Below are 144,179 nucleotides of genomic sequence, written 5' to 3' on the forward strand. Positions count from 1 at the left end.
GACTGTCTAGGTTTGTCATAGCTTTCCTATCAAGAAGCAAATGTCTTCTGATTTCATGGCTGCAGTCACCATCCACAGTGATTTTAGAGCTCAAGAAGAGGAAATCTGTCACTACTTCCACCTTTTCCCTCTCTATGCCATAAGGTAATGGGGCCGGATGCCATGATCTTAGTTTTCTCCTGAAAACCCAGGTTTTAAGCCAGCATTAATATTTATATTAACATGTATTAAAATATTTTGAATAGTTGTAGTGGTGAAATAAAATTTTCTTTGAGAATAACTTGGAAAATAAAAAATATGCAGAAAAGGAAATGAGAAGGGAATCAAAACAATACACAAAGGGGGGGAAAAACACAATATAAGGCACTGATGGAGAAACTAAGTGGAAGAGGCCAGATACACAGGACCACATGTTGTGATTTTGCTTGTATGAAATATCCAGAAGACTCAAATCCATAGCTGGGGGGGGGGCGGGGGTGTAGTGGGAAGGATGAAGTGACTACATAAGAGGAACAGGCTTTCCTTTCAAGTTGAAGAAAAATGTTTTTGAGGTGTAATGGTTGTACAACATTGTAAATGTTGTACATTCTAAAAGCCATTGCATTGTACATGTTAGTGACTTATGTGAATTTTACTGCAATAAAATGTTTTTAAGGAGGAAAGTACTTTACTTTAAAACCTGAGATAAAAACTATTCAGTATGGTGAAATAGCAAAAATCATGAAGGTGATCCAAGAGTGCCTGAAGTTGAGGAATGCTGCTTTGGTCAGAGCACTTGAAAACAAATAGTTGATTCTCTAGAACAGAGAAAAGTTATCTGCCCTGACAGAGCAGCAACAGATGTTTAGGGAAGGGCATCCAAGTGGATAAAGGACCCAGATCAAATCGGGAGGATGATATTTTGAGATATCTGCCTTTGTTCTTTCTGCTCTGGAGTTTCACCCCTTGACTAAGTCAGCAAGCTCATTGCCTCAGGCAATGTGACAGCACTGAAAGTAGGAACAAAGGACTTTTTTGTGGCATTCTGCTATAGCTCAGAACTCTCTGGGGAAGAGCTTTGCGAAAATATTTTATGGGCTTGAGGAAGAGAGGTGAAAAAAGCTGTACATTTGTCTACAGCAAGAGGAAAGATGAAGGGAAATGGAAGTAGGAATCCTGGGAGGTCTTCCATCTTGGAAAAAAGTCCTTTCTTCATCCTATATTACCTTCCAGCCACTGCCCCATTTCTCTGCTTTCCTTTATACCTAAACTCCCCCAAATTGTTTATATTCACTGTCTTCAATTCCTCCCCTCCCTCTTTGCTCTTAGTTAGTTCCCCTCAGCTTTGAATCCCACCTCCAGCTCTCCGGAGCCTGCTCTTGTCAAGGATAACGCTGACTCCAGTCCTGGTAAGGCCTTTGTCCGGCTCTCCCTCCTCATCTAGGCCCATCAGCAGCATGCTTACAGTGGACTCCTTGTCTTCACCAGTCTTCTAGGGCACTACCCTCTTCTGATTTCTCTCCTACCTCACAGTTGCTCCTTCTCAGTGTTGTGCTGATTTTACTCACTTCCATCAGGTCTCTACTTAAATGTCAGCTTTTCAGTGATGTTTTCCCTAGTGACTTTATTTTAAAAGAACGTACATTCTCCCCACACCCAACAAAACCAGCACAACTTACCCTCCTTTCTTGCTTTGTTTTCTAGCCTTTGTCACCATTTAACATGCTATATATTATATTTTGTCAATCTCCCTCCACCCACTCTGCCCCAACTGGAGTGTAAGTTTCATGTGTGCATGCTTGTGTGTGTGCATGCACGCTCAGTCACTCAGTCATGTCCTTTGTTTCCCTGTGGACTGTAGCCCACCAGGCTCCTCTGTCCATGGGATTTCCCAGGCAAGAATACCGGAGTAGATTGCAATTTCCTTCTCCAGGGGATCTTCCCAATGCAGGGATCGAATCCACGTCCCCCACGGCTACTGCGTTGGTAGGCAGTTTCTTCACCATTGAGCCAAGGGTTTTTTCCTGTATTTTTCCTTTGTATCTTAGTGTAGTAAGTGCCTTTCTGCTTCTGGGCTTTCTCCTAAGCCTCAACAGCTCTCTCAACCCACAAATGTAGCCTGAGAATGTAGGAGAGTTAATGCCTTCTGGGGCAACCTCCAGAAGAAAACAGATACCAAAACACACTTTGTTGAATTTTCCTTCTGCTACTTTCCTCACTCTTTCTCTCTCAGTTCCTGGGATCATCTACCAAATAAACTGCACCCAAGTTCTAGGCTTAGGCTCTGCTTTTATGGGGATTGAACCTAAGACAGTAGGAAGTAGCAGTAGAAGGCTGGCCATACGGAAGGGAATCTACAACCAGATCACCCACCATTCAAAAGACAACAGAGACCTCTCACCACTGTTGTCGAGTAGGATGCTAGTTATCCCTAGTGTAAGACTCTTATCTTTGGTAGACTGGAAGGAGATAGCAGTTGAAGGGAAAGTTTGGCTTATATAGTTAGTAGCTTGGGCACTTGAAAGATATAAAGGCAGCTGTAATTACAAGGATTATGAAGGTGGTTAACTTTTCCAAATTGCCTTAGAAGATTTGAAGAAAAAATGAAAGGCTCTTAGCCCACTCCACTCAGCACATGATGTGAAAGCCAGAAAGTCTCCCAAGGCAACGTGTAAAGAAATGCTCACTTCTGTGGCCAGGAAGTAAGAGTGATGAAACAAGGCTCAAGACTTAATCAAGGGCAACAGAGCGGCAGAGGAGACCTGTGCATCCTTAACAGCTTTCCTGTACTAAATTCAAGCCTTTTAAAGAGAAGGAATGGGACCCTAAGGCCTGGCTTGGGGATATTTGGGTGGATGTATCTAAGAACCTCGAACCCTCAGAGCTCCTGAACCCTTCTGGCCAGCATGAGCTACTCCTTTGCTTGATAGAAAAGAACAGCCTCATTTTTCCTGGAGACAGTGCAACGATCTCACCAAGGTAGATGAGGTAGACGTCTTATAAAACAATGCTAATCCTTCTGAAGCTCCCCCTCTCATTGCCTCTAGACCAGTAACTAGCACTGAGCCTCAGCATATCCAAGCCATGAAGCACAGTCACTATTTGATCACCCAAAACTTTGCAGGACATATCTAACCACAGGACCTCCAGGATAACGGACGAGGGAGGGGATCTTGAGGGTAACTGATGGTGGTGAGAGGCTATATAAGACTGGGTAGGAAGTTGATTGCAATGGGAGCATTTCCCATGACTCAAGATGTAATGTTGTGCCAAGAACACCCAGAACTCATGCTAATGTGCTACTGGGTGACTCTGGTAACTTGGACATGATGGTCTAAGGTCAGCGAGGTGGAGATGCCAGAATTGCCTTGGCTGAGTTCTTTAAAGGGGTCTGAAGGCTACAGGGAAGTAGAAATATTAGGATGAGTTTATTACATGAGGCCAGAAGATTCACCATTTGACGCTGTTCTCTGGGAGCTTCCCAGAGGATGCTCCTTTGGCTAAGGCAGAAGAAATATGACAGTGGTTGGGGGGCGGGGGTGGGCATTGCTTCATTTAGAAGGTGGTGATGGCTGTCCCCCGTAGGCCTGGTTTGAAAGCAGGAAATGCTGCTGTGGAGCTGGGCTCCTTGGTGTCACTGGGGATGATGGGATTCAGGAATGGCATTTAACCCCTCCAGTTGGTGATTTTTACCAATCAGAAGCCAGGGGGGCATTCTTATCATACTTTGCATAAGATTGGAGTGGTAACTTGGGGGGCCTTGCTTCTACAAGATCTGTGGTGATGACAGTAATAGGTCACAGTGTTCTTGGGTGCAAAATAAATGGGCAGCCAGTGGAGGTAGAGAATAAGTGATAGAAAGTGTGGGGAACAAGGATGAGACATGCCAGCAGAGATCTGATAGTCTTGCTATTAAAAAGCCTTACTTAATATTAAATCAGTATTTAGATACATCCTAGGAAAGGTGGGTAAGAAATGCTCCAAATAGGCGAGTTTTTCCATGATGGCAGTAGAGTGGCAGGTTTGACATATAAATTGAGTTATTGATAAACACTTAAAAACCAGATATCTTCCATACCAAGGAACATGGAGCAAGATCTGTACCAACCACAGATATCAACAAGGAGACTGGACAATGTGAGATGCTGATGTATGGCATGCAGAGAAATGAATGTGACCAAATTCAGACCTTTTGTGGATGTCTTAGTTCAGGCTACTATAACAAAGTTTCATAGACTGGGGGGAGGGGCTTATAAACAACCAAAATTAGTTTCTCATAGTTCTAAAGGGTAGAAATCTTAGATCAGAGTGCCAGCATGATTAAGTGACACCCTCTTGCAGATGGCCAACTTCTTGTATCCTCACATGGCAGAGAGCAGAGGTGGGAAGCTGGCTCTCTAGTGACACTCATAAAGGCCCTAATCCCATCATGTGAGCTCCCTGTCATGATCTCATCTAATCTGAATCATCTCCTAAGGCCCCACTTCTAATTCCATCATATTGCAGGGTAGGGTTTTGACATATGCTATGGACACATTCAGTCCTTAGCAGGAGGCAAATGTGAGAACTGGAATCAAGCCCAGCAGGCGCAGTGTTCTGCGCTTAACCCAGCCCATCAGTCCAGGTGATAAATGGCAGATGGGACAGTAACACGAGCCAGTGAAAATGTTAGGGGTTTTGCTTTTACAAGATGAAGAATCAAGAGGATGGGTGGTGGTGATGACTATACAACAATGTGAATATGTTTAATACCACCAAACAGAACTCTGGAGAATGATTAAGACAGTAAATTTTTTGTCATGTGTATTTTATCACAATAAAAAAAGAAAAAAATGGTTGGTGGTGACTGTGTAGAGATTGGGGGCTGGAATAGAATATTAGCTAAGGGAGCATAAGAACCAAGCAAAACAGCTCTTAAGAAAAGCAGACTATCTGAAAAAAAGTGTGTGACCACAAAACAACCTGCAAATCCCAGGACAGAAGTGCTTTCTAGAATACATGTAGGATAAAAGGAGGGAGCAGCAGGATGTGACTTCCAAGCAGGTGTAGACAATGGTCATGTGTTCGGGAGAGCCAAGGCATTGGCCTTGCCCTGGTTAGGTTGGGGCTATGCCCTCTTGCCTTTTGGGACCCAGCTGATCTGTTGGGCCTCCCTGACAGCTCAGTTGTAAAGAATCCGCCTGCAATGCAGGAGACCCTGGTTCGATTGCTAGGTTGGGAAGATCCTCTGGAGAAAGGGATAGGCTACCCCCCTCAGTATTCTTGGGCTCCCCTTGTGGCTCAACTGGTAAAGAATACACCTGCAATGTGGGAGATCTGGGTTCGATCCCTGGGTCGGGAAGATCCCCTGGAGAAGGGAAAGGCTACCCACTCTAGCATTCTGGCTTGGAGAATTCCATGGACTGCATAGTCCTTGGGGTCGCAAAGAGTCGGACACGACTGAGCAACTTTCACTTCACAGTTGATCTAGGGTGTTTCCCAGCACACCACCTGTTTCCCCTGTGTCTGGCTGGAGGAAAGTGTTCCCAGCTTCACCCCATTTCTCTGCTTCTCCTGTCCCCATCTAGCTTAGCTCTGAACAGCCTCCTGTTGTCACTTAGCATTGCTCCTGCCTCACCCGCCAGCTTCATATGTGTCTCCTGCCTCGTATTCCTGGGGCCACTCCTACCAAGACTGACCTCCTCCAGTCTGCACGGCCTTGCCCGCCTTTGATTTTCAGACATGTCTAGAAAGTGGAGCAGACCACTCAGAAGCTGGTGCCCATGGGTGTTCTGTGCACATCTGTACACGTGTGGGTGGGATTACCACAGAAGTCCATGGCACCCAGAGGGGATGGACTGGGACCAAAGGCCCACAGAACCTGCTTGGTCACTAGGAATGGTGCTGACAGAGAGGGAGGGGGCCTTGCATGGGACCCCGGAGCAGGAGTGGGCTAGGGCAGGAATCAGTACCAGCTGTCTCTGGAGCACAGTTTAGGAACCTTGGTTCCTGCCTGCTTGGGAGCCACCACTGGTGGTGTGTCTGCTGCTTTCTGTCCTCTCCTAGTATACTGCACCTACAAAAGGTTAACAATACTGTAGTATCATCAGTCTGCTTTCAACTGATCTATGTCCAACCTAGCTCTAATCATCCAGGGCTGGCTTGAAGTAAGGGAAACAGGGTCGTGGAGTCTCTATATATTCAACAGGGACTGGGGGTGGGCTTGGAACTTTGAGATCCATGTCCTAGGGTCATAGCAGTGGTCGCACAAGTCTCCAGAGAGAAACTAAAGGCAAGTCAATGGCTTGGGGTGCAGCCTCTGTGTAGCAGAAAAAGTGAAGGGCAGATAGGGGAGTGGGGCCTAACCCTTGAGCCACAAGCAGACCTATAAAGAAACATATCAACTAGTTACAGTGAATGGACATTATTTGACGCCTGACTTCAAGCAAACAAAACAACAACAAAAAACCCACTACCAAAAAAAGTAATGCGAAACAATAAGGGAAGGATTAAAAACAGACTTGGATATTTGATAATATTACAGAATTGCTGGGAAATTGCCTGGTGGTCCAGTGGTTGGGACTCATCACTTCCACTGTTGGGCACCTGCATTTGATCCCTGGTCAGGGAATTAAGATCTCACAGACCACATGGTGTGACCAAAAAAAAAAAAAAAAAAAAAGAATCGCTAAATTTTTATAGGTGTGATATATAAGCATTAGATTATTTTTTTAAATCTTCCTTAAGAGCAATTTACTGGCATATTTACAGATAAAAAGATGTCTGGAATTTGTTTCCAATGTCTTGGAATGAGTAGGTATAGTGTGTAAATGCACAGATGCAAAAGATTCGGTCTTCAGGGTTACAGAAGCTGGGTGATGGGTACACGAGGGTTCATCAGACTACTCTCTAATTTTGTGTATGACTGACATTTTCTGTAATAAATTTCTTTTCAAAGGAATGAAAAAAGAAGCCTTAATTCTCCTTGTGACCATTACAGAGGTTTAATTAGTAATTAGAAATCTCACAAAAAAAATACCAAGCCCCGATGTCTGCAGAGGCAGGCTCCTCCAAACTGTCAAGGAACAGATGGTTCCAACCATAAAAGAACAAACTTATCGAGAACAGAAAGAGAACATTCCTCAGCTCTGAGGTCAAAACCAGCCAAGGACTGTATGAAAAAGAAACCCACAGGCCATTCTCACCAGAAGACAGAAGCAGTTAAACTAGAAATTAGAAATAAAAGATAAATGCAAAATTTCCCAAGAATTAACAAATCATCAGTGCATTCAAATTACAGTGTCATTATTAAACTTAATTTATCCAAGGTATACAAAGATGAATTAATGTGAGAAAATCTATAAATGTAATATACCGTATAGACAGCTTAAAGGAGAAAAAGTGTAGGATAATCTCAGTAGATGCCAAAAATGTATTTGATAAATACTTTGCGCTCATGTGTGCTCAGTCGCTCAGTTGTATCCAGTTCTTTGCAGCCACATAGACTGTAGCCTGCCAGGGTCTTTTGTCCATGGAATTTTCCAGACAAGAATAGTGGAGTGGGTTGCCATTTCTTACTCCAGGAGATCAGACTGGAGTCTACTGTGTCTCCTGCATTGGCAGGCAGATTCTTTACCACTATCTCATCATAAACTAAAAATAGAAATACACTTCTAATTTGATAGACTATATCCTCCAAATACTTACAACATTCATTGTTTTTAACAAAATTAAGTATTATTTATCATCTCATTTACTTTTTGTAAACAATTGCACATATTTAAAGTATATAATCAGATGAGTTTTGGCTTATGTATATACCTGTGAAACCAACAACACAATCGAGCCATGAATATGTTCATTACCCCCCAAACTTCTTTGTGTTCCCCAGTAATTCGTCCCTCCTACCCCTCCCCCAGGGTGCTATTACTCTACTTTTCATCACATATAAATTATTAATAGTTTTCATTTTTTAGAAATTTCTGCAAATGAATTTATTCCATATGTACTAAAAAAAAAAACCCGTCTCTACTTTGTTTTACCCTGCATTACTATTTTGAGATTAATCTATATTGTTCTGTACATCAGCATTCCTTTTTACAGTGAGTGATATTACACTGTATGGAAATACCACAATTTGCTTATCTATTCACCTATCGGTAGAAATTTGGGTTTTTCCTAGTTTGGGGCTATTAAAAAAAAAAAAAGCCGCTAAGAACATTTGTGTACAAGCCTTTCTGTGGAGATGTGTTTTTTCTTTTTAAAAAATGTTTTATTTTGTATTGGTGTATAGCTGATGAACAGGGCTGTGATAGTTTCAGGTGAATAACAAAGGGACTCAGCCATACATGTATCTATTCTCCCCTAAACTCCCCCACCATCTGAGGACATGTATTTTCATTTCTCTTGAGTACGCTAATTCTGTGTCTAAATTTTTGAGGAAGTGAGGCTATTTTCCAAAGCAGTTATTTTACATTCCTACCAGTAATGTATGAAAATTCCAGTTTCTCCACATTCTCATCAATACTTGTTATTTTCTGTTTTTTTGATATCCACATCAGTGGACGAAATCCCAAAAATCACTATCCATACTCCTCTGAGGCTATGGCTGTGCTTACTAAGACTGTAGAGAAATCAATCCAACTAATTCTATATTGATTAAATTAAAAATTGTGTGCACAATTATACATTTCCAGAGACAGAACTATGAAGCAAGGTGTGTACATATATGTCTAGCTATACCCTTGTACCTTCTACCATGATCCTTCCTCCCCATCTAGGTAAATGTTTACATTAAAATTTTAAATATACTTCTGTTGTTCCTATTTGAAAATGCAAGCACATATACTTGCATTTCTTTTCTTTCTTGGATACTGCAGCATATGGTAAAATCTGTAAAGCCCCTTTGTAGAGTCAGGCCACTGAAAATGGCTGTTCTTTCGCCCTCTGTACGTTCCCCGCGTGACCAGTCCTTGCTTCACATACCCCCTACTCACCTGACTACGCAGTCCTCTTAACCACAGGGCTGAGTCAGTAACTGCCTTCGTGTTTGTGCCTGCGCCATTCACTGGTTTCCCTGGTCACTGATGAAGCAGCCTAATGTCGAGTCCCCCTTGTCTATAGTATTCTCCTTCTCCCCTCACAAGTGAAGACGGCTATTCCTGTCTTTCTGCTCTCTGCTGCACACAGTGGGATGTTGCTCCAGGACTTTGCTTGAGACTTTTAAGAATCCCTACCCAATAAATTGTTGATGTTTCTGTCACTGTTGCTGGGCTCTTTCTTTAGGCTCACGGCTGGGCAATTACAAGGCTTGCAGGCCTGTGGGTTACAGCCCAACACCCTTACTTTTTTCACCGAACGACCTATCCTGCAGGTAATGCCTCAGCAATATATAGCTGCAGGTTTCATAGCTGCAGTGTGTTCTATTGGGTAAAAGTGGAAGATGCTCAGTCGTCTCCAACTCTTTGCAACCCCATGGACTGGATAGTCCATGGAATTCTCCAGGCAAGAATACTGGAGTGGGTGGCCTTTCCCTTATCCAGGGGATCTTCCCAACCTAGGGATCAAACCCAGGTCTCCCGCATTGCGGGCCGATTCTTTACCAGCTGAGCCACAAGGGAAGCCCAAGAATACTGGGGTGGGTAGTGTATCCCTTTTCGAGCAGATCTTCCCGATCCCAGAATCGAACCGGGGTCTTCTGCATTGCAGGTGGATTCTTTACCAGTTCAGCTATCAGGGAAGCCCATTCTATTGGGTAAGGTTTGCATAATCTATTTCACTACGTGTCAGGAAGCATTTAACAAGAGGCTTCCTGTGTGCTGTTTGGATCTGTCAGGAACCCTCTTCAGTTCAGTTCAGTCGCTCAGTTGTGTCTGACTCTTTGCGACCCCATGAATCGCAGCACCCCAGGCCTCCCTGTCCATCACAAACTCCTAGAGTTTACTCAAACTCATGCCCATCAATTCGGTGATGCCATCCAGCCATCTCATCTTCTGTCGTCCCCTTCTCCTCCTGCCCCCAATCCCTCCCAGCATCAGGGTCTTTTTCAATGAGTCAACGCTTCACATGAGGTGGCCAAAGTATTGGAGTTTCAGCTTCAGCATCAGTCCTTCCAATGAACACCCAGGACTTATCTCCTTCAGGATGGACTGGTTGGATCTCCTTGCAGTCCAACGGACTCTCAAGAGTCTTCTCCAACACCACAGTTCAAAAGCATCAATTTTTCGGCACTCAGCTTTCTTCACAGTCCAAGTCTCACATCCACACATGACCACTGGAAAAACCATAGCCTTGACCAGATGGACCTTTGTTGGCAAAGCAATGTCTCTGCTTTTTAATATGCTATCTAGGTTGGTCATAACTTTCCTTCCAAGCAGTAAGCGTCTTTTAATTTCATGGCTGCAATCACCATCTGCAGTGATTTTGGAACCCAAAACAATAAAGTCTGACACTGCTTCCACTGTCTCCCCATCTATTTGCCATGAAGTGATGGGACCAGATGTCATGATCTTAGTTTTCTGAATGTTGAGCTTTAAGCCAACTTTTTCACTCTCCTCTTTCACTTTCATCAAGAGGCTCTTTAGTTCCTCTTCACTCTCTGCCATAAGGGTGGTGTCATCTGCATATCTGAGGTTATTGATATTTCTCCCAGCAATCTTGATTCCAGCTTGTGCTTCTTCCAGCCCAGCGTTTCTCATGATGTACTCTGCATATAAGTTAAATAAGTAGGGTGACAAATATACAGCCTTGATGTACTCCTTTTCCTATTTGGAACCAGTGTGTTGGTCCATGTCCAGTTCTAACTGTTGCTTCCTGACCTGCATACAGGTTTCTCAAGAGGCAGGTCAGGAACCCTCTGGCCCTTATTAATTCCTGAATATTCAGGAATTAAGAGGAGAGGCACGCCTTTCCCTGGGGCTGAGGAATCCAGGTATTTCCTTTGTTAGTTTCTCATTATAGTGATAAGTACCCTCTTCTCTCTTTAATAGGGATTGCCTTGTGTTTTGTAAGTCTGGAATTTTAATCTTTACCTTTGCTGAGAATAACTACCTTGTAAGACAGTATATATGCCCACACCATGTTGATTAAAACACCTTTGCTCCATCAGAGCTTTGGTCCCGTGTCTTTCTTTCTTTCTTTCTCTTCCCCTCTTTCTCTTTATCTATTTCTGGCTGATTCCCTGGAACGTGAAAGCCAGCTGCGTAACCCAGGGAATACTAGCCTCTTACCTTCTTTCAGTTTCTCATTGTCGACTCCGGACCACCAGGTTCCGGTCCATTAAAGGACCAACAGCTATGTATTTAATGTTTACATTTTTGTTGTCTCTTTTAAAATTGTGATGAAATACAAGTAAAATCTATCATCTTAACTATTTTTTAAATGTATAGCTCAGTGGCATGAAGTGCACTCACTTTCTTGTGCAACTGTGACCACCATCTATTTCCAGAACTCTTTTCAAATTGCAAAACTGAAATTCTTGGACTTCCTTGATGATCCAGTGGTCAAGAATCCACCTACCAATGCAGGGGACACCAGTTCAATCCCTGTTCTGGGAAGACTCTGCATGCCGCGGGACAATTAAGCCCAGGTGCCACAGCTACCGAGCTGGTGCCCCACAACTACTCAAGTCCACTCACCCTAGAGCCTGTGCTCTGCAACAAAAGAAGCTGGTGCACTTCAGCTAGAGAGCAGCCCTTGCTTGCTGCAACTAGAGAAAGCCCACGCGCAGCGACAAAGACCCAAGCACAGCCAAAAATAAATAAATTAAATAAATAACATCACTTTAAAAAAACACCCTGAAATTCTGCAGCCATTAAACAACAACTTTCCATTTCCCCCTCCTCCACCCAGCCCTTGGTAACTATCATTCTACTGATACTTTCTGTTTCTATGAATTTGTCTAAGTAGCTCATGTAAGTGGAATCATACAGTATTCATCCTTCTGTGACCGGCTTATTTCACTTAACACAATGTCCTCAAGAGTCATCGATGTTGCAACATGTGTAAGAATTTCCTTACTTTTTAAGGTTGAATAATATCCTGTTGTATGGCCGCACCACATCTTGCTTATCCATTCCAATGGTTATGTGGGTTGCTCCCACCTTTTGGCTATTGTGACTAACGCTGCATGACTATGGGTGTGCAAATATCTCTTTGAAACTCTGCTTCCAACTCTTTAGGACACACACCCAGTAGAATTGTTGGGTCATAAAGTAATCATATGCTATTTTTTTAAAGGAAGCGCTATTTTCTATAGTGGTGGATCATTTTACACTCCCACCAACACTGCACAAGGGCTCCAATTTCTCCACGTCTTCACCAATGCTTGTTATCTGTTTTTTTGTTTAATAGTCGTTATCCTAATGGATGTGAAGTGGTCTCTCAGTGTAGTTTTGTGTTTCTTGTAATTAGCTAACATAATTAACATTGCAATGAAGTGCCTGCGTGTGTGTGTGTGTGTGTGTGTGCGTGTGTGTGTGCTAAGTCGCTTCAGTCATGTCCGACTCTTTGTGACACTTTGGACTGTATCCCACCAGGCTCCTGTGTCCATGGGGATTCTCCAGGCAAGAATACTGGAGTCGGTTGCCATGACCTCCTTCAGGGGATCTTCCCAACCCAGGAAATGAACCTGCATCTCTTAGGTCTCCTGCATTGGCAGGCAGGTTCTTTACCACTAGCGCCACCTGGGAGACCCAATGAAAAGCCTGCTGCTGCTGCTGCTAAGTCACTTCAGTCGTGTCCGACTCTGTGCAACCCCATAGATGGCAGCCCACCAGGCTCCCCCATCCCTGGGATTCTCCAGGCAAGAACACTGGAGTGGGTTGCCATTTCCTTCTCCAGTGCGCGAAAGGGAAAAGTGAAAGTGAAGTCGTTCAGTCGTGTCCGACTCTTAGTGACCCCATGGACCACAGCCTACCAGGCTCCACCGTCCATGGGATTTTCCAGGCAAGAGTACTGGAGTGGGGTGCCATAGTAGTGCCATGAAAATTCTTGTGCACAAGTTGGGTGCTCAATTTTGCTCATAATAACAGAAATACAAAATGAAAGTGTCCTAAGATGTCATTTCTCACCTGCAAGACCAGCAAAAACCCGGGTTTTTGCAACATACTTCATTGGCAAGGCTGTGAGGAAACTGGAACATAATTTGTTGGGGAAAATGCAAAATGGTACAACCTTCTGAGCATGAAGATTTGACACATAGTATTGATAAAATTGCACGTGCCTTTACCCTTTAACCAGGCAATCCCACGTTCCAGAATCTATCCTAAACACATACCAACTTTCCCCTAGTATAAATGGCCCTGATGTGAAGAGCCTGGTAGTAATTGTGTTTCCTCAGGGTCCTCTTGCTTCCTTCAGGTCCCTTTCTCAGGAGGGGTTCTGAGTTCATGTGTACCTCTTCAGACTCTCTTAACCTCACTCATCTTTATTCTAGCCCTTACTGGGAGACCATCCTAAGCAGGTTTTGCACAGGTACAACTGGACAGAAGCTCCCTTTAGACTTGTGCTGGAAGAAGGGGACAGGAGGCAATGGATAAATTCCTTCTCTCTGGATTTTCCTGGTGGTCCAGTGGTTAAGAATCCACCTGCCAATGCAAGGGACTTGAATTCGATCCCTGGTCTGAGAAGACGTCACATACCGTAGAGCAATTAAGCATCTACTGTGCATCGCAACTACTGACCCTGTGAGCTGCAACTACTGAAGCCCAAGAGCCCTAGAGTCTGTTCTTTGCAACAACAGAAGGCACCACGATGAGAAGCCCACGCACCACAGCTTGAGAGTAATCTCCACTCACCCACTTCAACTAGAGAAAGCCCAAGTGCAGCAACAAAGACCAGCACAGCCAAAAATAAAGAAATTATATATATATATATAAATTCCTTCTCTCCTCCCCAGCAGGATGGTTTGGAGACATTTCATGTCCCCAGAATGACCTAGGGGACTGAATGCAAAGACCAGTTTGGTAACCAGGGGTTATATTGGTTGTCTCTCTACTGCTCATGCTCCTCATGGTCACCTGCTCAATCACCATCCCATAGGCTCTGCTTTCAGGGGAATCCAGGCCAAGAAAGATACAGAACAAATACTCTATCAAAATGATGTGTTAGTCACTTAGTTGTATCCAACTCTTTGCGACCCCATGGACTATATAGCCAGCTTGGCTCCTCTGTCCATGGGATTCTTCAGGTAAGAATACTAGAATGGGTTGCCATTTCCTTCTCCTTGTATCAAAACGATACAAGTTTATAAATGTGTTAAACACTATGGTTAGTGTTTAAAGAGCAGGGGTCCTCATCCTGCCTCAGTGCAATCCCACAATGGTAACCAAGAACAATGGTTTCCAACCATTTTCAGTGCACTAGCAAGAAGAGGACGTCCCGGGCTGAATCAAGTCCCTAGGCCCAGCCTACCTTCAGGGTTCAGGTGGGAGCGTGGGGATGGGGCACCCCCTGCTGGTTACATGGAGTCTGGAGTGGCCTGTGCCTCCTGGAGGGGCAGCACATACCTGGGTCTGGGTAGGACTCCGGATTGGTTTTCCTGTTCTTGCTCCTGAGACTTCTTTGAGCTTCTGGGGGACTCCTCTTCCTGGGGTCAGCTAGAAGCCCAAGACTTTTCCCTCACAACAGTCCTGGAGTGTAGTTGTACCTTCTTTGCTGGAGGTTGCAACTAATTTAGTGTTCATTTTGGCCAGATGCCCTTGGTTCTCCCATTGGCTGGAGTGGAGGAAGGGACATGGGTTTTGGACACATCCTGGAGTCTAGTTCCACTATGCCCAGTCATTGGATCTCTGACAACACACATCTTTGAGCCCATTTCTTGGAGACTTGGGCTTGTTGAAAGGTCCCATTGAGACAGGGATGTTGAAGCACCCAGAAATGAGGTTTGGCCCTGAAACAGTCATTGAACCTAACTGCTTGAACTTTTATTGCCCCTTCTACTCTTTTCCAACCCCGGTCCCCTGGCTTGTGACTATCCCCCAAACAATGGCTCATCTATTCAATGTTGGGAAACCCCCAACCCACTGCTAGTATCACTCCAAGTGACTTTGCCTAACCACGCACCTCACTTTTCTTTTATTCTAGTCCAGGGACATAGGGCAGACTCATGTGACTTAGTGATATGAGACTCTAAAATAACTATTGGTCAAATTCTAGGACAAAAACACTGGGGTGCCATCAGTTGGCAGATTTAGCCCCGAAAGGGAACACCCCGGGGTGGGGGGAGGATACGAAAAGTGAGAAGCACCAGTGCTTCGGTGCGGTGTGGGTTGTGATGCTCTGGCTGTGTTGCGTCCTCGCGGCTGTGCAGAGCAGGGCGGCTCCCCAGCTGCGGCGCCACTCTCAGCTCTCCTCTCGCGGCCGAGCCCAGGCCCTACGGCGAGGGCTTCAGCAGCCGCGGCTCACAGGCTGTGCAGCGCAGGCTGAATAGTTGAGGCACACAGGCCTGGTTGCTGCACGGCATGTGGGGTCCTCCCGGATGAGGGACGGAGCCCTGTGTCTCCTGCACTGGCAGGCGGATTGCTCACCACTGCGCTGGCAGGCAAGCCCCCACGGTGGGTGTTGTTGACTGGGCTGTGCTCTCTGGGGATGCGGCTTTGTCTCCTGCCTGACCGGGACAGAATCTTGGCTGTGAGGTGAAGGCTCAATGGCTAAATGACACTTAGCAGAGCCACCACGAGAGGGTCTGACGTGTCCTCTTCCCTGTGTGCTTATAAACACAGACACCCGACCTTGTGGGCATACTCATTGTTCACTTGATGTTTCTGGTTCTTCTCTTTCCAGGCTCATAAGATTTCATTCCTATTGTCAGCTGGGAAAACAACAACAGAAACACAATGTACAAACAGTGACTTTCAGTTTTATTCAGGGACCCTTACTGAGGACTATACCCTGGGAGACAGCCTCTCAGATAGCTCTGAGGAACTCAGAAGAGGTAGGGGAGGAACTACTGCATATACGAATTTTCTGACTGAGAAATATAGTCATGCATACATCTTGGTCAAACACTACTGCTGATCATAGAGAACAGACATCTCAAATTAAAAATTTTAGTGATTTTCTACATATGAGAAGAGGCAAGAATCTGGGGTCATTGAAAATCTTTTTTCTTTTTGAAATCCTTCTTTAGACATGCATCTTAACTATCTAGGAGCCTCATATCTAAAACAGAGACTTCTTCATCCTATTTTTATCCATCCTGAATTCTCCTCAGGGCACCCTGCTGGTGGGCAACTGCAGTTGTAGGTTGTTGACTTAACTTTTTTTACAAGTGGATGATGAGTAAAACTCTTTGTTCTTTTATGTTTACATTGGCCTCCTGAGGAAAGGCTTGACCATATGACTTACTTAGTTAATGAACTGTTAGTAGAAGTATACATGTCATTGCTAGACAGAAACCTCTAAGGGCCAGAGTGGTGGTTCTAGATGGTGGAGCCTCCATCAGCCTAAGTCCTGGAAAGAAGCAAGATGGAGCAGAACCCTGTAAAACTAACATGAATGTGTAGTATGAACAATGAGAAATCAACTTTTCTGTGTTGAGATTTTGGGTTGTTATTGCAGGATAACGTAGCACATCTTGACTAATGGACGCTAAATCCTTTCTAAAGTTCCAATACTTTGGCCACATGATGTGAAGAAGTAACTCGTTGGAAAAGACCCTAACATTGGGAAAAATTGAAGGCAGGAGGAGAAGGGGACGACAGAGGATGAGATGGTTGGATGGCATCACTGACTCGATGGACATTTTGAACAAACACTGGGAGTTGATGATGGATCCCTGTCATGCTGGCATGCTGCAGTCCATGGGGTCGTAGAGTCAGACACGACTAAGCGACTAAACTGAACAGAAATGAAATCCTTTCTGAGACAAAATAGTACAAATAAGCAAGCACACAGATTATTACCCTTGAGACTGTGAGCCCTGAGAATCTAGAATTCCTTCTTGAACAATGGATGACAGGTCAAAGTATCCTCAAATTCAAGCGTATCCTGTTCTGAGCCCCATTTCTACTGAACCAAGCTAACCTGCTCTTTAATGGTGACAGTCTCTCTGGATTTAGTCTTTGAGGGGACAATTCCTCAGTCTTCCCATTTTTCTTTCTTTCCTCCTTCTCATTCTGTAGCAGACACTGGGCTGCCTGTATTATCTCCATTCTCTGCTTCTTTGCCTGCAGAATTGTGACTGTTTGGGTTCCATCTTTGGAGAAGGTGCCCCTTATCCTGGTTCAGGGATAAATCATGACTTGTTTAAGGGAATCATGGCAGAGCCATCTCCCTGCCCTTGGTTGGCTGCGGCTGAGAACGCAACCAAGTTCTGACTGTGGAGACAGTGTGGGGTGGGGAGGTATTTGCCTTCAGGCTTCCCCTCCACCAAAAAAAAAACACAACGAAAACACAGGTTAAGAAATTGCTTTTGTAATCCAAACACTCTCCCAAAGAAAAATCCAGGCTCAGATGATTTCACTGGTCAATTTTATTGACGTAGAAGCAAACAACAATCTCATACAAACACTTGCAGAGAACAGAGGAATGAGGAACGCTAAAGAATCCTGTTCTGAGGCCAGCATTACGTATGAAGTCATTATAAAAGAAAACTGCAGACCAAAGCCCTCATGAATAGAGGCTTAAATATCCTTATAAAACATTAGCAAATCAATATATATAATATGGATTATTATATTATATGTAATCATAAAATATAATACATTTATGACCAAGCAGGATTATCCCAGGGATGCAACGTTGTCTTAATACTTGAAAATCAGTCAATTTATACTTCTCTCACTGACTGCATCCTTGTCAGCTCTGGAAATTACAGATCTATAAACTCTTATTCAAAACCCTATGTTTCAGAATACAGAATTTTCTGGGTTTTAGGAAGCTCTATGACACTCCCAGCAGGCTCTGAGGCAGCATCTGCTAGTCAAACACAGTAACTAATGGCTCTGTAGCAGGATGTAAGGAACACCCTTACCGAACAAGTTGCGCCAAGACTGCAAAGAGCCTCCCAGTAGCTCAGCTTAAGTCTTGCTGCTTAGCGAATTGGCCTCAGATTTGACAAAGCCAAAACATTTCTCAGGTTTCCAGGACGTTATGAACTTTGGGTTGGGAATAAATAAGGGACTGTGGACACAAATTGCTCTTTAATTTTAGCCAATCCTGCTGCTGCTATACTTTGCATTTCTCTACTTGTACGGTTGAACCCCTATTCACAAACTTTATGAGTGAAGTTCATAAACCCCTATTCATAAAATATTTACATATCCTGTTTTTTTTTTATTTGATCTGTTAAAAATGTAGTATAACAACATATTGGGCTTTTGACTTTTTGTCTTTCACAAATTTTATAACTATTTTCTCAGTTGCTTATATATTTTATTTTCTACTAGAAAAACTCAAAATTTATGTGCAGTCCAAAAAAAACTTATATATAAGAAGAGACAGGCTTCTTGGTTTCCAGACTTTGGGAGGACTTTCCACCCCAAAGTTATATATTCTTCCCCCCCCCCCCCCCCCGCTATCTTGTTTTATATTTAAATATTTATTATGAAACCTTTAACACATCAGAAAAGTATTTTGGTGTTTTGTGTTATTTCAGAGCAAGTTTTCTAAACCACAGCACTGCTGACAGTTGGAGTTGGGTAACTGTTTGTTGTGGGCTGTCCTGTGCATTGCAGGCTATTTAGCAGCATCCCTGGCATTTACTCACTACATGCCAATAGCAGGCCCCAGGTGTGACAACCAAAATGTCACGAGACATTGCCGAATGTCCTTTGGGAGTAAAGATCCCCCCTAGCTGAGAACTGCTGGGTTACAGCCCAGCCTGGCTTTTATTTCTTTCCCTGTAATCATGGCCGATAATGTCAACATCATTTATCAGATTAATCATCTTTCCACTCAACAGTAATGCCGTCTTAGCCACGTATTAATTTCCAAAATCTATCTGCGGCTATTTCTGAATTCTTCTTGTCCTTTTCGTGGCCAGTTCTACTCCACTCCCATTCTCCTATTCACAGTGTTCTGGGATCTACGCAGGCACTGCTTCTTCCTGTTGGACTTTATTGTTTTATTTACTTATTTTTGGCTGTTCTCGGTCTCTGTTCCTGTGCGAGGGCTTCCTCTCGTTTCTGGGGCAGGATCTGCCTTGCTTGCGGTGTGGTGGCCTCGCTGAGCAGCACGGACTCCAGGCGCGTGGCCTCAGTAGCTGCCCCAGGACGCGGACTCCACAGTCGTGCCGCACAGGCTCAGTCGCTCTGCGACACGTGCGATCCTCCTGGACCAAGGACGGAACCTCTTGTCCTGGCAGGTAGGTTCTTTACCACTGAACCACCAGGGAAGCCCTCCAACTGGACTCCGAGATCATTTAAACCAGCTCTAATTGCATGGTCTAGCTAGACCCTCCAACACAATTTTAAGAAGTAGTGGGTGTACTTGACTTGATCTGAATTTTAGTGGAAACAACTTTGCTACTTATATTTACTTTGCTTTATACTTTTGAGTTTTGGTAAAAATCTTTTTGGTATTTAAGTATTTTATTTCTATTCCTATTTATGATTTTATTAGGGATAGAGATCTATCCATCAACCCTATTTATTGTTTATGGATATATGTAATCATATGATTTTTGTTCCTAATTGGATTCCTGGAATAAACCTTGTATTAATTTTCTGATACTGCTGTAACAAATTACCACAAATTCAGTAGCCTACATCAACATATGTTTATTACATTTGATTCTAAAAAGGCTGATATTGCATATGCCCTCCCTTAATCTTCTCTGCGTTTCTAGTCTGGCTTCCAGTCTTTCTGCTCAACCTAAACTCCTGTTGCAAAGGCCCCAGAGACATATATTTTGGGGCTTTGTTTCCTGTATCTTCTGAGTCCTCTCACCATAATTTTATGCTGTTGACCAAACTGTTTCACCCGAAACCCTGTTGTTTCTGTTACCCTAATGCTTCCCAGGCTTTGCCCATCTTTCTGGCAACTCCCTTCAGCCTCTTTTGCTGTTTTCTCCTACTGGTTCACTCATTCTTTCATTGACACAGACTCCCAATCTGTAATGTGTGTGATACCTGATGGAATCCTTAAGAGCCACTTCTCAAAGGTAAGCCCTTTAATTTATTCCTAAGAAAATATCACCTGTATCCTGTTATGTCCACATTTTATATCCCATCTAGATTGCTCTTTTTAGCTTTAAACTCGTAAAATGTCACCTAAGCCTGGACATCTCCACTTGGATATCTTGGAGGCATTTCAAATTTAACATGTTCAAAATGGACCTACTGACTTGCTCCTTCCGTCTACCTCCAGTTTTCCCCACCTTCATCTACCTCAGTGTACAGACCTTCACATGTCCTTCTCCCTCCTTTCCTTAATTCATCTCTCAGCCAACAATTATGTGTTCATGCCTAGTACACTCCAGGCACTCCATCTGGTGTTAGCAATGGAACCAACATTCTACTGTAGGGAACAGGCAATAAAAAGTAGTTACATAAATAAATAAGATAATCACAGAGTGCAGAAACACTATGAAGGAAATGAATAGAGGAATTTGATAGAGAAAAGCCTGAAGAACGAGTTAGTGATGATGAGCATTTGGGGAGAGTGCTCCAGGCAAAGGAAATACCATTTGCAAAGGCCTGTGGGTAGAAAAGAGCAGAAAGGGGGTCAGCGTAGCTGGGGTGTAGAAAAAGTGGTAGAAAAGTAATGGGGTGACGGAGAGGTACATAGCATCACATCATGCAGGACACTGAGGACCACTGCAAAGAAACGGTCCTCTTAAGTGCAGTGGGAGCCACTGAGGATATAAAGTAGGGGAGTTATGGGATATGATTTGCAGTTTTGAAAGATGACTCTGGATAATGGGCATGGTGTTTCTTTATGGGGTGATGAAAATGTTCTACACTTAGAATGTCACGGTTGGACAACTCTGTGAATATATTTTTAAAAAAATTATGGACTTCCCAGGTGATCCAGTAGTTGGGAGTCTGCCTGCCAATGCAGGGAACATGGGTTTGATCCCTGGTTTGGGAGGATTCCACATGCCGCAGGACAACTAAGCCCACGCACCAGAACTACTGAAGCCCACGAACCCTTGCTTTGCAACAAGAGAAGCCACCACCTTGCAACTGGACAGTAACCCTTGCATGCTACAACTAGACAAAGCCTGTGGGAAGCAATGAAGACTCAGTGCAGCCAAAAATTAAAAAAAAAAATGGTATGGCATGTGAATTGTATCTCAGAAAAACTATTGGCAGGGAGAAAAAAAAATATCACTCTTACTGTGGTGAGAGTGACCAGACAAAGGCCAAGAGTATAGCCAGGGAGATCAGTTGTATTCATCAGATGACTAGGGGACATCAGATGAACAAAGTGATGCCTCTGGACATAAGGCAGGATGTGGTGAATGTCGGGTGAGGTGGGGGAGGAAGGAGGACTCCTTATAAAATTATTCCTAGCATAGGAGTAAGACTATCTTGGAAGTGTATAAATTGGACTGTGCCACTGTACACCTGGAGCCTTCCGCGGTTTCCCTCTGAAGTAGAAGGAACCCCTCCCTGCTCATCTGGCCTTGGGGCTGCCACTCCTACTTTGGAGTCTCCCACCCTCAAAGTCTTCCCTCTGCCAAATCACCCTCTTCTAACCAGGCCTGGTCCACCTGTCAAATCCCAGTTTGAGAGCCACTTTCTCAGCAACTTCCTTACCCCTCAAATTACATGAGGGGCTCTTGCCATGATACACAGCACTTGGCACAGTCTGTAGTCATGGACTGAATTGCATGTTTATTAATTTTTGCTCGTCTCCCCCTCTAGACAGGGCGCTCCCAGGGCAGGGATGTTGCCTCCTGGGATCACGGCTCTAGGGCTCACCATTCACTGGGTGAACAAACGCATGAACAGAATCCATGTGTGAAAGCTAGGAAGCAGTGGGTGAAGGAACCTTTCAAAGGGAGGATGAAATTAAAAAGACTCAAAAATATAAGGGGCAAACCAGAGAATGAGAGAAAATATTTGCAAATCATTATCTGACAGGGGATTAATATCCAGAATATATAAAGAACCCTTAAAACTCAACAACAGAAAAACCAAACAACCCAATTCAAACATGGACAAAGGACATGAATAGACATTTCTCCAAAGGAGATATACAAATGGCCAATAAGCACATGAAAAAAATGCTCAATGTCTCTAAACATTAGGGAAATGCAAATCGAAACCACAGTGAAATACTACTTCACACTCTTTAGGACAGTTACTGTCAAAAAACAAAAATAAACCCAGAAAATAGCAAGTGTTGGTGAGAATAAAGAGAGACTTCGAAGCCCCATGTATTGCTGAGAGGGATGTCAAATAGTTCAATCTAGGAATGGAATTGCTGAATCATATGGTAATTTTTTTTTCATATGGTAATTTTATGCTTAACTTTTTGAAGAACTGCCAAACTGTTTTCCATACAGACTGAAAGAATAGAAAGCAGAAAATCAAAAAGATAGTTGCACATCAAAGTTCAAAGTAGCACTATTTACAATAGCTAAAAGGTGGAACCAATACTTGAATGAATTAATGGATAAGCAAAATGTAGTGTATATATATATATGTATATAATATATATATACAACAGAATGTTATTCAGCTTTAAAAGGAAGAAAACTCTTGAGGACATGGATAGGCCTTGAAAACAGTGTTAAGTGAAATAAACCATACTCAAAAGGACAATTACCAAATGATTCCACTTATGTCAGGTACTGTAAAAGGCAAATTCCTGGAGATAGATAGTAGAACAGAGGTTACCAAGGGCTGAGGAGTTAAGCATGTAAATGGTACAGAATTTCAGTGGAGAAGATGAAAAAGTTCTACAGATAAGAGAGTGGAAATACTTGCACAACATTGTAAATGTACTGAATACCTCTGAATTGTATATTTAAAATGGTAACTTTCATGTTATGTATATTTTATTATAATAAAACATTTTAAAAGGTAAGTAATGTTATAAGTTGGGCTCAGCTCAGTAAAGAATCTGCCTGCAATGCAGGGGACTTGCAGGAGACAAGTTTGATCCCTGGACTAGGGAAGATCCCCTGGAATAGAAAATGGCAACCCACTCAGTATCCTTGCCTGGAGAATTCCAAGGACAGAGGAGCCTGGTGGGCTATAGTCTATGGGGTCACAAAGAGTCGGACACGACTGAGACACTAAACAATAACAACAAAGACACTAGTCATCAGTACATTTTGAATTCATGGCTGAAGGATTCAACCACAGTGAGTGTCCTGGCTGAAGCTGTGGGAAGCTTCAATATTCAGTAATCAGAATATTTTCAATATTCAGGGCCAATACCTTGAAGGTTCAAAACCAATGGCAGTCACATTCTGCCCAAAGGAGACATGCTGAGTGAACTGAAGACAGGGTGTTAGGATCCCCTTTTCAGGTGGCCTCAGAAGCTGACTTTACTCCATCAGGAGTGCCAGCCCCTCCCCTTGGCCAGGCCGCTGGGCCTCCCTGTGGGGTCTGGCTGTTGGGGACCCCTTTGTTTTTCTGTCCCATGTAGAAAAAGCAAATGTATCAGAATATACAGAGTGGTTGAGATGGTTTCAAAGCCCGCACCAGATGTTGGAAGAGCTCTTATTTAAGACAACTATGATTATGCTGACGAAAGGGTCGAGCCATGCTGCACCGGGTTGGGGTGGGCTTGAGACTCTGTACCTAGGTACTCACAACTGAACCACAGTCCCTATCTTTCCAGTTTCCAGCTTCAAAGTGGGGTTGCCTGATCCCCATCATGTTCTGAAGCAGTTAATGCTATAGTATTAAGAGAATGGGCGGGAACACATCCTAATGTTCTCAGTCCTTACCACTCAGAAAATGGTCAAGTTTTAAAGCTACAAGTAATGTGTTTAGTATTGACAACTGAAAAGCAGAGAAGAGACTGGCACAAAGACAGAAATATAGATCAATGGAACAGAATAGAAAGCCCAGAGATAAATCCACGAACCTATGGTCACCTTATCTTCGACAAAGGAGGCAAGGATATACAATGGAAAAAAAGACAACCTCTTTAACAAGTGGTGCTGGGAAAACTGGTCAACCACCTGTAAAAGAATGAAACTAGAACACTTTCTAACACCATACACAAAAATAAACTCAAAATGGATTAAAGATCTAAATGTAAGACCAGAAACTATCAAACTCCTAGAGGAGAACATAGGCAAAACACTCTCCGACATAAATCACAGCAGGATCCTCTATGACCCACTTCCCAGAATTTCAGAAATAAAAGCAAAAATAAACAAATGGGGCCTAATGAAACTTAAAAGCTTTTGCACAACAAAGGAAACTATAAGCAAGGTGAAAAGACAGCCCTCAGATTGGGAGAAAATAATAGCAAACGAAGCAACAGACAAAGGATTAATCTCAAAAATATACAAGCAACTCCTCCAGCTCAACTGCAGAAAAATAAATGACCCAATCCAAAAATGGGCCAAAGAACTCAACAGACATTTCTCCAAGGAAGACATACAGATGGCTAAGAAACACATGAAAAGATGCTCCACATCACTCATTATCAGAGAAATGCAAATCAAAACCACAATGAGGTACCATTATACGCCAGTCAGGATGGCTGCTATCCAAAAGTCTACAAGCAATAAATGCTGGAGAGGGTGTGGAGAAAAGGGAACCCTCTTACACTGTTGGTGGGAATGCAAATTAGTACGGCCACTATGGAGAACAGTGTGGAGATTTCTTAAAAAGCTGGAAATAGAACTGCCATATGACCCAGCAATCCCACTTCTGGGCATACACACTGAGGAAACCAGATCTGAAAGAGACACAAGCACCCCAATGTTCATCGCAGCACTGTTTATAATAGCCAGGACATGGAAGCAACCCAGATGCCCATCAGCAGACGAATGGATGAGGAAGCTGTGGTACATATACACCATGGAATATTACTCAGCCATTAAAAAGAATTCATTTGAATCAGTTCTAATGAGATGGATGAAACTGGAGCCCATTATGCAGAGCGAAGTAAGCCAGAAAGATAAAGACCATTACAGTATACTAACACATATACATGGACTTTAGAAAGATGGTAACGATAACCCTATATGCAAAACAGAAAAAGAGACTCAGATGCATAGAACAGACTTGTGGACTCTGGGAGAAGGCGAGGGTGGGATGTTTCAAGAGAACAGCATTGAAACATGTATATTATCTAGGGTGAAACAGATAACCAGCCCAGGTTGGGTACATGAGACAAGTGCTCGGGCCTGGTGCACTGGGAAGACCCAGAGGGATCGGGTGGAGAGGGAGGTGGGAGGGGGTACTGGGATGGGGAATACATGTAAATCCATGGCTAATTCATTTCAATGTATAACAAAAACTACTGTAATGATGTAAAGTAATTAGCCTCCAACTAATTAAAAAAAAAAGAATGGAAAAAAAAATAAAGTAAATGACAGTTTATGTTTTTTTTTAAAAAAAAAAAAGCAGAGAAGAGGAACTTCCCTGGAGGTCCAGGGGTTAAGAATCCCCACTCCCACTGCAGGGTGCACGGGCCTGATCCCTGGCTGGGGAGCTAAGAGTCTGTGGGCAGCTCTGTGCATGGCCAAAAAAAAAAAAAAAAAAGAAAGAGAGAGAGAGAGAAAATACACAGGAGAAGAAGAAAAAACTTACCCATGCTCCTTTCACCTAAAGTCCCTGTAAACATCTTGGATTATATCTTTTCCATATATGTATAGTTTCTTTCCTATGCATGTGCATAATTATATTTTCAGGATGTTGAACCATACTGTATTATTGCTTCATAAGTGAAGTTGCTCAGTCATGTCCAACTCTTTGCGACCCCACGGACTGTAGCCTACCATGCTCCTTCATCCATGGGATTTTCCAGGCAAGAGTACTGGAGTGGGTTGCCATTTCCTTCTCCAGAGCTTCTTCCCGACCCAGGGATCAAACCCAGTTCTCCCACATTGTAGGCAGACGCTTTACCCTCTGAGCCACCAGACAAGTCTTAATAATGCATAATAATGTTTCACTGGTTTTTTCCATTCAACAAATATTGTAAATGTCTTTCCAAAAACATACTTTTAGTCACCATTTTTAATAACTGCAAAGTATTCTATTTCACAGATCAGTTTTTCTCAACATTTTTTTCTCCCCGACGTGAAATATTAATAGCATAGGTACACTGTACCCCTTGTTTAGATACTGTGGCCAAAAACCATTGTAATAGCTTAGTCATATTCTCTCCTCCTCACACTCAAGAACCAATTTTGCCCCTGGTGACGATGCATGATAAAGTTGTACCAATATACCACTTGACATTTAGGTTGCTTCTAAAATTTACCTATTTCATGCTGTGAAGAACATTCTTGTAAATATAAAACTGTGCAAAAGTGGAAATGGAATGTATGAGTCAAATGGGGTGTATTTTTTTTTCAAACTTTAAACTTTTTATTTTGTATTAGGGTATAGCTGATTAACAATGTGTGGTAGTTTCAGGTGAATAGTGGAGGGACTCAGCCATATGTGTATCCATTCTCCCCCAAACCCCCTCCCAAAGATGTGTATTTTTTAAAGACTTTGAATATATATTGCCAATAGCCCTCCAGTGTATCAGTCCAATGTGCATGGAATCCCACATCTTGGTGACTTCAGCCAAAACACCCTCTATTCTCCTCTAGGTCTGTTTGCAATTGAGGGCAAGCAGCATCATTCACCATGCTTATCCCATCTGAGTCCTCTTCACACCCAGCAATAATTTTCCTTTTCAAACAAGTCCTATTGTGCCCTGCTGAAGACCTGCCAAAGCCTTCCGTGTTTGGAGTTATGACCATTGCCAAGGCCTAAATGGTCTTTCAGGATTGGGCCTTGCCTACCACTGTGACCTTATCTTGGATTATCTTCTTCCTGTATTCCATTTCCTCTCCAGTTTTCTCAAACCCTTTAAAACTGGATAATGGAGTGTGTTACTTACCTTGACTCTTAGCTTGTTGGGGACTGTGACCAGGACCGGTGTCTACTTCTGTTGCTTGCTGGTCCGTATCCCCCATGTGAGTGCATCTCCATCCGCGCTGGCCAGGCTGCGGTCCAGATCCACTGTGCCTGCTTGGAGCTCTACTGCCTGGAACATGGCATCCAGCCTGATGGCCAGATGCCAAGTGACAAGACTGTTGGGGGACAGGACTCCTTCAACATCTTCTTCAGCGAGACAGGTGCTGGCAAGCATGTGCTCAGAGCTGTTTGTAGACTTGGAACCCAGAGTCATTGATGAGGTTCACACTGGCACCTACCGCCAGCTCTTCCACCCTGAGCAACTCATCACTGGCAAAGAAGATGCTGCCAATAGCTATACCCGAGGTTATGACACCATTGGCAAGGAAATCACTGACCTTGTCTTGGGCCAAATTTGGAAACTGGCTGACCAGTGCACAAGTCTTCAGGGCTTCTCAGTTTTCCACAGCTTTGGTGGGGGGACGGGTTCTGGGCTCACCTCCCTGCTGATGGAACGTCTCTCTGTGGATCATGGCAAGAAGTCCAAGCTGGAGTTCTCCATTTACCCAGCCCCCCAGGTTTCCACAGCAGCAATTGAGCCCTACAACTCCATCCTCACCACCCACACCATCCTGGGGCACTCTGATTGTGCCTTCATGGTAGACAATCAGGCCATCCATGACATCTGTCGTAGAAATCTTGATATTGAGTGCCCAACCTACATGAATCTTAACCTCCTTCTTAACCAGATAGTGTCCTCCATCACTGCTTCCCTGAGGTTTGATGGAATCCTAAATGTGGATCAGACAGAGTTCCAGACCAACTTGGTGCCGTATCCCCATATCCACCTCCCTCGGGCCACATCTGTCATCTGTGTCATCCCGTCATCTCTGCTGAGAAAGCCTACCATGAACAGCTTTCTGTAGCAGAAATCACCACTGTTTGCTTTGAGCCAGCCAACCAGATGGTGAAATACAACCCTCGCCATGGTAAATACACGGCTTGCTCCTCCCGTTGTACTGTGGCGATGTTGTTCCCAAAGACATCAATGCTGCCACTGTCACCATCAAGGCCAAGAACAGCATCCAGTTTGTGGATTGGTGTTCCACTGGCTTCCAGTTCAGTTCAGTTCAGTCGCTCAGTCGTGTCCAACTCTTTGCGACCCCATGAATCGCAGCACGCCAGGCCTCCCTGTCCATCACCAACTCCTGGAGCTTAGTCAAACTCATGTCCATCGAGTCAGTGATGCCATCCAGCCATCTCATCCTCTGTTGTCCCCTTCTCCTCCTGCCCCCAATCCCTCCCAGCATCAGGGTCTTTTTCAATGAGTCAACGCTTCACATGAGGTGGCCAAAGTATTGGAGTTTCAGCTTCAGCATCAGTCCTTCCAATGAACACCCAGGACTGATCTCCTTCAGGATGGACTGGTTGGATCTCCTTGCAGTCCAACGGACTCTCAAGAGTCTTCTCCAACACCACAGTCCAAAAGCATCAATTTTTCGGCACTCAGCTTTCTTCACAGTCCAACTCTCACATCCACACATGACCACTGGAAAAACCATAGCCTTGACCAGACGGACCTTTGTTGGCAAAGTAATGTCTCTGCTTTTTAATATGCTATCTAGGTTGGTCATAACTTTCCTTCCAAGGAGTAAGCGTCTTTTAATTTCATGGCTGCAATCACTATCTGCAGTGATTTTGGAACCCAAAACAATAAAGTCTGACACTGCTTCCACTGTCTCCCCATCTATTTGCCATGAAGTGATGGGACCAGATGCCATGATCTTAGTTTTCTGAATGTTGAGCTTTAAGCCAACTTTTTCACTCTCCTCTTTCACTTTCATCAAGAGGCTTTTTAGTTCCTCTTCACTTTCTGCCATAAGGGTGGTGTCATCTGCATATCTGAGGTTATTGACATTTCTTCCGGCAATCTTGATCCCAGCTTGTGCTTCTTCCAGCCCAGCGTTTCTCATGATGTACTCTGCATATAAGTTAAATAAGTAGGGTGACAATATACAGCCTTGATGTACTCCTTTTCCTATTTGGAACCAATATGTTGGTCCATGTCCAGTTCTAACTTTTGCTTCCTGATCTGCATTTGGTTTCTCAAGAGGTTAGCATTAATTACCAGCCTCCCACTGAGGTACCTGGTGGAGACTTGGCCAAAAAAAAGTGAGCTATGTGCATGCTGAGCAACACCACAGCCATCGCTGAGGCCTAGGCTTGCCTGGACCACAAGTTTGACCTGATGCATGCCAAGCATGCCATGGTTCACTGGTACGTGGGTGAGGGCATGGAGGAAGGAGAGTTTTCTGAAGCCTGTGAGGACATGGCTGCCCTCCAGAAGGATTATGAGGTTGTGTGGATTCTGTTGGAGAGGCAGAGGAAGAAGCAGAGGAATACTAATTACCATTCCTTTGAGCCCTATAGCATGTCATATTCAGAGCTTCAGCATTAGCTAGCTGAGAGGCATAAAAACTTTGACTACAGTGTCCTCGCTTTCAACGGTGATCATGGGTTGCTTTTCCATGTGTATCTGTAAGAGTCCTGTCCTGTCTCAAAAGTAGATTTTAAGAAAAAACAAAAAACAAAACCCCAAAAACTGGATGTGGCTTCTACACCATTGCAGGGGCTAAAACATGTTTTACTTGTATCTACCCATGGTGGTACTCAGACAGACCTGTGCTGTGAGGACAACTGGGATCAGACAAGGTGAGGACTGGAGGCAACAGGAATGGTCCGTTTCTGCAGCGCTGCAGGCAATCAGGAATTATCACTAGTCTCGAACATCACTAGTGTCATAGGAGCATACGGGGTGACCCACCTCGGGGGAAGCCATAAAGGTTATCTGCTTAGCTTTGGGAGAATTAAGCGGGAACCTGCTCGAGAGAGGAAGTCGGGCACGCATCGGCGGCTCAAGCGGCGCTCACGAGCGAGCGCCCCGCCAGCTGACCCGAGGCGAAGAAGCGGGGGTCGCAGGGCGGGGGGGTTCGTTAGGGCAAAAGCGGGGTACGGGACTGAGGCACGGGCACGGAGACCCCGCGTGGGTCCAAGCCCCAGGCCCAACGGCGGCAGGTAAGGGGCAGTGGCGGCGCGAAGGCCTCGGATGCGCTCCGGGAACCGCGGAGGTGGCTTCGGGCGCAGAAATATGCCCTTCCGCAGCGCCCGGTTGGTCACGGACTGAATCTAGGGAGAAGAGGAATACTGGCGGCGCGAGGGCCGGGAGCCTCTGTACCTCCAGGTCGGTCAGGACTGCGGATAACACGCTAGGGACACCTCATTACAACCCAGAGCCCGAAACTGTTACACAGTCCCTATAAAGAACTGGCCGCCGCCATTCCCCTCCCCCTTCTGACGGGTAAGTAGAGAGCAGTTTGAAAGAAGACGCACGCGCGAGAAACTAAATTAAACCGCTAAGGCTCGCTAATCGCGGTAAGGCGCAGGCGCAAAACAGCCCAGCGTATTTAAGGAGGTGGGCGGGGCTGAACCAAATACGCATGCGAATAATAATTAGCTGGCTGGAGTGGGTCGGCTCGTAAAACTACGCATGCGTCCGAGCTCTGTGTGACGCAAGAGGGCGGTGCGGGCACCTGGGTGCGCTTGCGCAGAGCTTGTTCAAAGGGCCTTATTTAGGTTGCGCAGGCGCCCACTAGCCATTTCGTCTCTGCCGCGCCGAAGTTGTGTGAGCAGGTGAGTGTTTGTTGTTCGCTGTTTACCACCCAGCGTCGCCCGAGGCTGTCAGTTTTGTGAGGATTGCTTGCCCCTAGGTCTGTGTAGAGCGTGAGGGTCTTTGGCAAGGTGCAGGCTGCCGTTAGGAGCCAGGAATGGTTCGCCGAGTTGCGGCAGGCCGCTGAGGCCTACAGGCCGCGCCGACTCTATTGTGTGAGATGTCGGAGGAGGCGGAGCGGAAGCGACCGCCGCCATTTCCTAGCCTCCACGCTGGCGCTAGGCCGGGTTCCCCCTCGGCTTGAGGCCACGATAACTGGTGCGCAGAGCGGCTTCGGGCGTCCGGCTGCTGGCAGGTGGGGCACTCGTTGTTACATTCGCCGGGGTCGGAACGTCCTCACGGGCTCGACCCATCCTGAGGCTCCGCGGGCCTTCGGGCCGTCTCGAGAGCGGAGGGCAGTTTCTTTTTAACGTTTCTCCAGGTCTGACTGCCATCCACCGTCTTGCAGTCTGATTCGACGCCAGCACCCACTAAGAGACGATGATGTTGGGCACCGAAGGCGGTGAGGGGTTCGTGGTGAAGGTCCGGGGCTTGCCTTGGTCTTGCTCTGCAGACGAAGTGCAGCGGTTTTTTTCTGGTGAGTCTGAAACAGAGGCTGGAGTTAAGCACCCGAGGCCGCAGGACGGGCGAGCGAGGAGGCGACAGCGACAACGGCGGGGCCGAGCCCGTGGCGCCCCCTAGTGGGGCGCGGGCGGCAGCTGTTCCCGTTGTCCAGCGCGCCCAGCCGGCTGCGGTTACGCAATGGAAATTGCGAAAGCCCCACCCGGCCGGCGCTCCTAAGGGGAATGCGGCCTCTGGCGGAATTTTTGTTTATCTTTTTAAAGTATTTTTCTGTGGATGTCTTTTCTTAGAAAGGATAAATGGGGATAGACCGGATTTTCCTCGGAATCTTGGAAAAATTTGCCGAGCAGCTGAGCAAATACTTTACAAATTTAAATTGCTAACACTTTTCAAATTTGGGTATTGATTTGAAAAGGGGCATTCTGTTTCGGAAAAAGAAAATATCGCTTCTTAATTTAAGACAGTTTTCCTAATCAGGATTTGGTATTTGAAGAGTTCGTGGTCTGGCTCACTTTACAGTTGAGGGCACTGAAACCCAGGAAAGTTTTCTTGCCTGTGTAGCTTTTTTCCAGTATGTAGGTTTCCTTGAATGTCTGCCAAATGCCCTTGTTCTCATTATTAGTGTAAGATTAGACTGAAAGATAATATTTGGAAGAAATTTACAGGTTGAAAGGATATTTGTAGTATTGACTTACTATCTGAATTTAGTGTATGTAACGGAAAACGACTTGTAAAACAAGAAGCAAGTACATTGGAAGCCACCTTGCAGTGAGCAAGACTGGGTTTGGCTTCAGCTGTGCGTTTGGAGCATTTTAGCTTGGTAACATTGATCCCCTTTCAGGTGAGTATGGGCCCTGCAGTTCGGATTTGAACACGAAACTGTGATGTTGCTTCTAGTAAGGTAAAACTATCAGATACCCCGAATCAAAAGTCCAAACCAAGTGTATTCAGAAAAGACCATAAAATCACAAAGTCCAGATTGAAAAATGTGCTGAGGAGTTATTAAAAGTATGTTTAATGGACACACTTGAGTAATGAGTTGGAGATAAGTTCGGTAAGAAACGGCTTTGAATATTGGATTTTCTTGATGGATTGGGAATGCATTTAGGGTAATAAGAAAGTTTGGTAATGAGGGGAAAACTGCTTAATTAATAAGACACCTTAGGAGTTAGTAATGTTGCTCATTCTAGGTTTTACAAATGATTTGCTTTGTAGTGGGGGTATGTATAGGCATTTCATCTGTATCACCCAGAGGTGGTTTTTAGTTTTAAATTCTGTATTAACGGTTGTTTTCTTTCCAGACTGCAAAATTCAAAATGGGGCTCAAGGTATTCGTTTCATCTACACCAGAGAAGGCAGACCGAGTGGCGAGGCTTTTGTTGAACTTGAATCAGAAGATGAAGTCAAATTGGCCCTGAAAAAAGACAGAGAAACTATGGGACACAGATATGTTGAAGGTTTGATTTACATTGCCCTAGTAACAGTAAATAAAACATTAAACAAATAGAAATCTATCTTACCCCTTCTGAATTTTAGGTATTTGACCGCATGGAAATGGTCATCTAAGAGTTTATGGCAGCTCTTCCTAGATTATCTAAAGACCCAGGAAGTCTGAACGTTGTTCTGTAAGTTTCCGAAGTTGACTAATTCTAAGCACCTCTTTCAGTATTCAAGTCAAACAACGTTGAAATGGATTGGGTGTTGAAGCATACTGGTCCAAATAGTCCTGACACGGCCAATGATGGCTTTGTACGGCTTAGAGGACTCCCCTTTGGATGTAGCAAGGAAGAAATTGTTCAGTTCTTCTCAGGTATGTGTTTGTTGTTGAGCAGTGAGTTCTGGCTAGCAGCTGGCAACATGTGAATGAATAGACTTTAGAGTTGAGAAGCTTAGATATTTAAATAGGTTGTGAGTATATGCAGATGTTTTCTTCTTCCTGGAGACCTTCAAATAATTTAAGCCCATCTTAAAGGTGGATTAATTATTTCCAAAATGCTAACTTTGCTTATATTTATTTAGTATTGTAGTTCAGAGTAGATCTTTGAGGATTGTCCTCAACAACTTAACTACTTTTCCTCACATTGCTGTTCAGCAAAATACTTCAAGTTAAAGGTAAGATCCCTTAACATTAGAATAGTATGTTAGGCTGTTGTAGTTTATGGCAGGTGTCTATATTGTAAGACACAGTAGGTACTGGGGCCAGAAATGTCTCTAATGATCTCATTCTGTTTATGCAAGAAAAAAACATAGGGAAACAATTGGTTTTAGCCAGGGAATTAAACTTGCTGAGAGGAAGTGTAGGAATGTAGTTTTAGTATCTGAAGTACAGAAAGTGTTTTGAAATTGTTTTGGGCCTAAAGTATTTGAATGTTTAGCAGAATGTTAGAGTGTATATTTTAAATATTGTTGCTTAATATTCATGATGTTATAAATTGGAATTAACAAATCCTTTCATGGTTTAGTGTAGTATGTATTAAAATTTTGACTATTAGATATGTATCAAGTCCTAATGTTTTGCCAGAATTTTTGAAATCAAGTCTATTTTTACTGTTTTTGTCTAAATTGGTGAGAATTGAATGCTATCTGTCAACATCGTTAAATATGAACATAATTTCATATCTTCTAGGAAAGTGCTTTAAGTCCTTTTTGTAAGCTTGGGAATGTATCCACGGAAAGGATTTTTCATAGACGGAATTTCCAGAAGTGAATCATACTACTGTTAGAGAATAAGAGTGCATGATTGTGCTGTGTTAGATCAGTTGTTTGTTGAAAGCTTAGATTGTTATGTTTGTCAATTGTATGACTAAGCAATGTTTCAATCTGTATATAAAATGTTTAAATATGTAATTTTTTAAAATTGAAGTTCCACTAACTTTAAAACGTTGAAAAATATGAAATGAGGTAAAAGGTGTATCTTTGAATTTAGCAAAACTATTGTATTTAATGCTTGAAAATGTGTATAATTCTTGTATAATTCAACATTAAGTTGCATAGATAAATAAGTGTTCTTAATTGTTGAATTCTTAATGCATCCTGTGTTCAAAGTTTTTTCTTGTATACCATGTCATGGGATGTGTTAAGAATTGAGTTATAGTTGTAATAATGGAACTTCATATTACTGCAATGCTTTTTTAAAGAGTACTTGTTGAAAGCATACCATTCACCTAAAGTTAAAATTCTGGTTTATTTAAAGCTATAAGAAGAATCATTTCTGGGCTTGTGATGTTAATATTGCCCCCCTACTGGGGTTATTTGTCCTTGGGTTGAAGGGTTGGAAATCGTGCCAAATGGGATAACATTGCCGGTGGACTTCCAGGGGAGGAGTACGGGGGAGGCCTTCGTGCAGTTTGCTTCACAGGAAATAGCTGAAAAGGCTCTAAAGAAACACAAGGAAAGAATAGGGCACAGGTGGGGATGGATGGTTGGTTGGATTTGTCACTTTTCTTATGGTAAACAATTAAATCCATATTCTCTCTGCTTAGAATCAAGGGAAAACATCTGATTTCATAGTCTATTTGATATTTTGCCACAATTTCCAAACTTTTCCAGTGTCAAAGTCCAGTAGTACTTTGAGATTAAATTTTAGATTTAAAAATTGTCCCCAGTTAATTTGATCTACTTGACAATTTTGTGAGATTCCTAATTAACCCCAGTCAGTGGAGTTGAGAGACTATGGTTTTAAAAATGTTAATGCAAACCTGGCTTTAGCTGTAATAACAACCACCTAGTAAATTAATATTACCATAAGAAAATGTGATACTTTCTGATCTTGTTTTTAAAGTTGAAATGCAACAAACTTTCTTGCTGTATAAATATTCTGCATATGTATTAATAAGCATAGCTTTCAAGAAATTGTCACAAAAGGTTTTATTCTCTTTGCTTGTGACTATTTTTCATTGAAGCATGCGCTTACCTATGCTGATTCCTACTAAAAGCATAGGCTGGGGAATTTATTGGCGGAAGGAGATGTGTAGTGTGGGCTAGACTGTTGGTGGAGGCTGGCTTTTTAGCCCACTTGCTATACATGATGCCAATGGATTTAAGACATGAAATGTTGAAAGTTGAGTGGAATTCTTTCCCTCCTAAGACATTTACAGTGCTCCTCTCTACCCCTAAGGTTGGGCGCTCTGCCTCAGAGGAGGACATTTTTCTCCTATAAAGTTTACATTAAATCTTAAAATTGAGTGAATTTCTGGTCATTGCCTATGCAAATATAAGAAATCTGGCTTTAAATATTAGTCAGTTTCATGGCTATGACTTCATTGTTTTCTTGTGTAACTAAATACCTGTGTGAAATGAACTAATCTTTTCTCTCCCTTCCCCACCCCCCTTCCTCATGAACAATGCTGTAGGTATATCGAAATCTTTAAGAGCAGTCGAGCTGAAGTTAGAACTCACTATGATCCACCACGAAAACTTATGGCCATGCAGCGACCAGGTCCTTATGACAGACCTGGGGCTGGCAGAGGGTATAACAGCATTGGAAGAGGAGCTGGCTTTGAAAGGATGAGGCGTGGTGCTTATGGTGGAGGTATGTGGACTGTGCAAGTGTCATGAGGTCTGTTGTTTATGAGTGTTTTCATGTAGTGATAGTACTTTTTGTCTTTCAGGTTATGGAGGCTATGATGATTATAATGGCTATAATGATGGCTATGGATTTGGGTCAGATAGATTTGGAAGAGGTAAGGTAAGAATTGAATTTCTCTTCTGAGGGATACTTACACTCTTGTTCATCTAGACCTCAATTACTGTTTTTCAGGAATGTCAGATCACAGATACGGGGATGGTGGCTCTACTTTCCAGAGCACAACAGGACACTGTGTACACATGCGGGGATTACCTTACAGAGCTACTGAGAATGACATTTATAATGTAAGTGGAGGATAGATTGATAAATTGTCTATTTCAGTATAGCAGTAAAAACATGGTTGTTATTCTACTTAAGTGAAGCAGCATGTTAAAATTTTGTTTCTTGTAACAAGGTTTGATTTTGATTCTTTGAAATACCTTGTATTTAGTTTTTTTCACCACTCAACCCTGTGAGAGTACACATTGAAATTGGTCCTGATGGCAGAGTAACTGGTGAAGCAGATGTCGAGTTTGCAACTCATGAAGATGCTGTGGCAGCTATGTCAAAAGACAAAGCAAATATGCGTAAGTGCAATTTAAGGATTTTGGGGTCTCTTTACAGATAGTATGTGACTAATGATTATAACAGAGGAATACTGAGGATGTGGAAATTTTTTAATCCAGTGATAGGGTTCTGTGGATCTTTAGAAAGTTCTTGGGTGGTATGACTAAAACAAATTTGATAAGAACACTGACTTAAGGTATATGCTTGATTGACAGACTAAAGTGATGTAGATGAATGCTTGACTGCTTTTTAAAACCTGCATGAAGTAAATCACCTGAGAACAAGCAGCTAGAATTTTTTTACTAAAAGTAATAAGTTCACAGATCAACTTAAAAGAACTTAAAAGCGCTTATCTTTCTTTCACCAACAAACATTTTCAAACTTTTTTTTTCTCATTTCAGAACACAGATATGTAGAACTCTTCTTGAATTCTACAGCAGGAGCAAGCGGTGGTGCTTACGGTAGCCAAATGCTAGGAGGCATGGGTTTGTGTAAATATCACTTTAGTGTCTTTTTTTTAAGCTAACCTTGTATGCCTTTTCTCTCATTTCAGAACACAGATATGTAGAACTCTTCTTGAATTCTACAGCAGGAGCAAGCGGTGGTGCTTATGGTAGCCAAATGATGGGAGGCATGGGCTTGTGTAAATATCGTTAGTTTTTTTAAAAACCAAAACATTTATATTTATATAAGTCAATTTATATAAGTTAAGTTAATTTATATGTAAGGGGTTTAGCAAAATTTAGGCAAAGAAAAGTTTTGATTTGAATAGTATGCATTAAATGTGAGTTACATAAAATGCTTAGAATAGATAAGTTGGTTTGAAGTACTTTTGGGGGAGGGGACTGTAGAAAGAAACTAGTTGAATTGTTTAAGTGTGAAGTATAAGCCTAAAGTATTCAGCAAAAAAGCACAGGATCAAAATAAATTGTTGGGCATAATTAGGTGTTCAGTGATACCTGTGTATTGAAACACCCTTAATATATGGAGTCATGGGGGAAAATCCCATTAAGTACAATTAAGCAGTTTCATAAGGTGTTGTCAAAATGCCTCTACTACTTAAGGAAATGTGGATTCAGTCCTGCTGATGTGTATACTTTTGGCCTTGTGGTTTTTAAGTGTTTGACTAGCTCATGTGATGGATAGAAAGGTAGTCTGATCATAGGTAATAGGCAGAAGGTGGTACAGTGGGTTCTAGTGATGTTAAGATCAAGACTGGAAAATAATAGATTTAGAATTACAAGCCGGGTACCACCAGGTACCACATTACATAAGAAACAAGGTTCTAATGTTCTCTTAACTTAACAGCAAACCAGTCCAGTTATGGTGGCCCGGCCAGCCAGCAGCTGAGTGGTGGTTATGGAGGCGGCTATGGTGGCCAGAGCAGCATGAGCGGATATGGTAAGTGTTTTTTTAATATACTTAGAATAAGCTTCAGGCAGGTTTCTTTAGTTGGGAATGTTCAGGCTCCTTTTTTGGTAAAATTGGGTTATTAAATATATGTTCTTGATCCTAATATAAATATTCAAATAGCTTAATTTTCAGAATCAATCATTGGGAGGGGGAAGTATTCTATGAATTCAAAATAGTCAATATTGCAACTTTGAATAATGTTGAGCCAGAAAACATCTGCCTCCGTTTGTTAAAACATTAAAGTCGTTCTCTTTTTCTGTCTTTTTGTTAGCAGTAAATCCATGTTAGATGGAGGGAGAATTTAGAATGGTGGTTGGGTTCAAGACCGTATTTACTAGTCAGTTAACCTAGGATTGGTTTTATTAATTAATTTTTTCAGTTGGTCTAAAGAATGGTGATTTTGGTATTATAGTCTTACCCTACAAAATCCTTTTGCAGACCAAGTTTTACAGGAAAACTCCAGTGATTTTCAATCAAACATTGCATAGGTAAATATTTTCTCAAAAAATATAATTTAAATTCCCAATAGCAAATATTGATATGTTGTAATAACACTTTCTATAGCAGTCAATGGCTCTTATTTAACTCCATGGAGGCTGCCATCTTGGGCACAGTGAGTTGCCTTTAGTCCAACTTTGTTGTCTCACTTCCTGCCCACCATGAATAGGAAAAGCAAGAGACTGCCCCTGTGCTCCCTATTCATACATGCCATTCGATGGACACATTGTGAATGTTTACGGTAAATTTTTTTTAAAATGCTTTGTTTAGCTTTAAAAACAACATGAAGTAATTTTGCAATTTTTGAAAAACACTAGTTTTCCTTTAAACTTTTTTCAACGTTGATCCTGAAGCATCCAAATAAATGGTAGCACAAGAGTCTGGCAAGTTGGTACTGCAGAGAAAAGGGGTTTATTGAGACTTGTTTGGAGTCGGGAGTCCCTTTTCCCAAACATGCTTCTCGCCACTTGGACAGCAGCCATTTGTACTCGTATACTTTTTACACTTTTTTTGGAATGCTCTATTTTCGTTGACTGCTAATCTGACACTTACCCTGACTTGTCCCATTGATCTCTTTGCAGGCAGCCAAGGAGCAGTCAGCAGCAGCTACTACAGTAGCGGGAGCCGAACGTCTGTGGGCGTGAACGGAATGGGAGGGGTGTCTGGCATGTCCAGTATGAGTGGTGGATGGGGGATGTGATCGATCCTGATTGCTGACCTTGGTCAATGTTTTTTAAAAGAAAAACTTAAGTTTTAACAGTTTTGCAATACAAGCTTGTGATTTATGCTTACTCTAAGTGGAAATCAGGATTGTTTTAAAGACTTAAGGTTCAGTATTTTTGAACACACATTCATCTAGGATGTAACAACTAGGTTGGGTAAACTATTACTGTTAAATAATTTTCAGCTTTTCTCAAGTTAGTTCTATTGTAGGATGTACTTAAGCAGTAAGTGTATTTAGGTTAAAGCAGTTGAATTATGTTAAATGTTGCTCTTACATCACATTACATTGAACACTGTCTGGATGCATGTTGAAAGACATGCTTTTTTGTAAAACTCAATATAGGAGCTGTGTCTACAATTAAAAGTGAAACATTTGGCATGTTTGTTAATTCTAGTTTCATTTAATAACCTCTATGGCACGTAAGTTTAAGCTTTCTTTTTTTTTAAGTTAATGGGGGAAATTTGACACGCAATACCAATACTTTAGGATTTTGGTCTTGGTGTTTGTATGAAATTCTGAGGCCTTGAGTTAAATTTTTCATTGTATTGTGGTTTTCCTTTTAGGTGTATTGCGCTAAGTGAAACTTGTCGAATAAATCTTCCTTTTAGAAACTGCACTTTGTCTGGTCTGTGCTTCAGTGTCATGTGGACTGTTTCTTGGTGCTTTAATGCTGCCTGGGGCGTAGGTGAACAGTGACCCGCGTCTGGCTGTGGCAGACAGGCTTGGCAGTTGTGGATGTTGTGTAGATGTCTTCAGACTCCTTCCAGTACAACTGAAGGTAAATTGAGCTTTGGGGGCCCGTGGAAGGTCTGTATGTTTGGCCTGGCTGCACAGGATGTGATCTGAGTTGCCTTTGACCTGGTAAGCACTTGCACAAGGCCAAGGGGGAGGCAGGAAGAAGTGTCCTCGGTCACGCTCTGCATGCCTGTGGGAGCGTTGGAGCTTGGCTGAGGAAGTGCCAGAGGCACGCGTGTGGCATCTTTTGAGTTTTGCTTCTATGAGGTACCTTCTAGAAGGAGCTAGCTCATAGAGGACTTTGAAATGACATTCAGTCTTTTATTTTTGCTTCACTCCTCAAGATCAAGTCTGCTTAGGAGCAAAATTGCTTTAGAAAGTATAAAACTATCAGGTACTTCTGAGAACAAACAAATGATTAGTTTAACTCTGTAACTGAAATCTTTATTGTAGGTAAAAATGGCATTTGCTAGGAAAGTAGTAAGCAATACAGGTATAGTTCTAGAATTACCTTTAGACACTTAGCACTGGTAATTTGGGAATTTCCACTCACTCATCATCCCTCTAATAGAAATTAAGTTTGCTGCATTGAGGTTAGAATTTAGAATTGGGGCTGTGAACATAGGCTTGTGCTGTTCAAAGCCATTTTTTTTTTCTTGCTGACAGTGCTGAAGGTATGATTAGTATGGTGAATGTAGAAAAACTGCTTAGAATGGTAGCACTTCTTGAAGACTGCAGTTGGCAGCACTACACGAAGATACATTGAAGGACTCTGCAGATCCTCTTGCCCTTCCACATGCTCTGAAAACGGTGCATACCTTCAGTTGGGTTGGGGATACAGAAGTATTCTAATGTTACATAAATTGTCTTCTGCAGGCTCAGAGTTTTCTGGGGTTGCACTGTTAGAGCATTGGTGTTCTAAACCTAGTAATGCCCTTGAGATCTTTACTTGGTCTGTGTCTGGGGACATCAGGCACAAGGAGTGTTCCTTCATCCTCCCTGGTCCTTAGTTTTTTTTCTAAACAAAGAACATCTTTGTTGAAACTTGAAAAAATACCTAGAAACATTGTGTTTCTTTGGAACACTGTACTCCATGGACCAGCATTATCACCTGAGAGTTTGTTAGGAAAGGTCAGAGTCTTCAAACTTGGTGTCATTTATCACGATCCTTACCCCTCTACAGTCTGCATTTAAGCTGGAGAAACACTGCCTTCTGTCTGTCCCTCGTTGTTTGCCCAAGTAAGGGGAAGTCTGCCAAACCAGAAACAGGGCTCCAAAGTTCAGGTGCATAATGGATATCTTAAATTCTTTCCATGCAGCTACTTTGCATGCAGTCTCCAGCACTGGCATCCTCTGAATAACGCTTGGGGCATAGGGGCAGGGGCAGCTTTTAGAAATGAGGATGATAAAGAGCACTTGGTGTAGTGGTGTGAACTGTCAGAACGGTCTTGAAGGAGGGAGGTACCCCGTTCCCCTTCTGTGTGCAGATGAGACACAGGCTGAGACGTGACTTGCCTAAGGCTCCCCAGCAGGTTGGAGTAAAAATTGGGTACACTGAAAACGGTACAAATCTAATGCTAGACCAGTTGGGGAAGTGTGGTATGTGAACTTTGGGAAAAGCTGGGTCCTGAATGAGGTTAAGAAAGCTGCTCAGATTAAGTTAGGGAAGAGGAGAAAGTCCCTTTTTTGCTGCCATGTGCTTCCTTAGTTCAGTTCACCCAGTCATGTCTGACTCTTTGCAACCCCATGGACTGTAGCCTACCAGGCTCCTCCATCCGTGGGATTTTCCAGGCTATAGTACTGGAGTGGGTTGCCATTCAAAAATGTGCACTTTACGGAATGAAGGTAGCTTTGAAGCAGGGCACACAGTTTTGGACCTCACGTCACTGAACCTTCCATATTTCTCATCCGTAACAGGTGTGTTTAGGGGAGCAGATGTGGAATCATCCAGGCTGTGGGTGTGCCTTGTGCTAGGACAGTACAGAAGGAAGAGAGCCAGGCTCTCAAGCAGAGGCTGGACAGCCACGGTCAGAACACTAGCGGGAAGTGGACACGGGCACTGGAAAGAGGCCTTGTATGCAGATGGACTGACCTGCAGATGGATTATAGTGCTTGTTACACTTCTGTAACCTGAATACTCAAGGCCATTAACTGGTGGAGGGAAGTTAGGGGTGTGTGTGTGCACGTGTGTATGCAAGCATGTGTTCAGGTGGGAATCCAGAGGAAGGCTCTGAGCCAGTTTTCCACAGCCCACAAATACCTTGAAATCCAAAATGACTGCCTGGCAGTGTTTCCCTACAGGTGCCTCCATCTGTAATTAACTACACTAACTCCCTATTAGATAAAGGAATACATTCTGAGCTTTGGCGAGATACTTACGCTATGCCTGTTGAAATTTAACAGCTCAGCTTATCCTTTATTCAGCTGGGCAGCAGCCTGCACCCCAGAACCCAGCAGGCTCAGGCCTCTACCTCAGGTGCAGCCACCCTCACTGAGGGCCTCTAGTCGTGAAATGGGGGTTGTCCTGGGCATCCTGTGAAGCTGACATAAGCTCCTTCATTATTTATACCAGAATGAAAAATAGAGTTTTATTGCAGGGCTAATGATGGATATTCACAAGGGTGTGAATTTCTTGACTCTGAAGCAGGGAAGGCATGCTGGGGTGGTGGGGAGGAAAAGGAACTGATTACTACAACTAGTTGGGTTGTTGCAAAAGAGGTTAATTCTTTGGAAATTGAAAAATGATAATAGCAAAATCATGAAGTTACATCTGAACCAAAGCCGGCGGTGTCAAGTGAGAATGTCAATCCAGAGGAGTTGATTCCATACAACTTGGAGAGGAGAGGCACAAGCAGCTTCCAGGCCCGTGTGCTGCGTCCAGAGGGCCAGCAGCCCGGCTTGGGAACCAACCTTCCAAGTCCCTGACTGACTCAAGACGCAGAGAGTTGGGCACTGTTCTGAGGCTGCCCACAGACATGAAGACAGGCTGGCAGCTGGTCGAGAAAGCAGGCCCTGCCGAGGCCCCTGCCTCAGGAGCTGGTGGAGGAGGAGCACCGCTGCAGGAGCAGGGTGTGGCAGCCGTCGCACACCCGGACTGGCCTGGGGTAGGAGGGCAGGGCCAGCTCACTGCTGGAGCACGAGCTGCAGAAGATGTGGCCACAGTTCCGGCAGTGGTGCTGCAGGGCGGAGAAGAGGCAGTCAGGGAGTCTGCTGTGCTGCCGGGGTCTGCACACCCGCTCGAGCTCACCACCTTCTGAAGCTCAGTACTCTAGAAACCCCGCCTCCAGAGGCATGTATCCTTTTGAAAGGGGTTCTTTTAGACCTAGTGTTTCTACATTTCTGTTCCTGTAAAATCCATGGAGTGTTGGAGGGGGTGTCCAATGGCATGAATAAGGTTCTTTTTCTTCGTGTTTTATTGGACTTGACAACTCTGTCAGTTGGCAGTCAATGATACGAGTGCCTGGGTATGTTCCCTGTAATTGCTGCATTCCATGGTGGTGACCCAAGGTTTCTTTAGCCTGCCACTCATGAGAAGTCCTTTAATAAAGGCTCTCTATTTTGTATGACATCTATATCTTGCCCTGCCCAACTGGTCAATCAAGGCCTGGTCAACCTTGGACTGAAGGCTGGGCCCAAGAACTGTTCCTGGAACCTGAAGGCGGGCTACACAGGCAGAGGTAGATTCACTGGGTGCAAGTGCCCTGCCCAGATTGCCACCTGGATGCCTGTCTTAAGACTTACTGCCCATAGGTTCCCTGTAGATTCTGGTTTTGCCTAACTAGGCCAGATTTTGGTCCTGTTGCTCTCAAAGAATTTTCAGCTTATACACACACACCTAGACCACTTCTGCAAATAAGCAGCCCCAACTCCCAAATCACTGACAGGACTGTGGTGGAAACAAGGCCTGTGATAATGGGCTGAGGTCCCTGAAGGGGGGTAGGCTGGAAAGTCATCTGCCGGCAGACCAGTGAGCATGAACCCAATGCAGCGGGACTAGTCCTACGGGCCTTCTCCAGAACCAGGGCCCAGGCAGGGTACCAACTTAGTCCCTGGGCGAGCAAGTGGAGGGCTACCCCACATACCTTTCTCCGGGAAATGGAGAACTCCTTTTCACACTGCTTACAGTGTGTTGCTTCATCATCTTTCAGCCAAGTGTGGCCCTGAGGAAGGAAGAACACACAATCCTATTTTATGGCTTGGCTCCCGATGAGCCTTTAGCTATGTTCATCCTTTAGCCCAGCATCCACCGTCCCTAATAGCACCTGGTTTGCTTTTGAGGGACTGCCTCTTCTGCACTAGAAGTGGTCCCGGATTGTCCCCTGACCCTGACCACAGCTGGAGCTCATGTGCTGCAGCCTACCTGCCCTGTGGCCTCCTTGTCGCTGCAGGTTGCCAGATTCTCCATCCTCACATTAACCTGAGACTCTTCCAGTCCCTTTCACCAAGTGCCCTAGGACTGAGGTGATCAGAATCAGGGTCTGGTGCTTGTAACTCCAACCCTGGCTGAGACATCATGCAAACTGCCCCCTAAACTGGCAGAAGGAAGACGGGCCAACCCTGGCAGCTAGACTAGAAAATCTGTGGCAGCAGTCCCCACTGAGAAAGAAGGCCAACGTGCTGCGGAGACGGGAGGTGCTTCTCCATACACACTGACGTCCTGATTGTCAGAGCTTCGTGGGGAAGCAGAGGAGGCCACTGAAGCTTAGAGAGATGCCTTTCTGGAGGTCTTTCTAAGGGAAAACAGATATGCGTTTGCTCGTTTGGACTGAGCTGTTCAAAGGTCAAGCGCCCCAGGCACTTTAATGGCGCCTTGGCTTCTGTTGACTATTACTTTGCTGACGACACAGATAGCACTGGGAGGTGCATGAGAGGCCCGCCAGGCTTCCAGCCTGGGGTCCCACAGCTCCAGGAAGCTCTAAGGTCCCATTTTACAACTCATCCTCCCTCTAGCACCGTCAGCTGACACTTTGCGCAAACGCTTGTTTATATCTGCAGGGGATAAAACCAGCTCACAGCAGTGACATCTAAGGAGCTCTTCAGTCTACAAGGGAGGATAAAATAAAACTGAACTGCAAGTCCAGGCTGCTCTTAGTTGCGGAGGCAATTTGCTGCTTCTGACCTGAGGCGGCCTGGTGGTCAAGGGCCTAGAGACATAAGGGTCTCTGCCTCAGCACGTGCCGCAGGGTGCCTTGGGAAGAGGCTGTCTGTACACTGCTGCCAGAGCAGGGCTGAGGCTGAGGGTCAGAAACTCCTGCCCTCTCCTACTCCACTCTCGGCCTCAGCAGGCCAGCTCAGCACCACACTGGGTCACCGGGACCACATGTTCCTGCTCTCTTAAGTGGCCTGTGCCATTCTGCCCTCCCCAGAATGGTTCAGAAACTTGGCTCAGCTGAGGGTGTAAGTGGTCCCCGGAAATGGCACTTTTATGGGCCAATGTGGCCTCTAGCACCTCACCTGGAGGGAAAGGTCTTACTCTGATCATTAAAAAAAAAAAAGGCAACCTGGATCTACTTCTGCCACTTTTCATTTCCTTCATTAGGGCACTGATGATCTAGGTCTAATGTCAAACTGCAGCTGACAGCGGGAAAACCAGAACCGGAGGACCTCAGTTCCCCCAGGACCAGCTTAGGCCCTGCCGCTTGTCCGCATCACCACCTCACCATCTCACCATCACCAGGGCCTAGATACACAGCTCTGCGCAGCATTTTTTTTAACCTGTAAATAAGTGATGGGAGCCAGGAACCAACCACATATTCTCACCCGACTGTTGTGAGAAAACCCAATAGCATGCTAATATATTAGCATGAGCTGACTGATAGCTACTAGTAGTGATTCTTAATAACACTAACAGTCCAGTACCTTCAGTGCCTTATTTACTTCTTTGATGTCTTCCATCTTCAGCTTTGACCTTAAAAAGAGAAGAGAGAAATTCACAGCCTCACTAAGAGGGACTTTCAAGCTCTCATGAAGTAAATCCACAATAACTTTTTGGCTTTGTTAGGGCAACAAGACTGTAAGAGAGGAACGTGATAACATGAGTTCTTATAGAACAACTTGTTTCCACCTTTTTTATAATCCCGGAGTCATCTCACTGTATTGGCTCATTTCTGGGGCAGTCTTGAGGCTGAGCCTCTGGACTGAATCTGACCCAAGATATAAACTATTGAGTTGCGGCAAGGATTTAAAAAGGCTTTGAAATAGCTGCAATCATTTAAAACACTGAGAATTACCTCATAAAAGCCCATGTTTCTGGCTTCTCCGAGCAACTACCCCCGCCTGTGGCGTGTGCGAGGAGCAGGTGCGCGCCCCTCAGCGTAGGCCTCGCACTAGACCCTTTCTTGCTGCCTGCTCTCTCTAGACTGATTGTTCTTGTTCCATTCTCATTAGCTGGTGGAAGAAGAATTCCTTAGTTCTCCACATAGAAGACAGGACCGAACACGGTCTAAAATGGCAGAGTTAAACCAGATAAAGCAAAACACTGTACATGTCAAAGCCCTTTTTTAAAAGCTGGGGTTAGCTTAAACTGTCACTGGATTAGTCTAACCTAAGTGTCAGACAGGCAAGGCTCTGAGTCACAGGTTAGACTTCTACGGAAGGATAAGGAAACCAAACATCAAAGCCTTTGAAAGAAAACCCCCTGTGGCCTCCAGGAATGCTTGCAGGGGCTCCTCCCCTCCCCTGCCCGCTACAGGGCTACAGAAGCAGGCGAGTAGACAGACAGGGCCAGAGGCTGCCTGAGACGGGCAAGGTCAAGACGGTAGCCTCAACATACAAGAACTTCCCTGGGAAATACAATTTGAGAATCCAGATGTTCCCCAGATAAAACTGGGCACCTGTGTCTGCAGCTGGTAGAGGCATCTGAGAGTAGCTTTCCCGTCTCTGCCGCCCGGTGTGGGCTTGCAGGAAGAGGGGAATGGGGAGGAAATGCGAGTCTGGCCGGCTCCACTGACACACCCCGCTGGGAAGGGCACTGACCGTGGGCTGGGCAGCAGCGCCGCGAGGCTGCTAAGGGCAGGGGTGCCTTTCCAAGGCCAGAGTCTGTCTGCTTTTCCGAGGCCTCTGCCTCACTGGGAGTGTGTCTCTGACTCTGCCGTTTGTCCAATGTGAAGAGGACAGGCAGAAGAAAGATGGGACTAGCCCTGTGAGAAGGGGGAGGGCGCCCTGAGGATGCCTCCCTCTCCCTCTCTCTAAATGCCACTCAAATCCAAGAAGCTAGCACCACGCCAGCTTCCACAGCTGGTTCTCGGCAGCCTCAGGGAGCCCTCAGAGCTGGCCGGGGCTCTGAACGTGGGGCAGACAGCCGGCCTTGTCTGCTCTCCGAGGGCTCCCCTCAGATGGGGCCAGCAGCACGGCACACTCCGCCTGAGAGGGACCAGCGGCCCTGAGCTGGTCTAGAAAGATCCGGCGAATGGGAGAGGATGGCAAATGGGCAGCATCTTCACGTTAAACTCCTGAAAAGACCACCTTCTCATCAGCCATAACATCCCTCCCTACACTGTTGTGGGCCAGCCCACCACACTGCTGGAGACCTTCCAGCTTTGCAGACAGAAAACTCCCAAGCCTGTGCACACACGTGCACTCCCTCAGTGGCCCTGGTTTCCTCTCCTGTGAGCCCCCGTCTCTGGTCACAGCGTGCCCTGCGCCGGGCCTCAGCCGGCTCCGCTGCCCACTGAGCCTGCACCAGACTCAGGGGGGAGCCGTGAGTCCACCTGGGATCTCTGTGGACTGACGGGAAAGAGGAAGGCTCGTTTCTCTGACAGACAGCCCTGCTGGGCACCCGGGTGGGGCCAGACCCACCTCGAGGCGCGTGGCAGAGGAGGGAGGCAGACACGGACAGCTGGTGACTCTTTGCTTAAGCCAGTCTGAACTGGATTTCTGTCACTAGCCGCCAAAAGAGCTGTGACTTGAGGAGAAAAAGCTACCCACTTCGTTTAAAAATGCAACAGTCACACAAACGGGCAAGTCACACCGTCCACAGTGTGACCGAGCAAACTGTCCAGAGCAGCCTGGCAGGACTGGGACGCCAGGGAGACCTGTTCAGTCAGAGGGCAGACAGCGCCGCAGAGGGCACACTCCCATAGCATCCCCGCTGGCGGCAGACAGACGGCCTCTGGCGGAGGCGAGCATACCGGCTCCAGGGAGGGAAGTGGCGCCAGGCTTGTACTGTGGCAGGCCCACAGTCTCAGGCCACAGCACTCCCTCGAGCTAAACACACAACCCTCTATCACCTACCTGGTTCCCCTGGGACACAAGACACTCAGTTTGTGACCGTGAGACTTCCGGTCACCACAAAAGGCTGTTCCCGATGAATTAATCAACCCAAACCAGTGCTGTGTCCTGAAGCCTGACTTCCTGGGCAGGGGCTTCCCCTTGAAGAGCTGGCAAGCCTCCCTGATTGCCCTTCCCTCCTTGGACAAAAGGACACAGGCTTGGGACTCGAGGGATGCAGTGGGGAGGCTGGTGTGACCCTCTAGGGGGAGGTGGGCCCAGTGGCCCTGATGCGGGTGGCAGACAAGGGGAGTGGGTTTCTTACTGGCTGAGGTGCAGACCCATTTCCTGGAGGGCTTGTTCCTGCTCATCACAGATCTTCTGTAACTCTGCCTTCTCGTCCTGGAGCTCCCGCAGCTCCTAAAACAAACAAACCAGATGCCTGACACAGAACTCAAAGTCCTTTTTTTTAAAAAAAGGTTTAGTCATCACAGGGACAAGCAGGTCAGAATGTTTTTCTTTTTTTCCTTTTTTTTATTTTGGTCATGTTGCATGGCATGCAGGGTCTTAGTTCCCTGACCAGGGACTGAACCTTCACCCCTCTGCTGTGGAAGCATGGAGTCTTAGCCACTGGACCACCAGTGAAGTCACTAGAATGTTTTGTAAGAGCAAGCAACAGTTTTGTTGTATCAATCTCATTCACAACAGGGTTATTTCCAGTTTCTCTAGAATGGACAACTGGAAGGGAAGTGCTTCATGAGTGGCTCTGCAGTGTGGAATGTAGGGCAGGAAACATTCAAAACAGATTGGCACAGAGCAAAAAAAGTTTTTTCTGTTTCTGTTAAAAGACAGATTTGTATCAGGGAAAGCTAGTTTAGGAATAAATTTTTTTGGGAAGAGCTGGTCAAAATTTTCTGAAAATAAATGAGCAAGGCTGATGAACGCCAAGATCTGGGATCTCCTACATGGCCCTGAGGGTGGCAAGCCCTTCCAGGGGCCCTGAGCCAAGGAGCGAAGCTCAGCAGGGACGATGCTGACGATTGTAAACTGGGGCTGGTGAGGGCAGAGACGAAGACCTGGAAAAGTAACTTGGGTTTTCAGGGCTGATCCCATGGCAAGCAGTAGGGCTTACGGCCTGAGTGGTGGGCAGGTCCCACTTCAGCCACCCCTGGGCCTTCTGCCCCGGAGACCGTTTAACACGGGCTCACAAGGGCATGCTAAGACTTCCCGGTGAGATCAGATACGCTGTTATGTTTCTTCTGCAGGGTGTGTGTAATTTGAAGTGAAGGGGAGTGTTCCATCATGAAGAACTTTCTAGAAGTCCTTTCCTCCCATCTCTGAGCTTGAGTGGCTCCTGGAAGCGCTCTCCTCACTAGCAAGCCCCACGCTGGGCCTAGCAGGCTCTCCCATGAGAGACTCTAGCTACTTCCCAATAGAAATCAAAGGGCTTTTATCTCAGACTGCAGTGGTGCCCATCACTGTGCTCAATGAGACAAAACCCGTGTCTGGGAACCGCCCCAGCGGCACGGGAAGGCCGTGTGGGGCCGCCAAGCCCTCCCTTCCCTGCCGCCACATGCTGGGCACGCAGCCCTCCTCTCTGGCCTTGCACTGGGACGGCCCCTCACACTTCCGGGCGGCTCTGCATGGCTGGCCCTTGCTCACCACTCAGTTCTCTGCTTAACCATCTCTCTTCCCAGGCCACCCTCCAGCCCGGTGTGGGGACACGCTCCTCTGTGCTCATCTTCATCGCCCTCGTCACTGAGTCTCTCTGGTCTGCTCGATGGCTTATGATCTGTCTTTGCTTTTCCCCCGGAAGCAGAGGCTCTGAGGATGTGGGAACAGTGTCCCGACCCGGAGCCGGCGAGTGCACAGCAGGGACGGACTCTGCAGCCGCAGACTGAAGAGTCACGCGTGCGTCTCACTTGCTGGCTGGGAGACTCTTGGGCAGGAGTTTCTGGAGATCTAGATGCTCTTTTTCTACCCAAGACAGTCCATCTTACCTTTTTTATTTTTTTATTTTTTTTATTTTAACTATTATTTATTCTAGAACGAGACTAGTGGAGGAAATGGTTTCAATGCCTGACCACAGTGATGTATTTATCACTTTTAGAAACTCTTTCCAGCACTGGTTACTACAAAAATAAAGTTAACACTTTTTAATATCCTTTTTTAAAAATGTACCTGTCTGTACTAGGTCTTAGTTGCAGCACATGGGATCTAGTTCCCTGTTCAGGGATCAAAGGCCCTCTTCACTGGCAGTGTGGAGTCTTAACCACTGGACCACCAGGGAAGTCCCAAAGTTAACCCTTTTTAACATGATGGTTCAGTTCAGTTCAGTTGCTCAGTCATGTCTGACTTTGCAACCCCATAGACTGCAGCACACCACGCTTCCTTGTCCTAACCTAACATGATGGTTAGGTGGTAGAAAAGGTGATGTATCTTACCTTTTTTAATCCTTCTACTTGTTGTAGCTCTGCTCGGAGTAAAGAGGAAGTGTCTTTCTCACGCTGTAACTCTCGCTGAAGAGCTTGTCTTTGTTCTTTTTCTGATTTCAGCTCTTTCTCTAGACTTGCGCTGTTTTTGCACAGTGAACTTGAGTTAGTCTCAATGAGCGATCTTCATGGAAACGCACAATCCACAACCCAAGTCACCACATAAGAAACAGGGGATTCACAGCAACCTGAATTGTGATGTGAGCATACAGACCCTTCCCCAAAGCACTGAAATAAGGCTCCCTCTCCTCCCAGGGCCATCTGCAGCTCCATAAGAAAGACCAGGAACACGTCAAGGAAAGCAGGCACAGGCACATATTTGACAGTTACACAAACGGAAAGGGGGGAAAAGAGCTCTAGCACTTGTGGCTGCACACACAGAACCTACTGCTGAGATGGAGACATTCATTCTGCAACATTTATCCTGCTTTTTAAAGGAGCCAGCTACCAGTGGAGGATACTGGGGGGCTGGGGACAAGGAAAAAGCTACTAAGGGGTGGCAGTGAGTTTCAGCTGAATCCTGATGCCTTTCTCACCAGCTGAGTAGCCTTGGGGACTATACTGAGCCCCCATGAAGTCATTTTTCCCATTTGTGAAGCGGGGAATAGACACCGCATCTCTCTTAATCCTAATCCTAGCCTTGCAGGGGTCACCTGTGAAGTGCGACACTGTCTGCCCCACCTGGGAGATGGCCTCCCCAGTCCCTGCCACACCACGAAGCCCCCTGCGGCCTCTGGGGCTCCTACCACTGCTCGTGAAGCTGGGCAAGCTGCTGCTGCAGGGCGCTGCTCCTGCCGCCGAGCTCCTGCCGCAGCTTGCGGCTCCGCTCCTCGGCCCCCTGCCTCGCCCTCTCCGAGAGCTGTAACCTAGACCAAAGGGACCAAATACTTGTAAGGAAAGGATCGCTCCTCACACTGACCATATGATTTCTGCATAGCCTTGCTAGCTTTTTTTTATTTTTAAAAATTAATATATGATAAAATTGACTCCTTTGTGTGTATAATTCTATGAGTTTTTAGCATAGGCATAAATTCATGTAAGCATTACCACAATCCATTCTAACAGGTGACATAAACTATTTACATCACCCCACAAAACGCCTTAGCACTGCCCCTTTGAGTCACACCTCTCCATCCCGAATGTTATATATTAATACACAGAATTATATTTCACAAAATCTTTTGAGACTGCCTTCTTTCTTTCAGCATATCTTTGAGATCAATCCAAGTTTTTGTGTGTATTAGTGGTCATTCCTTTTTATGGCTGGGTAGAATTTCATTGCGTAGATGTCCCGTTTATCCATTTGCTTGATGAAGGACATCTGAGTTGCTTCTAGATTTTGGCAATTATGAATAGAGATGCTATAAGCATTTGTGTACAGGTTTTTTTTGTGAACATGGGTTTTCACTCCTTTTGGGCAGTCAGGAATGGGATTATTGGATCATATGATAGGAGTATGTTTGGCTTTTTTCAGAGACTATTTTCCAAAGCGCATTCCCACTAGTAATGTATGAGTGTTCTGCTTGTTTTGTAGCCTCACCAGCATCTGGTACTGTCATTAAAAAAAGATTTAATTGTTCTAATAGGTGTGCAGTGGCATCTCATTGTGATTTTAACATGTACTTCCCTAATGGCTAATGCTGAACAATTTTTTTAAATGAAAATATAGTTGATTTTGGAAGAAAAGTTATGACCAACCTAGATAGCACATTAAAAAGCAGAGCCATTACTTTGCCGACAAAGGTCCATCTAGTCAAAGCTATGGTTTTTCCAGTAGTCATGTATGGATGTGAGAGTTGGACTATAAAGAAAGCTGAGTGTCCAAGAATTGATGCTTTTGAACTCTGGTGTTGGAGAAGACCCTTGAGAATGCCTTGTACTGCAAGGAGATCCAACCAGTCCATCCTAAAGGAGATCAGTCCTGAATATTCATTGGAAGGACTGATGCTGAAGCTGAAAGGCCAATCCTTTGGCCACCTGATGTAAAGAACTGACTCACTGGAAAAGACCCTGATGCTGGGAAAGACTGAAAGCAGAGTCTTATACACTGGACTGCCAGGAAAGTCCCTGACCTGATCTAAATGTGAGCTCACTGGATAGTTCTGACTCCCTGAGAAGTCAAAGTGATATAGTAGCCCAAAAGTTGAACAACTGAATACATGCTTAGGGAAAACGCGGGAATCCAGTCCCCTTTCCGAGCAAGACTAAAGACCTGAAGGAAAGTCATTCCAAAATGTCTATACTTTTGAGAGAGACTCTGAGTAAGTCTCCAGGCTCAGACAATGCCTAGTACCTTCTAGGGAATATCTGCCAGGAGGAAGCGTTTACCTTTCTTCCATTTGTTTCATGCTGGACATGACTTGATTGGTTTTTTCTTCAAAAGATGTAATGGCTTCATTCTTCTGTTGTAAACTGCTCTCTGCATTCTATAAAAGCAAGGAAAGAGGGTCATTTTCTGCTTCTGTTCACCCCCCTGCCTGTTCTGGATTACAAGAGGGTTCAACTGTTCTCTTTGTACTTTTTTAATAATACTTTCAAGAGTATTTCATTAATTGCTGCTCTTCACTAGAGCCCTGGAAGACAAACTAGGTCAACGCATCCAGTGTCATCAACATAAAGAAGGGCAGAGGGGGAATTTCCCAGTGGCCCGATGATTAGGACTTGGCATTTTCACCGCTGTGGCCTGGGTTCAGTCCCTAGTTAGTGAATTAAGATCCTGCAAGCCATGCAGAGTGGTGAAAAAAAAAGGCAGAGAGGGAGGTGATGAAGCCCTGTGTTTGAACAGGCCGAGTCCCTTTTTGAAAAGGAACTTCAGAGTCAGATCTGACTCAACACTGCTGAGCCTTCTCGTGTGCCAGGCACCTCCATGAGTTCACGAGTCCTGCAGGGTTCTCACGATGGGCATTGTGAGCCCCCACTGCTCTGAGCAAGAGAGGGAGGCTCAGAAGTGGCAAGCACCTGGGTAAAGGTCACAGCACAAGTGCGGTGCAGCTGGGTCCGTACCTACACCCATGTGACCTTCTCAGCCCAAGCTTTAACTGCGGCAGATGCTGAGTGACCAGGAGGCAGCACAACAAACAAGCAAACATGTTTCTGTGTGTCTACAGGAGACACTCTTAAATACAAGGAGACAGAAAGAAGCACTGATACATTCCTAGCAATACATAGACTGTATTTTCTGGCTTTAACGTAATAAAACTAGATGTAAGCAACGAAAGAATAGCTGAACACCTCACTTCTGGAAATGGAATAGCATATTACTAAAATACATTGAGCTAAAAAAATCAGAAGAGAAATTATGAAATACTTAGAGCTGAAAGACAATGAAAACACTGCAGAATTTCATTACACTGAAGATGCATCCTAATTTTATATACCACTAAGAAAGGAAAAAACTGCTACTTGAAATGAGTCATGACATTGACTATAAGACGTGTCTCAATTTCCGAGATGACAGATATGAAAAATAGGCTTTTTATTGGGTTGGCCATTAAGGTACTTTGGTTTTTAGGTAAGAAATAAAAGACACATTTTTCAACAAGAACTTTTGTTCCACTACCTTCTGCCATTTTTCAGGCAACTTCATACTCCATCTTCCCCAAACTTTTTATCTTTTTGAGCAAAGAAGTGTTGCAGATGCCTTTTACATTCTTCCAAGTAACTGAATATTTTTCCGTGAAGAGAATTTTGTAAAGATTTAAATAAATGGAAATCCGAAGGTGCAGTGTCTGGTGAATACAATGCACAAATCAGAACTTCCCAGCAAGGGACTTCCCTGATGATCCAGTGGCTGAGAGCCCAAGGAAGGGGGCCCAGGTTCGATCCCTGATCAGGGAACTAGATCCCACATGCTGCAACTAAAGATCCAGCATGCCACAATTAAGACTTGGCACAGCCAAATAAATAAATAAAACCAAACAAAACCCTATCTTTTTTTTTCTATTTAAAAAAGAAGAACTTCCCAGCCAAGCTGTAACAGTTTTTGCCTGGTCATCAAAGAAACATGTGGTCTTGTGTTATCCTGATGGAAGACTATGTGTTTCCGTTGACTAATTCCAGACACTTTTCATCAATAGCTGTTTTCAGTTGGTCTAATTGGGAGCAGTATTTATTGGAATTAATCATTTGGTTTTCTGGAAGGAGCTCATAATAGGGGACTCTGTTCTAATCCCACCATATATACAACATCACCTTCTTTGGATGAAGACTTGCCTTTGGCGAGGTTGGTGGTGGTTCATTTTGCCCAGCCCACAATCTGTTCTATTCTATATTAATGTACAGTATTCACTTTTCGTTGCCCTTCACAATTTGTTTTTAAAAAGGAGTGTTTTCATTATGTTTCAGTAGAGAATGACACATGGAAATACGGTCAAGAAGGTTTATTTTGCTTAACTTATGTGGAACCCAAGCCATTAAAATGATTAACATAACTAAGGGGGTGCAAATAATTTTCAACACTTAATTTGGATATTTTAAGTATGTCAGCTCTCTCTCATGTAGTTTAACACTGTTGTCAATTGATGTCTTGATTTAATCTCTATTGACTTCAACAGTTCTATCTGACTGGGGAGCATCATCCAGCAAGAAATCTCCAACATGAAACTTCACAAACCTCTTCTGACACAACTGACCAGCACTTTCTCCACACACTGCACACATACATTTTTTTTTTGCATTTCAGTTGCATTTTTACCTTCTTCGAAATAATAAATAATAACAATATGCCAAAAATGCTTTCTTCCTTCCATCTTCAATATTAAAATAGCTTTACAAAAATTCACCAATTTTGCTAAGTTTTTTGAAAATGCAAGCCGATATGACAACTGTCATGATACAATCTAACAAAACTGTTTTGAATGAAGTTAAAGACTAAATGTTGTGAGAGCTGTCTTATGGAAAAAACCAAACAAACCTTTTGGCCAACCCAATCAATGAAATACTTTCATCAAAATTTGAGTGTCATTAAAGCAGTGAAGTGAGGTCGCTGAGTCATGTCCAACTCTTTGTGACCCCATGGGCTGTAGCCCACCAGGCTGCTCTGTCCATGGGATTTCCCAGGCAAGAATACTTGAGTGGGTTGCCATTTCCTCCTCCAGGGGATCTTCCCGACCCAGGGATTGAACCCGGGTCTCCCACACTGCAGGCAGACTCTTTACTGCCTGAGCCACTGCGGCAGCCTAGCTAAAGTGGGGCGTGTGGGCAGTTGTGAACTTTTAGACTGCCCTGGTGGTATAGACGGTAAAGAGTCTGCCTACAATGTGGGAGACCCAGGTTCGATCCCTGGGTCGGGAAGATGCTCTGGAGAAGGAAATGGCAGCCCACTCCAGTATTCTTGCCTGGAAAATCCCATGGATGGAGGAGTGTGGTAGGCTACAGTCCATGGGGTCGAAAAGAGTCGGACACGACTGAGCGAGCTTCACTTCAAATAAAATATTTAATGAAACAAAAAATAAAATAAAACAGATGAGCTGAGTATGCATTTCAGAAGTTGAAAATGAGCCACAGAGTAAACCCTAAGAAATAAGAAAGAATATAATAAAAGTGAAGGCAGAGATCAATGAAATAAGAAACAATAACAGTACACAATAAGGAATATTAGAAAACAAGCCAGTTCTTTGAGAAGATTATTAAAACAGACACAATTCTGGCAAGATTAGATAAAGAAGAAAGACAGAAAATGCAATAAGAAAACACTGAAAGAGATTTAAAAATTCTGCAAAAGAATATTATAAACAATTATGAGCTAAAACACTTGAAAACCTAAATAAAATAAGACACATTTTGCGAAAAAGTATAAAATATACCAAAATTGGTCTGAGAAGAAATGGAAAATATGAATAAACCAGTAAGCATTCAATAAATTGAAATGGCAGTTATAGTCTCCTTGACCCAAAAAGCCCAGCCCGGATGAATCCTATAACATGGATGGGATTCTCAAAACTTTTGGAGAACAGATACTTGCTATCTGATAAGAGTTACTTCTAAGAAAGAGAGCAGGAAACCTTATTTTACAGTACCAGTCCAACCATGATTTTGAAGCCAAATAAGGTTAGTAATAGGAAAGAAAGTTAGATGTCTGTCTCATGTATAAACATACATATTAGCTACATATTTAAATATGCCACAATCAAGTAGGAATCCAAGAATGCAAATCTATAAATTGCCACATAAATAAGGGAGAAAAAAAAATAAGGGAGAAAAAGAACTGTTCTATCACAATAAATAAAATGCAAAAAAGCCTAAAACATTTAATAAAGTTCAATATTTATTTATTGAGAAAAATCTCTGAGCAAACAAGAAATAAAGAAGAACTTCATGGACTTCTCTGGGGGTCCAGTGGTTAAGAATCTGCCTGAAAATGCAGGAGACACGGGTTCCATCCCTGATCACAGAACCTCGCTCGTGCCATGAGCAACTGAACCTGAGCGCCACCTTGCTGAGCCTGTGCTCGAGAGCCCACGCACCGCAGCCGCGGAAGCGCACAAGCCCCGTGCGCCAGGACGGGAGGCCACTGCGGCGAGGAGCCTGCGCTCCACCATCAGAGCAGCCTCCGGTCCACGCGGCGAGAGGGAGCCCATGCACAGTGACGAAAATAAATTAAAAAAAAAAAGAACTTCTTTAATTCAGTGAAGATTATACACCAACCATCTAGTAAGCACTGCTCTCGATGGGGAAAGCTTCTAAAAGAACGCTCTTGTTTATTTGGTTTGGCTGTGCTGGGTCTCTGTCGCTGTGTGGCCCTCCTCCAGTTGCGGAGAACGGGGCAACTCTCGAGCTGCGGGCGCAGGCTCTAGGCGTGCGGGCGTCAGCAGTGGTGGCTCCCAGGCTTCAGGGCACAGGCTTAATAGTTGTGGCACACGGGCTGAGCTGCTCCGAGGCACGCGGGATTTTTTCCCAATCAGGGATGGAGTCCGTGTTTCCTGCACTGGCAGGCGGATTCTTTACCACTGAGCCACCCAGGAAGGCCTGATGGAGAAAGTTTTACATGCATTACTTTTTTTTTTTTCATTTATTTTTATTAGTTGGAGGCTAATTACTTTACAATACTGTAGTGGGTTTTGTCATACATTGACGTAAATCAGTCATGGAGTTACATGTATTCCCCATCCCGATCCCCCATTACTTTTAAGATCAGAATCATAAGTCTGCTCACTATTTCTGTTACTGTTTAATGTAGTCATGGAGGCCAGTGCTAAAAGAAACAAAAAATAATGGGTACAAGACTTGAGAGTGAAGAGACTAAACTGTCTTTATTTGCCTACAGTATGATTAATTACCACCAACAAGATCAATAGACAAACCATCAAGAACGAGGTGGTGGGTGGGCAAGGCTGTCAAACACAAGATCAACCTATAAAGCACAAAAGCACTTCTCCATGTTAGTAAGACCTCACTAGAAAATGCAACCAAAATAAGCAAACAGCCATGCTGCCATCAAGGATGAGACAGAATCAAGGGCTCACCTGGAGAAAACGCAACTCTTATGGAACAAAAAGGAGAGTAAGCTTTGAATTCAACATAATTCACACTTAAGAAATTCAGCTGGAGTTTTAAAAAGGAAGTTTATACCTTATTCTAAAATATTTATCAAGAATCAGACTACACTACAAAGTCACAGTAACCAAAGCAGCATGATGCTGGCACAAAGCCAGACAGAGATCAATGGAACAGGAGAGAAAGCCCAGAAATAAACCCATGCATTATGGTCAATTAATTTACAGCAAAGGAGGGGAGAAAATGGAGAAAAGATCTGTCTCTTCAATAAGCCGTGCTGGGAAAGTGGGAAAGTGCACAGCTACATGTAAAAGAATGAAAATAGAACATTTCCTAACACTATATACAAAGATAAACTCAAAATGGATTAAAGATCAAGGTATAACACTGGAAAACACGGGCAGAACACTGACATAAATTTTTAACATAAACGCTAACAGCAATATTTTTTTGGATCCATCTCCTAGAGTAATGGAAACAAAAGTGAAAATAAACAAATGTGACCTAATTAAACTTATAAGCTTTTGCACAGCAATGGAAACCATAAACAAAATGAAAAGACAACCTATGGAATGGGAGAAAATATTTGCTAATGATGTGACCAACAGAGGGATTTTGAAAATACACCAACAGCCAGCTTTATCGTTGTTGTTCAGTCCCTAAGTTGTGTCTGACTCTTTGTGACCCCATGGACGGCAGCACGCCAGGCTTCCCTGTCCTTCACTGTCTCCTGAAGTTTGCTCAAACTCATGTCCATTGAGTCAGTGATGCTATCTAACTCTCTCTTCCTCTGCTGCCCCCTTCTCTTTTTGCCTTCAATCTTTCCCAGCATCAGGATCTTTTCCAATGAGTTGGCTCTTCACATCAGGTGGCCAAAGTACTGGGGCTTCAGCTTCAAGATTTATGTTTCCTCTTGGTGGCTTGCCTGTTCATATTTTTTGTCCCTTTTTCTTTTGGATTTCCTATCTTTCTCTTGTTGATGAGTAGTAATTCCATGTATAGTCTAAATATTAGTCCTTTACTGGTCTACAGATTGTAAGTATCTTCTCCTAGTCATCTACTGTCCTTAAGTCCCTTGTTTTGATATAGTCTAATGTGTTGATTTTTCACACATGGTTTGCACTTTGGAGGTTTTAGAAACATTCTCATGCTTAGGTGACAAAGATATTCCACACTAGTTTACTCAACCTTTCACATTTAGGTTTGTATCAAGAGTTAACTTTTGTATATGGCATTTCCTAGGGATCCAGTGTTCTTCCAATGAATATTCAGGGTTGATTTCCTTTAGGATTCACTGGTCTGATCTCCTTGCAGTCCAAGGGACTCTCAAGAGTCTTCTCTAGCATCACAGTTTGAAAGCATCAATTCTTTGGCACTCAGTCTTCTTTACGGTCCAACTCTCACATCTGTCCATGACTACTGGAAAAACCAGAGCTCTGACTATATGGACTTTTGTCGGCAAAGCGATGTCTTTGCTTTTTAATATGCTGTCTAGGTTTGTCACAGTTTTCCTTCCAAGAAGCAAGCATCTTTTTAATTTCATGGCTGCAGTCACTATCTGTGATGATTTTGGAGCCCAAGAAAATAAAATCTGTCACTGTTTCCCCATCTATTTGCCATGAAGTGATGGGACTGGATGCCATGATCTTTGTTTTTTGAATGCTGAGTTCTTTTAAAAAAATGAACTTATTTATTTTAATTGGAGGCTAATTACTTTACAATATTGTGGTGGCTTTTGCCATACATCGACAGGAATCAGCCACAGGAAAGGGGGTTCAGGATGGGGGGACACATGTGCACCTGTGGCTGAATGCTGAGTTTTAAGCCAGTTTTTTCACTCTCCTCTTTCACTTTCATCAAGAGGCTCTTTAGTTCCTCTTCGCTTTCTGCATTAGAGTGGTATCATCTCATATCTGAGATGCTGATATTTCTCCTGGCAATCTTGTATTCAGCTTGTGATTCATCCAGCCCAGCATTTTCCAAGATGTACTCTGCACAGAAGTTAAATAAACAGTGACAATACACAGCCTTGTTGTACTCCTTTCCCAATTTGGAACCAGTTATTCCATGTCAGGTTCTAACTGTGGCTTCTTGACCTGCATACAGATTTCTCAGGAGGCATGTAAGGTATTCTGCTATTCCCATCTCTTTAAGAATTTTCCAGTTTGTTGTGATCTACAAAGTCAAAGTCTTTGGCGTAGTCAATAAAGCAGATGTTCTTCTGGAATTTCCTTGCTTTCTCTATGATCCAACGAATGTTGGCAATTTGATATTTGGTTCCTCTGTCTTTTCTAAACCTGGCTTGTACATCTGGAAGTTCTTGATTCACATACTGCTGAAGCCAAGCTTCATGGATTTTGAGCATAACCTTACTAGCATGTGAAATGAGCACAACTGACTGGTAGTTTGAATATTCTTTGGCATTGCCTTTCTTTGAGATTGGAATGAAAACTGATCTTTTCCAGTCTTGTGGCCAATGCTGACATATTGAGTACAACACTTTAACAGCATCATCTTTTAGGATTTCAAATAGCTCAGCTGGAATTCCATCACCTCCACTAGCTTTGTTTGTAGTGCTAGGCCCACTTGACTTCATACTCCAGGATGTCTGGCTTTAGGTTAGTGACCACACCATCATGGTTATCCTGGTCAAGAAGATCTTTTTTGTACAGTTCTTCTGTGTATTCTTGACACCTCTTCTTAACCTCTTCTGGCTCTGTTAGGTCCTTACTGTTTCTGTCCCTTATTGTGCCTATCCTTGCATGAAATATTCCCTTGATAGCTCCAATTTTCATGAAGAGTCCTTTAATCTTTCCCATTCTGTTGTTTTCCTCTACTTCTTTGCATTGTTTATTGAAGAAAGCCTTCTTATCTCTTCTTGATATACAAAAAACTTACATAGCTTAATATCAAAAAACCATACAACCCAATCAAAAAATGGGCAGAAGACCTAATTAGACATTTCTCTGAAAGACATACAGATGGCCAACAGGCACATGAAAAGATGCTCAACACGGCTAATTATAGAGAAATGCAAATAAAAACTGCAGTGAAGAATTACCTCACACTAGTCAGAATGGTCATCATCAAAAAGTCTACAAATAGTAAACGCTGGAGAGGATGTGGAGAAAAGGGAGCCGCCTGCACTGTTGCTGGGAATGTAAATTGGTACAGACGCTGGAAAACAATATGGAGATTCCTTAAAAAACTAAAAATAGAGTTATTGTAAGATCTAGCAATTCCATTTCTGGGCACATATCTAGAAAAGATGAGAGGTCTAATTCAAAAAGATACATGTTCACTGCAGCACTATATACAACAGCCATGGTGTGGAAGCAACCTAAATATCTACTGACAGATGAATGGATAAAGAAGATATGGTGAGTATATATATATATATATATATATATATGTGTATACGTGTGTGTGTATATATAAATATGTGTGTGTATATATGTGTGTGTGTGTATATGTGTATGTATATATATAAATATGTGTGTGTATATATATGTGTGTGTATATCTGTATGTGTGTGTATGTGTGTGTATATGTGCGTGTATGTGCGTATATGTGTGTATATGTGCGTGTGTATGTGTGTATATCTGTGTATGTGTATATGTGTGTGCATATGTGTGTATATGTGTGTATGTGCGTGTATATGTGTGTACATATATGTGTGCGCGCATATGTGTGTACATGTGTGTATATGTGTGTATGTGTATATGTGTGTATGTATATGTGTATGTGTATATATGTGTGTGTATGTATATGTGTGTGCATATGTGTGTATGTGTGTGTGTGTGTATACAGTGCATACAAATACACATACAATGGAACATTGCTGTTGTTTAGTTGCTAAGTCGTGTCTGACTCTTTGCATCCCCGTGGACTGCAGCCCTCCAGGCTCCTCTGTCCATGGCAAGAATGCTGGAGTGGGGAACCATTTTCTTCTCCAGGGATCTTCCTGACCCAGGCATCAGACCTCAGTCTCCTGCATTGGCAGGTGGATTCTTTACCACTAAGTCACCAGGGAAGCCCTACAGAGCCATAAAAACAAAGAAATATTGCCATCTGTAGGAATATGGATGGACCTGGAGATTATCACTCTAAGTGAAGTAAGTCAGCCAAAGACAAATATCATACCACTTATATGTGGAATCTAAAAAAAGATACAAATGAACTTATTTACAACACAGAAACAGAGTCAGACTTGGAGAAAAAACTTACGGTTACCAAAGGGAAATTTATGGTTAACAGACACATATCACTATATATAAAATAGATAAAGACCTACTATATAGCATAGGGAACTATATTCAATAATTTATAATAATCTATAATAGAAAAGAATCTGAAAAAGAATCATTTTATACCAGAAACTAACACAACATTGTGAATTAACTATACTTCAGTTGAGAAGAAGATAAAAAAAGAACAAACATTTATAAATAGATAAGTCAATTGGAAAATGAAGAGAGAAAACAGAGGGAAACATGGGCAGGCTTGACCAACGTTCTGGGCTGAATCCTGTCCCTCCCAAACATGTTATGTTGAAGTCCCAACCCCCAGTATGACCCAGGACCTCATTTGGAAGCAGGGTCACTACTGCAGACATAATTAATTAAGATGAAGTCACAATGGAGTTGGATGGGCTCCCAATAAAATATGACTGGTGTCCTTATACAAAGGGGAGGTGTGGACAGAGGCATACATGTTCTGGGAAAATGCTGTGTGAAGATGGAAGGCAGAGATGGGGCGGTAACTCCTTCAAGGGAAGGAGCCCCCAAAACTGACAGCAAGCACCAGAAGCTAGGAGAGACGGATGGGACTGACGTTCTCACAAGCCTCAGAGGAAACCACCCCTGCCAATGCCTGACGCTGAGACTTCTGGCCTCCAGCACTGTGAGGTGGTAAATTCTTGTTAAGCCACTCAGCTTGTGGTGGTCTACTGCAGCAGCCAGAGCAAACTCACAGAACCAACCAGACAGTAAAACCCACCACAAAGCTATGGCAATTAAAACACACAAACCCTCAAGCACAATAGAGACCTCAGAGATAGTTCCATTTATTTACGTAGGAACTTGACACATGATGAAGGCGGCACCACATGCCAACAAGCGACCCTGAAGCAGTTTACTACATGGACAAAAAGAACACTGAATCCCTGGGTAATGCCATATACAAAGGCTAACTCTTGATAACAGTACAAACCTAATGTGAAAGGTTGAGACAACTAGTGTGGATTATCTCTGACACCCAGGCATGAGAAAGTTTCTAATACAAAACCTCCAAAGTGCAGAAAGAAAGAAAGTGAAAGTGAAAGTCGCTCAGTCGTGTCCAACTCTTTGTGACCTCACGGACTATACAGTCCATGGAATTCTCCAGGCCAGAATACTGGAGTGGGTAGCCTTTCCCTTCTCCAGGGGATCTTCCCAACCCAGGTCTCCCGCATTTCAGACAGATTCTTTACCAGCTGAGCCACAAGGGAAGCCCAAGAATACTGAAGCGGATAGCCTATCCCTTCTCCAGTGGATCTTCTGGACCTAGGAATAGAACAAGGATCTCCTGCATTGCAGGCGGATTCTTTACCAACCAAGCTATCAGGGAAGCCCCCAAAGTGCAAACCATATTTGAAAAATCAACACATTATCGACTACATCAAAACTAGGGACTTAAGGATAGTAGATGACTAGGAGAAGATACTTACAATCTGTAGACCAGTAAAGGACTAATATTTACACTATACATGACTACTCATCAACAAGGAAAAGAGAAAACCCAAAAGAAATAAAGGACAAAACATATGAACAGGTAAGCCACAAAGAGGAAACATAAATGGCTAACTGCCATATTAAAGGATGCTCAAACTCATTAGACTGAGAAATGAATATTAAAACAATTGTACACTCACTCACAGTACAGGTACCACATGCCACAGCTGGAGGGAGTGTATGTTGATGCAGCCCTTCTGGAAAGCAGTGTGGCTGGAAGAAAGAAGCGTCTGGCTGGGAGGATGCTATGATTATGTCTGCCAGAGAGATTCTCCTAGGTTTCAAAGGGAGATGGGTACACTACTTGCCAGGGTGTGGCTTGTACTAGCATAGTGGAGGAAAATCGTTTGTCTGTCACTGGGCAAGAAAATGCAGTGGGTACACACATTGGGAAGCTAACCTGTATTAAGAAGCCAGCAGCAGGTAAGTATGCAGATGAATGTCACGCCGAGGCAGAAGAAGGAACAGGAGAGCCACAGCGCGATACCACTGATGGAAACTAAAATTTGTATCTCAAAATGATACACATTTTAGAATGCTAAGTACAAATGAAAAGATCAACACTTGCAAATGCTGGGCTATAGGAAAGAGGATGGCAGTGGGATGGGGGATAAAAGGAAATAAGAAAACAAAAGGGATGTCTTTTTATAGTGCCCTGACCAGGGATATAAGTGTCAACTCAACCTTCTGCATCTGAAGCCCAGAGGGAGAAAGAGTGTGAAGCCGGAATTCCAGCAGCACTAGAGGGACGTGGGGGTGGTCCTTCCTGGGGAATCCAACCACGCTGTGCTGACTCTGCAGACAGGGGTTTGGTGATGCCAAAGCAAATGTCATGAGCCTTGCGAGTTACGGCCAACATCAAGTCAAACTGCCACTTGCCCAAACTTGGAAGACGGAATCCACGCCCACTGTGTCAGGGCTTTGTGTGATGTGGACACAGAGCCAATTCCCACCTGGACTTTGTGAAACATCTGTAAATTAATGGCTTTGACTTCCTCCAGCTGCTGGCGCAGGGCGACCAGAGTGTCCTGCTTCTCATGGGTGTCCTTTTCTAGTAGCTTCATTGCAATTTCCATTTCGGTTTTCATTCCAATTTGTAACTCCAGTTCTTTTTCTAATTCCTTAAAGGATATTAACGAGGAGAATATTATTAAAGTAGATCAGAGAAATGAACTTAACTGACACTGTATTTTGGGCAGTGCTGAACATGTGAAGCTCAGAATAGGTTAGGGAGATGCAGACAAGTCTGTCTGGAGCACAGCTAGATTTAATTTTACCCCTTTTCTCATTTTACAATAAACACTGGCTCAGCATCCAGTCAACAGAAAGTAGGTAGGTGGCAATGAGGAATACTCCAGGAATATTTTTTTAACATGTTAAAAGCCTTATTTCCATAAAACTAATTTGTTTTAAAGAAGGTTGAAGCATGCATCTGCAAAGTGCTGACAGAAGCTAGCTTTCAGGGAATGAACTGGGGAATCTTTCTGACGACTCAGGCTCACACTCACCAAACGGGCTTTCCTCTCCTCCTTCAGCTGCTTCCACACATCATTGTACATTTCATCCAGACCTTGCCGAGTCTGCTTGTAAGTCTCCAGTTCAATTTTTGTATCTTGTTTTGTTATCTGTGATCAAACAAGAGCACCATAGGAATGGTTTGCTTACAGAAGCAAGCTAACTACTGGGTTGGCCAAGTACAAAGTATTTTAACACATTATTGACTGGGGAATTATTGCAGAAACTATTGCCTGTGACTGGTGATTTGTTATGTAAGTGAATAATGAAACACTCTGGTCAATAATGTTCAGGTAACAAAAGATGTATTAATACATCTCTGGTCAATAAGTTGCTAAAATATACCAAATAAATGTTTTAAAAAGTAGCACAATTTCTAATTTCTATTTTTAAAAATAATAGTAGAGAAAAGTTAAAATTTTAAAGATATCTTAATATGTTTGAACTTGAAGGATGAAAGCAAACAGATTTTTGAAAAGGTGGGCTCAGAAATAATTTAATTTTCTTTAAAACAGAAAAGTCGTTCTGAGTGGGAAAGGTCCACATTCAGTATTTATCTAGCATAATTTTTAGCACTGGGTAAATTTCGAGATGAATCAGATACGGTCTCTACCCTCAAGTCACTGGGTGAGACAGCCGCAAGTCAGCAGTTCTACAAAACAGCAAATGGATTCTATGATGGAGGGAAATGCAGCAAGTGATGAGAGCACATGAGGAGAAGGGCCCAGGCCTCCGGACAGGCACTGGGACAGCATCACAGAGGACTGGGCCCACCAGAGAAGCTGAGCGGGGGACAGCAACTTTCACTTACAAAGGCTTAGAGGCACTTGGGAAACCCCAAGTGGTCCAGGCGGCCTGAGAGGGGCATTAGGGTACCAAGGCGTCTTTGAAACAGAACATCTTTGCACGTTTTGAGCTTGAGGTCTGTGATGGACATGTCTGAGTGCCTGCAAGGCCTATTTCTCACCTCTACGCTTTTTTCGCTTTTCTCACGAATTAATTCATTTTGTTCTCTTAATTGTTGCTGTTCTTCTTGGAGTGAACAAATTCGGTCTGTTGCAGCTGAAAGCTAATTAAGAAAGATTTTTATATTTCTTAACATCAAAATGAATCTTACTGCTCAAATTAAAAGCTAACATTTAGCATCCTCGAAATTGACAATGCATTTTTACATATGTGATATTTTGTTTTTAATCCTTGTTTTGAATTAGGTAATACAGTCACAAAATTCCAAAGATTAAAAAAAATAGTAAAATCTCTCTCCCACCCTTGCCCCTAGTGATCTCTGCCCTTCCCAGATACTCTTTCACAAAAATGACAATATACCATCTATTTCACATGGGCAAAGATTTATGGACACAAAATATTAGAAACAGCCTGAATGTCGAATACTAGAAATGGTTTAACAAATCACAGTGAAAGCAAAAAAAAGAAACAAGTAGTTATTAAAATATTTATAAAAACTTTTAATGACTTGAGAACATACTTATGATATAATAAAATAAAGCAGGTTACAGAGAATGTTCTCATGTCTAGTTTAAAAAAAAAACAACAGCAACTGGACTTCCCTGGTGGGGGTTAAGATTTGGTGCTCCCAAAGAAGGGGACATGGTTTTGATCCCTGGTTGGGGAACTAAGACCCCACATGCCACACGGTGTGGCCTAAAACAAAACAAAACAAAAAACCCCCACAACTTAAAAATGCTTAAGAAGAAAATCAAAAGCAAACAAACAAACAAAACTTAGGAAGAGATGGGGACGCTATATACCAAGTGTTAAAAATAGCTGTCATTTAGCCAAGGGATTATGCGTTTCCTGCCCCACCCCCACCATTCTTTTTAGTTTTTCTAGCCAATGAGCAAAAGTATATCTTATCACTAGAAAGATAATTAAAGAATCTGGGAGTGGAATCACAACCAAACCACTAAAGATGTGCCTGAGGAAAACATCTTCCTTGCCTTGAATGAGTTACTATAGTTCAGGGAGAAGCATCGAGGAGCAGGTGCCTTCGTGGACCTGCTGAGGAGAGGCCAGCAGGAGAGACGAGATAGAGGAGTAATGCCCCAACCAACTTGTCCTTATCCAGCCTGTGAACCAGCCTTGAGACAGAAGGTGAGGCTGGGTGGGGAGAAAGCAGCAAGACGTGTGCCCTTGGTGCGTGGCTGTACTCTCAGCACCATTCACGAACGGGGCCCTGAAGCCTTCTCTTGCTCAGGCCTAGGCCCACGCGGACTCAGAAGCCAGGACTGAGGTTTCTAAACATAACTTCTGTGCCCAAGCTAAAAACTAAGGCTTGAAAGGAGGCGCTTTGCTACAAGGGAAGAAGCAGGCAAAAACCAAATGCTAATTCCAGTCCTACCCTCAGAGGACAGAGAGCACACCCTGGGTGAGAGGCATACTTCTCTCTAAAGCACATTTTCTATTACAACTGTTTGCTTTTGAAGAAAAAATAACCCAGTTGGTTCAGTTTCCAAAGCTAAATTAGACCTTCATTCAAAGTGTGCCAACTCCCCTCAGAGTGGGAGAAAATATTCACAAACAAAGTAACTGATCAGGGATTAATCTCCAAAATATATAAACAACTCATGCAGCTCACTATTAAAAAATCCAATCAATAGATTGGTAGATCTAAACAGACATTTCTCCAAAGACATACAGATGGCCAAAAAGCACATGAAAAGATGCTTAACATCACTAATTATTAGTGAAAGGCAAATCAAAACTACAGTAAGATACCACCAGTCAGAATGGCCATCATAAAAAACCTACAAACCATAAACACCAGAGAGGGTGTGGATAAAAGGAAACCCTCTTATGCTGTGGGTGGGAACGTAAACTGGTACGGCCACTGTGGAGAACAGGATAGAGGTTCCTTAAAAAAGGAACTATTACTAGAGCTACCATGACCCAGCAATCCCACGCCTGGGCATGTAAGCAGAGAGCAATAATGTGAAGATTCACGTACCCCACTGTTCACTGCAGCATTACTTACAATGGCCAGGACACAGAGGCAACCTAAATGTTCATCAGCAGAGGAATGGGTAAAGACGCGGTACATATATATAATGGAATAAAAAAGAATGAAATGATGTCAATTTGCAGAAACATGGATGGGCCTAGAGATGGTCATATCGAGTAAAGTAAGTCAGACAGAGAAGGACAAATATCATATGATATTGTTTATATGTGGAAACTAAAAAACGGGTACAAATGAACTTCTATACGAAGTGGAGAAAGAGTTACAGATGTGGAAAACAAGCTCATGGTTACCAGGGGTAAAAGCGGGGAGGAAAGGGATACACTGGAAGATTGAGACTAACATATGCACACGACTATATATAAAATGTGTAATAATAAGGACCTACTGTACAGCACAGGGAACTCTCCACAATACTATGCAATGGTCTATATGGGAGAAGAATCTAGAAGAGTGGATGTATGTATTTATATAACTAATTCACTTTCCTGTACCCCTGAAAGTAACTTAACATTATAAACCAACTACCCTTCAATAAAAATGATTTAAAAACCCTAAAACTACAGCAAGAACAACAAAAACAAAGCATGCACCTCATCTGGGAGAACAAAGAGTGAATCTGCCTGTTCTGAAATAAACTAAGGTCTCCTTGAGGGCCTCCACACGCCAAGTGTCAGGCAAGGCACATTTATATGGTATTAACCTAATTTAATCTTTACAACACTGTTGTAAGGTATGAATTATCACCCAGTTTGGAGATGAGGAAAGTGAGGCCCAAAGGCCCACTCCATCCCCAGAGGAATTGGAGTGTTTCAGTTCTAAGTGCGATGAAGTCTCTCCTGTGACGCTCATCTTTGAATTTCTACCTCCTCTCACAAATCTGAGCTCCTCTCCTGAAAGTTGTTCCAGTCATGGCCCTGAGAAGAGTGTAGGAAGTCTGCGGTGAGCCTTAAGCTGGAGTCCTTACTAACAGGTGTGCTCTGCGACTCTCCTTCTGGCCGTGACCCGCCCTGCACCATGGGGCGGCTGTGCTCTGGCCCCTCTCAGAGCCCCTCCTTCCCAGGGAGAGCTGGAGGGGCCCGAGCAGCCGGGATCGCTACCTGTGGGCGCGCAACCCCCCTCCTGCTAGCAGGAGACAAGATGTGTCCACCAAGCAGCCTGCCAGGCACGGGCAGCAAGCCTTCTTCCTCGGCCTCAGCCCTCCTTCTTCCTGTCCTTTCATTCTCTCTCTCCCTAGTGAGAAAGCAGAGAAAGACCACACTGTGGGGAGACTGGTTCCACGCTCCTGCGAGGCCGAAACACCAGAGGGGCGGGCAAGGGTACTTCCACCCCATGGCAGAGCCTGCGCCCTCCGGACAGCAGGGAGACACACTACATCACAGGACAGGTGGTAAGAGAGGAAGGGAGCAGCACATTCATAAGAGGACCTGCACCTGTCTCCTGCTGGACCACTGCGAGGTGAGGAAACCTGAGTCACTGAGAACTGGCCCGTGATCAGCTGCACTGACTCTCGGCAGCCCTGGCCAGGGCAGATCATAGACATCCTGAGGGTGCGAAATTCTGAGAATGCCTGCCCTGCATGCAGCTCAGCCCGAGGTGAGCACTTCCCTCTCCTACTAGTGAGCAGCTCCGGTCAGATGTACCAACCACACCATATCTCAGCCTCGGGTCATGCTGGTTTAAGCATTGCGCTAAGGTACAAACCTCTTCTTGAAGCTTTGAATTAGTCTTTTCCAAGCCATCTATCTTGGTTTGAAGATCCCCAACTGTGCAGCTGTAAAACAGAAAATATCAAGTAAATGTGAACGTAAGAAGGTTGTCTTCCCAATTTGTAAACAATGAGAATAGAGATTTCCAGATTTCCTGTATGAAATGCAGAGTCAAAGGGTTTCCAATTAACTCATAGATGAGGATTCTAAATATATATGTATATTAATTGAAAAGTTTTCAATGTTTTCTTCCCCAAAGATGCTACCCATTTGTTTTCTAGCCAACGGAAAGAAAACAGAGTTTCTCCCAACACAATAGACGGGAACCAAAATGCCCTGGTAGTCATACATCTAAAGTAATATTCATAACAAGATATTGGTACTTTTGGGTAGTAGGATCAAAGTTGATTTTTAAATATTTTTTACACTTTGTCCCATTTTTCACATACTCTTTAAGTAACACGCTCTACTGTCATACTGAAAAATACACAAAAAACGAGTGTAGACTTGATAAACAACAATAATAATAGTAGTAATTTTCTTTTTGGATGATGTACCAGGCTCTCTTTTGTTCTAAGCATTTTAAATGCATCAACTTATGTAATCCTCTCCACAATTCTGTGAGGCAAATTTTATTGTTAATCTGTATTACAGATGAGGAAACCATAACTTTACATTGAAAAAGTCACTAAGTTCATACCCCTATGAACCCAGGGAGTCTGGCTCTAGAACCTGCACTTTTAGGCAATAGACCCTACTACCAAACACTGGTGTTTTTCGCCACTGAGGGGGCACCAAGAAACAAATCTTTCAAGGCTACGGAAACAAGGCTCAAGAATTGGGTGGGAGAAAGATAAAAATACAAGTTGACACAAAACGAAAAAGACAACAAAACAAAAGATATGGAAGGAATTATAAGTTTAAAGAGTATGGCATTTTCAATTCTGTACTGACTACATAACTCACAAAGTGTCAATAAAATTGCTATTTTTTTTCTAAGAAAACATAAATTACCAAACAAGATACATCCTCAAGAGGAGAGAAGCTAGATGAACTAACAACTAAGGAAAGACTGAAAAGCCTGCAAAGCGTTGCCTCTAGACATGCTTGGAGCTTCACATTTTCAAGGAGCTCATGAACTAGAAGGTGTTCCCAGGCACAGAAATAAGGCAAAGCTTTCTGATTCATTTTGTGAGGCTGCATAACCTTGAGACCATGCCAGAGGGAAAACTATGGAATAGTTACATTAGATAATGCCTTAAGAGAATGATTAAATCATTAAAGCTATGATCAAGTAGTTTATCCCTGTGGAAAAAATACATTTAGTAAACTATATCATGTCAATAGATTAAGGCATAAAAGTCAAGATTAACTTAATGAATGCTAAAAGGCATTTGATAAAATTCAACATCTATTTCTTACAAAAGTTCTCAATAAACTAGGGATGAATTAAGAATCTCTCTCTCAAAACAGTAGTCAGCATCATACCTCAAGAGAGCTCAGAAGTGCACTTCCCTAAGTATGTTCTAAAGAACACGCCAGATCCTTTGCCTGTTTCATTGGCTTTGGGGGTCACAGAGGCTGCTCCCATAGAGCACTGCTAATGTGCACAGTAAATTTTCTAAAGGGGTTGAGGGTTCAGAGAAAGAAGTATATCTCCCAAAAATGTTAGGCTGAGAATCTCATCCACTCCCCTCAACACCTGCAACAACTAGTGTTTCCTGACACACAGGAGCAGCTTTCCAATTAAAAAGAAAACTCAAGATAAAGATACCTGCTTTCAAAAAAAAAAAGAAAAAACACTAGATATTAAATCTCTACTGAATTGCTTTTGAAGGTCTAACCCAGTGGTTTTCAACTCCTTTTCCTGCTTAGCATACTGGAGGGATGTGTGCTGATTCCCAGTAGCAACAGTGCTTTCTAGGCAGTGATTTCCAACTAAGTTGCTGTAGGCTGAGGGGTGGAGAGTCAGGTTTCATTCATTACTCTAAGTTGCATAACTACACAGAACAAAGGACCAAAGGATTCCCCAAAGCTCTTTATCAAGAAATCATACTTCTATAGCCTGTACACATGAGCACTGAATGACAATCTTTCTTCCTCATTAGGAAAAAAGTTAGTTATAAATATATGGCAACTCAAAAAAGTTCCATGAGGCAATTATTGGGCACTGAGAATGAACACTGGAAAAAGAAGGGAGTCCTACCTTAAGTGCCGGTTAAGTTCTTCCACATAATTTTTTTGATCAAGGACATCTGTGATTCTTTCATGCCTTTAAAAAAGAGCATAAAAATAGAGAAATTCTTTTCTTGCAACGAATATTTTAAAATTTATTTATTTGGCTGCGTTTTGGTCTTTTTGACACAGCATGTGGACTCCAGTTGTGGCACACGGGCTTAGCTGCTTCCTGACATGTAGGACCTTAGCTCCCTGACCAAGGATTGAACCTGTGTCCCCTGCATTACAAGAGGGATTATTTTTACCACTGGGACACCAGGCAAGTCCCAAGGAATTCCTTTTACTCAGGGTTAATACTTAGTAATTGTCCCCCAACCTTCCAATCACCTTGTAGGAGTACCAATGTCATTAATGCCATCGGGAAACCAACAGACAGTCAGAGTGTAGCAATGTCTACGTGGTCCTGAGTGAACCAGGCCCCAGGGCTGGTTGGGAAGACACGGAACACACTGGAAACGCTGCCCGGGAAGGGCCCTCCCTACAGATGCTCCTCCCACCTCATCCCTAGCATTTGAGAATGCCAGCAGGACGCAAGGTGGAAACAGCAGAATCCATGTGCAAATGGCCCGAGGTAGGAGATGAAACAGCCCTTGGTATACTGAAGGAAAAGAAGCTGGCTCATAAAAGAAGATCACAAGACTCTTCAAAACACAAAGCTGATCAGTCTGGGTTTGAAAAAAAAGACACTGGGAATTCCTTGGTGGTCCCGTGATTAGGACTCTGCTTTCAATGCCAAGGGGGTGGGTTCAATTTCTGGTTAGGGAACTAAGATCCCCAAATCCACGCAGTGTGACAAACGAACAACAACAACAAACTTCATATATATTTATATACATAAAAGACTTCAACGTTTTAAAGTTAGCCTCCCCCCACCAATTTCTTTACCTACACATGTACATAAATGAGATTATTCAACCCACACTCATGCCACAGGTGCTGGATTTGTTGGTCAGTATAGTTTTTTTTTTTTTTTAACCTTTCTGCCCTCACATAGCTTTCCCAGGTGACACATACTGACAGCTTGTTGAGTAGCCTCTGTGCATATAATCATAGTATCTATCTATATTTTTATATAGAGTATATGCAATTACAATATAAAAGAGACTTGGAGGGTTTTAGAAATGGAATATATATACTTCTCAGTATCATACTTTTCTCACTCAATAATACCTGTGGAAATCCCTCTAAATCTACTATACACTGGGTAAAATTTGCTTTTTCTCATGTCTGTATAATACGCCACAGTGTGGAATATTTTGCATGTTCCACAATTCATTCAATTACAGATGTCCCTAAGTATCCACAGGGGACGGCTGGATACCAAACCTCTGTGGATACCAAAGTCTGCAACTGCTCAAGTCTCTCATACAAATGGGATAGCACTGCTGACCCTCTATATCTGTGGGTTCAACATCCTCAGGTATGAAAGGCTGACTGCATTCCCTTAAAGGTGGATAATCAGCTCATTTCCAGTTCTTTTCGACATTAAGAATATATTTTTAATTCCAAGTGAGCAAATGTTAGTACTTGGAACTTTGGGTGCATGCCTTCCTTGGTAAGGTGCACTGCCAGAATGCTGAGACCAGAAGAGTCCTCAATATGAAGACGTGTGAAAGACAACAGATGTAGAATATTCAAACACAGCCCAAGGCTTTACAGTGAAACTCCCTCCCACACTTGTGTTCAGGTCTATGTGCCTCTCTAGAAGTGATCCATGTATATGGAAGTACAACATGTAAATATAAGTATTATGTCTTCTTTATTATAACATAAATTTTAGCATGTTATACACATTGTTTGCTTTTTTTTCTTTTCTGTCTCTTTTTTCAGGGTAACTTCTTTTAATGCTCTTGTTAACAAGGATGAGGTAGTTACATGCAGCATGAAAAGACATCCAAGACACACTGTGATCCAAGAGTAAGTCTAGTGGCAACTTAAATATGTAATAGTGCTTTTCCATTTACATCCAAACAAACCATAAAGCAAATTACACTACCAACAAATATACATTTGCAAGCCATTAAAAAAAAAAAAAAGACTTGGAAGGAGTCATGCATGAGTAGCTTCCTCTGAAGAAGGAGGCAGGGAGTGGGATTGAGATGGAGACTGGGGGATAGTGTGAATGGGGAAATTGCCCTTGCACTCTCGATTCTTCCTCAGAGCATAATTCCTCAAACAACGGGAACAGTAACATATTACCACTGTAATTAAAAACAGCTAAATAAAAACTAAAATTTCAAACAATGCACAAACAAAAGTAGTATTCTTTGTCAGCAGTTACATGAAAGGATGCTCAACATCACTAATCATCAGGAAATGCAAAACAAAACCACAGTATGGTAATACCTCCTACCTGTGAGAATGGTTATCACCGAAAAGACAAGAAAGAATAATGTCGGCCAGGAAACAGAAAAGAGAACCCTTGTGGAGTGCTGGTGGGAATGTAAATTAGTGCAGCCACTATGGAAAACAGCATGGCAGTTTCTCAAAAAATTAAAAATAGAACTACTAAATGACTCAGCAATTCCACTTCTGGGTATTTACCCAAATAAAGTGAAAACTAACATGAATCCGTATATACATCCCCATAATTCACTGCAGCATTACTTATAATAGTCAAGATAAAGCAATAACCTTCCTGATAGCTCAGTTGGTAAAGAATCTACCTGCAGTGCAGAAGACCTGGTTTGATTTCCAGGCTACTCACTCCAGTATTCTTGCCTGGAGAATTCCATGGACTATATTTTCCATGGGGTTGCAAGGAGTCGGACACAACTGAGAGACTTTCACTTCACTCCTTTATAGCAACAACCTAAGTGTCCATCAATGGATGAATGAAGAAAATGTGGTATATTTATATAATAAAATATTATTCATCCATAAAAAAAAATCCTACCATTTCTGACAACATGAGTGGATTTGAGGGCATTATGCTAAGTGAAATAAGTAAAACAATGAAAGACAAATGCCTTATGATGTTACTTATATGTGGAATCTAAAACAAACAAACACAGAACCAAAATCACAGATACAGGGACTGGTGGTGGTTGCCAGAGGTTGGGGAGTGGGGGAGAAGGTGAATGGGGTCATAAGGTACAAACTTCCAGTTATAAAATAAAGGAGGCTTAGTGATGCAATGATGGCTATAGCAGCATGATGACTATAGTTAATAGCAAAACTGCATATTTGAAAGTTGCTAAGACAGTAGATTCTAAAAGCTCTTGTCACAAGAAAAAAATTCTTTTGTAACTATGTTAAGGTCATGGATGTACACTAGATGTATTGTGGTGATCACTTTACAATATACACAAATATCAGATTATTATGTTGCACACCTGAAAATAATGTAATGTTATATGTCAATTACACCTCAATTTTTAAAAAAGTAGCACTCTTTGCTAGAATTTCATTAAAATCACGAAGAGCAGCATACAATGCAGAACTTACTCTTTGCCGCCATCTAGATCCTGCACATCTTTAATGTAGAGAGAAAAATCGATCACTCCAACCTGATTGAAAGAAAATGCACCAGTTTAAATGAAAGATAATTTCCCCACTTTCCACAAACCTTACTATCTTTAAAATCTATGGTGTTTATACTCCTATCTCCTTCCTAAACAGTCAGTTAGATGGATCAGCTTAAAGTATCAATTAAGCAAACAAACCGAAAGAAAAATAACCCCATCATCTTCTAGAAGAAGAACTTACTAAAAATCAGAATTCAAGGGAATATTCTGAAGTTTTACCACTTAGTAATGATTAGTTTTTCTGTCTTTATTCAACAATCAAATCGTTGACAAAAATCAACAAAGTTCTTTGGGTACAAAGTAATAAAAAAAAAAAAAAGAGAGACCTGGATCTTTAAAGTGGTGACCTCAACTGATAACTCTGACTCCTTCTTTCCCCAAGTTGGGGTAAAAAGGTCCAGTCAGTATTTCAGGGAAAATTCTCTGCTATAGGAAACTAGGGAGGTCCAAGATCCCTCAACATCTCAAAGTTAGGCACTTTGTCCAGAAATAAAGCACTTGAGAGAGAGTGAATGAGAGAGCCCTAGCCTGCCACCACTGACTCCAGTGAAAGTGAAGCCATTCCTTTGAAATACAGGATAATTGGGTCCATCAATACAGAAATATTTAAATCAATCACATTATAGCCATACTGCAGAACTCTATGCAACCATAACAAAGAACGCAGGGAATGAAAATGTAATGAAATGAAGAAAGCTCCAGGATAAAATTTTAAGTCAAAGAATACTATGTACAGCATTAACTCCTTATAGTAACCCCACTTATGTTAAAAACCAAAGCTATATGACGTATATATATGTATATATACGTCTTTTGCAACTTCTCTGTTGTGCCTTCCACCAATCTCTATTCCCAACCCTTGAACCTGGGTGGCCTCACTACCTGTCTTAATGAGCAGAAAGCAGCAGGAAGGAGGCTGTGAATTTTGCAGCTAGGTTAACAAAGGCAGTACACGCTTCATCCTGGCTCTTTCCCTTGGGCACATGCCTCTGAAGTTCTGAGCTTCTGTGGGGAAACTCTGGCTACCTTGAGGTGCCATGTTGGAGACCATGTGGAGAGACCAGATGCAGACAGAGATGTCCAGGAAACCCCTGCTGCTCCAGTGCCCGCTCACTGACCTTCTCAACTTAGAGGGCAGTGAGCACGTGCCTTCGGCTACTCCAGTCCTAGCCACCAACTGCCTATATCACAGGTGTGTTTCAGAATCAACTTGCTGAGCTCAGCTAACCATCAACTATGAGTAATTGCTATTTTTAATGTGACTTAATTTGTAACACTGCAATAGAAAGCCAGAAAAGATTTAGTCAAAAACAAAAACCTATGTATACCTAAATGCATAGAGAAAGTAGTCCCTCAAGTTTTTACATTACCTGTGGGGACAAAAGTGGGACTGAAGGGGGAGGAGAAAAGGGAAGCTTGAATTTCACTTTTCACATTACATGCTTCTATAATTGCTTAATTTTTTCCAACAAGCATGTACTTCTTCTATAATACAAAAAGAGTAAAATATATATATATACATTTGACTGGAAAAAAGGAAACAACAGAAGAATGAGAAAGAATTAATATCCAAAGTAGAAATTAATGGACTAGAAGACAGATAAAGTCTTCCTCCCAAAGCAGAAGTGATGAATAAAGAGCAAGATCTGGGTTTTGAGCTCAACACAGTAGACAAACTCTATCATGTGCACAATATTACAATTTGGAAAAGTGAGATTTTAAAAAGCTGCAAGAAAATACTCTCATGCAACTAACGGAGGAGATCTGAATGAAATAAATGATTTCTGGAAAAATATAAATGACTAAAGGTTTTTATAAGGCTTAGGAAACCAATAAATTGACCAAAGCTATGCAAAAAATAAAAGTGGTCAAAGTATGCGGATCATAAAAAGCTGCAATGGTTATACCAGCAAGTTTTAACAGACATTTAAAGAAAAATAATTCTTGCTATAACAAACTTTTGTAGAAAATAAGAACCAAAAGAGTATTATCCAACTTATTTTATGAGGTTATACAATCCTGACACTGAAAAGTTACAAAGACAGTACAGAAAAGGAAGATTCAGACAAGTGTAACCTGTAAGTGGAAACACAAAAATCTCAAATAAACCACAGACATTAAGTCTAGGAGTACACTAAAAGTATACGTACAATGACCAAGTAAGATTTATTTTAAGAATGCAGGAATAATATCACAATAGGAAGCCCAAGAATTAATTCAATTATAACTATGGGCTAAAAATGGATATGACATCTCAACAGATGCCAAAAAGTGTTGGATAGCATTCAATATTCATTTTTAAAAAATTAGTTATTTTAATTGGAGGCTAATTACTTGACAATATTGAGATTGTTTTTGTCATAGGGTTTGGGACGGGGGCACACATGTACACCTGTGGCTGACACATGTCAATATTCATTTTTAAATAAAAATGCAAAGTTAGAAGAGAACAGCACTTTCTAAACATGAGAAGAGGACCTCTCAGATAGCAACAGCAAACACTCACGCTTCACAGTGACATGTAAGAGGCATTATGTTGATGACAAGACAGGCCAGGGGCTCAATCACATCTATTATTTAATGAAAATCCCAGACAAATTTTTATTTTGGAATCTGACAAAATAAATGATGTTCAAGGTCATTTGGCAGGATGTAAAATGGATAGCCTCAATTAAATCTGAAAAAGTGGTATAATAAAGTAGGTAGGAGGTGAACTGCCAGAGCATAAAGCACATTATATGGCTTTGGTAGTTAAAAGACTATGTTACTAGCATAGAAATAAAAAGATCCAGAGACTAAATAGAGAGCCTACAAATAAGCCTCTGAGTATAATGGATATTTCAACACATGATAAAGGCGGAATTTCAAATTAGTAGGCAAAATAATATTTGATACATGATATTGAGAAAACTGGTTTACTACTGTACTTATATAAGAAATCTGGATTTCCACTTCATACTATGTCAAAAAGAATGACAGGCAGATTATTTAAATGTAAAATACATACATGTGATTTAAAAATTAAGTTAATTTTTAGATGTGGAAGGACTTTCTAGGCACAATAGTTTAGAAGGTATAGAGGAAAAGTCCATTAAACATGACTGCACAGAAGAAAAAAAAATGGTCTATAGGGAAAATGAACCCTGAGAGAGCAGAAAAAAAATTTTATAACAAATATTCTGACAAATGGTAAATATCCTTATCTATAATAAAGGAGTGGAAAAAGATGAACCACCAATGGCTCATTTAATGTCTGTAATACAACATGAAAAATCTTGTATAATATTTATAATAAAACATGAAAAAAAAAAAAAAAACTCCATCATCCTAGTCCTCAAAAACACGAATTTGAGATGAAGAGTTTTTTCTGTCTGATCGAAAAAGACCAAGAACGCTCACATGCTTTCACAACACTCATGCAGAACTTGTGCAGTATGACACAGCAATCTCAAAACTTATCCTAAGAAAATAAACAGACAAGACTAAAAAACAAGTATAAGGATATTTATAACACTGTCATTATAACATGAAAATGACTTACGTTAATAAGTATTGGTTAGGGACGGACAATCAAGAAGGAGGGGATATATATATTATATATATAATTATATGTATGTATATAATTATGACTGATTTGTGTTGTCGTATGGCAGAAAACAACATACCATTGCAAAGCAATTATTTTTCAATTAAAAAAGTATTGGTTAAATAAATTATGGTATATTCATAAAATGGATGACCACATGGTCATTTAAAATGGTTTATATCTCTTGACATCAAGAGCTATGTGGAACACATTGTTAAATAAAGAAATTGCAAAATGGTGTTCTTGGAATAATCACATTTTGGTTTAATGAAAAAAGAAAGCTCCAAACATCTGTCTCTGAAATACAAAGACACACTCACACACAACACTCTCTGTCTCACACCTTTTATTCATGTGCTGGAAGGATATATCCCAAAATGTAACACTGAATTACCTGTTTCTATGTAACAGGACAATATATGATGCTTTGTTTCTTTTCAAAAAAACTTCTTTATATTTTTTGAAAAATATTCAACAGGCCAAAACAAGAAAACTACTGGGGAGAAAAAAAAGCTGATCTGGTCACGGAGCGACTGGGGAAGCTTTAGGTTCATGTCCAAACATGCAGTGGGGAGAAGGCGGGGCAGCAGCCCAGCCATAGTCCCCGAAGTGGGGTGGAGGTTAGGACCGGGCAGGGTGTCTGGATTCACAGCCTCCACCACCTCGAGCTTAGGCCTCAGCCCTGGCTACCGGCTCCCACGCAGGAAAAGCCCATCACGAGAAGGCTGTCTCCAGCAAGGGGCACTCCGAACCTCATGGCCTGAAAATCCTGCTCAGTCTTACCATCTGACTTTCCAAATCTCTGCCGAGTGTGTTTTCCCACTCCTCATGCAGACGTGTCTGCCCCAGACTTCCTGACTTACCAGCAAGTCAATAATGCTTAATGTCTGCTTAATCTCTGTGCGAGCCGCTGTGCCTTTGCCTGGGCTATTTTTCGCTCTTCCCCGAGACTTTTGCCAGCGTTCCAGCTTTGGTCCAGCACAGCACCCTGCACGGCCCTTTGCCAGACACCCCCTGCCATCTGCCCCTTCCTGCACACGTCTGCAGATCCAGTGTAAAATCCCTGGCCGAAATAAGGCGTTTGATCTAGAGTCAAAACTCCCGTCTTACCTGAGAATCCAAGTCTTCTCCTTTTAAGCAGAGGTTGGCATCCAGCACATTGAGTCCCACCAGCAGACCAACAATCACTGTCCCTTCTTCCTCCATCATCAACGCCTCAGGCTCATAGAACTCACTGCAAGAGATGGATTCCACAGGAGCACCTTCACCACCCTTCCGCTGGGCCTATCCTGCCACCTCAGCTATGGGCTCATGGCCTGGCTGCCAGTTTCACCAGCAGCCAGAGGCTGCTATGTGTGCATCCCCTTCTGCCTTTTATTCCCTCTCTCGCTTTAAGTTCTGTGATCTCTCCTCTGGCCTCTCCTCTCTTCCTGGGGCTTAGAGTGGACCCCTCCCATCTCTGGTCTAAGGCTCACGTCTCTGGTTGGACCCTGGAGCCCAGCTCTTCTCATTAGGCCCCTGTGTTCCTAAATGCCACTCTGTCCCTCTTGTCCACGGCTGCATCTTTCGTCTTCCTTCGTGAACTACTTCTACACTCACACTCATGTCAACATGAAGTGCGATCCTGCGATCCCCACCCCTCCCCCGAACAACACTCTTCCCTCTCCCCTGCGTCCCGGGGAACACTGCCTGCTGTGACTTCCTTCCCTCCCACTCCCCTTGGCCATGTGTAGTGAGGCTCCATCCGTCACTGCTCTGGTCACGAGTGATTAGCTAATATACCAGCGTGTGTGTGAGTGCATAAGAACTTGCTATCCTCAGAATCAGTTGTTTATTTATTTATCATTATCATTTTATTTTTGGCAGTGAGCCATGTGGGATCTTAGTTCTTAGCCCAGGGATGGAAGCTGTGCCCTCTGCAGTGGAAGTGCGAAGTCTTCACCACTGGACCACGAGGGCAGTCCCAGAACTAGTTGTTCAGAACAAAATCCACACCTCAAAGTTATTCAGTGTAACAGTCAGAGAAAAGTACAAGGCATGCAAATTATTTGAAATCACTATCTATCATGAAAACATTTGTTCAGTAATAAGCCATGACTTGAAAACAAACGAAAATTTTGGATGATAAGCCATACTGTAAAAAATGTTTCTGTTTCAGTTACATAACAGCATTAGCTCTATAAAGATTTTTTCCTCATAAATTCTCATATCATAGAGAAAATTCCTCTTATAATGATTTCTTTTGTCTATAAAGTTATAAAAAATGAACCCAGTCATAAATTTCCGAGATAGTTCATCTTTACTGATGCCAAGAGATATAAAAGTTTACAAACTGAATATGGAATCCTAAAATAGGTAATCTAGGTATGTTCTCTTATAAAAAGCAGGGTTTTATAATTTAAAATTGCCCACTGAATCTAGTTCAAGTCATTTTCCCTGTATTATCACCCAATCAAATATTATTTTGTTGAAACTTCATGGAGTATGCTGTCAGTTACCTGATCTTAGGTATTTTTGAAGAATTATCTTCAAAATGAAAATACGAATCTTCATTCAGACTTTCAGACACCAGTGCTCAAAAAATAAAACTCTGCTATTTTAAAAGTAAGCCACAGAATAATTACACTTCATAATAATCTGAATAAAAACTGTACAGGCTTGTTCAGGTTTTTGTGTTAACATCTTACAGAGAAACATGAATGAACCATTTGGCCAAGTCAATACATTCTTAATTTTAATTCCTAATGATGGACAAAACTATGTTCTAATTATGAAGCAAAAACTAAGCGAAGATAGGTGATGAAATACCTCAAGAGATTTTTATTGTCTACAAGCACTTTCAGATAATCCGCCAGTTTCTTCTGCATGAGTGCAAGATAAAGCCAAGCTCTGCCCCTTCCCACAGCTGTCCTGTAATTCAAACAGAGGATCAGACTATTAAAGCGTAACAACAAAAACAAAGGGAAAAAAGCCAACTTAGCCAAGGAGAAATATATGCACACACACACACACACACACACACACACACAAACACATGCACGCCTGTGAATGCAAAGCTGTCCTGGGGGTTGCGGGAACACTCTGGGAAGGCTGAGGAAATGGCTCACTCAATTCTTTTCGGGACAATTTGAAGTCTGTATCAAAGGCATATATTTCCCTCCCTCCCCCTCAAAAACAACAACAACAACAAAACCAGCAAAAAAATTTAAGCCAGAAACATCTGATTTCTGGAACAAATACAATTAGATAAAACTTTGCATGTATTCATAAATTTCACAGGAAGCCAGGAAATACCAGGTTAGATTGTATCACGGATAAGCATTCTTGCAAAAGATGAATATAGAACACAGTTACTACAGTACTGAACTCACATGATCTCTAAGGCATTGGCTCGAGATTTATTACATCGAGCTTATTTCTGACCTGGTATAATGTGAAGTTTGCCGCCTCATCCACTTTTAAGTGCACTGTTGGGTAGTGTTAGGACATTCACGTGGCTGTGCAACCAGTTTCAAAGGTGCAATTTTGAAAAAGATCTGTTTTAAAAGAAAAAAAAAAAGCCTCCCAAATATAGACCTAGCACTGTTTAAGGAAAAAAAGATACTGTTCTAAGCAGAGTAACTGCATTTGTAATATCCAAGAGAGTGTTAGATATACTGCTATAATCAATATCTGCCTCAAAGGGCTAGAAGGCACCCAACTTAATATAACAGGCTTTGGATTCCCTCCACCTTTCAACAAATGATGTGAAGCCAGAGTAAAAGAAGAAAAAAAAATAGGAAAAAAAAAGACATATGATGTTGGCATGATAGGAAAAATGGACACTGACATGTTCTGCTTGGTGGGAGTACAAACTGGTACAATTCTTCTAGCAGGCAATTTAACGCCTGCAGGTTATCAAAATCCTACATCTAGCAATATAAGGAACTAGTTGAGGATGTACACAAAGGTGTATGTTGGGGATGGCCAGCACTGCAGTTTGGACGACGAGAATTTGAAGACAACCGCAAAGCCCAAAGTGGAAGGGGCTATGTGCTCGTTTCAAAAGCACAGTTGGGGATGAATAAATAGTCTACTACTAAATGGGAAAAAAAGCTACAGTATGCACAGCTTAATACTTAATGTTTTCCCAAGTTCTCCTTCTTTGTTCATTAATATACTGCTCCTAGTTTTAGGTTCACTTCCGAAACATTTTTCTGCATTGGAAATAAATGTTCTTATTTTTCTTCCCTTCTTACAAAAATATTAGTATGCTACATATGCCATTTTGCAACTTGCTTATTCTACTGAATATCTGTCATTTTGAAATTCTTTCTGTACATAGGAAATTTCCTGTTCATTTTTTCATAGCTTTAAAGTGTTTCACTATTGGACTGTGCCATAATTTATTTACCTAGTTTTTAATCTAGGCCATTTCTAATCCTCTGCTGTTATAAATAATGCTGCAACAGCTATTTCTGTACATGTGTCATTTTCACGTTAGGTCTACGAGATAAAACTCCTAGAAGTAGAATTACTGGGTCAAAAGGTAGATGCTAATGGTTAGTGCTAAACTGTCTTCCATGAGGAGTGCAATAGTGATGCCCCTGGGGGAGGCAAAGGTGAATTAAAATAGAATCTTCTCTATTTGTCTGTTTGACTTTGTACTGAAAGGATCTACAAGGATACTGACCAAGATATTAATTGTAGTTTTGTTTTTTGTGAGTAGTAAGCTAATAGAAGCATCTTTTCCCCTTGTTCTTGTTTCCTAATTAAAAATTATGTAATAAGAAAAAAGATCGCTTTTAATTTCCAAAAAAGGAGAGAACCTTGTCTGTTGTCTGGGTTTAAATGCCAGTACGTGAAATTGTATTTGTTGTGTAACAGTATGCTTAATAATAAACTATGATATGAAAACAGTGAAAAGTTCTGGGTACTGGGCCACACTGTAAAAGATAGTATCTCAATTAGACAAGGAAATTAAACTCCAGAGAGATGACTCTCAGGACACAAAGTCTGTCCTGCAAGTTTCAAACTGTCTTAGAGCAAACAGTCTCTACTCTCCAAAAAATGCTAATCATAACTTCCAAAATACTGTAGAAATTTTAGAACTTTTGCTCCTGTTTAATGAAATAGTAAAAACACTGCAGCTCCTTATGGAGCAAAGCCAGTAAGTCTTTTCTCACATGGCTCCCAAAAAGGCTACTACTCTAGAGGCATCAAGAAGAGGGAGCTACTCTGTATTTCCTTTTTGGCAGACAAAGGGAGGATTTTGATACTTAAACTCCTTACTTGTTGAGCATCCACTGGGTTAATGAGGGAACAGGAGCAGTGAGTTCAGCTGACAAGAAGCTCTTTGTTAGCATAACAAGACTTCAAAAATGCCCCTGTGCCTAACTGGAAATAGAAGCATGAGTGCAGGAGAAGGCAGAACCCTGTTCCATCCAATCAGACCACCGAAGGACGGGGGCTCGTGAGGGAGTGAGCTGGCTGGAAGGGATGGACAATAGGACTACACATAGAACTAAGGAAACAAGGCAGAAGATGTGAGAAGCTCGTGAAAGTGAAAAGTAAAAGGGTTAGTTGCTCAGTCATGTCCAACTCTTCGCGACCCTATGGGCTGTAGTCTGCCAGGGTCTTTGCCCACGTAATTTTCCAGGCAAGAATACTGGAGTCGGTATCCATTTCCTTCTCCAGGGGATCTTCCCCACCCAGGGATCAAACCCACATCTCCTGTATCGCAGGCAGATTCTTTACTGTCTGAGCTACCAGGGAAGCCCAGGAAGATCACGGCTGGGCAGGGGGCAGCGGGGGAGTGTCAGCAGATAAATATGTGAGAGTCTGTCCCCTGCTACAGGCTTTCACCAGGAAGATCACGGCTGGGCAGGGGGCAGCGGGGGAGTGTCAGCAGATGCGTATGTGAGAGTCTGTCCCCTGCTACAGGCTTTCACCAGGAAGATCACGGCTGGGCGGGGGCAGCGGGGGAGTGTCAGCAGATGAATGTATGAACGTCTGTCCCCTGCTACAGGCGTTCACCTTAGGTGGCACAGGCCCATAGGGCCGGACCCGGATCAAGGAGGAGGCTTCAGTCCTACGAACGCAGGGGGCGGAGCAGCACATGAGTTTGGCAAGATGCAGAGGGTTTCAGAGGCCAGGAGACCTGCGCGCTCTTCCCGGTTCCACCACTCAGCTGCCAAGGGACCTCGGGCAGGTTACCCAAACACTCTGAGCCTCAGTTTCTGCACTTGCAGATGGGAACACCAACAGCTTAGCTCCTAGGGATTTGTGGAGGATGAAAGTAAATAATGAAATGTCCTTAGCACAATGCCTGGCACTTGGCAGGGCCTTAGTCAGTGGTGGTGGCTATTGTAATTACCCTAAAATGGAATGGGCTGGCTCTGCAGGAGAAGGTCAAAGAGAGTCTGGACAGTTAAGTTCCTTGTGGAAGACTGCAGGGGGCTCTTTCGTACGGACCTCAGAATCTCCTTCTCCTCCTGTAACTGCGCTTGCAGTGACAATATCTTTTCATTACAGAACCTTGTACGACAAGCAGGAATCACTGTCCTCATTTTATAGAAAAGGAAACTGAGGCTCAGAGTGGGGCAGATTTTGCTCAAGTTTATGTGGAGATTGAGCGGCAGAGCTGAGACTAAAGTCTAAGTAAAGTGCGGCTTGTGCTACAGTTTGTTCTAAATTAAAAGATGCTTTATTAGCAAGGAATTGAGAAATGGATAAATACAAGGGAGTTTTTTTTTTTTTTTAAAAACATCAAATTGATGTAACTACTTCTCACTCACTTTAATTCTGGTAGATTTCTGACACTAGTGGCTATATCTGATGCTTCTGGACAAAGTTTCTCCACCAGCTCCAAAGGACCAAAGAAAGATTTATTTTGGCCAATAAAACTCTTCTTAACTAAAAGGGAAAACAGAAGTATTATTCATAAGAACAGTTTGCAAAACGTCTTCAGGGGCCCTCAGTCTCTCTCCCAAAAGCCAAATGAAAGCTGTGGAGCTGCACTGCTTACTCCTTCTGATTCAGTCATGGGGACTAGGAGAAGCCAAGTACCAAACGAGCTCTCCCTGCTTCTGATGACAGGGTTTCTCTGCCATACCCAATATGCTCCCTCAAGTGTTTATTGCCCACAAAATAAAACAAGTGCTCAGATAATTATCTATGAAATCCCTGCCCTTTCTCCCTCTTACTTGATGCCAAAGTCAATTCTTGACTGACTTTGTCAAATCATCATCGCCATCCCTCATCTGAACTGCTTGCAATAACCTCCTAATGGGTTTCCTTACTCCTAATATTGTTACCACCCCACCTTTCTAATCTGTTCTCCACATAGGTGAAGGTTTTTTTTAAAAAATGTAGGTTAGATCTTATTTTTCCATTGCTGAAAATCCTCCAAATACTCATGAAATAAAATCCGACTCCTAACTTGACCTTTAAAGGCCTACGTGATTCAGCCCATCCCAACTACCCTGACATCCCCTCCTCCTGCTTCGCCTGCCTCACTTACCTGGTGTCTTCAAACCAAGGTTGGTCCCACTCAAGACCTCTGCACCTGTTTTGTTTTTCTAGAAAAAGGCTCCTGCCCCAAACCTTTGCATAGTTGACTCCTTCTCTCCTTTAGCTCTCAGCTCACATTTCCCTCCCCAGAAAGAACTTCCCCTCTTACCCAAACTGGAAAGATTTTTCCCTTGATTCTCTGTCTTTTAACCAATTTTGTACCCCTGAATTAGTAGCATTTTACAACTATTTTGCTTCTGAATTTGTCTTATCTCCTCTCTAGGACTGTGCTGTCCAAGGTAGTCACTAGCCACAAGTGGTACTGAAATGTAGCCAGTGCAATTGAGACACAGTAGATCTTTAAGCCTCAGTTTAAAAAAGAATGTAAAATATCTCATTAATTAGGTTTATACTGACTATATATGTCAAAATGATACTATTTTGGCTATATTGGGTTCAATAAAATAAATTACTAAAACTTCACGTGTTTCTGTCTGCTTTTTAAAAGCGTGGCTACTAGAATATTAGAAATCACACATGTGGCTTGCGTGGCATTTCTATTGGACAGCGCTGCTCTAGAACTTAATGTCTTGTGGGCAGGGATCTTGTTTGTTTCCCGCACAGTTTCCAGCACCCAGAACAATGTTTGGCATTGAAGACGCTGATCGAAGTTAGCCTGAATTTTCACGCCCCCGAAGCCCCCCGCCCCTCCCCCGCGGCTCACCTCTCAGCCCATGTTTGAGGCAATGCTCCATCACTACAAAGAACTGCTGCAGGGGGGCATGATCTGCATCCAGGCTGCGGCCCAGGCTCAGGGCAGACTGTAGCAAGACCTTGATGCTGAGTTTCATCATGTGCATCAGGTTGACGCGCTCCTCCATCATCTGGCACTTGGAAACTGTAGAGTGGAAGCAGGGACAGCTTCGTTAGCGCACTGAATGGAGTCCCGGGTGAGGAGGCTAGACGCAGAACAATGAAGGGAAGACCCGTCAGCCGGTCTGCTCTGAGCACTCACGTGCGGATTAGCTGGAGTTCTCAGCCAACCGGCCCCTAACTCCGGGAGGTCACAGCCTCACCCGGACGGCTGAGGCCGGGGCTCAGACTCCGAAGGCCTCTCCCAGGTAGCTCCGCGCGTTGCTACGGCGACGGCCTTACCAGCGCCCACTGCGATTGGTGTCTCCCACGCCCTTATTCCATTTTCGACCAATGGAACGACGCATACTCCAGAAAGCCTTGCCCTAAGCTAGAAGGCTTGCTGGGAAAGTGCGCCACCCCCTCTCGTTCCTATTGGAGGAGTCCAGTTCGAGGCCTCGCCCCCAGAGCGCGCGGGCGCCATTTTGACTTCTCTGCCCGGAGGGACGTAGCGGCTTCCGGGCTTGCTTGGAGTGGGCGGTACGCTAGCCAGAGGGATTCCTAACCCAGCTGTTTGGTCTGTGAGTGCCACCCGGAGCGTTTGGGGAAGCATCCATTCTTTGGTACAGGGCTCAAATTCTCGTTGCCCGTCTTTCGTACACAATTAGTGGGCTGTTACGAGTTTCACACTTCTTTTGTAAGGTAAAACCGTTAGAATAAAATGAATTTAGCTGAGTTTACACTTAAACTCCATTAATCTCGTCGCTTTGAGAGTAAAAGTTTGTAATCAATATCAGATATCTATGACAAAATTTTTTAGGTTAATTTGAGCTTTTATGTGCCAGTATAAATTCAGTGAGCTGCAAACATTTTTTTTTTTAATCTAAAAAAATACATTTTACATTACAGTTCAACAAATACTCATATATTATGTTGTTTAGTCGCTAAATTGTGTCAGACTTTTCTGCGACCACCGCATGGACTCCTGAGTTAATTTTTTGGGGGGGGGGCCGGGGGAGAATTTTTTTTTTTAAAGCAGTTGCAGGTTTCCAACAAAATTGACAGGAAGGTATAGAAATTCCCTTCCCTCACATGCATCTAGAGAAGGCAACGGCACCTGGAGTGCCGGTACTCTTGCCTGGAAAATCCCATGGACGGAGGAGCCTGGCAGGCTGTAGTCCACGGTGTGGCAAAGAGTCAGACATGACTGAGCGAGTTCACTTTCACTTTTCACTTTCATGCCTTGGTGAAGGAAATGACAACCCACTCCAGTGTTCTTGCCTGGAGAATCCCAGGGACAGGGGAGCCTGGTGGGCTGCAGTCAATGGGGTCGCACAGAGTCGGACACGACTGAAGCGACTTGGCAGCAGCAGCAGCACATGCATCAGTTCAGTCGCTCAGTCGTGTCCAACTCTTTGCAACCCCATGCACCGCAGCACGCCAGGCCTCCCTGTCCATCACCAACTCCCGGAGTTTACCCAAACTCATGTCCATTGAGTCAGTGATGCCATCCAACCACCTCATCCTCTGCCTCCTGCCTTCAGTCTTTCCTAGCATCAGGGTCTTTTCAAGTGAGTCATTTCTTTGCATCAGGTGGCCAAAGTGTTGGAGTTTCAGCTTCAACATCAGTCCTTCCAATGAACGTGCATAGCGGTTATCAAGACTGGAACTTCTTTTTTTTTAAAATAAGGATGAGCTGCATTGACACATGATGACCAAGGTCCCAGTTCATCCTCTGTGTTCACTGATGAAGTAAGTAGTATTGCACCTTCTGTGGGTTTGGACCAAAGCATGATATATGCATCATTATAATGTCATTCATTATATGAATGACATTCATATATTTGAATGTCATTCAAATAATGACATTCATTATTTATGAGCATTTTCACCGCTCATAAAAACTTCTGTATTCTGTGTATGCATCTCCCTGCTAACTCCAGGCAACCACTGATCTTTTTATTGTCTCCATAGTTTTGCCTTTTCCAGAATGGCATTTAGTTGGAATCTATTTTTCTTTTTTTCTTTCTCCTTGACAGGGTCAAAGCCTCTTTAAGATCACTCATGGCCGACCCATGCATGGACCAGATCAGCTCTAGGTGGCAAGCTCCCTGACTAAGTACCACAGCTCTTCTTCCAATATTGAGCCCTGTCCCACTGGTCCTGCCCAGTAGCCACATGGAGGTGAACAAGAACACAGTTTGGATATTTATTCATTGAAACACCAGAAGTTTTGTGCCTCTTGTCACAGTGAACCCAGATTCCTGTCTGGTGGGTTGTAAACAGATGAGTCATTTATTTAGACCCTCTCGCTCTATGCTCAACCCAATCCATGACAAATTCTTACCAAGTGACCTCTCAAACCCAGGAAACTATCACTCTGGAAATTAAAACTATTATAGACCTTCAAACTATAACCTAGTTCCAGCAGGAAAAATAAGCCCTTGTTGGTGCACAGCTCTCTCTGCACAAGTGCCACCTTTTGGTCTTTTAAATGTTTGCCCCTTGGACTGAAGGATGGAGTGGGGAGTGTTTTGTTTACCAGTTGTTCATTATATATGTTAAGCAGATTTTCATGTTTATTGTTTCCTAGTATTCTTTCTTTGACTTGTGTGTTAAATCTTTTAACTTTATTTGTTTGCTTTTGTCTTATGGGTCTGTGTATTGTGGATATTAATCCTTTGTTTACCTGATTTCTTTCATCAGCAATAATTACTATGGATATATAGTTAAAAAAGCATATATGTGTATAGCTTAATAAAAAATAATGATATTATGACTATGAATTTATAATACAAGTATTAAGTAAATATGAATGAGACTTGAGACAGCCTGGGACTGAAAATTCTAAATTCTCAGCAAAACCCAAAAAGACAGCTACTAGGAAAGAAAAACTGGTCTAAATATTTCATCTTGGTTTTGGAAAGAGAAAAATGGATTTTTTTTAATGGATTTTAAGTAAAGCATCTGGGTGGGAATGGTATATTTTAAATATTGAGAGACTCCTATGTATTGTTTATAAATTTGAAAAGTTTAATGAGATGGGTGATTGGGTGCAATCTCAAAAAGACAGAATGATCTCTTTTCGTTTCCAAGGCAAACCATTCAGTATCACAGTAATCCAAGTTGATGCCCCAGCCACTCATGCTGAAGAAGCTGAACGGTTCTATGGTGACCTATAAGACCTTCTAGAACTAACACCAAAGAAAAAGATGTCCTTTTCATCATAGCGGACTGGAATGAAGAAGAAAGTCAAGAGATACCTGAAGTAACAGGCAAGGTTGGCCTTGGAGTACAAAATGAAGCACTGAAAAGGCTAACAGAGTTTTGCCAAGAGAACTCACTGGTCATAGCAAAAACCCTGTTCCAACAACACAAGAGACGACTCTACATATGGACATCACCAGGGGGACAAAAATGAAATCAGACTGATTGTATTCTTTGCAGCGAAAGATGGAGAAACTCTATACATAATCAGCAAGAACAAGACTGGGAGCTGACTGTGGCTCAGATCATGAACTCCTTATTGCCAAATTCAGACTTTAATTGAAGAAAGTAGGGAAAACCACTTGACCATTCATGTATGACCTAAATCAAATCCCTTATGATTATACAGTGGAAGTGACAAATAGATTCAAGGGATTAGATCTGATATACAGAGTGCCTGAAGAACTATGGATGGAGGTTCATGACATTGTACAGGAAGCAGTAATCAAAACTCTCCAAGGGAAAAAATGCAAAAAGGCAAAATTGTTGTCTGAGGAGGCCTTACAAATAGCTGAGGAAAGAAGAGAAGTGAAAGGCAAAGGAGAAAAGGAATGATACATCCATCTGAATGCAGATTTCCAAATATTAGCAAGGAGAGATACGAAAGCCTTCCTCAGTAATCAGTGCAAAGAAATAGAGGAAAACAATAGAATGGGAAAGACTAGAGATCTCTTCAAGATAATAAGAGATACCAAGGGAACATTTCATGCAAAGATGGACACAATTAAGGACAGAAATGGTATGGACCCAACAGAAGCAGAAGATATTAAGAAGAGGTGGCAAGAATATACAGAAGAAATATACAAAAAAGATCTTAATGACCCAGATGATCACGATGGTGTGATCACTCACCTAGAGCCAGACATCCTGGAGTGCGAAGACAAGTGGGCCTTAGGAAGCATCACTATGAACAAAGCTAGTGGAGGTGATGGTTCCAGCTGAGCTATTTCAAATCCTAAAAGATGAGGCCGTGAAAGTGTGGCACTCAATACGTTAGCAAATTTGGAAAACGAGGCAGTGGCCACAGAATTGGAAAAGGTCAGTTTTCATTCCAATCCCTAAGAAAGGCAATGCCAAAGAATGTTCAGACTACTGCACAATTGCACTTATCTCACATGCTAGTAAAGTAATGCTCAAAATTCTCCAAGCCAGGCTTTAACAGTATGTGAACCAAGCACTTGCAGATGTTCAAGCTGGGTTTAGAAAAGGCAGAGGAACCAGAGATCAAACTGCCAACATCTGTTGAATAATTGTAAAAGCAAGAGAGTTCCAGAAAAACATCTACTTCTGCTTTATTGACTACACTAAAGCCTTTTGACTGTGTGGATCACAACAAACTGTGGAAAATTCTTCAAGAGATGGGAATACCAGACCACCTGACCTGCCTCCTGAGAAATCTGTATGCAGGTCAAGAAGCAATAGTTAGAACCGGACACAGAACAACAGACTGGTTCAAGATTCGGAAAGGAGTACATCAAGGCTGTATATTGTCACAAGGCTTATTTAACTTCTATTCAGAGTACGTCATGCAACATGTTGGGCTGGATGAATCACAAGCTGGAATCAAGATTTCCAGAATTATCTATAATCTCAGATATGCAGATGACACCACCCTTATGGCAGAAAGCGAAGAACTAAAGAGCCTCTTGATGAAAGTGAAAGAGGAGCGTGAAAAGGCTGGCTTAAAACTCAACATTCAAAAAACTCAGATCATGGCATCTGGTCCCATCACTTCATGGCAAATAGGTGGGGAAACAATGGAAACAGTAAGAGACTTTATTTTCTTGGGCTCAGAATCACTGCAGATGGTGACTGCAGCCATAAGAAACACTTGCTCCTTGGAAGAAAAGCTATGACCAACCTAGACAGCATGTTAAAAAGCAGAGACATTACTTTACTGACAAAGGTTTGTCTAGTCAAAGCTATGGTCTTTATGTAGTCATGTATGGATGAGAGAGTTGGACCATAAAGAAAGTTGAGCATCAAAGACTTGATGCTTTTGAACTCTGTTGCTGGAGAAGACTCTTGAGAGTCCCTTGGCCTGCACGGAGATCAACCCAGTTAATCCTAAAGTAAATCAGTCCTGAATATTCATTGGAAGGTCCGATGTTGAAGCTGAAGTACTTTGGCCACCTGATTCTGAGAACTGACTCATTGGAAAAAACCCTGATGCTAGGAAAGATTGAAGGCAGGAGGAGGGGACTACAGAGGATGAGATGGTTGGATGGCATCACCGACTCAATGGACATGAGTTTGAGCAAGCTCCGGGAGTTGGTGATGGACAGGGAAGCCTGGCATGCTGCTTTCCATGGTGTTGCAGAGTCAGACTTGACTGAGTGTCTGAACTGAACTGATCCTTAAAGAAGATACCAATCCCTGGCTATAAATGAAGTCTAGTGGTCTTCGAATGGGAATAAATATGCAAGAAGTCCTGCAGAGGGCTAGGCAGGTCCAGATATTTTGAGGAGATGGATTTTTAGATCCTCAAGTTTCACAGGCACTCTTTCTTTTCCCACTCTACAGAAGAATCACAGTTCACTCCTTGTCCCATATCTTCCTCCTGAGGCACTGACCTGAGGTACAGACAGTACCACATACCAGATAGGGGTGAAGCTTCCTTTGATGATTAATCAAATCACCAAAAACATGAAGAGATTCCAGTCTCTCATTTGCTGAACTTAGTTAAAGAAACTTGATCTTGGGGGAGAGGAGTGGTTTCTACCCGTCTGTTGGGTATCCTGAATTTACAAAGTTTTAAAAAAAATTTATCTACAAGTAAAAATATATGTAACTGTTTTCGGTTGGTCTCAATACTTATTCCTTGGATGTGCCATTAACTTGATGGACATGTTCTATAAATCAAATGAGCCAAACTGCAGCCCTTGAAGAACATGTACACTAACTCTTTTTTATTAATTCTGGCCACATCTTGGCATGTGACACCCTAGTTGCCTGATCAGGGATCAAACCCATGTCCCCTGTGGTGGAAGTGCTCAGTCTGAACTACTGGACCACCAGGGAATTTCCTAAACTCTTTTTGTCCAAACATAATGTATTGGCAAGATGTAATTAAATAAGCAATGTTTAGATGTCTCCAACCATTTTGAGTTAGGTTAAACAAAGTGAAAGAATTATAAGGCATAATTATCATTTGATAGGTCTTGGTAAAGCCTTTTTTGGAGAACTTCCCAGAAAGAGAAATATCTTTCATGTTTGCAAGAAAGGTGATTTTCATTTGAACAAAATGAAAATCTGAACAAAAAATTGTTTGATAAAATGTTTCTAGATCAATGCGATTTGTGGCATATAACTTAGGAGTTCTAAGACCTGAATAACATTACTATAACAAAGCTATCCATTTTATATCCGAGTTACTTTATTGTACAGGAGAAATTAACACAACATTGTAAATCAACTGTACTTAAATTTTTTTTTAAAGTTTGGTAGAATTTACCAATGGGGGGAAAACAAACCAACCTGTCCAGTTCTGTTTTTTATTTATATGAGTCAGAGTTCTCAAGAATCACATCTATAAAAAAAATGGGAATAAAATGGGAATAAAATTGATGCTGAGAGTTCCATCACATTTACTTCAGTAAATCATGTATATTCATCTGCATTTTTTAAATAAAAAAAACCAACAACACCATTCAGTTCATTAAGAGAAGTAATTCCAAGAAAAATTTATGTATAGTTACTTATAAAATCATATTTATATCCCTTTAATCAACTTAGCATTACTAATAATTTTAATGGTAATTCATTATAGAAGAAAAAAATTTTTATATACTCAGAACTTTAGTCAGAAGAGAAGTTTATTATATTTTAATTAACTTTTTTTTCCTGCGATGTATGATAGGATGACCAATAAAAAAATTTAAAACATACATTAAGTGGATTGGAAATTCAAGGAATAAGAGGGAAAAATGTAAAATTTACAAATGTTAAATAATTTTATTATTTATTTTATTAACAAGATAGATGGTAGAGTTATCAAGTTGTTAAGGTATTTATCACTTGATACACTTAAAATAATGATACAGTGGTTTTATTTTAAAAAGTCAATTTTTACAATAAACCAAAAAGTTTATTGAAAACTATGATGAATTTTATGTATCAACTTTAAAACTTGAAGATTTTTTTTAGGGGGTCATGTGAACAAAAAATGTGAAGACTAGTGTTTCAGGAAGTGTCTCCTGTAGTCATTCTTGGGAACACAGTAGTGTTTTGCAGCCATCTCATCCATGCCCCAGTTAGGTTAGTCACCAATTCCCATTCGAGCTCAATTTAGAGTCTTGGAAAATTTGATTGGAAGGATCTTTAAGTTGTTTCATTTCTCCATATTACTAGCTTTGTGACCTTGGCTAAGCTATTTACATCTCTAAGCTTCGTTAATAATAGTTCAACCCACACACAGACTATCAAAAAATTCTACACTTACTGAATTGCCTAATAAATGATCTGATCAGGGATCTTGACCTTGACTGTTACAGAGGGGCTTAGCCTATAACATAAAAGAGTGACCCAGTGTGAGGAAAACCTGGAGAAGACATACAGACACCTTCTTGCTAGAGGAATGCTAACTGATCATGTGTGCCAGATGGGAGTTAGGAGAAACTGGTGATCTGGATTTTTAATAGAAAACCTGGTAATTGGCTTAAAAAAAAAAAACCACTAAATGCTTTTACACTGTGCAGGACAGGAGAAAAAAATGCAGCTACCAGCACAAACATCTCAAAGGGCTGCCAGTTTGTTGTAACCTTTGGTATAGAGAATAAATATTCAGGAGAGTGGGCTCTACAGATTTTTTTTTATTGGGTTCTGAATTAAAGAGAAGTAACTAGATTCTTTATAAATTTGAGTTTTACTTTTGATTAGCCCTTTGGTGTCTCAAAAGATCTTATAATACAATATGGTATTACACTGTACTGACAAGAAAACCATTTTACACTTTCCTAGTTTTCACTTATCATCTCAATGGCTAACTTAAGGAGTTCAGCAATATGAAATGAAAAAGGCACTGTACTTCATTTTGGAAGGAGGCATATTACTTTGTGCAGTGGAGCTCACACATGGAAAATAAAATTTGCCACTGGAAGACAACAGAGAAAGGTATAATGCGTTACCTAATGGCAAATATGTATCTAAATACTTTTAAAATTAAAGAGTGACTTCTTCAGTGAGTTTTGCTATTCATCCTTTAGAAAAAGAATACCCCAAAACCAAAAAACTACAGAGAATGCAATCATTGTGGCAAGCTGCGCTACTAGACCCTATGTGGGCTAATATTTTAATACAAGTCATTTCATGACATTCCACAGCATCTTCCTTACACCTGGATCACCACAAAAACTATCTGGCAAGAGTGCTTCTCATATTCAGTCTCTGCTCCTTCACTGTTCCCTTTGAACAATCTCTGACCTCACTGCTTTTGTAAGCAGATAAGCAGATCAAAGGAAAAGAAATGAAATGAGCCAGCCCTGGCTGGAGTGGTGACCACGATCTTCTGACCTGCTTTTCTGAGGCCTCTGCAGAGCATGCTACCTGGTGTTCAGTTCCTTTCTCCCGTTCCCACTCCTGCTCTTATCTGATGACTTCAAATCTGGCTTACCATTGGGAAACTGGTCACATAGCTCACACCAGCTGTTCCCCACCCTTTTGCCCTCAGTAAGCCATGCTAACAATTTTTGCCAGATTTGAGTGGCAGTTGTTTACTTAATTGACTAATTAAAAAATACATATGTATATATTACAGCATATTGCTCACAACATTATTTAAAAACATCAAGGCATTGAGGTGATGTAACTAAGCACTGGCTTGAGAGGTAGCTTGTCTTAGTTCAAGTTCCGGCTCTGCCATTTCTAAGTAACTTGGTCAATTTACTTTTTAATTCAGCCTCCCTCTTTATAAACAAGGAATAATAATGGTACCTATCACATGGGGCAGGCTACACGAGTGGAGGCATGAAGTCCACCCCTCCTTCCCATGGCCCTAAGGGACTGCAGTTCCCTGCAGGGATGCGGTCCCCATACCGTTGGGTGGGTGAGAAGTCCCTGCCCAGTTCCTGCCTAATGTGCTGTGGTGCTGCCAGCCTGTGGCAGGCCAGTGGACACCTGGCCCTGCCCTGAGAGTCAAACGGCACATCGCAACCCTCCCTGGGGCAGGATGGTCACGCAGTACGGCAGGGACAGGCAGGGAGAAGCCTGAGGGAAGTCCAAGGGGACCAGGGTGGCAGAGGCCCTGTCCCACGGAGACAGGGGGAGACGGGACCACACAGGAGCCCAGCTCCAAGGCCCCACACCTGGTCCTCTGTCCCATCAGACTGCACTTCACACAAATCTAAAGATAAGAGTTTCTATTATGGGCACTTCTGAGGGTCTGGCCTGGCACAATCATACAGATTAAAGCCTGCACTTCATGAACATCATGAAGCCAGTTCAGCTATCATGTAGGATTACTGTCAAGATGAAATGAACTAACGTGTGTACAGATTTAAGACTAATTTCTGGCACCTAGGAAGCACATAAGTGCTGGTTATTATTTATAGCATTACCATAAATAGAAATGTATTTTTCAAATATTTGTTCAACAAATATTATTCTGTGCTAGGCACAGTTCTAGGCACTGGCACATTTCCTCACCAAACAGCTCACATTATTTGCTTACCAACAAGCCTGTAAGAAGACCTCGAGCCTGACCCTCTGGACTGGACACCAGTGGGTGGGCATACAGTCAAAAGGCGTCTAAAGGTGGCAATTTAGTGGGAACTAGATTCCTGAGTTAAATAGGTTCCTTCATTACCTTCTAGTCCTACTTTCTATTGCCAGAGAAATGCTGTTTCCTATTTCAAAACAAGTGAGATTTTAAGCTTTATCAGTCTTTCTTAGCCATTGAAACTATCACAATTCACTATCCGTGCTTTCTACATCAAATATACATTGGATAGGATGGACTCAAGAAACCTCAAAGGCACACTATAAGACTTCTTAGAGAGTACTTCACAGTCTTTAGTGAGCTCTGCCCCATAGCACTATGATGAAGGGTTCTCAGTTCACAATCCAATACAGTAGACACTTAGCTACATGTAGATTACTGAGCACTTAAAATGTGGCTCTTGTGACTGAGGAACTAAATTTTTAACCGTTAAACATCACATGTGGGTAGTGGCTATTGTATTGGTTGGCAGAGCTCTAAATATTTGGCTTTACAGGGCTTTCTAAGTCACACTCTATCAATCATTTAATGTTTCCATTCTTACTCATGTGCTGAAACTATTCTAGATGACAAAGGCTTAAAAGAGTTGACTATAAGAGATCATTGAGGGCTATAAGAACTTTGTGAATCACAAAATTCCTATTTTACAGACTGGAAAATGTGATGACTTGCCTGTATCACACAGCTTGGTTGTAGTGGTCACCTGGAATTAGAATGGGAAAGACTAGAGATCTCTTCAAGAAAATTAGAGATACTAAGGGAACATTTCATGCAGAGATGAGCACAATAAAGGACAGAAATGGTATGGACCTAACAGAAGCAGAAGATATTAAGAAGAGGTGGCAAGCATACATAGAAGAACTATACAAAAAGATCTTAATGACCCAGATGACCACGATGGTGTGATCACTCACCTAGAGCCAGACATCCTGGAATGTGAAGTCAAGTGGCCTTAGGAAGCATCACTATGAACAAAGCTAGTGGAAGTGGTGGAATTCCAGGTGAGCTATTTCAAATCCTAAAAGATGATACTGTGAAAGTGCTGCACTCAATATGCCAGCAAATTTGGAAAACTCAGCAGTGGCCACAGGACTATAAAACGTCAGTTTTCATCCAAATCCCAAAGAAAGGCAATGCCAGAGAATGTTCAAACTACTGCACAATTGCACTTATCTCACACGCTAGTAAAGTAATGCTCAAAATTCTCCAAGCCAGGCTTTAACAGTATGTGAACCAAGCACTTGCAGATGTTCAAGCTGGATTTAGAAAAGGCAGAGGAACCAGAGATCAAATTGCCAACATCTGTTGAATAATCGTAAAAGCAAGAGAGTTCCAGAAAAACATCTATTTCTGCTTTATTGACTACGCCAAAGCCTTTGACTGTGTGGATCACAACAAACTGTGGAAAATTCTTAAAAGAGATGGGAATATCACCAGACCACCTGACCTGCCTCCTGGGAAATCTGTATGCAGGTCAAGAAGCAACAGTTAGAACTGGACATGGAACAACAGACTGGTTCCAAATTGGGAAAGGAGTACATCAAGGTTGTATATTGTTACCCTGCTTAGTTAACTTATATGTAGAGTACATCATGCAAAATGTTGGGTGGATGATCACAAGCTGGAATCAAGATTGCCGGGAGAAATATCAATAACCTCAGATATGCAGATGACACCACCCTTATGGCAGAAAGTGAAGAAGCACTAAAGAGCCTCTTGATGAAAGTGAAAGAGGAGAGTGAAAAAGTTGGCTTAACTAAGATCATGGCATCCAGTCCCATTACTTCATGGCAAATAGATGGGGAAACAATGGAAACAGTGAGAGACTTTATTTTTTGGGGCTCCAAAATCACTGTGGATGGTGATTGCAGCCATGAAATTAAAAGACACTTACTCCTTGGAAGGAAGGCTATGATCAACCTAGACAGCACATTAAAAAGCAGAGATATTAGTTTACCGACAAAGGTCTGTCTAGTCAAGGCTGTGGTTTTTCCAGTAGTCACATATGGATGTGAGAGTTGGACTATAAAGAAAGCTGAGCACCGAAGAACTGATGCTTTTGAACTGTGGTGTTTGAGAAGACTCTTGGGAGTCCCTTGGACTGCAAGGAGATCAAACCATTCAATCCTAAAGGAAATCAGTCCTGAATATTCATTGGAAGGACTGATGCTGAAGCTGAAACTCCAATACTTCAGCCACGTGATGTGAAGAACCGACTCATAGGAAAAGACCCTGATGCTGGGAAAGATGGAAGGCGGGAGGAGAAGGGGACGACAGAGGATGAGATGTTTGGATGGCATTTCCGACGCGATGGACATGAGTTTGAGTAAACTGGGAGTTGGTGATGGACAGGGAGGCCTGGCCTGCTGCAGTCCACGGGGTCGCAAAGACTCCGACACGACCGAGCGACTGAACTGAACTGGAACCCTCACCCTCTAAACTCCACTTGGTTCTCTGACTCCACGGTGAATCGGTATGCACCATCAACAACTGGAGATGTGAGCTGGATGGAAGTTTGAGATTTAAAGCAGAGAAAAGTACAGTTTCATTTCCTAAGTAAGTCCTTTAAAGATAAATAAGGACTAACTAAGCTTAAACCCGTCCATTTTTTAGTATAAAGTTCACCAATGAGAGTAAGAAAGCTGTCTGGGGCACACCATAGGAAGTGAAATTGCTCCAATCTCAGGCCACCCACGCCCAGGTATTTATCGTGACTCGGACACACGGTGTAAAGAAAACCGACGAGTAGTTACGCGTGTTAACAACCTGTCTAACAAGCTGAGTCAGTTGAACAGTCTGGCCAGCCCAGCACTTATGGCAAAACAACCACCTGTGTGACCGAAAGCTCCTGCAGCGCGCCCGGCCGGAGCCTACCTGCGCGCGCCGCGTCGTCCGCGCCGCCTTCCGCACCGCCCAGGCTCGCGGCCGCGCGCAGCGCGCTCCCGCAGCTGGCCGACAAGGTTCCTGTGGCCTTCCGCGCCAGGGTCAGGATGGGTGCGGACCAGCCTTCCGTCGCCGCCCGCGACTTCGCCGCCCTCCGCAGTTCGCCGGGACCCGGCACCTGGCTCCGGTCCACGATCTCAAACTCTTCTCCCGGCTCCGGCCCCGGCTCCTGCTCGGGCCGGCAGCCGTCGTCCCCGTCAGCCATTTTGGCCGTGTCACGTGCCCCCGGCGGGCGCCGGACTGGGCGCTGGCGGGCGCGCGGGAGGGCGCTTTTACGCCCTCGCTGCTCGGTTTCGTGTTCGCGCCGGCTTTGCTTCCTCTTTACAGTTCTCTCCTTTCTCAGTTTAGAAAAGTTCGGGAAGGCGCAAGTCATAAAACAAGCATCTACGTTCTCATCAGCTGGGAGGACTTGTTTCCGTTCAAGTTTCTCTTGGGTTTTCTCTCTGTTTAGTGGTGCCTCCTATCTGCCTTAAAACGGAGCCCAAAAGGCCGTAGTTTTGTGACAGAATTCCCTCTTTTAAATTTTCATTTCATATTTTACTTATGCTTAGCCATTATTCTGTGGTAGTTTTCGGAACAAGCCCTAAAACAGCGAGTAAGGAAACTCTGGAACAGTTAAGGCAGGAAGGCAGGATTAAAAAAAAAAATTAACTGAGAACTGACAGCTTGGCAGTGTTCTTTCGAACACACTGGTGGAATGGGAAGCAGAAGGTCCGGTGGTTTTTGCTAAGTTGGTCAGTCGTGTCTGACTTTTTGCAACGCCATGGACTGCAGGACACCAGGTTTCCCTGTTCTTTACTGTCTCCCGGAGTTTGCTCGAACTCTTGTTCATTGAGTCACTCGATGCCATCTAACCATCTCATCCTCTGTCATCCCCTTCTCCTCCTGCCTTCAATCTTTCCCAGCATCAGAGTCTTTACCAGTGAGTCAGCTGTTCCCATCAGGTGGCCAAAGGATTGGAGCTTCAGCATCAGTCCTTCCTATGAATGTTCGGGGTTCAGTGCCTTTAGGTCTGACTGGTTTGATAACCTTGCTGTCCAAAAGACTCTCAAAAGTATTCTCCAACACCACAGTTCAAAACCATCAATTCTTCAGCACCCAGCCTTCTTTATGGTCCAGCTCTCACATCCGTATGTGACTACTGGAAGAACCATAGCTTTGACTATATGGGCCTTTGTTGGCAAAGTGATGTCTCCACTTTTTAATATGCTTCCTGGGTTAATAGTAGCTCTTCTTTCAAGGAGCAGGAGTCTTTTAATTTCATGGCTGCAGTCACCATCTGCAGTTGCTTTGGAGCCCAAGAAAATAAAGTCTCACTGTTTTCAGTTTTTCCTCATGTATTTGCCATTAAGTGATAGTACTCGATGCCATGATCTTAGTTTTTTGAATGTTGAGTTTTAAGCCAACATTTTGGCTTAAAAAGAGAGAGCCAACTCTCCCTTTCACCCTCAGCAAGGGGCTCTTTATTTTTTAAAAAATTTATTTATTTTTTAATTGAAGGATAATTGCTTTACTGAATTTTGTTGTCTGTCAAACCTCAACATGAATCAGCCATAGGTATACATATATCCACTCCCTTTTGAACCTCTTTCCCATCTCACTCCCCATCCCGCCCCTCTGAGTTGGGTGTGTGTGTGTTAGCTGCTCAGTCATGTCCGACTCTGTGTGTGTGTGTGTGTGTGTGTGTGTGTGCGCGCGCGCGCGCTGCTCAGTCATGTCCGACTCTTTGCGACCCCATGGACTGTAGCCCACCAGGCTTCTCTGTTCATGGAATTCTCCAGGCAAGAATACAGGAGTGGATTGCCATTCCCTTCTCCAGAGGAACTTTCCAACCGAGGGATCAAATCCTGGTCTCCTGCATCACAGGCAGATTCTTTACCATTTGAGCTACAGAGAAGTCCCAGGTTTATTCAGAGCCCCTATTTGAGTTTCCTCAGTCATACAGCAAATTCCCGTTGGCTGTCTATTTTGCATATGGTAGTGTAAGTTTCCATGTTACTCTTTCCATGCATTTCACCCTCTCCTCCCCTCTCCCCATGTCCATATGTCTATTCTCTATGTCTGTCCTGTAAATGAATTCTTCACTACCATTTTTTTAGATTCCATATATATGTGTTAGAATATGATATTTCTCTTTCTCTTTCTGACTTACTTCACTCTGTATAATAGGTTCTAGGTTCATCCACCGCATTGAATGGACTCAAATGCATTCTTCTTTATGGCTGAATAATATTCCAATGTGTATATGTACCACAACTTTTTCATTAGTTCCTCTTTACTTTCTGCCAGTAGGGTGGTATCATCTGCATATCTGAGGTTATTGATATTTCTCCCATCAATCTTGGTTCCAGCTTGAGCTTTTTCCAGCCTGGTATTTTGTATGATGTAATACGCATATAAGTTTAATAAGCAGGGTGACAACATATAGCCATGACACTCCTTTCCCAATTTTGAACGAGTTCATTGTTCCATGTCTGCTTCTAACTGTTGCTTCCTGACCTGCACACAAGTTTCTTAAGAGGCAGGTAAGGTGGTCTGATATTCCCATTTCTTTAAGAATTTCTGACAGTTTGTTGTGATCCACACAGAAAAAAGACTTTAGCATAGTCAATGAAGTAGATGATTTTCTGGAATTCTGTTGCTTTTCCTATGATTCAACAGTTCACTTTAGTTCAGTCACTCAGTTGTATCTGACTCTTTGCAACCCCATGGACTACAGCACACCAGGCCTCCCTGTCCATATCACCAACTCCTGGAGTTTATTCAAACTCATGTTCATTCAGTTGGTGATGCCATCCAACCATCTCATCCTGTGTCATCCCCTTATCCTCCTACCTTCAATCTTTCCCAGCATCAGGGTCTTTTCAGATGAATCAGCTTTTCACATCAGGTGGACAAAGTATTGGAGTTTCAGCTTCAACATCAGTCCTTCCAATGAGCACTCAGTATTGATTTCCTTTAGGATGACTGGTTGGATCTCCTTGCAGTCCAAAGGACTCTCAAGAGTCTTCTCCAACACCACAGTTCAAAAGCATCAATTCTGTGCTCAGCTTTGTTTATGGTCCAACTCTCACATCCCTACATGACTACTGGAAAAACCATAGCCTTGATTAGACGGACCTTTGTTGGCAAAGTAATGTTTCTGCTTTTTAATGTGCTGTCTAGGTTGGTCATAACTTTTCTTCCAAGGAACAAGCATCTTTTAATTTCATGGCTGCAGTCACCAGCTGCAGTGATTTTGGAGCCCCCAAAAATAAAGTCTGCCACTGTTTCCACTGTTTCTCCATCTATTGGTCATGAAATGATGGGACCGGATGCCATGATCTTAGTTTTCTGAATGTTGAGCTTTAAGCCATCTTTTTCACTCTCCTCTTTCACTTTCATCAAGAGGCTCTTTAGTTCTTCTTCACTTTCTGCCATAAGGGTGGTGTCATCTGCATATCTGAGGTTATTGATATTTCTCCCGGCAATCTTGATTCCAGCTTGTGTTTCATCCGCCCCAGCATTTCTCATGATGTACTCTGCATATACATTAGATTAGCACAGTGACAATATACAGCCTTGATGTACTCCTTTTCCTATTTGAAAACAGTCTGTTGTTCCATGTCCAGTTCTAACTGTTGCTTCCTGATCTGCATACAGATTTTGCAAGAGGCAGGTCAGGTGGTCTGGTATTCCTATCTCTTTCAGAATTTTCCACAGTTTATTGTGATCCACACAGTCAAAGGCTTTGGCATAGTCAATAAAGCAGAAATAGATATTTTTCTGGAACTCTCTTGCTTTTACGATTATTCAACAGATGTTACAGTTTGATCTCTGGTTCCTCTGCCTTTTCTAAATCTAGCTTGAACACCTGGAAGTGCTTGGTTCACATACTGTTGAAGCCTGGCTTGGAGAATTTTGAATATTACTTTGCTAGTATGTGAGATGAGTGTAGTTGTGCGGTAGTTTGAACATTCTTTGGCATTGCCTTTCTTAGGGATTGGAATGAAAACTGATTTTTTCCAGTCCTGTGGCCACTGCTGAGTTTTCCAAATTTGCTAGCATATTGAATGCAGCACTTTCACAGTATCATCTTTTAGGATTTGAAGTAGCTCACCTGGAATTCCATCACCTCCACTAGCTTTGTTCATAGTGATGCTTCCTAAGGCCCACTTGACTTCACATTCCAGGATGTCTGGCTCTAGGTGAGTGATCACACCATCGTGATCATCTGGGTCATGAAGATCTTTCTGTATAGTTCTTCTATGTATGCTTGCCACCTCTTCTTAATATCTTCTGCTTCTGTTAGGGTCCATACCATTTCTGTCCTTTATTGAGCCCATCTTTGCATGAAATGTTCCCTTAGTATCTCTGATTTTCTTGAAGAGATCTCTAGTCTTTCTTCTATTTCTTTCCTCTATTTCTTATGATCCAACAGATGACTTTGCTGTTAATTAGCTAAATGGTGATAATAATAGAGCCAATCTCATTATTAAAAAGAAGCACATGGCAGACATGAATATTTGCACTGAATATCTGTTTCTCAACTATGTGGCTTGGGCAAGACATGATCTGCTCCTATGATATTGTACTCTGCTTCCTCACTTGGAAAAAAAGGAAATTTGACTAAATTGAAACTCAAATTTCACTAACATTTAACACTTTGTTTGCAAAGTGTTGGCATATAGGCCTCATCAAACTAGGAGAAATGTTTTGATTCCCAGGACATTTTAATTTCAAATTAAAAATATTTAAGTGACCGATATTTAGAAATCAAAAGAATTTACATAAAAATTTGGACGTTGGCTTTCTTTTGAGACATCAGAAGCTTTTGCAGCTCAATATATTCTCTGATGGCAGCAAACAGGTGAAGTGCATGATGGCTGCCCTTTTTAAATTTTTAAAATACATTAAAAAATTTTAAATGAGGAATAGTTGATTTACAGTGTTGTGTTAGTTTCAGATGTATAGCAAAGTGATTTAGCTATACAGATTCTTTTTCAGATTCTTTTCCCATTTAGGTTATTACAGAGTATTGAGTAGCCTTCCCTGTGGTATACAATAGGTCCTTGTTGATTATCTATTTTATTAATATATATTGTTCAGTCATTCAGTCGTGTCCAACTCTTTGAAACCCCATGGACTGCAGCATGCCAGCCTTCCCTGTCCTTCACTGTCTCCTGGAGTTTGCTCAAACTGATGTCCATTGAATCTGTGATGCCATTCAACCATTTCATCCTCTGTCACCAGCTTCTCTTCCTACCTTCAATCTTTTCCAGCATCAGGGTCTTTTCCAATGAGTTGGCTCTTTGCATCAGGTGGCCAAATTATTGGAGCTTCAGTATCAGTCTTTCCAGTGAATATTCAGGGTTGATTTCCTTTAGGTTTGACTGGTTTGATCTTCCTGCTGTCCAAAGGACTCTCAAAAGTCTTCTCCAGCACCGCAGTTTGAAAGCATCAATTCTTCAGCACTCAGTCTTCTTTATGGTCCAACTCTCACATCCATACATGACAACTGGAAAAACTAGCTTTGTCTCTTCAGACCTTTGTCAAATACTTAGTATATATAGTAGAATATATATGTTAATCCAGACCTCCTAATTTATTCCCCACGTCTCCCCCTTTGGTAACCATACATTTGTTTTCTAAGTCTGTGAGTCTGTTTTGTAAATAAGTTCATTTGTATGATTTTTTTAGATTTCATATATAAGTGATATCATACGATACTTTTCTTTGATTTAATTCAGTTGGTATGCTAATCTCTAGGTCCATCCATGTTGCTTGCAAATGACATAATTTCATTTTTATGGTTGAGTAATATTCCATTGATATATATACCACATCTTCTTTATCCACTCATCTGTTGATGGACATTTGGGTTGGTTCCATGTCTTGTCTATTGTAAATAGTGTTGTAATGAACATTGGGGTGCATGTATCTTTTTGAAGTATGGTTTCCTCTGGATATATACCCAGAAGTGGGATTGCTAGATCATAATGATAGCTCTAAATATTTAGTTTTTTAAGGAACCTCCATACTATTCTCCATAGTGGCTGTACCAATATACATCCCACCAACAGTGTAGGAGGGAGTTCTTTTTTCTCCACACTCTTTCCAGCATTTATTGTTTGGAGATGGCTGCCCTTTTAAAGCCCAAGTTCTCCTGTTATCTTCGTCTAGCCCCTTTAATTAGTTTTAGTGACTTGACTGGTTCTTAAAGGCCAGTTGTTTTCTGTGGGGAGAGTAGGGTGGGGAGTGATTAAGTAATTTGTGGGCATGCTGTTTGAGTTGTCACAATGATTGAGGGGATGCTACTAGGCTTTACTGGAATAAAGTAGATAGAGGTGTTAGGTAGTCTGGAAAAACAAATTGTTGTCTGGGATCCTTCATGATTTTTCGATGCCACCGGACAATCATGTAGATGAAAATTTGTTTATAATGATTAGAGACTGGAACCAGATTCCATTTTGCATAAGGAAGAATAATTTTAATAGTCTATCAGGCTAGGTTATGCTACAGTAACAAAAATAACCCTTAAATCTTTGTGGTTTAACATAATAGATTTTTTCCTCTTTGTACTTCGTTCAGAGCCATTGGAGGCTCTACTACTTGGAGCAGAGTTTTTCTCCAAGTACTCAACTCTAAGTATCCTAGCCATTCAAAAAAAAAGTAAACAAGTGGGACCTGATTGAACTTAAAAGCTTTTCCTCAGCAAAGGAAACTATAAGCAAGGTGAAAAGACAACCTTTGGAATGGGAGAAAATAATAACAAATGAAACAACTGACAAAGGATTAATTTCCAAAATATACAGGCAGCTCATAAAACTCAATACCAGGAAAACAAACAACCCAAACAAAAAGTGGGAAAAAAAGACCTAAACAGACATTTCTCCAAAGGAGACATACAGATGGCTAACAAACACATGAAAAGATGCTCAACATCGCTCATTATTAGAGAAATGCAAATCAAAACTACAATGAGATATACCTCACACTGGTCAGAATGGTCATCATCAAAAAGTCTACAAACAATAAATGCTGGAGAGGGTGTGGAATAAAGGGAACGTTCTTGGACTGTTGGTGGGAATGTAAATTGATACAGCCACTATGGAAGACGGTATGGAGATTCCTTAAAAACTAGGAATAAAGCCACCATATGACCCAGCAATCCCACTCCTGGGCATATACCCTGAGGAAACCAGGGTTAAAAAAGACACATGTATCCCATGGTTCACTGCAGCACTATTTTCAATAGCTAGAACATGGAAGCAAACTAGATGCCCATCGACAGATGAATGGATAAAGAAGTTGTGTTTCATATATACAATGGAATATTACTCAGCCATAAAAATGAACACACTTGAGTTACTTCTGATGAGGTGGATGAACCTAGAACCTATTATACAAAGTGAAGCGAGTCAGAAAGAAAAAGATAAAAATCATATTTTAAAGCACATATATGGAATCTAGAAAAATGGTTCTGAAGAACTTACAGAGCAGCAAAGGAGAGACAGACATAGAGAATAGACTCATGGACATGGGGAGGAGGGGGGGAGGGTGAGATGTGTGGAAAGAGTAACATGGAAACTTACATTACCCTGTGTAAAATAGATAGCCAACAGGAGTTTGCTGTATGGCTCAGGAAACTCAAACAGGGGCTCTGTATCAACCTAGAGGGGTGGAGTGGGGAGGGAGAGGGGTGGGAGGTTCAAAAGAGAGGAGATATATATATATATATATATACCTATGGCTGGATTCATGTTGAGGTTTGACAGAAAACAACAAGATTCTGTAAAGCAATTCTCCTTCAATAAAAAAAGAAAAAAAGTCTTGACTGAGATTTTATTTTGATAATAAAAACAAAAATAAGTTTCTTTTATCTTATACTTAACAGAATTTAAAATGTTTGCAACCATGTACTAGTTTGTATAATGAGTAAAGAGTGAATAAGTGCAAATTTTCTTCGCACAATTTTTCTGAAGAAAATCACATTATATAGCATTATTTATTTCACATCTGATTCACAATGGAGTAAGAAAGAGGGTCCAAAAATATTTAGGCTTTATATTTTTTTCAAGGCCCCTTTAATCCTGTGGTAGATTAAACCACACCCTATTTTGGCTACCTTCTCTCTCTTTTTTTTTTCTTCATTTATTTTTATTAGTTGGAGGCTAATTACTTTACAATATTGTAGTGGTTTTTGCCATACATTGACATGAATCAGCCATGGATTTACATGTATTCCCCATCCCGGTCCCCCCTCCCACCTCCCTCTCCACCCGACCCCTCTGGGTCTTCCCAGTGCACCAGGCCCGAGCACTTGTCTCATGCACCCAACCTGGGCTGGTGATCTGTTTCACCCTAGATAATATACATGTTTCGATGCTGTTCTCTTGAAACATCCCGCCCTCGCCTTCTCCCACAGAGTCCAAAATTTTGTTCTGTACATCTGAGTCTCTTTTTCTGTTTTGCATATAGGGTTATCATTACCATCTTTCTAAATTCCATATGTATGCATTAGTATACTGTACTGGTCTTTATCTTTCTGGCTTACTTCACTCTGTATAATGGGCTCCAGTTTCATCCATCTCATTAGAACTGATTGAAATGAATCCTTTTTAATGGCTGAGTAATATTCCATGGTGTATATGTACCACAGCTTCCTCATCCATTCGTCTGCTGATGGGCATCTAGGTTGCTTCCATGTCCTGGCTATTATAAAGAATGCTGCGATGAACATTGAGGTGCACATGTCTCTTTCAGATCTGGTTTCCTCGGTGTGTATGCCCAGAAGTGGGATTGCTGGGTCATATGGCAATTCTAATTCCAGTTTTTTAAGAAATCTCCACACTGTTCTCCATAGCGGCTGTACTAGTTTGCATTCCCACCAACAGTGTAAGAGGGTTCCCTTTTCTCCACACCCTCTCCAGCATTTATTGCTTGTAGACTTTTGGATAGCAGCCATCCTGACTGGCGTGTAATGGTACCTCATTGTGGTTTTGATTTGCATTTCTCTGATAATGAGTGATGTTGAGCATCTTTTCATGTGTTTGTTAGCCATCTGTATGTCTTCCTTGGAGACATGTCTGTTGAGTTCTTTGGCCCATTTTTTGATTGGGTCATTTATTTTTCTGGAGTTGAGCTGGAGGAGTTGCTTGTATATTTTTGAGATTAATCCTTTGTCTGTTGCTTCGTTTGCTATTATTTTCTCCCAATCTGAGGGCTGTCTTTTCACCTTGCTTATAGTTTCCTTTGTTGTGCAGAAGCTTTTAAGTTTCATTAGGTCCCATTTGTTTATTTTTGCTTTTGTTTCTAAAATTCTGGGAAGTGGGTCATAGAGGATCCTGCTGTGATTTATGTCGGAGAGTGTTTTGCCTATGTTCTCCTCTAGGAGTTTTATAGTTTCTGGTCTTACATTTAGATCTTTAATCCATTTTGAGTTTATTTTTGTGTATGGTGTTAGAAAGTGTTCTAGTTTCATTCTTTTACAGGTGGTTGACCAGTTTTCCCAGCACCACTTGTTAAAGAGGTTGTCTTTTTTCCATTGTATACTCTTGCCTCCTTTTTCAAAGATAAGGTGTCTATAGGTTTGTGGATTTATCTCTGGGCTTTCTATTCTGTTCCATTGATCTATATTTCTGTCTTTGTGCCAGTACCATACTGTCTTGATGACTGCGGCTTTGTAGTATAGTCTGAAGTCAGGCAGGTTGATTCCTCCAGTTCCATTCTTCTTTCTCAAGATTACTTTGGCTGTTCGAGGTTTTTTGTTTTTCCATACAAATTGTGAAATTATTTGTTCTAGTTCTGTGAAAAATACCGTTGGTAGCTTGATAGGGATTGCATTGAATCTATAGATTGCTTTGGGTAGTATAGCCATTTTGACAATATTGATTCTTCCAATCCATGAACACAGTATATTTCTCCATCTGTTTGTGTCCTCTTTGATTTCTTTCATCAGTGTTTTATAGTTTTCTATGTATAGGTCTTTTGTTTCTTTAGGTAGATATACTCCTAAGTATTTTATTCTTTTTGTTGCAATGGTGAATGGTATTGTTTCCTTAATTTCTCTTTCTGTTTTCTCATTGTTAGTGTATAGGAATGCAAGGGATTTCTGTGTGTTAATTTTATGTCCTGCAACTTTACTATATTTGTTGATTAGCTCTAGTAATTTTCTGGTAGAGTCTTGGGTTTTCTATGTAGAGGATCATGTCATCTGCAAACAGAGAGAGTTTCACTTCTTCTTTTCCTATCTGGATTCCTTTTACTTCTTTTTCTGCTCTGATTGCTGTGGCCAAAACTCCCAAAACTATGTTGAATAGTAGTGGTGAGAGTGGGCACCCTTGTCTTGTTCCTGATTTCAGGGGAAATGCTTTCAATTTTTCACCATTGAGGGTAGTGCTTGCTGTGGGTTTGTCATATATAGCTTTTATTATGTTGAGGTATGTTCCTTCTATTCCTGCTTTCTGGAGAGTTTTTATCATAAATGGATGTTGAATTTTGTCAAAGGCTTTTTCTGCATCTATTGAGATAATCATATGGTTTTTATTTTTCAATTTGTTAATGTGGTGTATTACATTGATTGATTTGCAGATATTAAAGAATCCTTGCATTCCTGGGATAAAGCCCACTTGGTCATGATGTATGATTTTTTTAATATGTTGTTGGATTCTGTTTGCTGGAATTTTGTTAAGGATTTTTGCGTCTATGTTTATCAGTGATATTGGCCTGTAGTTTTCTTTTTTTGTGGCATCTTTGTCTGGTTTTGGAATTAGGGTGATGGTGGCCTCATAGAATGAGTTGGGAAGTTTACCTTCTTCTGCAATTTTCTGGAAGAGTTTGAGTAAGATAGGTGTTAGCTCTTCTCTAAATTTTTGGTAGAATTCAGCTCTGAAGCCATCTGGTCCTGGGCTTTTGTTTCCTGGAAGATTTCTGATTACAATTTCAATTTCCTTGCTTGTGATGGGTCTGTTAAGATCTTCTATTTCTTTCTGGTTCAGTTTTGGAAAGTTATTTGGCTACCTTTTCATTTTGCTTGTATCTCTTTGCATGTACATAGAATTCAAGTTAGTTGGCCCAAAGTGGTGAAGTAATTATCCTGCTTATCATGCTATTCATCCTTCTGGATATTTTGGTGGGATATCTCATAGGAAAAAATAAGTCATTTTGCCCATCTAAGCTCACTCTTCACTTTTCATATGTTTTATTTTTTAAATTTATTTATTTTTTAGTTCTACCACTTTATTGCTACCAACTCATCTCCCTCCACCCTCATGCACACATGTTCAGTCATGTAACCCCAGGGACTGCAGTCTGCCAGGCTCCTCTGTCCATGGACTTTTCCAGGCAAGAATACTGGAGTGGGTTGCCATTTCCTTCGCCATCATGTTTTAAATTTACTATTTTTTCCCAACGATTCTATTTTGAAGCTCCTATTGGATCAGCAGCATTAGTTTTCTTTTCTGCTGATCTTATCTGTCAGTGGCTTTGTGTGGGATTGGCTGGGACTTTAGTATCACTTTTGTTTACTCCGTGAAATCTTGCATTGTGTGCAGATTTATAGCTTCACTGTACAATTGATTTGCATTGTAGACATCTGACAACCAGCCAGAGACTGGCTAGCCATTGGCTCAGTACATGAGGTATGATACTCTGGGGTTCAGCAGTAAGTGAGCTTTGAGCAGGGATGGATTTTATAAGTGGTAATACTAATATGGTCATTAGTAAATATTTTAATATTTTTAAGACTTCTGCTTCTCTGAATGGTCTTGTAACTACAGGGACTTGGGTAAAATACCCTACGATGATAGGTTGAATCGTCGAACTTGTGGTGGTTGGTTGTAACTGAATGAGATGTAAGTCACTGTTGCTGAGCTGGCATCAAAGTATGACAGTTTAAAGGGTAACCAACTAAAAGGGAAGCTTGTCTTCCCACTCCCAGTACTTCTGACACTAACTGCCTGGAGTTAGTGTGGATCCCACAGGGTGAGGGCTCAGTCCCACGAGACTCTCCCCTCCTATGGCTGATTCATGTTGATGTTTGACAGAAAACAAGAAAATTCTGTACAGCATTATCCTTCCGTTAAAAAATAGAAATAAAAAAAGACTGTCCCCTCAATTCAGAGGCCAATCTAGGCCTCCAGTGAAAATGAGTCCCCCTAAAACTGAGTTCCTTTACCGAGCTTATGATTAATCTCTCTATCCAAAACTCTATTCCCTTTCTTGTCCCCTCTGACCCCAGTCCTATGCTAACTGAGCCCTAATCAACCAGAGTCGGATGACTAAAGTTGCTCTTGTCAATAATATTGTTGAAGTACTAAAGTTGCTCTTGCAGATATCATCATTAATGTGAAAACTCAGGTTGTTTCTCCAGGGCAATATGAGCTCACAGACTCCTGAGCCATGGACCACCCATGGCTAGCGATATCCCGACCTCTGAAATTATGATTAAGAATTGTCACAAGATAATGTTTAAACACAGCTTCTTTGTTCTTCCCTTTAAAAAACATCCCCAGCCCGAAGTTGGGGTTGGAGTAGATCTGGGGCTTGTCTTCCACTCCCTTGCTTGATGCCCTGCAAATACACTCTCGCTTTCCTGCAGACACTTGCCGTTAGGGTTTGGCTGTCTGTGCTGTGGGCACAGGTGCCCTTGTTTTGTGACAGAAGTACTTCTAATTGACCAGCCATCAGTAAGCTGTTCTTACTAACACCTCCTCAGGTTTCATAACTTGCTGGGATGAAACTCATGGAACTCAGGACAGTGCCTTACTTAACTATTCCTCTTTGTGGTGATGATATAAATAAGAAACCAGTGGAAATCAAATGAAAGAGATGCGTGGGGCAGTGTGCATGGGAAGAGGTTTGGAGCTTCCGTGCTCTCTGGGTGCATCACCCTGTCAGCTCTTAATGTGAACCCTGCCGCTTAGGGTTTTAGTGGAAGTTCAGTTAGATAAGTATGATTGATTATTAGCCATTGGTGATTGAACTCAATCTCCAACCTCTTACCCCTCCCAGGAGGTGGGGGTGGGGTAGGCATGTAATTTCCAACTCTCTAATCATGGGTTTGGTTCCTCTGGCAACCAGCCGTTATCCTCCAAGAGTCACCTTATTAGCATAAACTCAGGTATGGTTGAAATGGGCATTTTAGAAATAACAAAAGATGTTCCCATCTCTCTTTCACTCAGGAAATTACAAATTTTGGGAGCTCTGTTCTGTGGACCAGGAGTAGAGTATCAAATGTGTCTTTCTTATTATGCAAGACAGTTATTCTAGGAAACTTGTATTAATTTAAAAATAAATTGTTGTTGTTTAGTCACCAAGTCCTGTCCAACTCTTTGAGATCCCATGGACTGTAGCCCCCAAGGCTCCTCTGTCCATGGGATTTATTTCCCAGGCTAGAATACTGGAGTGAGTTGCCATTTCTTTCTCCAAGGGATCTTCCTGATCAGGGATCGAACCTACATCTCCTGCATTGGCAGGCAGATTCTTTACTGAGGCAACGTGGTGCTAGTGGTAAAGAACCTGCCTGACAATGCAGGAGACACAAGAGACACAGGTTCCATCCCCGGGTTGGGAGACGATCCCCTGGAGGATGGCATAGCAACCCACTCCTGTATTCTTGCCTGGAGAGTCCATGGACAGATGAGCCTGGTGGGCTACAGTCCACAGGATCGCAAAGAGTCAGACACAACTGAAGTGACTTAACATGCAGCATATCTTTGTGTATTTGTCTCCATAATAACTTTCTGGGAATGGAAGTTTTGGATCAAAATGGTAACATTATTATTTATTTTATTTTTTATTAGTTGGAGGCTAATTACTTTACAATATTGTAGTGGTTTTTGTCATACATTGACAAGAATTAGCCATGGTTTTACATGTATTCCCCATCCCGATCCCCTCTCCCACCTCCCTCTCCGCCTGATCCCTCTGGGTCTTCCCAGTGCACCAGGCCCGAGCACTTGTCTCATGCATCCAACCTGGGCTGGTGATCTGTTTCACCCTAGATAATATACATGTTTCGATGCTGTTCTCTTGAAACATCCCACCCTCGCCTTCTCCCACTAAAATGGTAACATTAAAAAAAGATCTTGGGACTTCCCTGGTAGTCCAGTGGTTAAGAATCCACCTGCCAATGCATGGGACACGAGTTCGATCCCTGGTCTGGGAAGATCTCATATGCCTCGGGGCAACTAAACCCGTGCATCACAAGTACTGAGCCCACACTGTAACTAAGGAAGCTCGTAGACCCTAGAGCTTGTGTTTTGCGACAAGAGAAGCCTCTGCATGAGAAACCGGCGCACTGCAACTAGAGAGTAGTTGGCATGCAACAACAAAGAACTAGCACAGCCCAAAATAAAGAAAGAAATAAAATCTTGATTTGTAGATGAAGACTGTACACTTCTACCAACAAGTTATGAAAATGTTTACTTTCCTTCATCTTTCCAACACTAGATATTATCAACCTTTAGAGATGTGGGCCAATTTGATAAGTGACAGAGAGACCTCCTTTTGTTTCATTTCTTTGTTTATTAGTATAGGTGTTCTGTTTTTTGCTAAATAAATGCTGATTTTGTTAACAGGCTCAACCCTAGGTGGGATACTGATGTTTATTACCTCCCTGGCAGCTAGGCATGCCATATAGCATAATTCTGACCAATGAACTGTAACTAGTGTATTGGGGCTTTTGGGAAGTCTTTTGCTTTTCCTGATAAGTGGGAAGCCATATAACATTTACCAGGTCTATCTATGTATTCAAAACCTGATGATCCACTTCCTTTTCCTTTTTTCCCTGCTTTGAATGTAGACACAATGCCTGGAGCTATGGCAGCCATTCTGGCATCATAATGTGACAAGTATGAGGGTAAATAACTGTTTAGTAAGTAAAGTAAAGTTGCTCAGTCATGTTCGACTCTTTGTGACCCCATGGACTGTAGCCTACCAGGCTCCTCTGTCCATGGGATTTTCCAGGCAAGAGTACTGGAGTGGGTTGCCATTTCCTTCTCCAGGAGATCTTCCCAACCCATGGATCGAACCTGGGTCTCCAGCATTGCAGACAGATGCTTTACCGCCTGAGCCACGTCTAAGCCACAGTAAATGGCTTACTTTCATCTTGCAGCTGAAAGTATTCCTAAGTGATGTACTGAGTGAACCTGAACTTCATTTTGTGTGCTAGTTGCACAGTGTATTTACTGCTGTATGATAGTATTTGGTTTGTCTGTCTGGCTCCTCTCTACAGTGGGAGCTCCTTGAAAAAAGGGGCCACCTGACAATAACACTCACTTCTGTATGGCAGAGAAGACACAGATTGAGTGTTCATTAAGTATGTTTGGAAGGGATGTATGATATTATCTAATTATGTATGCAGATTGTTTTAGAATGGAGCGCTCAGGATGGATGTTTACTCTTTCAGGTAGATGGATGCTCCCGGTCATTTCCTGAACAGGCACTCTCAAGCTCTCTGGTCTTTGTACTCCTTTATCAGTTTGAGAGCTTCTCATCCCTAAGGCTGTGCTTCCTGATCTTTTTCATACCATGAATCGCTCAGAACATGATAATGTTTGTTGTCGAACACTGCAATGTAAATGAGTGGAAGATTTCTTGCTGCAGAAGTAGCACTTGGGGAGTCTTGCTTCCTCAGACCTCACTGGGTCACCCCTGGGCCAAACCTATCAGCATCTCTGAACAGCTAACTGCCAAGCAGCCTTATTAGTCTGGAAGCTCTGCTCTGCCCTGCGGAGAGGTGGTCTTTTCTACTTCCCAGTAGGGAGTATCATGAATACTTCTGAATTTATGCTGAAAGACGCACATGACTATGTAACAAGTATCAGTGTTTGGCTCCATCTAGTGGTCTAAAATGGATTTGGGTTTCTAACAATCCAGGATTTGACAAGTTGCGTCAATCTATTCTTGTTGCTGTTCAGTCCCTAAGTTGTGTCTGACTCTTGGCAACCCCATGAACTACAGCATGCCAGGTTTCCTTGTCCTTCACTGTGTCCTGGAGCTTCAAACTCATGTCCGTTGAGTCACCTGATGTCATCCAACCATCTCATCCTCTGTCCACCCCCTTCTACTCCTGCCTTCAATCTTTCCCAGTATCAGAGTCTTTCCCAATGAGTCTGCCCTTTGGATCAGGTGGCCAAAGTACTGGAGCTTCAACTTCAGCATCAGTCCCTCCAATGAATATTCATGACTGATTTCCTTTAGGATGGACTGGTTGGATCTCCTTGCAGTTCAAGGGACTCCCAAGAGTCTTTTCCAGCACCACAGTTCAAAAGCATCGATTCTTCCGTGCTCAGCCTTCTTTATGGTTTAGCTCTCATATCCATACATGACCACTGGAAAAACCATAGCTTTGACTATATGGACTTTGTTGGCAAACTGATGTCTCTACTTTTGAATATGCTAAGTTTGTCATAGCTTTTCTTCCAAGAAGTAAGCGTCTTTTAACTTCGTGGCTGCAGTCACTATCTGCAGTGATTTTGTAGCCTAAGAAAATAAAATTTGTCACTGTTTCCCCATCTATTTGCCATGAAGTGATGGGACCAGATGCCATGATCTTCATTTTTTGAATATTGAGTTTTAAGCCAGACTTTTTCATTTTCCCCTTTCACCTTCTTCAAGAGGCTCTTTAGTTCCTCTTTGCTTTCTGCCATTCAAGTGGTATCTGCATATCTGAAGTTGTTGATATTTCTCCCGGCAATCTTGATTCCAGCTTGTGATTCATCCAGCCCACATTTTGCATGATGTACTCTGCATATATGTTAAATAAGCAGGATAACAATATACAGCTTTGTTGTACTTCTCCTTTCCCAATTTTGAACCAGTCCATTGTTCCATGTTTGGTTCTAGCTGTTGCTTCTTGTCTTGTATACAAGTTTCTTAGGAGGGGGCTTCCCTTGTGGCTCAGCTGGTAAAGAATCCACCTGCAATGTGGGAGACCTGGGTTCGATCCCTGGGTTGGGAAGACCCCCTGGAGAAGGGATAGGCTACCCACTCCAGTATTCTTGGGCTTCCCTTGTGGCTCAGCTGGTAAAGAATCTGCCTGCAATGCGGGAGACCTGGGTTTGATCTCTAGGTAGGGAAAATCTGCTGGTAAAGGGAAAGGCTACTCACTCCAGTATTCTGGCCTGGAGAATTCCATGGACTGTGTAGTCCATGGGGTTGCAAAGAGTCCAGCATGACTGAGTGACTTTCACTTCTTAGGAGGCAGGTAAAGTGATCTGGTATTCTCATATCTTTAAGAATTTTCCTCAGTTTGTTGTGATCCACACAGTCAAAGACTTTAGTGTAGTCTGTGAAGCAGAAGTAGAATTTTTTTAAATTTTGAAGTCCACTCCAAAAGGAATGGAATTGCTTTTTCTATGATTCAGCGGATGCTGGTAGTTTGATTTCTGGCTCCTCTGCCTTTTCTAAATCCAGCTTGTACATCTGGAAGTTCTCGGTTCACGTACTGCTGAAGACTAGCTTGAAGCATTTTGAGCATAACCTTGCTAGCATGTGAAATGAGTGCAATTGTACAGTAATTTGAACACTGATATTGCCTTTCTTTGGGATTGGAATGAAAACTCATTTTTCCAGTCATATGGCCACTGCTGAGTTTTCCAAATTTGCTGACATATAGAGTGCAGCACTTTCACAGCATCGTCTTTTAGGATTTGAAATAGCTCAGCTGGAAGGGTTATGTAGGCACACATAATTTTCTTTCTTTCTTTATTTTTCCTTTCATCTTTTCCTTCCAAGATCCCTCTCTCCTCCTTCCCTCTCTCCCTTACTCCTCTCTCTCTTTCTTTTCATTTCCGTTATGGTTGGAGAACAGATGTGTTATGATATTGAATTTTTGGAATTATTTGGAATTATTAAAGTGTACTTTAAGGTGCAATCATATGTTTAAATCTTATAAATGTTCTGAATTACATAATTACATTATTCTGTTTATTGTGGATATAGACACATACATATAAATTTAAAAAGCATTGTGTAGGTCTTCCATATCTCTGCTTATTGCTTTATCTGCTGCATTTATTGGTTCCAAGAGAGATGTTAAAATTATGGATCTATCTACTACTCCCTACAGTTCTATCAGTTTCTGAGAATGTATCATTTCTCTTAAAATTTCTTCCACTTGTGGCTTTCTCCATAAATAGAGAAAAAATTAAGTTGATTTTGCATACATATTTCAAGCCATTGTATTGTATACCTTAAACTAATACATTGTTATATATCAATAATATCAATACTGCTGGAAAATTTTCATTCCTTTCTATGGTGCAATAGTGTCTCTTCATCAGCTTTCATCTCAACAGAGTTTTACACTGCTCTGATACCACCTCACAATCTGTAACACCCATTGTTTAACCACAGGTTTCTAGGGGGACATGGTGTCCCAAGGAAATGGGTGGGTTCTTCTGGGGGATGGAGTAAAAATCTCTACTCCAACATGCCTTCTCATTGCAACTTCTGCCTTTACTTGAGTTTTAATCTTTTCAGCGCTTTCTTGGGGATTATTTTTTTGGGGGGATGGTTATTTCCTGGTATTCGTGTTTCCTTCTCCATTCTTGGGAGCAAGTCTGCAGCCTTGGTTTGCCAAGTTGACAGGAAGTAGGCTGTGCGGTCTCTGGATTTCATTTTAAAAATTCCAGTTTTATTGATTTATTTTTTGATTTCAGTTTTACTGATATATAATTGACATAGTCCATTGTATAAATTTAAGGTATGTAGTGTGATAACTTGATTTACATATATTGCAAATAACTAACATGATAAGTTTACTTAACATCCATCATTTTGTATAGATACAAGAAAAAAAAGGAAAAAAATTTTTTTCTTGTGATGAAAACTTTTGTCAGTTTTACACAGCAGTGTAAACTAATCATCATCTTGCATATTTCATCCCCAGTGGATTTTGAATTATGATTTGAAAGGTCATTCTTCCACCTAGTGGGCACTTTTAACCTGACAACTCATATTCCACTTTTCTGGGAAGGTTTCACATTATTTCTTTGATAAACCTGTCTGCTTAGTTTTCTTGGATTTCTCTTTCTGGAACTTATATTATTCTTTTATTTTATGTCTTTGTGGTTTTTTTTAACTCCCCCCGCCCCCCCCATCTCAAGATTCTAAACACTTACTCTGTATATTTTGCTTTAGTAGTATTACAGTTTTATTCTTTATATTGAAATGTTGATCTGTATGGAATTTATTTTGGTGTCTGATATAATACAGGAACTTAACTTCTCCCACAAATGTTAGCCATTTATTCAAACACTGTTTATTCAATAGCCTATCTTTCCTCCACTTACTTGAAATGTAAAATATTGATTTCTTACTATGTTGTGATATCTTTTTACTTTATTCTTTTATTAATTATTCACCTATCAATTCACCCTCTTGAATTTTCTAGGTAGGCAATCACATCTTTTGCAAAACAGTGTCAGGTTTTTTTCCCCCTTTTTTAAGAGTTATGTCTTTGTCTTTTGCTCCTATTATTACTGATTGGTTGCTTTAGACTATAGCATTAGATTCTTGTTATAGATTTGTGGGGAGACTTTATTTATTTCTTTTTTTTTCATTTTTAAAAATTTCATGAAGTTGAATAAGCTTCTTTCTCTTCTTCAGCTTTAAAATAAAATCAGGAATGGTATCAAACATTATAAAATGCTTTATAGACACAGGCACCCCCTGTTTACACCACTTCACTTTTACAAAGACTTACCTTAAAAAGACCTGTTTTTAACCTATTTTTAGGGTAGGAATAGAGAGGAACATGCAGAGACTGGACTTGTGGACACCGAAGGGGAAGGAGAGGGTAGGACAAGTTGTGAGAGTAGCGCTGAAATATATACATTGTGTGTGTACAGAGTGCTCAGGTGTGTCTGATTCTTTGCCACCCCATGTCCTGTAGCCCGCCAGGCTCCTGTGTCCTTGCAATTTTCCAGGCGAAAATACCATGTGTAAAATAGATAGCTAGTGGGAAGCCCAGCTTGGCGCTCTGTGGTGGCATAGAGGGGTGAGAGGCTCAGGAAGGAGGGGCTATGGACACACACACACACACATGCACGCACGCACGCACACATGTATGTACACACACTGACGGCTGATTCAAGTTGTTGTATGTCGGAAACCAACACAGCAGTGTGAAGCAAGTATTTTTATTCAGTTAAAAAAAAAGACTTGTTTTTGCTTTGAGCTGAAAGAAATCTGAAGAGGATTTTTGCTTTTACAAAAAAGGCAAGAAGCTAAAACAGCATTCAGCTTTTTTTGGTAGCCAGATGAGTCTGTATAGAGGCAGCTGAATCCCAAGCATAGAGTGGCCCCGCCCAACTCCTTCCCTGGGAACCGCCTGGCACCTCAGCAAGGAGCTGCTGAAGCTGTGAACCATATCTGTGAACATCTGTGCTTTATCTAGATGTATTTCGTACGTCCTTTAGCAAGATGTATTCTGAGGTAATCGCTTCTAGCTTTATTGCCCTTTTTCAGTTTTACTAAGTTTCATAGGAATGCTCTACTTTTGGATAGTGGGAGAAACGTGTTTATCAAGATGGTAGTGAAATTTTTCTCACTAATCTGTTAATGTGGTAAGAAAATTTCTACTCTTGAACCATTCTTATATTCTTGAAATAAGTTCCACTAAAGTGATATTATTATTCTTTTAATAGAATGCTGGATTCTATTTACTGATATTTTATTTAGAAAAATTGTATTTGGTTTATAAGGAGTTTTTTTTCCCTCCTTTCCCATTCTTTTTCCTTTTTTCCTGTCTTCCTTCCTCACCTCTTTCTTTCCATCTTCTCTTACTTCTTCCCTCCTTCCATGTTTCTTCCTTTTAAAAAATATTCTAGTTTGTGTAATTTTGGTGTCATGGTTATGGCAGCTGCCAAGAATATTGTGGTCAGGGAAAGCAAATTCATACACCAAATCTATGTCTGTCTCTGTTAGGACAAATTGCTGTCCCCTTCATGACAGAAGTGCCCAGTGGAATCACCTGGAGTAGGCTGATCCCCTTCATGACAGAAGTGTCCAGTGTGATCACCTGGAGTGGACTCATCCCCTTCATGATGGAAGTGTCCAGTGTGAGCCCCTGGAGTGGACTCATCCCCTTCATGATAGAAGCGTCCAGTGTGAGCATCTGGAGTGAGCTGATCCCCTTCATGATAGAAGTGTCCAGTGTGAGCATCTGGAGTGAGCTGATCCCCTTCATGATAGAAGTGTCCAGTGTGATCACCTGGAGTGGACTTATTCCCTTCATGATGGAAGTGTCCAGTGTGAGCACCTGGAGTGAGCTGATGCCCTGCATGATAGAAGTGTCCAGTGTGAGCACCTGGAGTGAGCTGATGCCCTTCATGATAGAAGTGTCCAGTGTGATGACCTGGAGTGGACTCATTCCCTTCATGATAGAAGTGTCCAGTGTGATGACCTGGAGTGGACTCATTCCCTTCATGATAGAAGTGTCCAGTGTGAGCACCTGGAGTGAGCTGATGCCCTTTATGATAGAAGTGTCCAGTGTGAGCACCTGAAGTGAGCTGATGCCCTTCATGATAGAAGTGCCCAGTGTGAGCACCTGGAGTGAGCTGATCCTCTTCATAACTGAAATGTCCAGTGTGATCACCTGAAGTGGGCTGATCCCCTTCATGACAGAAGTGCCCAGTGTGATCACCTGGAGTGAACTGATCCCCTTCATGATGGAAGTGTCCAGTGTGAGCACATGGAGTGGGCTGATCCCCTTCATGACAGAAGTGCCCAGTGTGATCACCTGGAGTGGACGGAGTGGTCTCCCTGGGAACTGGTGCCATCACTGCATCTGCCTTTGACAGATGAGGCACTCAGCAGTGGCTGTGGCCAGAGCGACCTCTATGAAGGAAAGTCCACAAAAAACCTCCGTCTTGTTTCCGTGGCGACTTTGTACCTAGACTTAATGAACAAGCACTGGGCGGTTGGGGAAGAGGTTGACTGACATTTATGAGAACATTCTCTTCAGGAGATGGATGCTGTCTTCTAGGTAGTCTACTTCCTTCCAAGTCCTAGACCAGCTGGCCAATCTATTAGCCACTGCATGTGAACCCCTGTAGACCCACATCATAGGCCATCCTTCCTTCCATACAACACAGACCACCAGATGTCTTGTCTGAAGTTCCGTCTTTGGGAAGATCTCCAAATACTGTTTTCTAGGGTTTCTAGGGTTTTCCCCGAGTGGTTGTCCACTTTAGACTGGGGCTGGCATATTGCACTTTTTTCTCTTCAGTTTATGGTCATAGGGAATACCCATGAGATCACAGAATAGTGGCAGGCCTGGCAGCAAACAGTAGTGGCAGGTCCTGTGGAATCTGACACACACACACACACACACACAGGTAGTTTATTTGGGCCTTCTGGAACCACTCAGACCTTTCTAGGATGTACCTCTTACATGTCATAATGAAATGCTTCTGAACACATCCAATTATTTGATTTGGTGGTTCATATAACACCCAGTTCCTAATGGGCAGTTTAATAAAATTATTTCACAAAGCAGGTTATGGTTTTAATTGGATGTCTCATTCATCAGTATTCCTTGTATACATTGTCTTCTCTTGTCTTGAGGTCACTGTTCTGATTTAATTTTCATGTTTGTGAGACTATTCTTGAGTTATTTCCTTAGAAAGGACATGTTTATGGTAGACTGTATGAGAAATGCATTAGAAGTATGGTTATCTTTGGCAAATAGCCTGTTCTTTCTTTCTGGAAGCTCTTAAGATTTTCTTTTGATAATCACAGTTCAAAAATTTTACAGGAAATGTCATATTTATGACCTTAAAAAATTAACTCTGCTTGGTACTTAGCTTGGCATTTTCAATCAGAAAATTCAAGTCTTTTTTTTCAGATAAGGAAAGTTTTCATGTATTATATCTTATATTATTACTTTCTCTACTGTTCCTTTCTTTCATTTTGGAACTATTATTATTCACTCTTTTTTTCTCCATGCTTCTTTTCTTGTCATGAATATGTGTTTGTGATGTTATTTATTTATGTATTTACTAACATTTTTGAGCACCTCCTCTGTGCCCAAATTCAGGCACTTGGGTTATATCATGAATAACACAAAGAACCCTGCTTGCAAAGAGCTTGCATTTTAGTGAGAAGAGATAGATGATAAAGAAGTAAATTCCATAATATATTTGAAGATGATGAGTACTAAAGAAGAGACAAGTAGGGTAGGGCAAGGAGAATTGGGAGTGGTATTAATAATATAGGGATGATCTGCAATTTTAAATGGGTTGTTCAGGGTAGGCCTCTTGAGAAGGTGAGAATTAGTAAAACAAGGTGAGGGAGTGAGCCTTGCAGGACCTGGGGAAGAACATTCTAGGAGGCAGCTAGTGCAAAGGCCCTGAGAAGGGAGTGTACCGTGTGTGTTGGATGAAGAGCAAGAATGCTGGTGTGACTGGTACAGAGTGGATATGGAGGTTCTGATGGATAACAAAACCTATAGGGTCTTATAGACCACAGTAAAGACTTTGGATTTACTCTGGCTAAAATGGGAAACCATTGTAGGGTATTGAGACAGAAGAATAACTTGATCTGACTTATTATAAAAGGGGGAAAGGGTCAGGGGAAGGATGAAGTAGAGGGTTGGAGTTAGCAGATGTAAGTTATTCTATGTAAAATGGATAAGCAATGAGGTCTTATTGTATAGCACAGAGAATTATACTCGATATCCTGTGATAAACTGTAATGGAAAGGAATCTGAAAAACAATGTGTGTGTATATAACTGAGTCACTTCGCTGCACAGCAGAAATTTATACAACATTGTAAACCAACTATGCTTCAATAAGATAACAATTTTTTAGTATAGTTTCATAAAAAATAAGAAGACCTCTCTGGCTAACCTGTTAGGCATAGATTGTATAGGTATCAATTGTATAGGAATAGATTGTAGAGGCAGAAGTGTGAGAACTAATTGGAAGTGATTCTTTAGCAACGAGTGTGACAGTGGCTGGGATCAGGGTGGTAGCAGTGGACTATAATGGCTAGCAGAGTTTCCACCAGCTGAAATGAGGAATGCTATGAGAGTAAAATCAATAATTTGGCTTGGGATATATTAAGTTTGAGAAGTCTAATGTTTCAAGTGGAGATACTGGGTAGGTAGTTGGATATTTGAGTCTAGAGTCCAGGAGACAAATTTGTCAAAATCTATAAATTTGGGAGTAACTAGCATATGTAGTTAAGTAGTTAAAGATATAAAACTGGATGAGGTAACTGTATTGGTCAGAATAGATGAGGCTTCTGCCTTGGTAACAAATATCTCCCAAATCTAAGCAATTGATACACAGATGTTTGCTCAATGATATGAAGCTTGATGCAGGTCTGGGCTCATTTCCAGGACATCTGTCTTTTATAGAGTGATTCAGCGAACAGGCGGCTTTGGTTTTTTGGTCCCACACATCAACATGAGGAATTCTCTAAATAGCTACAGCAGGAGAAAAGACAGCTGGAAAATTTTATGCCAGGCTTTTCTGGAAGTGACCTGTCTCTTCTACTCAGTCTATTGGCCAGAACTAGTCACATATGGTCTTCTAGTTGCTGGGAAGGCGTGGGAGAAGCTGTGGATGTCATCAGGGAAGCCAGGTAGTTAGAGGGGAAAAGAAGGTCATGGAGGGGAAGGGGAGCTAGTAAAGGAGACAGAGAAGAAATGTTCAGGAGATGAGAGAAATTCCAGGAGATGGTATCCTGGAACCCAAGGATGAAAATGTTACAAGGATGGGAAGGTGGCCATGCTGGAACAGTGAAATGAGAACAGGCCATGGGGTCTATATGGAAATGCTCTGTAACCTCGAGGAGAGCAGTTTATTACTGTCACATGTAAAAACCTGACTGAAGTGAGTTAAAGAGAGATGGTGGATGGAGAAGGATTTGAGACAAGTATAGACAAGAAATGGGACCGATGCTGGCAGGAGAAGTAAGTTCAAGACCAGGGTGTTTTGAGGACTTCCCTGGCGGTCCAGTGGTTAAGACTGCATGGTTCTACTGCAGGGGGCATGTGTTCGATCCCTAGTTGAGGGACTGTGATCCACAAGCAGTGCTGTGTGGCCAAAAAAACAAAAACAAAACTGCAGTGGTTTTTGAAAAAAAAATTATTTTAATTGGAGGATAATTGGCTTACAATATTCCATTGGTTTCTGCCATATATATCAACATGAATCAGCCATAGGTAACGTATGTCCCCTCTCTCCTGAACCTCTGTCCCACCTCCCACCCGATCCCGCCCCTCTGGGTTGTCACAGAGCACCAGATTTGAACTCCCTGCATGACACAGCAAATTTCCACTGACTATCTAATTTTACATATGGTGAAAGTGAAAGATTCTTTGCGACCACGTAGACTGTGCAGTCCATGGAATTCTCCAGGCCAGAATACTGGAGTGGGTAGCCTTGCCCTTCTCCATGGGATCTTGCCAACCCAGGTCTCCCGCATTGCAGGCAGATTCCTTACCAGCTGAGCCGCAAGGGAAGCCCAAGAATACAGAGTGGGTAGCCTATCCCTTCTCCAGCGGATCTTCCCGACCCAGGAATCAAACCAGGGTCTCCTGCATTGCAGGTGGATTCTTTACCAACTGAGCTACCAGGGAAGCCCCTTACATATGGTAATGTATATGTTTCAATGCTACTGTCTCAGTTGGTCCCATCCGCTCCTTCCCTGCTGTGTCCACAAGTCTTTTCTCTATGTTTGCAAGACTAGGGTGTTTTTGCTTGTTCTTTTCAGCTGGGAGAGGTAACAGCATTGTTATATACAGTTGAAGAAGATCCAGCAGAATGAAAGAATGAAGGCTGATGATGTAGCAGAGAGAGAGCAATGTTGTCGGAGCAGGACCCTTGCATCGGTTAGGAGGGACTGGCTGTGGGTGGCAGCTTGGACAGCCCATTTCAGGTTGTGGGTGGAAAGTAGAAAAGGTGGACAGACTCTGGTGGAAGGGGGCTGGCAAAGGCAGAGTATTGGGGGTTTGCGGTGAGAGAGGAAAATGAGAAACAGCCTCTGGAGACTGGGGAGTGGACAGATGAGGGAAGTACATGACCTGGGCAGGACAAACTGCCTCTCGAGGTTCACAGTCAGGGATTGGAGTGAAGCCCATCCATGCGACTTGTGATTTTCCCAGCTATCTTCTGCTGGAAAGTTGGATTTAACATGATTAAGTTGGATTTAACTTAAGAGAGTTCCAGGACATTTGGGGCAGGAGTTTGGGGTGTGTGCGTGGGGGTGATAATTATGATAATGCTGGAACACCCATTTTGTTTTTCATTACCTCTACTGAATTTTTATAATTTGAACTTATTTATTTATTTATTTTCCCTTTTTTTTCCATTTATTTTTATTAGTTGGAGGCTAATTACTTTACCATATTGTAGTGGTTTTTGCCATACATTGGCATGAATCAGCCCTGGATTTACATGTGTTCCCCATTCCGATCCCCCCTCCCGCCTCCCTCCCCATCCCATCCCTCTGGGTCTTCCCAGTGCACCACTTGTCTCATGCATCCAACCTGGGCTGGTTATAATTTGAATTTATGTATATATGTATATAGAATAAAAACTGTATTAAAAATAAAATAAAAATAAAAGACACAAATATAAAAAATGTAAAATTATAACAAAAATCTAAAATTATAACAAAAATCTAAAAAGTAATTGAAATGAGCTCTTAAGGAGGGTCAGGAAGATATTACTAAGAAACAGTAAGAAAGAACAAAGATCTTGGACCAAATCTGCATCTAACTTCTCTCTCCCTGTCTCTCTGTATAGGCACGTCTCCTCAAGGGTTCTCATTACAGTGTTTCTTGTGTTGCTCTCAGCGCTGCTTTCGTTTCCTTTCTGAAGTCTGCCTCTGCTGGGGCCACCTCCTCTGATGGTTGGCCTCTGTCCCTCAAGTACCGGGTCCTGTGAATCAGTGCTCTCACTGTGATCCTGGGCCAGGGCACTCGCGCCACCTGGGAGCTCTGTGGGAATGCAGATGCTCAGGTTCTGCTGGAGACCCCCTGAATCAAATATTTGGGGGCAGGGCCCAGGAACATGTATGTTTACTAGCTCCTCAGGCATTCTGTTGCAAACTGCTGCTTATATCCCTGTGGCCTTTGCTTTCCCACTCATGTGAGGGATGTGGGCCCCTCCAGACCTGAGCTGGTAAGATTCGGGGGCCCTTGCCCAACCGCACTGGGCAGTTGGCATGAGGCATGAGAGCAAGTCCTTCCTTCCCTGGGACTGTGGGGACAAGAGACTGGTGAGCGAGCTGGCCAACAGAGGTTTGGCTTCCCATTTCTCTACTTCTCCATATGTGTGTTTTGGGTTGAGTCAGCACCCAGCCAGCCCTGTGCATATTAATTACCATTCTTACCTCACCGTGGTTCCTGTGGGCGCTCTCGCGCCTCTCCCTGGCTCAGGGAGGAAGGGAGGACACTGAGATCTCAGACCCAGACAGAACACAAAGGCAGCCAAGTTTCTAAATGGACTAACCTACAACCAAGGAAAGACTAATTGGAAAATCATAGTATTTTTGATTTGCTTAGGCAAATCCTGGAAGACTCATCCAAGCATTTTTTTCTGCATGAAGAACTGAATGGGAAAGATTGCAGGTTGATGTAGCAGTTGAGAGATGAGTCCACTGGCTGGGAGCCTGGCAGGACTGCGGGTGGGCTGTGTGTGAGCATGACTGCAGGGTACCAGCACCTCAGCACATCAGGACTTGGGGCAGGGAGTTTGGGTGAGCAGCCTGGATCTCTTGAGAGAGAACCCCAGGAACTTTCTCAGCAGTGGCAAAAACACAGAGTGCCTCCCCTCTCAGCAGGTGGCCAAGGCTGGGGGTGGGCTTCCATGGATGCAGGTGGGCACTGATGTTCGTCCATCACGTGCTGTCTGGGAGGATGCTGGTGGAGCTGAGGCCAGCTGTCAGTCTTGCAGCCGGGGATCCACCCAAGAAAAGGGGGCAGGGTGGGATAAATCTGCCTGAAGTGTCTGAGGGACCAAAGATGGGACCGAGTTTTCCTTCAGGAGGCTAGAAGAAACTGTACAGAAACTGGAATTAGAAATTCAGATTGGAGAATTCCCTGGTAGTTCAGTGGTTAAGACATGCGCTTTCACTGCTGTGGACCCAGGTTTGATCCCTGGGTTGGGAGATCCCATAAGCCATGCAAGGTGGCAAAAAAAAAAAAAAAAAAAAAATTCAGACTGCATTATGAAAAATAGAGAGCTAGGTCCTGAACATGTGATTTTGAGGCTGAAAATTTGTATTTGTTACATTTATACTTGAATGTGAAAATATGCACAGTGCCTGGCATACAATTGGTGCCCAGTAGGTGCTAGTTAATGTCCTTTCAATTATTCATGTAGCCTACATATGTGCCCACGCACCATTGGAAAGGGTAACGGAGCAGAGAAAATGCCCCAGTGATGCTGTTGTACTATTTTCATTTGGAAATTTGTTTGCCTTTTAACAGGCTGCTGCTGCAGCTAAGTTGCTTCAGTTGTGTCCGACTCTGTGCGATCCTATAGACTGCAGCCCACCAGGCTTGCCTGTCCCTGGGATTCTCCAGGCAAGAACACTGGAGTGGGTTGCCATTTCCTTCTCCAAAGCATGAAAGTGAAAAGTGAAAGTGAACTCGCTCAGTCATGTCTGACTTGTAGCCACCCCATGGACTGCAGCCCACCAGGCTCTTCCGTCCATGGGATTCTCCAGGCAAGAGTACAGGAGTGGGGTGCCATTGCCTTCGTCTTTTAATATATTTTGGATCATATCATATAGATGATTTTTACAACTTAGAAGCAATCATTAGTACAGATGATTAATTCCAAGTTGAGCAGAAGACTGAATCCTAGGTCCACCACTCACTAGGTGTGGAACCTTGAGCAAGTACTTTACCTCCAAGAGTCTTCCTTGTCAATGAAGATAATGCCTGATTCATGAAGCTGGTGGACATCAATGAATGTCTCCTGAGGGCTTACACCTGCCTGGAGCTGTGCTAGGCAATTTATTTTTTTATTTTTTTCCATTTATTAGTTGGAGGCTAATTACTTTACAACATTGCAGTAGTTTTTGTCATACATTGAAATGAATTAGCCATAGATTTACATGTATTCCCCATCCTGGTCCCCCCTCCCACCTCCCTCTCCACCCGATCCCTCTGGGTCTTCCCAGTGCACCAGGCCCGAGCACTTGTCTCATGCATCCAACCTGGGCTGGTGATCTGTTTCACCCGAGATAATATACATGTTTCGATGCTGTTCTCTTGAAACATCCCACCATCGCCTTCTCCCACAGAGTCCACAAGTCTGTTCTATACATCTGAGTCTCTTTTTCTGTTTTGCATATAGGGTTATCATTACCATCTTTCTAAATTCCATATGTATGCATTAGTATACTGTAATGGTCTTTATCTTTCTGGCTTACTTCGCTCTGTATAATGGGCTCCAGTTTCATCCATCTCATTAGAACTGATTCAAATGAATTCTTTTTAATGGCTGAGTAATATTCCATGTGTATATGAACCACAGCTTCCTCATCCATTCGTCTGCTGATGGGCATCTAGGTTGCTTCCATGTCCTGGCTATTATAAACAGTGCTGCGATGAACATTGGGGTGCACGTGTCTCTTTCAGATCTGGTTTCCTTGGTGTGTATGCCCAGAAGTGGGATTGCTGGGTCATATGTCAGTTCTATTTCCAGTTTTTTAAGAAATCTCCACACTGTTCTCCATAGTGGCTGTACTAATTTGCATTCCCACCAACAGTGTAAGAGGGTTCCCTTTTCTCCACACCCTCTCCAGCATTTATTGCTTGTAGACCTTTGGATAGCAGCCATCCTGACTGGCATGTAATGGTACCTCATTGTGGTTTTGATTTGCATTTCTCTGATAATGAGTGATGTTGAGCATCTTTTCATGTGTTTTTTTTTTGCCATCTGTATGTCTTCCTTGGAGAAATGTCTGTTGAGTTCTTTGGCCCATTTTTTGATTGGGTCATTTATTTTTCTGGAGTTGAGCTGGAGGAGTTGCTTGTATATTTTTGAGATTAATCCTTTGTCTGTTGCTTCGTTTGCCATTATTTTCTCCCAGTCTGAGGGCTGTCTTTTCACCTTGCTTATAGTTTCCTTTGTTGTGCAAAAGCTTTTAAGTTTCATTAGGTCCCATTTGTTTATTTTTGCTTTTGTTTCTAAAATTCTGGGATGTGGGTCATAGAGGATCCTGCTGTGATTTATGTCGGAGAGTGTTTTGCCTATGTTCTCCTCTAGGAGTTTGATAGTTTCTGGTCTTACATTTAGATCTTTGATGCATTTTGAGTTTATTTTTGTGTATGGTGTTAGAAAGTGTTCTAGTTTCATTCTTTTACAGGTGGTTGACCAATTTTCCCAGCACTACTTGTTAAAGAGGTTGTCTTTTTTCCATTGTATATCCTTGCCTCCTTTGTCGAAGATAAGGTGACCATAGGTTTGTGGATTTATCTCTGGGCTTTCTATTCTGTTCCATTGATCTATATTTCTGTCTCTGTGCCAGTACCATACTGTCTTGATGACTGTGGCTTTGTAGTATAGTCTGAAGTCAGGCAGGTTGATTCCTCCAGTTCCATTCTTTCTCAAGATTACTTTGGCTGTTCAAGGTTTTTTGTATTTCCATACAAATTGTGAAATTATTTGCTCTAGTTCTGTGAAAAATACCGTTGGTAGTTTGATGGGGATTGCATTGAATCTATAGATTGCTTTGGGTAGTATATCTGCTAGGCAATTTAATAGGTGTTTTTAAAATGTTGAGCAATCAGTCCAGGGCTTGGTGCATATGCCAAAGACAGTGAAAGAGCAACTGTTCTCTCATGTTCACATACCACACACACAACACACGCATATGCACCACAAACACACAATATGGGCACTGCAGCAGTACACACTGCAGGCATACATTCCACACACGTACTTACCATATACAGGGTGTATTCATACACACAGGCACCACACACATGCGTGTCACACACAGACACCTAGACGTACAATACATGCACAACACACACGGGCAATACATGCACACATGCCACAACCTCACATGTACCACATACCACCCACCCCTACAATTGTGCCACTTGCATGCTCAGTACACTGCATCACACACATGACCTATGTGAACATGTACCTGCACACACACTCCACACACAATGCATAGATATGTATGGTGATCAGTACTTGCAATAATTAGAGATACCACCAGGTGGCATTGTGACACTTTTATTTGGGTGTTTTTACTTGTCTATATAGTAGTTCTCCAAGTGTAGCCAAGACTATTTTCATAATAATACTAAGATGTCATTTGCCTTCTTTCACTCTTTCTCCCAGGAGTATACAGTGGAGTTTTCAGGAGACTACATGATGTATGACATGGCAACAGATTGAAGGCTGAAGTAGATCTGAGAATCCAGCTGTCATCTGCAAAGCCAGACCTTAAAGAGATTTGTAAACGTAAGACAATATCACTACATTTTTAGAAGATACAGTTAATTTTTATAAAGCTTATTTTATATTAACATGCACTAGGCTTATTAACGCTATTTTAAAATGAATAAATATCTCAAGATCTCCTCAGTTTCACTAATACAGTTAAAATTGATAGATGTAAACTCACATAACAAAAGTTATTTTGGGGGTCTGCAATATAGTTTTTTTTTTAAAATTTTTTTGCAATATAGTTTTTTAAGAGTATCCTGAGGCAAAAACATTTGAAATCACTGTTTTATATGTAATCACGTATCCACAGGTACATTTCAAAGTTTTTCTTTTTTTTTTGAGTCTTTATTAAATTTGTTACAACACTGCTTCTCTTTTATGTTATGGTTTCTTGGCCTAGTGGCATGGGGGATCTTAGGTCTTTGGCCAGGGATCGAACCCACACTCCTGCATTGGAAGGCAAAGTTCCAACCACTGGGCCACCAGGGAAGTCCCAAGGATTTTCTTTTTTTTTTTTTTTTACATGTTTTTATCATTTTATTAGGAATAATTCCAAATGGGTTATGAAGAAAACTTATTCATTGAGTTTGATGAGTTTTCCAAAAACTCTTAATGAAGATATGTTTACCAATAAACAATAAAACATCAGCAGAACTATCATATACTGGGCAAAGAGTCAGGCTGATACCAAAAACAACATGCAACATAAAAAAGATACAATATAAAGGAAGACAATCTGCTGAGGATTAAAAATCATCTCCATACGCACTCTTTGCATCTAACACAGAACTAATTATCAAATCCAAACCACACCAAGGTAAGCTTGGCTGATGAAAGCCAGGAGTCAATAACAATGGGGGGAGAAATAGAAGTTCCTCAGTGCAAGATCTGAATAGTGTTTTGGAGCATTTCCCTGGCTGGTACAAGCACTATTAAAAAATCTTTTTGGCAAGGGGGGGAAATAAATACAAATGGAATGCTACATTTTTTTAAAATCAGCAGACTGTCCCAGGAATGATACAGGTATCATTAAAGTAACAAGGGGTAACTTTAAAACATTATTTCTTGTGGGCTCAAAAACAAACAAACAAAAAAAACCAAACATTCAAAATGGATTTATTTAAAGGTGTCACATTAGCTAAGTCCAGGCATTTAGGCTTAAGGGAAGTAAAATTAAAAGAGGACACTTTTTTTTCCCCCAAGTTAAGGAGAATCTCTTTAAAACCAAGCATATTGCTAAATGGCAATATTATACTTGGTAAACAATAATTGGCAACAAAATAAGTTTAAACGCAGTAATATTCTGCCCAAACCAGTCCCAGATACTGTTTAATAACCAAGATGCAAACTAATTTTGTTGTAACAAGCCTAGACCAATTCTATCAAACATGTCCTTGGTTAGATGTCCAGCTTCATTTAACGTTTTGAAAGCTCATTTGACAGCCAGTCAAGTCCCTCATACAGACCGGTTCCTTGTGTAGCACAAGTGGCTTGAACTTACCATGTTCTGTTACGAAGGGACTGAAGACCTAATTTATCCGTCATTTTACTAATGGCCATAGCATTCGGCAAGTCCTGTTTGTTTGCAAAAAGCAGCAACACTGCATCTCGCAACTCATCTTCCTGAAGCATTTTCTGCAGCTCTTCTGCTCCTTCCTGAATTCTTTCACGATCATTGCTATCTACCACAAAAGTAAGACCCTGGGTATTTTGAAAGGAATGCCTCCAGAGAGGCCTAATTTTATCTTGACCACCAACATCCCATACTGTGAAACAAATGTTCTTATATTCTACTGTTTCCACATTAAAACCAATGGTAGGAATGGCGGTGACTATCTCCCCTAACTTCAGTTTATACAGAATGGTCGTCTTGCCAGCAGCATCCAATCCAACCATCAAAATGCGCATCTGCTTCTTGCCGAAGAGGCGGGAGAAGAGGGAGGAGATGGTGAGGCCCATGGCGGTACTGGCATTTGCAATGGGCACGAGCTAAAGGGGTTTGGGGCGTCCCCGGGCCTTCTCCTTTTATGCTCCCAGAAAACTCAGCGAGGAAAGAGCTGCTGAGGAAGAAAGACGGCTGCGGGGACGGTTCGCTAGCCGGCGTGTCCGAAGAAGCTCCGGGACAGTGGGGTGAGGACCTGCTCCACGACTGGCTGGGCAGCTCTGGCTCTGGCGTTAAATCTTCGGCTGTGCCACGTCACGAGGCAGCCGCGGCGACTACGGCAGCGGCCCGGCCCCTCCAACGCGAAGGATTTTCTTTTATTATAAATTTGTAAAGAACCAAAACATTACAGAGAAGAGGAAAATCACTTTTAAAAGTACATATATCATTTTTCATTACCAATAAAAAATAAATTCCATACGTATGTATGGTACGGGTGCTCTCAGTTGTGTCCGACTCTTTGCAGCCCCATGGGCTGCAGCCCGCCAGCTCCTCTGTCCATGGGATCTCCCAGGCAAGAAGAGCTTGCCATTTCTTCCTTCAGGGAGTCTTCCTGACCCAGGGACTGAACCCATGTCTCCAGGGTCTCTCCAGGCGCCTTTTTTACTGCTGAGCCGCCGGCGAAGCCCCTAAATTCCATTCATTGTTTTGCAAATGTTCTCATTGTTTTGTGACAGAAGACACAAGCATTTTAACAACAAAACTCCCTGAGAGTCACACTCATGACAGTGCCAAAGTAAATCACAAAATTATACAAATTAAGGTCTTACGCAAGAGAACTATGAGTTATTTGCTCTTCTGGCTGTGTTGGGAAAGTCTGCTCATGGGCAGACCCGGGGCGGGCTGGTTCCAGGGTGTGGCCAAGAGACCAGAGACAATCGCTACTGATGTCTTGCCATGTTTTGTCCCAGTGTTTCTGCACATATTTCTGCACAGTTGGGGGTTCTGAGTATAAACTCAGAGTCCCAGGTTGTGTCAGCCAAGTCCTGTTTTGCCCACATTGCTGTGTGTACGTGGCAACTCGGAGCCTTCACCTGCGCATGCTGCCGCCTGGGACCCAGGTGGGCCCTGCCCCTCAGCATCTTTATGGGTCTCACTTCAGGGACCCGGCTGCCTCCAAGGTGTCCCCTGCGGATTCTGGCTAAGGTGCATCCCCAAGTGTCTCTACCTTCGAACAGCAACCCTCCCACCCGGGTCCCTCTTGGCCTCTGGGCTGTGGAGGGTGTCTCCCAACCTGTGAGGGGCCATGGCCTTGTGGTGCCCTGATCCTGCTCCTCTGGCCTCCGCTCACTCTGCCCTCTCAGTTCAGGGACACCGCCGTCACCTGCTGCTCCGCTGACACTGTTTTCAGAATGCTGTGTGGGCCCCCGTGTGTCCACTTCTTTGGTACCTGTAGTAGGGCCAGCTCCCAGGATCTTCCCATGCATCTCCCTCCAGTGACAGAGATGAGAAAAACCTGCACGGTCCACATTCCCCTCTCACGTGGGAAGGACTGCTGGAACTACAGACTTACAAAAGACTCTTGGCGAGCCAAGGTGGGAAGGGGGTTCATTGAACAGAACAGCCTGTGAGGCAGGCCCTCCCCTGCCTCCCCAGGGCCCATGGGACTCCAGGCAGGACTCCCCCGGAGCGCTCAGGGCCTCTGCTACTTCTTCATGCCAGCAATCATGCCCTGTTTTCCCCTCTGCTCACCTGCCTTCTTCAGCCTCCTTCCCATGCAGCAGATATGTTTCAATGCACTTCTTTCCCATGATTCGTCTGGGCCCTCAGAAATATCTAGAGGTGTGCCCAGACCCTGAGCCCATGAAAAGTGTTCCAGAGTCTTCCTGAGAGTGCCAAGCTTTGTCTACTTGCAGCCCGCTGAGTGTTGGGGGCTGTCCAACTCCACAGATGGGCCTTTCTGTCCCTCAGCTTCAGCCGGATATCATATCCAACTCCACACATATATATTTTAAAACTGAGGTATAGTTCAGTCAAATGCACACACCTTAAGTGTATTTAGAGCAATGATTTTTGACAAATATTTGCATATCTGTGTGGCCAGCACCCCAATCAAGTTATAGAACATTGTTATCACCTTAGAAAAAATCCTGCCTGTCCTTTTCCACTCTGCCTCCCTCCTTCCCCCATCTTGCTCCCCAAGCAGACACTATTTTGATTTCTACTCCAAAAGATTAGCCTTTTTTCTTTCTAGTATTGAACTCCATATTTACCGATCATAAAGTACACACTCTTTTGGATTTCGTTTTATCTCAGAACACAATTTTTAAGGTCATTCTTTGTTTTTACTTGTACTAGTAAACCATTCCCTTTTAAAACTGTAAAGTAGCGTTCCACTGTATCGTTGTCACTGCTGTTTAGTCGCTCATTCGTGTCAGGCTCTTTTGCAACCCCATGGATTGTAGCCCGCCAGGCTCTTCTGTCAGTGGAATTTTCCAGGCAAGCATACTGGAGTGGGTTGCCATTTCCTTCTTCAGGGAATCTTCCAACCCAGGGACTGAACCTGCATCTCTTGCGTCTCCTGCACTGGCTGGCAGATTCTTTACCACTGAGCCACCAGGGGAACCCATTTCACAATTTACTTATTCATTTTCTTGTTGATGAACATTTGAGTTGTTTTCAATTTTTCTATTATGGATAAAGTTGCAACAAACATTCTTGTACAAGAATTTGTGTGGACACATGTTTCCTTTCTCTTGGGTCAATATGTAAGGGTGGAATTGCTGGGTCATAAGGTAAGAGAGGGCTTCCCAGGTGGCACTAGTGGTCAATTTATTTCATCAATGTCTTATACTTTTCAAGGCCTTTTACTTCCTTAGATAAGTCTATTCCTAGGTATTCCCAGGGATACAAGGATTTTCAATACCCACAAATCAATTTATATGATACACAAATTGAAGAATAAGAAGCATATAATCATCACAATAGATGCAGAAAGACTTTTGACAAAATTTACGATAAAAACTTTCCAGAAAGTGAGCATAGAGGAAACATACCTCAAAATAATAAAGACTACATATAACAAGCTCACAGCTAACATTATACCCAATCTGAGATGCAACGTGTACATGCTAAGTCACTTCAGTGTCTGACTCTGCAATCCTATCAACTGTAGGCCCACCAGGCTCCTCTGTCCATGGGATTCTCCAGGCAAAACTACTGGAGTGGGTTGCCATGCCCTCCTCTAGAGGATCTTCCCCACCCAGGGATTGAACCCGCATCTCTTATGTCTCCTGCATTGGCAAGCGGGTTCTTTACCACTAGCACCACCTGTGAAGCCCTAACACTATACCCAAAGGTGAAAAACTAAAGGCATTTCTTCTAAGATCAAGAAAAGGACAAGGATGCCTACTTTTACCCCTTTTATTCAACATAGTATTGGAAGTCCTAGCCAAGGCAATCAGGGAAGAAAAAGAAATAAAAGGAGCCTAAATTGGAAAGGTAGAAGAAAAACTGTCATTCTTTGAAGATGACATGATACTGTACACAGAAAATCCCAAAGGTATCAGAAAACTGAAAAATTCATCAGTGAATTTGGTAAACAACAAATAAATAAAACAATAAATTAAATTAGTAAACAAATTGGTTCATTTCTATACACTAACAATGAATTATCAGAAACAGAAATGATAGAACAACCTCATTTACCATTGCATCAAAAAGAATAAAATTATTGTGTGTTTTAAAATGGCTGCATAATATTCCAGAGTGTGAGTGAATTGCATACTTTCTTTTGGCTATTTTAGGCAGTATAGCATGAAGGTTAGAACCATGGGCCCTGGAACCAGCAGTCCAGGTTTGAAGGGAAAGTGCTGGACTGCTGGTTCCAGGGCCCATGGTCTTAACTTCCATGTTATACTGTCTACAGCAGAAACTAACAAATATACTCCAATTAAAGAAAAAAAATGCATGTGGAAACCTTAGTGGGATAATTGCAGTAAATGCTTCTTTTTTCTTTTGTTATAAACCACATTACCATCTTGCACAAAGCTTTTTTCTTTATTTAAGATTACTCTTTTAGGATCAATATTCAGAAGTGAAATTACTGGGTCAGTAAATGTGAACATTTTCAAGAATCTTAACATCTATGCCCAAATTGCTTTCTAAAAGGATCCATTTACCCTCCCACCAGCAGCATATGAGAGTGTCCCTGTTACCACAACGTTCCTGAGAAGTGGTGACTTTTTACTATAGTGGAATGTTGTATCTACAGTGGGAGAAGTCATGTTAATAGGCAGTGACTCATGGCGGAGCCTGGTGGCTGCCGTCCACGGGGTCGCACAGAGTCGGACATGACTGAAGCGACTTAGCAGCAGCAGCAGGAGAAGTCACTCCTTACATTTGCTGCAGTGACACCTAACACCTACCCAGTATTAGGTACTGCCACAGTAAGGCTGCATAACAAAACATCCTTATATGTCAATGACATACAGTAATACATATTTATTTTTTACTCATGAGTTTGTGGGGCTTCCCAGGTGGTAAAGAACCCTCGTACCAATGCAGGGGACCTAAGAGATGTGGGTTCGATCCCTGCATCGAGAAGATCTCCTGGAGGAGGGCTTGGCAACCCACTCCAGTATTCTTGCCTGGAGAATTCCATGGATGGAGGATCCTGGTGAGTTACAGTCCATAGGGTCGCAAAGAGTTGGACACGACTGAAGTGACTTAGCACCTGCTGTCTATGACCTTAGGCGCCATGAGCTTGCAAGTTGCCTGGTGGGGCTCCGTTTCATGCCTTCTGGGACTCTTACCCACCTCCTGGCACTAGCAGGGTCATGTTCATCTCCGGGTGGTGGCCGGGTCTGAGAGAGGGCACACTTGACCACTCAAACATATTTCAAACTTTTCTTGTGTCATAGCTGCTAATGTATCATTGAGTGAGCCCGAAGTCCATGGGAAAGCCCAGAGGGGTGGGAAAGTGCCTCCCACATGGAGACTGTGACAAAGGTGTGGGTGCAGGGAGAGAAGAACGGGGGAAATATTTCCGTCTACCACTCCTTGCATCCTGTTGTTACAAGTTAAAGGAAGCTTCTTTATTGGATTTAAAGGGATAAAGGAGAGGTTTCTTTTAAGAAGCTTAATATGCTGATATATTAATAATGTATGTTAGTGATTTTAGAAATTTTTCATGCTCAGCAATTCAACACTCTTTAAGAGAACGTGTCAGGATACAACTTTTCCTGTACAGTTCCTGATCATATATGATTTCTCTACCATCTCAGGTAGCTCTCCACCTAGTATGATCTGATTTACTGAAAAATATATGTGACAATTTAAATCAGTATCTTCATTGTACTCCTCACCTTGCTTCTGGCCTTGAGTTAATTCAATGACAAACTTTATAAACACATTCATTAGCTTAAAAAAAGCAAAACTGGTTTATTAGTCCAACTATTTACTGAATCTGAACAATTTATTAAAAATACATATTTGAGCTATTTTTATAGAATATGGCAGTTATAATAGGTTGTTTTGTTAAAAAAGATCTGTTCTTGCAGTCAGACAGTATATACAGTTTGAGAATAATTTCACTTCTTTCTCTCCTAGCTGCTTCCATTAACCCCACAACCAGTTCCTTACCACAGTGAGTTCACTGATATTTTAATTCCATATTGAAATTTAACTTTTGTTAAAGCTAGTGCAACAACTCTAAGTTTTTACTTTATCTCTTCCTCCATTATTTATTGGGTTCTAGATCTTCCACTTTCTTTGATTCTTTGGGACAAATTTTACATGGTATGAACTGACACATGCATGAAGATGTCTTTATTTAGCATCCCCACTTGAATGCTAGTTTGGCTGGGTATTAGATTCTAGGTTAAAAATGTTTTTTTCCTTCAGATTATTAGCTAAATTGCCCTACTATCTTCTAGCACTCAGGGTAATGGAGGTGTCTGATGTCAAACTGCACTCAATGTGAAAGTGCTGCACTCAATATGCCAGCAAATTTGGAAAACTCAGCAGTTGCCACAGGACTGGAAAAGGTCAATTTTCATTCCAATAACTAAGAAAGGCAATGCCAAAGAGTGCTCAAACTACCGCACAGTTGCACTCATCTCACATGCTAGCAAAGTAATGCTCAAAATTCTCCAAGCCAGGCTTCAACAATACATGAACCATGATGTTCAAGGGACATCCAGATGTTCAAGCTGGATTTAGAAAAGGCAGAGGAACCAGAGATCAAATTGCCAACATCCACTGGATCATCAAAAAATCAAGAGAGTTCCAGTAAAACATCTATTTCTGCTTTATTGACTATGCCAAAGCCTTTGACTATACCAAAGCCTTTGACGGTGTGGATCACAATAAACTGTGGAAAATTCTGAAAGAGATGGGAATACCAGACCACCTGACCTGCCTCTTGAGAAATCTGTATCCAGGTCAGGAACCAACAGTTAGAACTGGACATGGAACAATAGACTGGTTCCAAATAGGAAAAGGAGTACATCAAGGCTGTATATTGTTACCCTGCTTATTTAACTTATATGCAGAGTACATCATGAGAAAAGCTGGACTGGATGAAGCACAAGCTGGAATCAAGATTGCTGGAAGAAATATCAATAACCTCAGATATGTGATGACACCACCCTTATGGCAGAAAGTGAAGAAGAACTAAAGAGCCTCTTGATGAAAGTGAAAGAGGAGAGTGAAAAAGTTGGCTTAAAGCTCAACATTCAGAAAACTAAGATCATGGCATCTGGTCCCATCACTTCATGGCCAATAGATGGATAAACAATGGAAACAGTGGCAGACTTTATTTTCTTGGGCTCCAAAATCACTGCAGATGGTGACTGTAGCCATGAAATAAGAAGAAGCTTACTTCTTGGAAGGAAAGTTATGACCAACCTAGACAGCTTGTTAAAAAGTAGAGACATTAGTTTGCCAACAAAGGTCAGTTTAGTCAAGGTTATGGTTTTTCCCAGTAGTCATGTGCGGATGTGAGAGTTGGACTATAAAGAAAGCTGAGCACTGAAGAACTGATGCTTTTGAGCTGTGGTGTTGGAGAAGACTCTTGAGAGTCCCTTGGACTGCAAGGAGATCCAACCAGTCCATCCTAAAGGAAATCAATCCTGGGTGTTCATTGGAAGGACTGATGTTGAAGCTGAAACTCCAATACTTTGGCCACCTGATACAGAGAGCTGACTCATTTGAAAAGACCCTGATGCTGGGAAAGATTGAAGACAAGAGGAGAAGGGGATGACAGAGGATGAGATGGTTGGCTGCCATCACCGACTCAATGGACGTGAGTTTGGGTAGACTCTGGGAGTTGGTGATGGACAGGGAGGCCTGGTATGCTGCAGTCCATGGGGTCACAAAGAGTTGGACATGACTGAGCAACTGAACTGAACTGAACTGATGTCAAGCTATTTTTCATTGTATTGGGATAACCTATTTTCTCTCTTTTGAAGCTAGTAGGATTTTCCTTTCACCCTTGGTGTTCCAAAACTTTACCACAATATGTCTAGATTTTTGAAATTCAATTTTATTTTTCATTCACTCTGCTTAGCACTCAGTGAACCCTATTAGTCTGAAGACTAATATCTTTCTTCAGCTCTGGAATTGTAACCCACCATCCCATTATTTCTTTGAGTATTTCTTCACTTCCATTTTACATGTTCTTTCCTTTGGAACTCCTGTTACACACACACTGGAACTTCTGGGTCTACCTTCCGTATTTCATGACTCGTATTTTCTATTTCTTTGTTCTTCAAACTTAGCTTTAGGAGAATTCCTTCTTTTGATCTTCATGTCACTAGTTTCCCTGATGTGTGTTATTCTGATAACGCCTTATTTTTGAAGTTAATCTTCAGTTATCAGTATATATTTGCAATTAATTTTTGTGGGTAAAATATCCCCTCATCTCTCTGAAATAGAAATTCTAGTTTCTGTAATTATTTTTAAGAAATAGTTTATTTGTTTATGACTGTGCTGGGTCTTCGTTGCAGTGTGGGCTTTTCTCTAGTTGTGGAGAGTGAGGGCTATTTTTCCTTACTGCAAAGTGCAGACTTCTTAATGTGGTGGCTTCTCTTGTTGTTTCCAGGCTCTAGATCACAGGCTCAACAGCTGTGGTCCACGGGCATGCTCCAAGGCATGTGGATCCTTCCCAGAGCAGGGATCGAGCCTGTGTCTTGTGCATTGGCAGGCGGAGTCTTTGCCAGAGAAGTCCTATAATGTCTTTGTGTCCTCTGTTGATTGGTTGTAGCTCTTCTATGCTATGTTTGATTTTATCATGGTGTTGATTTTTCTCAAGAGTTTGGAGATTCTTGGTTACCATTATGTACTTCTTTTTCCTTTCCTTTTCTCCCCCCTCTTGTTTTTAGGCTTCTGTTAATTAAACAAGTCTTTTCTGTCATTTATAGGATTTTGATTAGGAAGGAGGTCAAATGGGGGTGCTTGATCTTCCATCTGGGTCTGATCTGCATTTTTAGCAAAGCAACTAAGTTTGGAAGTTTGAAACTAGAGACACTAGGGCTGAGAGATTTCTCAGTGTAAATGTATTTCAGCAGAGTTAATGAAAACTTGGAGTGCTTACAAAGTTGGATATATTACATGTGTGACAAATTATATATAAACCAGATTTCATTTCCTGTTTTTTTTTTGTTTTAATCAGCAATGGAAAAATGGCAAGAGACCTGAATCTCCTATGTTCTAGCTATACATTTTAAGGGATAATATATATTTGAACATTTTCAGCATTTGCTGTTAAAATGAATGAACCTTTGCAGGAAATCCCCCCAAGCGTAGGTTCTAGCCAGCGATGAGCCCCTCGTTGCCTACAGCCCAGGTTTTGCTCAGAGGGCCTGCTGGCTGCAGGCTGCTGCTGTTAGCAACCACAGAGCCATCTTTCTCACTTGTCTCTCATCACTATGGTGATTCTTGTTAAATAAAGTGAACAGTCCTGATCGTGTGCACTGGTACCTTATTTCGTGTATTATCTGTGGCTGTCAGTTTCTACAAACAGCCACCATCTACCCAATAAATACTTGTGAGTGTGTACTGTGAGCTTGGACCTAGAGACACAAATAGGACAAAATGCTTTCCCTCAAGGGAAGAAAATGCAAAATCCGTAGATTTCATGGATCATCCAGCAAGTGGAGCCCAACTTGATACGTTTTTGTGGTTCCTGAATTTAAAAATGCTTTGTTTGTGTAGGAATAATCCTTTGAAAATCATGTCTAATTTCAAACAGGAGATAACTTATAGGGTTCAAAAATCAAAATGACATGAAAAGTTATCCCCATTCACACTCTTTCCTCATCTCCCACTCCCCTAGGTAAACTTTTTTTTTTTAAATTAGATTCTTGTTTCTACTAGTGTTTCCTTATGCATTATGTATGGATACATATTTAGATTTTTCTCTTCTTAACAAGGGTGACATGCAATATATTTACCAATATACCCTGGAGATCCTTTCATTTTGGCCCATAAAGATCTCCCTCATTGCCTTTCACAGCTCTAGGTAGTCCCCTTTGTTGATATATCATAGTACTTTAACGAGTCCCCTGTTGAGGGACACTTGGGAAGTTTTCAATCTTTTGCCATTACAATGAACACCCCAATTAATAATCTTGTGTCTGTCATTTGTATGTATGCAGGAGTATTTGCAGAATTGATTTCCATAAGTGATACTGGTGCATTAAAATGTGCTTTCATCTATCCTTTTGGTAGGTTTTGCCAGCTGTCCCTTTAGAGCTTTACGTCTTTAGTCCCTTTACATCTTTCCCTCTCTCAACAATGTCTGAGAGCACCTCTTTCTCCTGGGTAAGACTATGTCTGATCCTTTCTTGTCTTCTCAGTTAAGTTGCTTGGTCATGTCCAACTCTTTGCAAGTCCATGGACTGCAGCATACCAGGCTTCCCTGTCCATCACCAACTCCTGGAGCTTGCTCAAACTCATGTCCATTGAGTCGGTGATGGCAGCCAACCATCTCATCCTCTGTTGTCCCCTTCTCCTCCTGCCTTCAATCTTTCCCAGCATCAGGGTCCTTTCCAATGAGTCAGTTCTTCGCATTAGGTGGCCAAAGTATTGGAGTTTCAGCTTCAGCATCAGTCTTTCCAATGAATATTCAGGACTGATTTCCTTTAGGATGGACTGGTTGGATCTCCTTGCAGTCCAAAGGACTCTCAAGAGTCTTCTCAAATACCACAGTTCAAAAGCATTAATTCTTCAGTGCTCAGCTTTCTTTATGGTCCAACTCTCACATCCATACATGACTACTGAAAAAGCCATAGCTTTGGACTAGATGGACATTTGTCGGTAAAGTACCATCTCTGCTTTTTAATA

The 144,179-nt window shown here is 42.4% G+C and overlaps 3 protein-coding genes, 1 long non-coding RNA gene, 1 other non-coding gene and 1 pseudogene across 25 annotated transcripts; 3 read left to right on the plus strand and 3 right to left on the minus strand.

Moving 5' to 3' along the window:
* Positions 1–26,993: 26,993 nt before the first annotated feature.
* Positions 26,994–29,668, plus strand: LOC110133092 (tubulin alpha-1B chain-like; annotated as a pseudogene).
* Positions 29,669–30,161: 493 nt separating this feature from the next.
* Positions 30,162–39,619, plus strand: HNRNPH1 (heterogeneous nuclear ribonucleoprotein H1). Of its 17 annotated transcripts, none has more exons than XM_020886843.2 (14): positions 30,536–30,641; positions 31,100–31,255; positions 32,541–32,696; positions 32,906–33,049; positions 34,509–34,647; positions 35,592–35,770; positions 35,850–35,921; positions 35,978–36,111; positions 36,258–36,393; positions 36,775–36,834; positions 36,927–37,016; positions 37,682–37,774; positions 38,225–38,274; positions 38,866–39,057. In XM_020886843.2, the coding sequence occupies exons 2-13, from the start codon at positions 31,159–31,161 to the stop codon at positions 38,272–38,274; spliced, it is 1,350 nt and encodes a 449-aa protein (XP_020742502.1). In that variant the 5' UTR covers positions 30,536–30,641; positions 31,100–31,158; the 3' UTR covers positions 38,866–39,057. The 17 variants fall into 17 exon arrangements, with proteins under 17 accessions (XP_020742495.1, XP_020742502.1, XP_070316833.1 ...); XM_070460732.1 differs by having other exon boundaries at positions 35,999–36,111; XM_020886836.2 differs by lacking the exons at positions 30,536–30,641; positions 38,225–38,274 and adding an exon at positions 30,162–30,309 and having other exon boundaries at positions 38,866–39,619.
* Positions 39,620–42,302: 2,683 nt separating this feature from the next.
* On the minus strand, positions 42,303–100,753 carry RUFY1 (RUN and FYVE domain containing 1). 3 transcript variants are annotated; one of them, XM_020886831.2, is made up of 18 exons: positions 100,460–100,753; positions 87,476–87,649; positions 86,037–86,154; positions 82,069–82,170; positions 80,371–80,494; positions 75,595–75,656; positions 72,116–72,181; positions 69,905–69,974; positions 66,191–66,292; positions 65,217–65,333; positions 64,662–64,829; positions 52,772–52,869; positions 51,190–51,309; positions 50,396–50,525; positions 48,277–48,371; positions 45,603–45,651; positions 43,826–43,903; positions 42,303–42,919 (listed from the first exon to the last, which is right to left on the minus strand). In XM_020886831.2, exons 1-18 carry the CDS (start codon positions 100,731–100,733, stop codon positions 42,773–42,775), a joined length of 2,094 nt encoding a protein of 697 aa, XP_020742490.2. In that variant the 5' UTR covers positions 100,734–100,753; the 3' UTR covers positions 42,303–42,772. The 3 variants fall into 3 exon arrangements, with proteins under 3 accessions (XP_020742490.2, XP_020742492.2, XP_020742491.2); XM_020886833.2 differs by lacking the exon at positions 100,460–100,753 and adding an exon at positions 87,767–87,886; XM_020886832.2 differs by lacking the exon at positions 51,190–51,309.
* LOC110133093 (uncharacterized) lies at positions 88,046–93,666 on the plus strand. 3 transcript variants are annotated; one of them, XR_011485386.1, is made up of 3 exons: positions 88,046–88,305; positions 89,197–89,355; positions 89,643–93,666. It is a non-coding gene; the product is annotated as an uncharacterized lncRNA (long non-coding RNA). The 3 variants fall into 3 exon arrangements; XR_002312675.2 differs by having other exon boundaries at positions 88,047–88,226; XR_002312676.2 differs by having other exon boundaries at positions 88,049–88,184.
* LOC139034566 (small nucleolar RNA SNORA11) lies at positions 89,800–89,930 on the minus strand. The gene has a single exon (XR_011487102.1). It is a non-coding gene; the product is annotated as a small nucleolar RNA SNORA11 (small nucleolar RNA).
* A 32,498-nt stretch (positions 100,754–133,251) lies between the features above and the next one.
* LOC110133094 (ADP-ribosylation factor 4-like) lies at positions 133,252–134,138 on the minus strand. The gene has a single exon (XM_020886848.2). It carries the CDS (start codon positions 133,907–133,909, stop codon positions 133,448–133,450), a length of 462 nt encoding a protein of 153 aa, XP_020742507.2. The 5' UTR covers positions 133,910–134,138; the 3' UTR covers positions 133,252–133,447.
* Positions 134,139–144,179: the final 10,041 nt, after the last annotated feature.

Source organism: Odocoileus virginianus, chromosome 3, assembly GCF_023699985.2.
Source record: "Odocoileus virginianus isolate 20LAN1187 ecotype Illinois chromosome 3, Ovbor_1.2, whole genome shotgun sequence".
NCBI classification, from domain to species: Eukaryota; Metazoa; Chordata; class Mammalia; order Artiodactyla; family Cervidae; genus Odocoileus; species Odocoileus virginianus.

Bases quoted from the DNA above. Each gene is read 5' to 3' on its own strand.
- LOC110133094 (XM_020886848.2), bottom strand. From the start codon at position 133,909: ATGGGCCTCACCATCTCCTCCCTCTTCTCCCGCCTCTTCGGCAAGAAG.
- HNRNPH1 (XM_020886834.2), top strand. From the start codon at position 32,414: ATGTTGCTCATTCTAGGTTTTACAAATGATTTGCTTTGTAGTGGGGGT. The intron at 35,922-35,977 runs GTAAGGTAAGAA...TTGTTCATCTAG, and splicing joins GTCAGATAGATTTGGAAGAG to ACCTCAATTACTGTTTTTCA. The intron at 36,112-36,257 runs GTAAGTGGAGGA...CCTTGTATTTAG, and splicing joins CTGAGAATGACATTTATAAT to TTTTTTTCACCACTCAACCC.
- RUFY1 (XM_020886831.2), bottom strand. From the start codon at position 100,733: ATGGCTGACGGGGACGACGGCTGCCGGCCCGAGCAGGAGCCGGGGCCG. The intron at 72,182-75,594 runs GTAAGTTCTGCA...TCTTTTTTAAAG, and splicing joins GATCTAGATGGCGGCAAAGA to GCATGAAAGAATCACAGATG. The intron at 52,870-64,661 runs GTGGGAATTGGC...TTGCTTTTATAG, and splicing joins AGATGTTTCACAAAGTCCAG to AATGCAGAGAGCAGTTTACA.